This window comes from Diplotaxodon limnothrissa, linkage group LG17, assembly GCF_057381915.1.
Source record: "Diplotaxodon limnothrissa isolate DT_005_m linkage group LG17, D_limnothrissa_male_GT1.1, whole genome shotgun sequence".
Lineage (NCBI taxonomy): Eukaryota > Metazoa > Chordata > Actinopteri > Cichliformes > Cichlidae > Diplotaxodon > Diplotaxodon limnothrissa.
The window spans coordinates 9,466,029-9,610,207 of NC_140612.1; the positions used below are offsets into that span (position 1 = coordinate 9,466,029).

The following is a 144,179-nucleotide window of genomic DNA, read 5'->3' on the forward strand; positions in this document are numbered from 1 at the left end:
CATCAACGGAGCTAGAGTCACCGACGTTGCCTTCAGGTTCTTTTTCAACTAAGTTGGTAGATGCATGCTGTTTCTGATGTTTCATCAGATTAGAATTGCTAGTCTTTGATGTCGAAAGAGTTTTAGAACCTCCACAGAGAGTACAGTTCACGACAATATTCCTGTCTTTTTCCAACACAAAGGAGAAATAATGTGAATATTTCCAGGAGAGAAAACACATGCCTGGACCATCTTCGACTGCCGCCATGATTGTAGCTTACGTCACAGTGTCACGTGCCCTTTTTACGTCCAGCACGGAAACTGCAGTCGTGGTGCTTTCCTTTGTACTCGGGACTCAGAAATTCGGGACTGCAGATGACCTGCATATGTGTAGTAGTAATTTGTTTTTGTAGAGAGCTAGCAAAACAAGCGTTTTCGAGGGCGTCGCCATATTGGAATCCAGACTTCTCCAACGAGGCTAACCAGAACACCGTTTACTCGAGTGTGACATTATTCCCAGGTTCGTGTTCCGATTTCCGAGGTAAGTTAAACGCAACACACGAAGTAACGAGTAACGACCCTATCTAAATCCCAGTAACGAGTAACGCGTTCCTGATTTTGGCATAATAACTAGTTACCGTGCTCGTTACCGCAATAATAACGTAGTTACTGTAACGCGTTACTTAATAACGCGTTAGTCCCAACACTGGCTACGACATAATGGGAAACTCACAGAGAAACTCGCGGATTCTTCCATTGAAAGGGCTGCTAGTCTTTGATTTTATTTATTTTCTGCTGTGTTTTACTTGCATCTATTTGAAAGAGTGAGTGTTAAATGTTAAACAAATTTCTTCCAGTCAGAGAATGTTGCATATAATTAAATTTTTGCTTGATGCATAAAGTTAAAAGATTAAAACTAATAAAACAAGTTTTAAAAAGGGACTTTTCCATTTGATTACATTTTGTATGATGGATTATGTAGAAAAAGTAGAATTGGGCTGAAAGATCTATCGCTTTATCACCTATTCAGGTTGTAAATCGTGTTTTTAAAAAGTAACTAAGTAACTAAGTAATTAATTACTTTTGAAAATAAGTAATCAGTAAAGTAACGGGATTACTTTTTGGGGGAAGTAATCAGTAACTAATTACTGATTACTTTTTTCAAGTAACTTGACCAACACTGCTCCTGACAGGCAACCTCATTCAGTCTTCTCTGTTATGGTTCAGTCACACAAGAGTAAAAGTAGAACAGCATGGTGACCAGGAAAAATCAGTGGTTACCGGTGATTGCAATGAATGATTTATTTTTTTTTTCGTATTTGATGACTGATTGCAATTAGTCGTGATGACCAGCTGGTTGCCCATAGACTAACCTCTGGACAACCGCTTTCTATCACAAGGTTATTGCACAGATCACCTGGGGGAGCTAGGGCTCGATTTGCAGTGACTGCAGTCCCTTTCAGACAAATTGGCAAAGGTATTCAAACAACTGCCGTGTAGCTTATACATGCAGACAAATTGACAAAGGATTGCAGTCAGTTTGAGTCAGTCTGTGTCAATAAGCGCAGCTTGTCTACAGTGCATCGCTTTGCAACAAGGGACTTAACTCAGCTTGTTTCCAATTGGTTGTATTCTGGTAATATTCTTCTATACAAAACAGGGTAGCTGAGCGACTATGCCATTTTGCAGTTAACTCTTTAAAGCCTTGACCACAAAATAATTCCCAGAAATTCTAATTATGTGAAAATTGAGTTTATTGAACCAATTGACAAACTTTAAATTTGAGATGTATTTGCTACAGCTGGCTTTTTTTAATTGCATAAAAATGTATTGTGCAAATGATTTAGGTTTTTTTCAGGGGGAAAAAATCACACCGATGCTTTTGTTCTTCAGCAGCAGAGTTTCTGCAGCCACTGAATCATTGGTTACAAATATAATTATTCAAACCATAAATGCAAACGCATACAGACCGGGTTCCAAATTATTATGCAAAGAATTTTTGTCGCTGACTTTCCTACAGAGTCTATTCAAATGACAGTCAGTATACTTTTCAAGTCATCAATCATTAGAGCACAATTCAAATTTTATTGAACAAACCTCCCAATGATAACTGTGATTTTGCACAAATACCCCCCCCCCCCCCCCCCAAAATAAAATCCATTGATCCGAATTATTATGCACAACAGAGTTTCAAAACATTTTATTGGTTGTAAAGAGCTGAACATGATCATTTGTTGAAAGTGCAACATTATCATAAACATCTTAACAGGCCAAGTTACATATTACATATTAACCCCTTCTAACCTTCACAATTCTTGCAACCATCCATCATAGATCTCAGATGCTCCATCAGTTCTCAGTAAGGTTATGCCCGTAGCAGCCAGTGCCACAGAGGTATTTTTGCAGCATCAAATGGTACATTGTCTGTCATAGTTCTGGTGCTTTGACTCAGTGTTTTGTGTTTGTGGACCTTTGAATCTTAGTTAATCATTATCGCAGTATTGCTAGAGTGACTTATGTTTCCTAGTTTTGTTTTCTTACCTTTTATGAGAAAGGTAAGAAAGAAAATTAGATATTATACAAAAGCTTAAGCATGATTATCGTACTAATCATGCTTAAGCTTTTGTATAATATCTAATTTTCTAATGTTTTTAGACCTCATCTAAGGCATTGCTCTATTTACCACATTTCTGCAGCAGAGATGCTTTTTCTTTCCCATATTACTTGAAACCTGTGGCATGCTTAATGATGTGGAACATCCTTCTTAAGTAGTTTTTATCTTATTGGGCTCATCCTGTTCCAAACTAATTATGACAGCTGTCTGAGATTGATATCAGTGATCCACAGAGCCTCGAGCCACAATACCACCCATGAGTTTAACTGAAAACAAAAAATTGAATGTTTATGACACTAAAATCTTGTTTGCATAACAATTTGCAACACATTGTAAAGATTTATCAGCTTGGTCAGCATCAGCAAAACAGCATCTCGTCTAACACCAAGCATTCAGACTGTGGTGGAGATGGAGGAGGAGAAGAGGACTCTTATTAGAGCATTTTGCCCCTCAAAAACTCTCAAAGCCAGTCAAGTTAGGAGCCACTCTGTAATATTTTTCAAAGTGTTGTTTGCTCTTTGGCTTCCTTGTCTTATGCTACTATGACTTTGACAAATGTGAGATGTAGCCTACATGATTCTTGAGAATGATCCCACAACACAGATGTGGTTGATATGATTTGAATATACAAAGCCATCTGAACATAAGCAGATGTTTTGTTATGAAAACCCCATGGGTTTATAAATTACTTTAGATTATTAAATAATTATGAGATCAAGAGAGACTCTAAGAGAATACTGCTCTGAGTGTTTAAAAATAGAGTGGGAGGCAGAGCCTTCAGATTTCAGACCCCTCTTCTGTGGAACCAGCTCCCAGTTTGGATTCAGAAGATAGACACACTCTCTACTTTTAAGATTAGCCTTAAACTTTCCTTTTTAATAAAGCTTATAGTTTGGACTGGATCAAATGACCCTGAATTCTCAGTTCGTTATCTGGCTTCCCACAATGCACTTCTTCTTTTCAGCCACTATGCGTTTATACACCACTCTGCAGTTTATCATTAGTTAATCTTAATATTTGTCTCTCTCCCAAAAAGTTGATTCTGTTCATCTGGGTGTAGCGTGTTCAGTGGGAGAAACTCATCCAAGTGACTTCTTTACTCTCAGCTGACTGTAGGTTTCTGTAACCTTATAAAGAGCACATTTACATAATGACTAAGAGTCAAACCTTAAATACTGATCCGTATGCGTTGGTTTACAGTACACATCCACTGTTAAATATCCGCCATTACTGATCGACATCTCACAGTCTGAGACGGCTAACCTGCCACTTTTCATATCCTCCCTGGTGAATTTGATGTGTCGGTCCACCGAGTTAATGTGATCTGTGAATTGTCCTGAGATTTGATTTTCACTCAGGTGTCATCCACATACCTGAACCTGATCTTTGTGGTGTTCCAGGGTAGGATAACAGAGCCCTCTTTTCCACTTCTTCCATGTACAAGTTAGCCACAATGGGTGAAACTGGGCGCACCCATGTTTCTGCCTGTAGTACTGACCCTTGTATGTGAAACATGTAGATGACGACACAGTTAAAGAGCAAACACATTTGGTCGGTGCTGAGTGTGGTGCTGTTGCTGAGGTTGAGCTCATCCTGTAATCTCTTAGGAACTACCTCCAACGCTTTAGTAACTGGAATGTAAGTGAAGAGAGCTGTAACATCGTACGTGACCATGGTTTTATCTGCCTGCATAATAACCTCTCACTTTCTCAACAAAATCCAAGGTGTTCTGGATATGGAGTTCAGTACCATACCATAGACAAGTACCCTTGTCTTCTGGAAGAATAATAGTGTTGTTGTCATTCCTAAGTAATATGAGTGCCTTCATTTCCTCCATGCTGATGTTGGATGCTGGGGGCTGTGCATTGACGAGTCAGGCCGAAACTTTTATTTGCAGTTGCTCTGCTTCAATGTCTGCAAGGTTGTTCTTTCACATTTCTGTTTCTGTGGCTGTGATCAGTTCCAAAAGCGGGACTTGTCTTGGTGTCATAGCAAAGTTCAACCTTTTTGAGTCTGACAGAAAACTCACTGTTTGGGTGAGTTGTCTGTCAGACAAATTGTTCACCCACTTGTTCACATCCTCCGTGTGGCATCCTTTTTCTTCTGGCTGCTGAGGACACTCTCCATACTTTTCTGTGGTTTCTGATGAAAAGTAAGAAAGTCAAACTTCTTTCGTTGCCTGGTCTTTTCATGCTCTGACTCTCTTCTACACCCATCCCCTTCAAATAGTCGTGGCAGATCACCGACCCTTCCTGAGCATGGTTCTGCCGTAGATGTCTTCCTGTTAAAAGAGAGTTTTTCATCCCCATTTGTTGCCAGAGTGCTTGTTCATAGGTCATCTAATGTCAGGGTTTTTAACTTACAATATAAATCACCTTGAGATGATTCTTGCTGTGATTAAATAAATGGAAGTGACTGAACCCTATCCCAGCTCGTCCTAAGACAGCTGGGATAGGCTCCAGCCCACCCATGACCCTGAATTGGATCAGCGGAAGAGAACGGATGGATGGATGAAGTGAACTAAATTGAGTCAATAGCTATATTTAAAGAAAAACCTTCACAGCAAACAAACTGCAGCATCAGCATGCATCCACTGTTTGATGCCCAAAATATCATCCAGGAGGCCCGCCCTCCCCCACTTCCACACACACACCCATGTGTTCCATCTAAAATGCAAACAAAACCTAGAGCCATGTCTATTATTTGCATTTTGTTTGAAGGTGTCCAATGACATTCAAGGCTAAACTATTACTGCACCCACCAGTGACCTTCATGAGGAACAGCAGAAGCTCCACTGCAGTTTTCACAACTGTGAAGGTCAGCAGTAAATACTGGACATATTTGTGGACCTTTACAATGAGTTTGTACAAGACTTCATGCTACCTTGGGGATTAAATGTAGGTTTGATTGATTATTATTTTGAAATTCAAACTCTTACTCATTGAATATATACTGAAAAAGTACATGCATAATTACCAAGTGTATTGGTACTGTGCCAGAGAATCGAGTTGGCATTTCACCTCTCTCCAGCACATCAAAATGACTGATGATGTGTGTCAGGCTAGAATAATCATTAAATTAAATATGTACTGAGTTAGAGAGCATCTAAAAGGTGTCTGTTTGGCTCAAGTGCTTCACAGCCATGAATGTCTCTGGGTCAAAGCCAGCCTTCACTCTTTGGTGTCCTTCAATTTTTTCCTCTTTTCAACTCAGCCTCATTTTCATATTTAGCCAGAACAGACCTGAGGAAAAATATATTACACAGTACTTCCCCAGGAAACCCAAGGATGACAACATATCCTCTACCAGATTTTATTTGAAATAGTTTGTACTTTCTCAGGTTACCATGAACCTTTAGTGGAGTTGTGTACTTGTAACATTGACCTCTTATTGAGAGAAGGAACATATTCATTCTATTTTTAATGCAGTTTTGGGCTTATAAAAACAAATTTCAATCATTTCTAAAAGATGAATGTTTGCGTGCTTGTAACATTCTCAAAGTATTTCTTGGTTACTGGACTCGATACACACAAAAACACTTGAAATACTTGTGTATTAAATTTCCACGAATATTCGAGATGCTTGTATTTTCTCTGTGGAGATTTTATTTGTTGCTGTAGTAGACTGAGTCGGAGTGCCTGAGTGACCTACTGTAAACTCCCCAGATTGTTGTGAAAAAACAAAACAAAAATGTAGTGATGTACTGACTATCTGTGCACAAAGTGCATTATTCAGATATGGCTGTGAAGGCCCAGGGCCCCTCTTTGTTGCTTTTAATTATACAAAACCTCGTTGTATAAACTGATTTGCATAAAAGGAACATCAAAAAACGAGACAAAAATGATGCAGTGATGTGTAACATTACAGAAAAGCTATTGAAGTGACCCTATTAATAAAACTGCTGCTTAAGCTTTGATGCAGGGACAATTTTGAAGAACCTTAAGTTAAAAAAAAAAAGTGCTTTGCTCATTGTAACTTTAGTTGGCTGTTAGACCTCCATGATGCAGAATGATAGACATGCAGGATTCGACACTAGAAGGCTGTTCACAGCAAATTCAAAAGTGTTAAATGTTTTGGTGTTAATAGTCTTCTTGCAAGAGTTAATTTTACACTAAGTAGAGTCACATTCTTTTAATGTAACTCTGAGATGTTTAATGATAGTAGTTAAAATCGAGTGTTAAAAATGAGTGTTTCTATGTCAAATCTGGAGGTGTTACAATGGAAACATTAACTCTTGACCTCTTAACTCTGAACTCCTAGAGGGGCTATGACACCAACAGAGTAAATTCACAGACTCCGCCCCCAGCACGGCTCCAATCGAAGCTGAAGTGAAGCCGTTTCAGAACATTTTGCTCTACATATTTGAGTTGTTTGCCATGCTTGGTAAGTCATGTTTTCAAAGATTGTTTCAATTATTATTATGAGCTTTTACTTCTGTGGCTCTTTGGAGTTGAGACAAATCTGTGTGAAAGGCATTAGCCATGTTGCTCGCTGATAGCATAATATTCTGTTTTAGCTAGCTGAAAGGTATTGTTTGCGGGCAAATACCACAGCCTTGAAAAAAAGCTTGCATGTGAATTTTCAGTCAACCTTTTGGTCAAATACGCCTAAAACAATGTCTAGAATGTGAAATGTTGGTATAATGGTGCTACTTGAAGCCTGAAAACGATCGCCCATAAAAAAACAAAAAAAAACGAGCAAACAGCAGTAGCAGACGTCCTGACTGGATTCTACGTTAGCATAGATCCCTCCAGAGTTTTGTGCACACGGTTTAGGTAAAAATGAAAAAGGTTGAGGTTTTACATTTAGTTCAGTATTACCTGTTGCCTGTGTCTTTGTCTTTTGGGAAAATACTTTACACAAGTAATGGCTCAAAGAGGATTCCTTTTTTTTTTTACTGTGCTGCAATTGTTTACTGGATTATTTGTGCCATTAATTAGTGTCAACTAATTTTTATTCAATCTCCACACAGGATATGCTTGTGAAGATGGAATATGGGGGAGAGCAGAAGTGCGTTGAAGTTCCACAAAGTGATGAATGAAGGACATGCATATTGTATTGAAGAAACAAGTGATGAGAATGCTGTTATTTGCATTTACCATGTCAGACCTTTTGATAAACAAAATTCTAATGAAAGTGAGAACATGTACACTGTTACATCTTTCAGAAAATGTTTTGAAATTGTGGTGCACAGTTCAGAATAAATGTTTTTCAAAAACCATTGCATCTTTTTAGTAAATGTTTATTTCCAAAAGAAATTTCTAGAAGTTCAGAACAGTAAAATTCCCGCTTTTTAGAATGAATTAGAAGATAACTCTTACGTAGTTAAACTAAAATACTCTTTGAGAGTTAATATATAAACTCTTAACACCAAGTGTTAAATTATCAACTCCAGACAGATTTGGTGTTTAACACTAAATCAGAGTTAACGTACCAACTCTCCAAAAAGAGTTAAATTAACACTCTCTGGTGTGGACCCATATAGACACTTTAATAGTGTTGAAATCAAATCCGACAGTGTTAATTTGGACATGCTGGATTTGCTGTGTAGAAGAACGAGTTCACCTTAAATCTGAGTTTTGGATCAGTAGCTTTGGGCGTAATTTTGTGATGTTCACATGTATGCAGCCTGATATAGAATCATGCTAATAATGATTTTTTTTTTTTTTTATAAAGTGGGGTATATTTGATGTCCAGCGTAAAGCAAAGACATTTGAATACATTTTGTTTTTAAAAGAAGAAAGAGTTAGACGATTTTTAAAAAAAATCGTTACAAACACACTAAAATTGACCACAAAGTGATCAAAACTGCAAATTTAAAAAATAGCAGTTTTGTTCGGGTGTCTCAGAGTGAGCTCAAAGCTGCCTCATAGTCTCCTTATGAATTATCCTTTCCTTTCCTGCTTCTGTTCAAATAAACGTGACAGTTGTGTTGCTTTTACGGGGAAAGCTTCCTAAAGAGTTAAACATCAAGTGCGCTCACTGCGCCGTGGTGGTGGCACTAAACCAGTCCTGGGGCTCCCAGAAGGAACTCTTAAGATTCTTTCATCTCAGTGAGGGAGGCAGTGCGTTGGACTCGGACCTGCGACAGTATCGTAAAAAGAAAGAAAGGGAAAAAAAAAAAAGGAGCCCTTCCTCCTCACGGCTCCATTCTTTTGCCTCCATCACTTGGCGGAGTACAAGCGGCGTGTGAGCATCCTCTTCCTCCCTCCGCTGGGCACCGGCCTGCCTCTGTACACTGTGACAGCGAGGCTACTCGGTGCGGCGCAGCGCAGCTGGAGGAGAGCAGAGGGGAGAAGCGAACAGGAAAGCAGAAGAAGGGGAGGAGGTGGAGGACGGACGGACTACTACCCTCAGACAGGCGGGATTATACCCCACAGTATCCCGTCCCTTCAACATGCCTCGAGGGAATAAAAGACTTGCTGGGATTATCGCGCTGATCGCCTCGTTGCTGCTCGGCTCTTGTGGGACAGGTGCAGGTGAGCGGCTCCGCGCGCCTCTGGCACTGTTTAGGAGAGATGTAGAGTGGGGTGTTTTCTTGAAAGTCATCCCTGTGGTTTACTATTCCACCTGGACTCACTCAGCTGTAATGAATGAGAATAATATGTTTGGACGGTTGTAAACACGCCCGCTAATTAACCTGCCAGCTGGCAAAAAAGAAAGAAAAAGTCTTCTTCGTCTTTGTTCTCATATATTCTGCAGATTGTTAATTCACAAAAAAACCCTGAAAAGGCTATTATAAATAACTATAATAACTCATAAAACACATTACAGTTTGTTTATTTGGATTTAATTTCTTGATTATTTTTTCGAGTCATTAAGGTACAAATGATTTTAAAATGAAGAAATATTTCGTGTCTGCCCTGCGAAAGCTTTAACTGATCTGACCTGTTTTTCCGGGTTTGGCAAGGAGAAGCTCAGCGCAGTAAATTTAGTGAATTAAACAGTTGACTGGATCTAATCCGACCACCACAAGGGCTTGTTGTTGAAAGGGAGCGCATATCCTCTGGGGATTTACGGCTGTCAAGTTTTAAGAGATAGTGAATTCCAATTGCCTTCTTATTTTATCATTTTTCAGCATTTGATGTTTTCTCATGAGAAGGAGAGTGGGAGAGACTGTGGGCTCGTCCTGGAGAGGCAGGGAAGCTGTGTAGGATCCTGGAGCTTCTTTAAGGTTCAGAAAAAGATCCTTAAAAAGTGATTTCATGGTGTGAGGAGATTTCTTTAAAAGAAACCACTGAACATGTCTGTATAACAGATATAGAATTTTTGTCTGCAACAAGTGTGCTACATCTCCTGTTCACTGCTGCTGTTCAGTCCATGAGTGCATATGAGCTGTTAGTTTTTGATGGGAGGAATTTAGTGAATGGTTTCAGGACCTCCACAGTTGAAGTGGTTCAGTAAGATGTCATGGCCCCCTGCTTCCCACTGTAATTACTGTAGTCTACTTCCATGATACTGTAAATAAGGGCAATCTTGTATGTGACATCTCAGATTAAAAAACAAAACAAAAGGATCAGATGGTTTTGTGCACACAACTGGCCAAAAAAAACAAAAACAAAAAACAATCAGGAGGACGACTGTAAAGATGGGCATCCACAGGCATAGCACTTTCTCAGCTGCATTGATTGTTTGGATAGATAGTGGACGTATTTATATTACTGCCTGAAAATGACCTAAATTTGGATGAAAAGACAGTGTTGGTGCAGACCCACTTTGTTCAGGTTCATGAAGCCTAACAATCGCAAAGCCAGCAATTTCACTTTGCTTCAAATAGTTGATCTACAGAGTAATGTGTATTAGTGGGAGCCTTTATCATCCGTCTAACAATCTGTCGTCTGTCCATATTATGCTTCCTAAGCAATGAGCAGGTGTCAGCTCAGTAAAGAACTGCCATCTCATTCATCATGTTTCCTACAAGGAGGATGGGATGCTTCTGTCCATTCTGTAATAGTCTCTATCTGTCAATATACCCACTTTGTCACACAAGCACGCACACACTGAGCCAATTTCTCTAACGTTTCCAAAATGACAATATAACATACCCACATGACAAACTAAATGAACAGCTGTGTGATGGTGAGGAAGTGAACTGCTGAACTCGTCACTTTCCAGAACAGCTATGAGTCAGTTTATTTCCCAATGTGGACAGACAACATGTTACACAAACTAATTCTTTCTTTGGCGACCCAGTCCTTACCCTAACTAACTCCCAGCTCAAACAAAGACTTCAGCCTTGGACACAACAAGATGTTTCAGGCTGTGTGTACTTAAAGTCAAGGTATCTGTGATGACACGGAAGGTGCTGAGGTAGAGGGTTTTAGATGCCATTTAATGACCAAACAATGAGTTTGATTGAAATCGTCTTTGCTATTTGTGTGTAGCATCAATTTAGGCAGAACAGGTGATCTCAGTGCCAGCACACATAAGCCGGTGGCTGAGCTGCTATTCATCTTTAAATCCAATTAGCATAAGTCATATCAGGCATGGTATTTATGCTGCTTTAGCCTGCATACAGCTGCTGCACATCTGCAAGCTGCTTTGCAACCCACCTCCACCACAGCTGCTTCATTCCACGGTGCTTCTGACCTCATCAGCGTCATTATCTGATGGCTGCTCTGTTCTCTTTGAGCTCGCTTTGCGTGTATGCACAGAGAAGGACAGAGAGGTCCCAGAAAGAGCAAATGTGAACAAATGTAAATTGCTGAAGATGAAAATAAAAATCTTTTGACTGCTGTAGTCCTGACTGAAATAAATTTTTCATCCACTCACTCACGATCACAAGCCTAACCCGAAAGATGGTGATACCTAAAGCGAAATTACAGTACAATACAGAGTCACTTTAAGGTGAGAATAATGCAGACAAATCCAATGATTTTTCATACCTAAGTTGGAAAGTAGGCCAAGAAAAGTGTTTTGTGTCGTGATTGTCAACAGCCACAGTGGAAATTAAAAGTTTTACTTTCTCGCCCAGCGCTCATCCTCTGCTAATCAATTCATGAAGAGGAGAATTTATTTTTAAGGCTCTCTTACCATTAAACATACATTTCTAATTGGGGGTTTAATGACCATTTAAGAACATTATGCAACTGCTGCTGCTGCTAGTAACAAAACAGAGGTCACCTGCTGGATAAATATGTCATTTTAAACATTTGAGTAAATGACCAAGGCTATTATTTTTTCCCCAGCGAAGACTCTTCACCCCTTAGATCATTAGCATCATCAGCAGCACCACCATTATCATCTGTGAGAAACAATCTGGATCTCCTTCCTCCCACACACACCCTCACTGTTTGCTTTGTTTCATTTCACAATACAGGTAGACACATTTCTTTTTGCATTTTTCTCAAACTTGAAAGAAAACACAAATTTTCTTTATCTTCTTTTTGATTATTGCACCGACAGGGGCACCAAGGTAGCACAGGATGCGTTTCATCTCTCAGATGGCTGAGGGTAGATGTTTGATTATTTAAATAGCCGAGGCTGGGACGACAATGACTTTAAGGTGTTGTTATTTTCTAAGAGTGCTGGAAATTCATCTCCACCAGTCACAGCCAGACAGAGAATAAAAAAATGTGCTGGGGGAGAAGTTGATTTAAATTTGTGGCTGGCTCCCCGCTTCATATGGGAACAGCCCTGTCTCATCAGAATTTATTACTTTTCAATGAGCTGGTGGTTTGCACAGAGTGATCTAAAACCACGGAATAAAATCAATTTGATGCGAATGTGTCTCTGCAAACCATCCCTGTCCTTTATGCTTCATGAGGTTTAGAGAGCCAGTATGTGGCAAAAGAGCAAAGTAGTTAAGTATAAATTGCCCTTATTTTTATGTCATGTATTTAGCAGATGTGGAGTCATGAAGAGGTTCTGATTAAACCAAGGTTGCACAAAGGTGGCAGTACCTGGTGGTGTGAGCCTGGAGCTGTCAGTCATGAATCTAGATTTATTAATCCAGGGACAAGTAGTTAAGCCATAAAAGTGACAGAGAACTGCAGTCCATCCATCTGCCTTTGTAACCTCTGGGATTTTGTATTTGCCCAAGGCCAGCTCCCCAGCGGACGTCTGCCTGCCTAAAAACAGACCCATTCATCAAATGGGCCTGTCATTATATCAGATGACTTGTTATCGGTTCAAGAATTGGCCACATTCTGCTGAGGTCACTACTCACTGTCACTCTCTGGAGCAGCAGGAAAGCAGAAACTGTAGTCATCAGCTATTAGCAAAACCACACTGTGATTACCATCACTCTCTACAAGAAAATCTGCAGAAAAAGCTGCTAAATGGAAGATGTGATGAGATTCTTAACTGCTGTTTCAAATGAGTGTAGTCTGAACCTTTTGATCAAACATATTTTTGAAATTAAACAATAATAAATAATTAATTAAACATCCTTTTTTTTTTTACTCCAGTTTTTTTTCCTTACAGTCCTTCTTTTATATTGCAGCACTGACCAGGAAGTTTCAACCATGGTTGCTGGAAATAAACCTACCAAAAACTTATGTTTTCTGCTTTGTTGCTAAACAAAGATTTCAAGCCTACATTACATTTTAGCCACCTGGGGGCAGTGCAACCCTCATAGACTGTATATAAAAGATGGCTTTACCATCAAAGTCTGAAAACTGAAGCCACTGCAAAAGCACCTTAAAGCTGCACTCTGTCCAGCATATTATACTAATAATAACAGAGGTGTGGACTCGAGTCACATGACTTGGACTCGAGTCAGACTCGAGTCATTAATTTTATGACTTTAGACTTGACTTGAAAAAATGTTCTAAGACTTGTGACTTGACTTGGACTTTTACACCAATGACTTGGGACTTGAATTGGACTTGAACCGGTTTACTTGAAAAGACTTGATATTTTACCCCAAATATAAAATTTAACATGCATATTATATAGAGATTGAAAATGTGACGTCATTCAGGGGTAAAACCGCAAAGGATTCTGGGAACTCGTGGCAAGCGGTACTAGCGCACGCAGGCTTTTAATTGAAATCAGTTACACAGCGATAAAAAGAAACACAAAAATGTCAAGAAGCTGTTGTATTATTAACTGCAATAGCCGGTCGCATGACAGCCACGGGAAGCCGACGGGTAAAGAGATCGGTTGTTATCGGATTACGTCGTTGAAGAGAAATTGTTCGAGCCATGTTTCTGAAGTAACAAAGACGCGACGGATGGCCTGGATTGCAGCCATTCAAAGACCAAATATAACGTCCCAGAACACTCCAGCTCACAGGTTAGTCTGCTCCAAGCATTTACACGAAGGTCAGTCTGCTGTTGTAGTTAATGCGTCATTTTCATAACATAATTGGTGATATAGGTTACAAGCAAGTCTGGCGCTGAACAGAAATTGTCGCGCTATGCTCCTTTATTTATTGTGCATAAATAGTGAATTGTCCTGACACAATATTGCGTTTCGCTTCTGTTATTATGGTACATTGACAAAAACATATACTTTTATTCACAGGATAAAACAGGTTTGTATCACTAATTGCCCAGTACGATTACAGCATACAATATTATTGTCACTGCTACATTTCTGTAATGAACCAGAAATTATTTCCACTGCTAATTAATTACCGTTGAGCTCAAAGGTCCTATTAATAAACGGTTAATGAATGTGTATTTATGACGACGATTTGTGAGACTGGTAAACTTATGATACGTACGATGGTCTTTCGTTCTACACGGTGCATTTCAAGGTCCTGCACCCATCCGTCGGTAAACTGTACCTGGGCTTGTTGCAGTGACCTGAAGTTACTAAACTTCATGAGTGTATGCACTCACTCCAAGAGCCGTATGATTATAAATATGCATATAAATATGCTAAGATGAGATAGCTGACTTCATCTAACTAGCAAATGTTGTCCAGGCTACGTTGGTGATACAGTTTTTTTAAATGTGTATGATATTTTTGTCATGCGATTTTAAAGCTGGTCCTACAACCGCATCCAAGAATAACATGCAGCTTATCTCAGAACTGTCGGTGAAAATTATTCTTGGAGCTAGGTTTAATTGAGCTGCATTTTAAAGAGGTGCAATTTCACAATTTGTGTATATTTTCTAAGTTCACTATTTTGTCATGTGTTGAGAAAAACACAGATTTTAAAATTACATGGTCTAATATTTACATTTAGCATAACTGCAACATTATTTTTTCGTTTTGTTTTTTTAAAGACTCGAAAGGACTTGAAATTCAAAGTTTCAGACTTGTGACTTGACTCGGACTTTTACACCAGTGACTTGAGACTCGACTCTGACTTGCCTGACATTACTTGAGACTTGACTTGAGACTTGAGGATAAAGACTTGAGACTTACTTGAGACTTGCAAAACAATGACTTGGTCCCACCTCTGAATAATAATGACACTAATGATAATTTGTTATATTAAAAACAAAATAAACTAAGTAAAAAATAGCAATACAAATAGTAATACATAGAAATAATATCAATAATATATTACACAATATGTTATTGTACAATATATTATTGATATTATATATCTGGTAGATAATTCTCTGTGTTTTATTGTATCATAGAAAGTCACAGCGTGTGCTATAAAGATTCCCTGTATCTGTCCTTGGAGTGGAGTTAATCAGTCTGTTACAGATGCTTCTCTGCTGCCCACCCACTAAGTGTTGTGCAGGGTGGTCAGGATAATCCATGATAACAATTTTCTGACTGCTTCTTCATAGAAGACTCTGGGAGAACAGCCTTAATATTGCTTGTCTATCAGCTCAGAAGGACCATAATAAAGATCAAGTTGGTTGCAACCAAGCCCATAAACTCATCAGGTGTTTTGTTAGTGACAAGAAAGGCCCCAAAGTATTCTTGCCTTGCTGTTGACAAGTCGCTACTATATTAGCACGCCGTGTACCTTGATTTGTCAGTCAGATCCACCACTCTGCTACATCCCTCACTTACATACAAAAAACTATGAAAGTTACTGTTATTGTGTTCTTGTCTGTTCTACACATGAACTTCATGTAATGCGAGTAGTTTTAATGACATAAAGACTTTCCCTGTGTCACCTCACCAGCTGAGCCACCCATTAACACTGACACGGAAGTATGATTAGGTTCCTTCAGTTATCAGGTAGCTCAAGAGGCACAGAAACTGTGCAAAAATATTGGGATGTGCTCTGCTGTTCTCGGGTAATATAAATCAAAGGTAAACATGTTAGGATTTAAACGGTGGCTAATTGTCAAAAAACAATTCGTGATTAACAGATTTGTTGACCTGGAACTTCCCAGAGAGAGCATGAACATGTATTTGGCCACTTTCAAAATGTAAACAAAATTTCTCTGGCTCGTACCTCAGCTTTGCCATCCTGGGGAAGCAGTTTTAACCATTTAATGCCTAATGAAGTGAACTGCAGGGTTTTTCTGCTTTGTTTTGCTGAAACACTTGTTAGTGACAAGCTAAGAAACCAAAACAGTGACTTAAAAGGTGCTAAAATATTCCTTAGAGCTGAAGGAAACAGCTTTACATAACTCCCTGTGGGTTTTGTCAGCATACGCAACACCTTTGACATAATCATCTAAGCCATTGCCATCTTAACAATATCGATTATTGCAGTGAGTAATGCAAGAGTTGCATCAATATTTTAGTGGAATTAATGTTTATGTGCTTGCTTTGAGCCCAAGATCTTCCCTACTGCCCTGCACAGTTTTAAGGTTTTCCAACTGCTTTTGACAATCTCATGTGGAGAATAATGTGTTCTTCCATTCAAATTAAATACATGATATGGCTACAAAGTCATTTATTATTAAAGGAAGGGTCATACGAGCTGATCCTTAGAAGAATACGTTGTATTTCTGTTAACGTAATGGAGGAGAAGCTGAGGAGATCAGCATATGGTGGTGGAAGGCACAAGAAATCAACAAGAAAGTGGAGGAGTTTGGTTCACTGCCCTGCATGGACATTCGTTGCCTGCGCCCTTCGTCTTTAATCCATTCAGTGACACTCCCAGGTCCTTCTCTCATTTCATCCATCAGTGGGTTTTCTTTGTGTGTGTATGTGTGTGTGTGTATTCGGATTCATTTGTCTCTCCTCATCTCACCTTCACACAGCTGCTGCTCTGTGGTGCACAACAACACAAGTCCCAGCAATGAAGTCCTGTTCAGTCCTGCATCACAATCTCTCTCTGTATGGTATTACTGTAACAAAGGCTGGGGGTGGAGTAGCAGGGTGGTAGGTGAATAGTAACCTACTTAACTGCTTGTATTATTGTATAAATCCACTTTGAACTGCCTCGAGAAAAACAAACTGAATTTTTTGGTGAAAAACAAAAAACAAAAATTTGACTGTTAATCATGTTACCCTGTGTGCAGTATCGCATGTATCGCATTCTCCTTTGTTCCTCTCTCAACCAGTTAAACAGGAAATCATCGTCACATTGAACCTAATCATAGTCGGTGACCTTCTCTGTTTTCAGTTTAATGAATATGTAAGAACCTCTTAAAATATGCTGAATACCCCAACCGGCTGCGGTAGATGGCTGCTGCTCCCTCCTGGAAGTTTTCTTCCTGTTAAAAGGCAGTTTTTCCTTCCCACTGTTGCCAAGTGCTTGGTCACAGGGACATCATCTAATTGTTGGGGTTTTCTCTGTATTATTGTGGGGTCTTCCTTTACAATAGAAAGCACCTCAAGGTGCCTGTTGTTGTAATTAGAATTATTTAGAATTATTTAGATTTAGATTAGAATGATTAGAAACTGAATTGAATTGAACTGGACTGAGTCATCAACTGAAATGATTCCTTTGTTGTTCTCAGTAGTGCCTTTTTTGTTGAGTGTGTTTGCTTTGCTTTGTAGTAGTGTTTACTCATAGTTACAGTAATGTGTGTTTTTATTAGCATGTTCTGTTCTGTTAAGTTTTGTTAAAACTGATGGAAGGCTGATGGAAGGTGAAAACCACAAAGAGAAAAAAAGATTGTGAAAGGAACCCTCAATGTCACTTTGTATGAGAAGCAATATTGTCATTGTGGGCTATTATTTATCAGACAGGCCTTGAGAAACAGAAAGGTTTTTCAGTTGCAGGATGTCATCCAAGGAAAATCTGCTTCTCACAGATCAATATATACAATAAAATATAAGTCAAAGGCATGTCGATACAACATTTTAGTGTGAAACATTACAATAAAACGTTATTTAGAAATGATTGCCTGTCACACAAATTATTGTGCCTGAATATAAAAGAATTCACCCCTCGCTTCTGGAAGTTCACATTTTATATGTGATTTAACACCTTTTTTTTTTTCTTCTTCTTTAGGCTCCTCATATTTGGGGTCACCACAGCAGCCCATCTACCTCCATTTTGCTATATCCTTAGCAGCCTCCTCTTTCATACCAACCTGTCACTACACTAGACTCCATGACATTCGTGAATTTATTTCCACATTTTTTCCTCATGTCGGGCAGCTACCCATCCAACATCCTTTCTATTCATCTTTCAACGCATATACACCTAACCTTGCCTCTCTAACTGTGTCTCCAAACCACTCAATCTCAGCTGTCCCACTGATGTACTCTTTTCTAATCTTGTCCGTCCAATGAAAATCTCAACATCTCCAGCTCTGCCTCCTGTTATTCTTTAGTGCCACTGTCCTGAAGCCATACATTATAGCAGGTATCACAACAGACTTGTAAACCTTCTCTTTCACTCTATCCTTCTGTCACGAATCACCCGTAGCACTTTAGCACTTCCACCCACTCCTGCACTCTCTTCTCCACCTCTCTTGTCAATCAATCAATCAATCAATCAATCAATCAACCAATCAATCAAGGCTTTATTGGATAGGTGGAGAAGAGAGTGCAGGAGTGGGTGGAAGTGCTAAAGTGCTACGGGTGATTCGTGACAGAAGGATAGAGTGAAAGAGAAGGTTTACAAGTCTGTTGTGATACCTGCTATAATACCATCAGCCCTTTTGCACATCTTTCTTTAACACCATACCTACCCAACACATCCTCATCTACGCCTGTTCCCTTCACCTACATGTCCATTTAAATCTTCTCCAATTCCTCTAATTTTTCTGAACGTCCAACCTGTGGGGCATGCATACTAACAACATTCAATATCAGCACTTTGATTCCCAGCTTCAAGCTCATGATCTTTTCTGTTGATCTATTCATGATCTATTCTATTTCAGTTCCTTTCTATACCATGGTAAGATGCACCACTGATGCTCCTGGCTTTGGTTCCCTCCCATCTGATCTCCTGCACACACAATATACAGGGTGGGCCATTTATATGGATACACCGTAATAACATGGGAATGGTTGGTGATATTAAAGTCCTGTTTGTGGCACATTAGTATATGTGAGGGGGCAAACTCCTCAAGATGGGTGGTGACCATGGTGGCCATTTAGAAGTCGGTCATCTTGGATACAACTTTTGTTTTTTCAATAGGAAGAGGGCCATGTGACACATCAAACTTATTGGTAATGTCACAAGAAAAACAATGGTGTGCTTGGTTTCAACGTAACTTTATTCTTTCATGAGTTATTTACAAGTTTCTGACCACTTATAAGATGTGTTCAATGTGCTGCCCATTGTGTTGGATTGTCAATACAACCCTCTTCTCCCACTCTTCACACACTGATAGCAACACCGCAGGAGAAATGCCAGCACAGGCATCCAGTATCTGTAGTTTCAGGTGCCGCACATCTCGTATCTTCACACCATAGACGATTGCCTTCAGATGACCCCAAAGATAAAAGTCTAAGGGGGTCAGATTGGGAGACCTTGGGGGCCATTCAACTGGCCCACGACGACCAATCCACTTTCCAGGAAACTGTTCATCTAGGAATGCTCGGACCTGGCACCCATAATGTGGTGGTGCACCATCTTGCTGGAAAAACTCAGGGAACGTGCCAGCTTCAGTGCATAAAGAGGGAAACACATCATCATGTAGCAATTTTTAAATATCCAGTGGCCTTGAGGTTTCCATTGATGAAGAATGGACCCACTATCATTGTACCCCATATACCACACCAAACCATCACTTTTGTTGTTCCAACAGTCTTGGAGGGATCCATCCAATGTGGGTTAGTGTCAGACCAATAGCGGTGGTTTTGTTTGTTAACTTCACCATTCACATAAAAGTTTGCCTCATCACTGAACAAAATCTTCTGCATGAACTGAGGGTCCTGTTCCAATTTTTGTTTTGCCCATTCTGCAAATTCTGTGCGCCGATCTGGGTCATCCTCGTTGAGATGCTGCAGTAGCTGGAGTTTGTAAGGGTGCCATTTGTGAGTAGCTAAGGGACCGAAGGGATGTTCGACTAATGCCACTCTCCACTGACATGCGGCGAGTGCTACGCTGTGGGCTCTTGCTGAATGAAGCTGGGACAGCCACTGATGTTTCTTCATTAGTGACAGTTTTCTTGCGTCCACATTTTGGCAAATCCAACACTGAACCAGTTTCACGAAACTTAGCAAGCAGTTTGCTAACTGTAGCATGGGAGATGGGTGGTCTCGTAGGGTGTCTTGCATTGAAATCTGCTGCAATGACCCGGTTACTGCGTTCACCAGATATCAACACAATTTCGATCCGCTCCTCACGTGTTAACCTCTTCAACATGTCAATGGCTGTAAACAAAGAGAAACTTGTAAATAACGCATGTGTGATGGCATGCCACACATGGTAAGCTCCACACCTCACCACCCGTTGATTCACTTTAGTTTAATTTACAGTCACTACTTTAAAATATTCTATTTATTGTTCAATATCGTTTCTTTATTAAATGTATTCATTTTTCCATCACACCTTCCAATGTTTATATGGCGTGCACACATATTAACCTTGCAAGGTCAAAGTTCTGTTTTATGTTATATTAATATATCTTTCTTTGTTTGAGTTACCTGGGGGTTGGTGTCTCCTCCTGTCTGGCAAAAGGTGTGGCAAAGGGCTGGGAGACCTGAAGTACTACTGACAGCCTAATTGGATTGCACCACATGCTTCATTGCCTGGGGAGTGTTTCATGTTTGTTTAAATGTTTTGTATTAGTTGGTTATATGGCAGCCATCTTGTTTTCCCCCGTGTGTGTCATTTGGTTTAGCTAAACCAGTATTTAAGTTCCCCTGTGTGTCATTTCAGGAGGTCAGTTTGTCATATGTTTGTTTGAGGTTCTGTTAATTATTATCTTGAGTTTAGTCTATTGAGTTGACCTCTTTTATTGGTCGGCCTGTTTAAGTTTTGGCTTTGTTAAATATATTTTCATATTTTTGGGTCAATAAAACCCGTTTTTTGAATTAAAACCACCTGTGTCCTTTATGCTTTACTGCTTGGTCCCTGACAGCATGGAAGAATAAAGTTACATTGAAACCAAGCACACCATTATTTTTCTTGAGACATTACCAATAAGTTTGATGTGTCACATGGCCCTCTTCCTATTGAAAAACCAAAAGTTGCATCCAAGATGGCCGACTTCTAAATGGCCACCATGGTCACCACCTATCTTGAGGAATTTGCCCCCTCACATATACTAATGTGCCACAAACAGGACTTTAATATCACCAACCATTCCCATGTTATTACGGTGTATCCATATAAACGGCCCACCCTGTATATACCTTTCTCCATTATAACAGACACCTCTGTCACCTTACTAGTAATAAACCGTGCATTTAAAGTCCCTACTCTCACCTCAGCAAGCCTGCCTTTCCTTCTTTCTTACTACCTCCTAACACACTTTTCCTTCTCATCTCTTTTATTTTTGTCCAACAGTAGGAGATTTTCCGCTGACACCCTGTTGGCCAACAGCACCAGAGGCGGTCGTTGTTAACCGGGGCCCTTAACGATCCTGCACAGACATTCTTTATTATCTGCATGTTTGACTTGGTAAAGATTTTATGATGAATGCCCTTCTGATGCAACCCTCCCCATTTATCCAGGCTTGGGACTGACACTATGAATACGCTGGCTTGTGGCTCCCTATTGCTGGATTGTGTGTAATTTGACACTGATCAGTAAAAATGACTGGTTGAAGTAGATGAACTTTTTCAGTGAAAAAAAACTTTTCTGTGGTCAAGATATGTACTGTCTCTGGAGGGTAAATGTCCTGCAAGAACTGAGAAAACAGAGGAACATGTCAAGTAGCTCTTAGGCTCCTAGTGTGGACAGTGTTTAGCAGTGCTGCCTTGCACCAAGAAGGTTTGACCACACCAGTTGTGGAGTTTGCATATTCTCCTTGAGTGGAGTTTTGGGAGTAAAAAATATAATCAAATCAAATATGAAGTATACCATCAGTAAATGTCTCTATATTTGCAGTTAATGTCAATGGAGAAGTTCCAACCCAATCGAAGGGACTGTGCTCTCAACAAAATAATAAGTCTTGTACAGCAGTGCTTCCCAACCTTTTGAATCCACGGCACATATTTCACATTAGAAAAATCACACGGCACACCACCAAACAAAACATCACAAAAAAACATAATAATTTTCCCCGTGCACCAGGTATAGCGGAATTGGCTCCGTTTGTCCCCAGTATACCATTTTTGCTTTCTTCTGTCTACTACTCATAGGGCCTTCATCTAGAATTAAATTGATTACTTTTTCTTTTCAAATATTTATCTATTGCTATTACATGCTGCATTGTCTCACTCACAGCACGACTATTATATAAGTTCTTGTTCATCTTCTTCTGTTTTACTGGCAGTTGGCAACCTATTTAATTAGAGCAGGTAGTTGTACTGCCCTCTACTGGAAGAGAATGTAATTGTTCTGCACGCTACGCTGATCGCTTAGAGCAGCGGTCCCCAACACACCGGTCCGTGAGTCGTTTGGTACCGGGCCGCGAGAGTTGAGGCTCAGGTATGAAATTTATGGTTTTCAGGGTTTTTATCGGTTTTCAGCATTCTTTTGTTATCGTTTTTATCGTTAACTGTTTTCCTGGGTCTTTTCACGCGTGTTATGAATAAATCTTCTTTTTTTCGGTACCGGTACTAGTTTTATTTTGTTGTATTTATCCGCGACACCTTAAAGGCCAGTCCATGAAAAATATTGTCGGGCATAAACCAGTCCGTGGCGCAAAAAAGGTTGGGGACCGCTGGCTCAGAGTACTAATCAGATTGAACCAGATTATCTTCCACGGCACACCTGATCATTTCTCGCGGCATAGTGGTTGGGGAACACTGTTGTGCACAGTGTAATCATCTTCTAAGGCCATGACCATGTGTTTTTTTAGAAAGCTCTTCAGGTCCACTTTAAATTTCTTTTGTTTTTTTCTTTGTCCAAGTTCCACCATTTTTTTGTGAAATTCAGCTCTGGGTTTTGCAAAATCTTGCCGATAGAGAAATGAACAAACACCACAGCAGACAAACTTGTTTTGAGGCTCCATCTTGGCTCCTCATCTTGGCAGAGGAACAACAGTCATTCTAGCAGATGCCCAGTAATGATGTTCATTCAAGTGACAAAGCCTTCTAGTGGCCATAGGGACTGTAACTCTTGTCCATTGATAACTTCAGAGGGAGTGGTGAATCATTGCCACTGTAGTTTATAAAGGCAATGGTTACTGTCATTAAAATGTTACAAACAATAGTTGTTTTTAGATCTGTATGAGTTGTTGTAATACATCCAAATTGTCTGACAGAATTTGTGAAACTTCAGGTTTAGATAATGTACCTTTAAAAGGAAAAAAAGAAAGAAAAAACAATGCTTTGCAAAAATCTTTAGGACTAACTTCTTACCCAATGCTGAGGATGAATGCTGGAGGCAAAAAGGAAAGGAGGAAGCAGATAATAATTTGTAAGTCTGTTTGTTTGTTTTTAATATCACTTAATATTCTCTCAGGGAGAATGTCTATAAAGACAAGTATGCCATTCAGTGTATTTGTCCCTATTTTGAAATGCAAAAATGATCCATTAATGATATTTGCATCACATAATCCACATGTCTCCTTCTGGGTCCATTAGTAAGTGTGATGTAACCAGCAGCAATTCTTCCAATCTACATAAGACTGACATATTTCATAGTGAATGGTCTTAAGTTTTCCTGCTTACTACCAATGTGTTCATTCATTTTTTTTTAAATTACTAGTTTCAGCATGTGCTGTAATGTGGTAAGGGTTAAAGCTTACAGATACATGTTTTAATTGTGGCCTTGTTGCAGCACAGTTCCTTTTGATGATATAATTTACTGATTGGGTCTGCCTCCCATGAATCCTCACATCAATGCAGTTAACACAGCAATGCCAAACAGCAGTGATGTTTTCATGCCGTGTCAAAAAAGAGCGGTTAATTATGTTGCATGGGAAGGTGAATTTATGAGTGTTTTATAGCTTAATGTGATTTTGTAACTTTGGAGGGCTTTGATCATGAGTCAGCAGAATTACTGGCCTGGTGTGTTGCTAATAGACAGATGAAGGGCTGGTATGGAGGAACTAACGTTTCTCTCATTGTTAGCAGTCAGCCCTGCAGCACAGCATCTCACTTGAGCTGTCAGACTGTCAGGCTGTGGTCTGCAGCCAAAGAAGACACAGGATTCATATCGTTCTCAGCCAAACTGCATTACCACACAAACTTTTCCTTTGACTTTCATGGCCACGAAATAGTAATGATTATGGATGACTCAACAGAATAGTCTTATTTCACAACTTCTGCAGGGAAAAGAGAGATAGGAAGACACAACAGGAGAAGTGAGCTTGCTCCAAAAGGGTTTAGGAAAAGATCAATTGTAGCTCAGTTCCGTTCAATGACAGCATAAGTTGTTCTGGTATCAGTTTAGTAGCTGGAGTTTAGCTTAGCAGTTACCTCGACTGTGCCAAAGAACACAGAGAGGACTTAAAGAGGTATGCTTTGGTTTGTCTGGGCAAGTTCATGATTTTGTGGATTATTTGGGGCCATCTTTAGGAATGGCGACATGCTGACCTCTCATATCGCATGTAGTGATTAACTGTGCAGAGACACATATTTAACTGAACCAACTAAAGTCCACTGAATTAAATTTCCAAATGAACTGAATACATAAAATTACAACTAAGTATGATGTACAAAAATGAGTGGGCTCGGTAGTAGGTTGGTTGGCAAACAAGCTTTTGGGCCTCTCTGTGTGGAGTTTGCATCTTCTCCCCATATCTGTGTGGCCTTTCTCCAGGTACTCTGGCCTTCACACTGTCTCAAGAACATCCATGTTAGGTTAACTGGTGATTCTAAACAGGCTGTGAGGAAAGAATGTGATTGTAAATGTGATGCTTTTTCTGTGTCCATGTCACAATACAAGCAAATATTAAATAATCAAAACCTGCAACGAAGAAATAAGAGACACTAATAAATATAAAGACATTAAACCTAGAAGTATAATGAATTCCAATACACATAACAACAGCAACAAAGCACTAGAGCTAAATACTAAGGAAAATACAAAGATACAAAAAATAAAACAAACAAATAGTGAACATGTTCAAGAACTCAAAAGCTCTGGGTCAGACCCAGGACCACGACAGAAAGTATTTAACTTGATCTTTCTTATCTGTCATTTATTAAAATGTTAGATACCACTCAGTATTCAATATCTTGAACTGAAGTGCTTTGGATGCCTAAAACTAACTAGATAGGGAGCTGTACTCTGGATGCAAACACTGGTCTCTGATATTATAGTTGTATGTTTTACATACTTACCATCCACTCCAACCACTGTGTTATCTCTGATATAGTCTATAAATGCCAGACTTCCTTATTATTCACAAGGTAATCCGGCACAAAATAGAAGAAAAAGAATATTTAATTAAAGTGTGCAAAATGATTTGCTAATGTTTTGGACACTCAGTCTACTACTAATTGCACCAATATTTAGTGCAGAAAAAAGCACGTCTTAGTTTTTGCACTTCATATTGAAATGGACTGATTGTGCTTGTGTTTAGAAAGTGGTGCAATTAATCACACCTATTAGCGCTATTCAGGGGTTGCGCTCATACTTAGATTAGTAAATCTGGCAAAAGTACTGCATATAAAGATGCCAATTGTTGAGACACACAGTGAGTAAAAGTTGCCAACACTCAGCTCTCTGGTATTAACATTAGCACATAAACTATGCACTGGGAGCTTCATGGCAAAGGAGCAGGGTCTGTAGGTGTTATGTGTTTGAGTTGTGGGTTTGCTGAGAGAAACAGTGTTCTTGAAACAGCCTTATTCCACTTCTTTGTGGAAATTTACTAAGTGACAAAAACATACACTTAAATAATTAACGCTCAGAATTCAGGGACTCAAAATAATAGACTTATTTCAAGCATAGCTTTAGTTTACTTGTAATAGTGTTATATTAGGTTTCCGGTAGTACAGGCTCTATCAGTGTTTGCATTATTGTTCCACAATCAAATCCAGTTAGTCCTTCTGTCAGTTTAGTCCTCAGTAAAAGTTCTAAGCAAAACTTGAAGCTGTTTTTTAGTCTAATAAAGTTAGTTAGTGGCTGGGATTTCAAAGCATCTTATATATGATTGCTATATCATGTTATATCATGTTTGCCTGTGTTAATCAGTACTTTTTCCCCCCTCACAGCCACCTTTCAAATGTCACAGCAACTCTGAAGAAAATCAGACTTGCTTATTCAGAAATCTGATGATGTTTTACAGCACTCATGCCCTTTCGGTCATCATCTATATCTTGTTTAGTATCTCTGTCTGCTTTAGACTAAGCTAGACGCAGGTGAAGCAGCATCAGAATGATATGAAATGTGTTAGGTTGCATGGGTTATATGTTGTTTCCATAAATGAACTGAAATGAAAATCTGCAAAGATTCACTGCTTAAAAAACAGCTGAAATCCCCAGTTATTGATGATGACTGTGCACATTTAGTGAAATAGAATCAGAATCCAGTCGCTCGGGCTTGAGTCCATGCTCACCCACTGTAGGTTGGCTCGAGCAAGTATCTGCTGAAGCAGGCACACACGAGACAACTGTACTGTTTCCTTGAAGCCTCTGGAGTGTCACATGTGTGCCTTTTGCCACAGTGGATGATGACACGAGGTTATTAGGCCAAGTCTCACTGCCAACTCGTCACATATGGATGCTTGCAGAGGACCCCTGGGTGTAGGGTTGCCAACTCCCTGAAAAATAAATAAGGGACACCTCGTGGCCAGGGCCGGGCGACCCAGTTGTCTTCACCCTTCCCAGTGTGGTGAATTTTCTAGCTCTTTTTTTGTGTGTGAAATTATTTTTTTTAACCCTTTGACTTGAATTTGATTTAAGTAGATGTGTATTCTTTGTGATATGAACACATGTGAAACAAATGATCATTTAGCCATTTATTTTTAGCTCAAAATGACAACATTAACACAGTAAAACAGGTCTCTTTCTTAAACAGAAGCCTGTCATGCTTAACTTTTGAGAATATAAGTAAATCTTTCTTTAAAAGAACTCTGTCCTGCTTAACTTAAAATAATAGAAAACAATAGAAAGAAAAATATTCTTGTAACAGTGCACATTTAGTGCATTTAGTACAATTGGCTTCAGCTGAGGTATTATTTCAGCTTTTCTAATGCTAATCAGCTGCTCCCGTTTGAAAACCCGCTTGTTCCCATGATTACGCATCTTAACTCATCATCATTATTCATCTATGTATTACTTTTATGTATTAGTCATCTATTTGTTGTAATCATCTATCCTTGCAGTCGTTTATTACACAAAATAAATTATATTATCACACTTCTGGCCACATAGCGCTGATATTCACTGCACATGCCCATATTAACTTTTTCCAGCCAGGTGTTTTCCTTTTCCCATTCTTCCCTTTCTCTGAGGGGAACAAACATTGCTGCTCTAACGCTGGGCTTACACTGTGCGGTTTTAGGCCCATTTTGAGCCGATTTTTGAGTGATCGGACCGATTTTGGCCTTCATCGTGTAGTATACGTGGGGTAACGAGAAGTGATTAACACCTCACGACCAGCTCCCGATCATCAATCGCTCGTGAGCCGCTCACACTGCTCGCGCGCAAACACGTAAACGCCGTGAAAAAGACGGAGCAGCACGGCTGTGCAGCGTGTGATCTGGACACAAGCGATGGAGGCACAACTTGTAGAACTTTGAAAAGCTCATCCGAGCCTTTTCGATGTGGCCTCACAAAATTATCACGACCACAACAACCGTGAAAATAGTTGGATCTACATCGCTGCTAAATCACAGCTGCCTGATCAATGTTTTTCATTAGCAATTTAGCAAAGTTGATGGTGGTGGTGTGTCTGTGTGAGTGAGAGACAGAGAGCGAGCGACAGATTTTCTGTTATAACCTTAATTTTATGGACGCACAGTGTGAGCACTCAGGTCGCATCAGAGCATCGGGCGGTATAGTGTGAGACCTGCATCGTGACCTACCAACTTCTAACCCTGCGAGTCAATCGTGCAGTTTGAGCAGGAGCTGAATAACGCGACTGAAAAAATCGCACAGTGTCTGCCCAGCTTTAGGTGTACTGTCGTCCGAGACTTGCACCGCAGTGTCGGCGTTTGTTTCCCTGTTGGCCATGCTTCTTGTTGTGGTCATCTGTTGTCTTCCGGTATTTTCTCCGTAAGCGACCTTTCCTCGACCAATGAGATGAGCGGTAATCTGAATTGTCATACTCGAATTGTCATAAGTGTGCTGTCAGCGCATTGGTCACAAAGCAGGAGAGGGGCTGGGAATTATGTTTTCAAACAAAGCGTTAATTCCATTAACATTTATAGACTACTTTTGATTCTCACTGTATTACGGGACAAAGTGCGTCCCTTATTAGCTCAATACGGGACGTGTACTTTTGTTTCTAAATACGGGACGATTCCGTATTTTAAGGGACGGTTGGCAACCCTACCTGGGTGCTGCATTTAAATGCACTGAGTAAGCATCATTTTAAGCAGCAGGGTTAATGTTGTGCAGCATAGTTTAACTCTAGGGAGTAAAAACTGTAGATTATTTAGCAAGTGAAAACAAACTCAAAATGCTAAGATTCCAAACAGGACACAAACTGCAGTCTTCTGACTGACAGACTTGTGATTTACTGCACATCTATTCTTCCAAACTACCAGTCTCTACTGTTTATGATGGGATTATTGACGTTTGTTGTCCAAGAGTTCATGCTGCCACATGAACAGCACAGTTTTATCCATTTGCTAGATTAGATTAGATTAGATTAGATTAGATGAAACTTTATTTATCCCTCGGGTGGGTTTCTCTGGGAAATTCAGCTTTCAGTAGCACAGCACCGACAGAAGTTGCAGAATGTGAGCAGAAATATACCATATATACACATATACACATATATAAATAAAGATACATATATAAATACAGAGTATACAATAGGGATAAATAGAATAAATAGAAATAAGAATATACAAGGGAATTGCACATTTCAACTATTGTGAGTCTATTGCACTGTTGGATATTAACACAAAAATATTGCACAGTGAAAAAGGCACTATAGATTAGTTGTTCCCGCCCTCCTTTGTATCCCTGTTTCCCCTCCCTCTCCCCTCCAGCAAGGAATTAAACATAGCCATGACAGTAGTTGCATGCCTTTCTTTGTACCTTTATATTACTTTATTTTGTTAAAATAACGACCTGCATAAGAAATAAGTTTGTAATATAATGGGTCATTAAATTAGTCTGCTTTGCTAACCTGACTGACTAAGATATTCATTGATTATTTTGCTAGCTATACCTAGGCTAAAACTTTAGTCTGTTAACAAGCTAAAGCTAGCTAGCTACATGTAACTTAGCTACACTACGTAATTGCTGTTCAAAATGAGAAGTTAGAAAAAGCTCTTTAGCATAACTAGCAAAATCCACATCCATAAGGTGGGAAACAACAGCTTTTTCACATTCTTTATTCAGTATTGCAGACACAAATTCTGGTATCTGTTAAGTTATTTACGGATATGTGGGAGAAAAAGGCAGTTGGAGAATGTGGCTTACTTGCAGGGGGGTATAAATATGAAAATCAAACAAGTTGGGATTTATAATAAATCTTTTTTTAAAACATAGATGTTAATATTTGCTTTAGGTGTGACAATGTTGTGCAAAGGTTTGTTGAGATTTGGCTCACTTGTTAAGGAGGACAGATGAACAAGGTTATGTAATATTAGTAAACTAAGGAAAACATCCTGGCATTTTATACTGCACAGCTTATAATCTTATAGTGAGATTATACATTTCCTGAACACCTTGTCATTCCCACTGTCATTTTATACTGCACAACTTAATTATCTGTTCTTGAATCTTCATTTTTCTGTAGGTGAGAAACATGTTTACTGTTTCCTATGTTATGAAGGGCTTACAAGTCACTGCTGTCCATATGGGATCTGCATCAGTGCATCACGGCTTCAAAGAAAATGCCTGGATGTTTTCCTGTTTTCCGTAGTTGACTAATATTACTTTATTACTTTGTGCAACTGTTTGGTGGTGTAGTATTTTTTTTAAGTATTGCTGTTGTTTTAAAACATGGACTACTGAAAGAAATGACAGTTGTGATTATCCAATTTCTTGCACAGGGCTACCCAAAGTAAAGAATAGATTTCCGACAATAAATTCACCTGAGCTTGAATAGAAATGCACAAACTCTCAAGTACTTGCAGGGAAGAGCGGTTTTAGATGGAAAAGGCTTAGGTGGATATGACAGGCTATTCAAAACTGTCAACAGTCTCTGGTTTATAGTCTCAGGTAATGAAAATCCCTCTGTGCTTGAAATGAAGTACAATAATGTTGACAAAGTAATCTCAGAGGAAGCCTTGTTGTCATGGTTGGGACACAGGACCAGGCATCTCTGAAGGGATTGTGAATAATTTAGGCCGACTCTTCTTGGTGGTGGAAATCCATTAAAAAATGTTAGATTACACAATAGTCATAGAAATGAGTGAACATTTGTAATGATCTAATAGTCAGGTGTTCTGGGGAAACGGCTTCCCTGTGAATAAATGACATATTAGTCACAGCCTCTGTCTTATAAGTACTTCAGTCATGAGGAGAACAGCAGCCCTCAGTTCTTCACTAAAGGGTTCTTCAGCATGACATATTCTGACAGACAGAAATATCGAGTCTGGGTCCTCCACCGAAGGGTAATCCTGTTCACTAATGTGTTCTTGCACTTCAAAAAAACAACAGCTGTGAAGTAGCATTGGCAGATATACGCTACAGCAATTTAAACACAGGGAGCCACAACATTAAAATCACTTCACTGGTATTGTTTATATTTCTGACATATTTTAAAATTTGTCCTGGACCACTGAATCATGGAAAGAGGATCTCTGGTTTCTTTTGGCATCTTGCCTTTGGCAGTGAATCCTTTGGGTCTTAAAGGTTATCAGTTTAGAAGCCCAAGCATTTTGTGGCTGATTTGTTGCTAGAACTCGCTAGACGCACTTGTAGTGTACGTACATCAGACAAAATGTCATGGATACCGCTTATAACTGATGATGAGAAACAGCATTTATGATGCTGTTCGTCGTAAATGTATACGATCAATTACAAATAAAAGTATGTGTTACATATGTTGCAATAACAAGACTTTTTTCTGATGTGGTTATATCTAGTATTTCTACTGAATACCTGTTGGCATTAGTGCTGAATTTTTTTAATAAATTTACATCACTAAGGTTCAGTACGCCAGCATTTGACCTTGTTCGGTAACAGAGAAATGATTTATTTTCTGTGTTCATTGATTCAATATTTAAGATTCATCCTAGCAGCGTCAGTATTAAAGCAGAAAACCAATGAAATTGTATAGTTCATATGCACACTTCACTGCTGCAAGTTGTAGTAATTGTGTACACATTGTGTAATTGTGATCAATGTATCACAATCAGATTTTTCCCCCTTTATTACTTTAAACCCTGTATTAATGGTCTGGTAAAATTTGTCCAGTGTTTCTTTAATAAGCATAACACTGATTATATTAAAGACTGAATGAATATACTCAAACATTTGTCAGTATTTTATATACACTTTATATTACTACTGCAGAATTTACATTTTCTAATAAAGGCCCGTGGACAAACTCTTGTCATAGTGTAGATCCTCTGATCATCAAAGCCATTCATAACATCATAATAAGCACTTCACTTTATGATATAGTTTTTGCATTGTATCAATGACTCAACTGCAGGTACATAAGTCACTAATTCATATAAAATTTGAACGTTGATGTATTGCTTGTCCTTGATTTCCATAAACATTAGAGTGTATGAGGCATGTAAACGTCTCTCCATGAAACCAAGCTGTCTTATTGCCTGAAAGAGCATTTTAAGGCCCCATATCTATCCCCCAACCTAGGATTACATATATTTTGGGTATCGGGCAATCCAAGTTTAACCTTTCAGGTGGAATGACACTATCATATGAGCAAAACACACTGAGATATTAGCCTATGAGACTGATTGAAATGGGCTAGTATAGATCACTTTTTCTAGTCTTACTGACCATACAAAGCATCCTACATTATGTGCCTCACTTACACAGCTCTAAACTCTTAATCTGTACTTTCCTTTAGGCTAACTGTTTTGGAAGAGTGGATGGGGTCCCCCCTCCCCCCTTGACAGTTATGATAGATCTGATCATTTTGTTGAGGGGATGTGACACCTTACCAAAGCCAGTTCCTGGGAAAGTGAGATACATACAGACTTTAAGTGCAGAATCTTTCCCACTTCCAAACCCACGGTGGATTCAGGATGAACATTTAGCCTAAATGTCTTTGGACTGCAAGAGGAAACCAGAGCACCTAGACAACACTAACATAGGCAAAGGGAGAACATGCAAACTCCTCACAGAAAGTCCTTATGAATGTCCAGTGAAACAGACCGTGAGTGTAAACACTGATCTCTGTCTTTTCTGCTGTGGCTGGATAACAGATGTTTGTGACAACCCACTGATGTCCAGTCTTCTACCATCATCCTTCAGAAGCTCCTCCCAGCTGTCCAGTAGTCATGGGCCGGTCTTTGCTAAGGTCAACAGGAGAGAAGGTGAGTAGTTATTCATTGTTATTGTTAAACTTAGACGTTTCACCATCTGCTGTTAGTACCCTGGTAATTGTCAAAAATGCTAACAGAGACAATCCAAGCTGGTTAGCCGTGCACCACTGCAAGCCCAAGTGAAACTGTGACTTTATTACCCAGAATTCATTACTCAAACTTAATCCCACACAGCAGTAAAAGTTCAAACATAAAACTGAACTCATTGGGGAGTGCTCTCTTATTGTAAAGGCAATTATTTTGTTTTTGTTTTATTTGCTACCTTGTGAAGAAATCCATTTGGCTGACCTTACAGAGCACTCACAGTAAAATTCAATTATCCTCATGGTGTAGTCATCGTACAGCCCACAACTGTGGATGTCGCAGAAAGATAATAGGTACACACACTGTGGGCTTCATATGTATTTTGCTATACTGTGCTTCACACACCTTTCGCCCAGTTCTTGTAAGATGCTGTTTTTGCTGGTTGATCTTTTTTGTGTTGGCTAACAAGAATAAACAAAGAACTGTATCCCCTTCTGTCAGATGGTTCTCATCATGTTTTGTGCATGTGGAAGGCATCTGCATACACAGAAACCAGATTTCAGTACTCCAGCAAACATTATGACGTTTGAATTACTGTCGCGACTGGCTGACTGTCTTTTCTTGGTCTTGATTGGATTGAGTTCTTGCTCTTGGTTTAAAAAAAATGTTCCAAAATTAAATTGCCATCTGGTAATACTAGCTTGTGTATGTGGAGCAGATGTCATCTGGCTGTCTACACTCGGTTGGTAACCAAATAAGTTGACAGTCGGATGAGACATGCATTTCCTGTTACTATTGCATTTTTTTTTTTGCTGTATGTGGAAACAATGTCAACATATGTCTGTCTGCAGTGTAGCTTGTGACATCATGCTGGGACTTTGTATGCTTCTTGAATCTTATCTGACCCAGATTGTGTGACACACTGGATTTACCTTCCAAACCGCACACGTTTTTCATGTTTTTAACCCCCCCCCCCCCCCCCCCCCCCCTTACAAAAACTATTGTCATGAAGTATTCACTTGTAAAGGATCAATCAGTGGATTTAGTTCCTTTATTTTTTATCTTTTGTTAAAAACTTCTCTCAGTAATAAAACTTTATAAAGATCAAAATGCTATTGATGTCATGGTGAGCTATGTGGCAGGCTAGGTCAGGACCCAAACGCCAGTTTCGGAGACAGAAAGCTTAACTAAAGGCGGCAGCATTATTGCTTGAAAATGCAAACTAAAAACAAGATACATGAATACTAATGAAACAAAACAAACTCAAACTAGAACTAGGAAACTCCTGACTGGTCATTAGTCACTGGACAAGACTTGACATGACTGAAGAAAATGGAACTACACATGACACACAGGTAACGTAGAGAACGTGACAACAAACGGAAAGGTGGAAACACAGCAGGGACTAATCAGACATACCAAGACAAAGGCAAAGCAAAACTGAACACACTAACATAGGACATAAGACTGTCAAAGTGAAACGTGAAGCGTGCACAGAGACACAGACTTGACACTGAGACGCGACTGACTGGACACGAAACTTGGAACACATGGAAGACACAGTGGCTGAAACTAAAAGCTGGAACCACAAATATAACGTGAGCAGAAAACAACATGAATAACAATCATTAAGGAATATAAATTTAGCAACACAAAACACTGGGCCACTGGTCAGTGCTGTGACAATTGAGGCTGAACGTTGATGGCTGACCCCAAAGCACCTATGAGAGGCCACAAAGCAACTTTCGCAAACTTTCTTAGAAGAAAGTGTATAAATAATAATATTGGGTTAAGACTGAGATAGTTCTTTTTATTAAAAAAAACAAGTTTCATTATGTACTGACCCCCCCAAACCCCCATTCAGTTAAATATCTCCTTTACATTCGTCCTGTACATCCAACTCAAACATGGTGGATACACAAAATCGAAAAGTCAAAGAACAGTAAGTTTACTCTGTGCTTTTGTTTCCACTGCTTACCTCGAGTTCTTAAAAAAACAAACTAAAAATATAACAAAGGTCATTGATCTAATCTGTTTGATCATCAGTTCTTTAAATGTTGTTGGTAAAAAAAACAGGAACGGTTTCATATTTCCTGCAACTATTCTGTCGAAAAGGGCTAAATATAAGATTTGTGTTAGCTCAACCTGCATGGTTATCATTCTTCTCTACCCTTTTCCCTTACAGCAATGACCTTTTCCATTTTTCACATTTGTGTTTGAAAGTATTAACAGTGAGGGGTTTGAGGTGCAGGCTATCCATAAAAAAGTTTTTACCTTGTGCAGCTTTACGCTTCATACATTTGGTCAGTTGTTGACATCAACCGTCAAGAAGCACCTTCAGGCCAATGAAATGGTAGGAACAGACTGAGAATTAAAAAACAACAACAACAAAAAAAACAGTACTCCTTGACCGACTCTCTGTCTTTTCACTGAGATGTGCTCAGTTCTGTGGGTGTCAGTGGTGCAGGAGAGTCTTTGCCTCCCTACAGGGCACTGAGCACAAAACATCAAAGACAAGCCTAAGCTGGATTCACAGAGTGTGAGAAATACATTCGCGTTGGCTGTAGGGATATCGAAACAAAGAGAAGAAGATGACATTTATCAATTTATCATTTGTTTTATAAATGACTCTAACATGTGAGATAGATAGATAGATAAAGAACAGTTACTGCTAACAATTTGTACTGTACAACACACTGAAATTATATTACACTAGTACATCAAAAGTCTCTACCGGGCCACCTGCTCGCAATAGGGACATAAAACTGGGTTGTGATTCACAGAACACAGTAAAAATTCAAGAGAGATGTCTCTACTGGATGCAGATGCTGGCCTTGCAAAGGGCTACCATGCCATGTTTGGAGCTTTACAAAGCTCACTTGCAGACTGCAGAACCAGTGGACAACATCGTCAGTGGGAGCGGGAGACTTCTTCATCTTTTACTCAGACTGTAAGAATAATTTGATCAAGCTGGAGAAAAATGGAAGATGAGCCACCAGAATGTTGTTTTTTAAATAAGGTTGTTTGTAAACGATGTACACACATGATCGATATTAGACTGAGACAGAGGAATTATTGTTTTCGTTTTTCCACTGAAACACTAAAGCCAGGCACTTATTGGACCACTTCCAACTGCCTAGTGTAACATGTACTGTGTCTGCTCAGTTTGTAATTTCATTCAGGGCAGGTTCAGAATATGTCTTGGGAGGTAGAAAATATCTGCAAAATACATAATTCATCTGCCACATTAAAACCACTGACAAGTAATGTGAATAACACTTATCAAAGCATTATTATAGAATAAAACAGAATAGGCCTTTATTGTCATTGTACACGTACAATACATTTATGGGACAATGAAATGCTACATTGTGCTGGAAAACCTGGGCTCCTGCCATTTATGTGCATGTTATTTAGAAACCAACATTTACCTGGCGCATTGTTGCACACCTGGCACATTGCAGAAACTCCTCAGGAATGACTTGTGGGACATAATGAACCTAATGAATTGATCCAGCCTCCAGACTCCCCACATCCTAGTCTGATCAGACATCCGCAGGATTCACAAGGTGATCAACAAATAACGTTAAGGGATCCAAAGGCAACATCCTAGTGCGAAATACCACAAGGTACCATCTCAGGTCCCGTGTACTTTTAGTGGCAGAAGTAGAACTCGGTTTGAGGTATGATTACAAAGTGGTGGGAATAACTCATGAAAACTAAAACCCTTCAAAGTCAACTGTTAGGCATATCTGGACAACGCTCGGTGAGGCTATTTTTAGATTAATAACAGGAAGTCCTGTTCTGATGGCGTCTCTATGATGTGTCTCTGAATCTCCTTCATGTGTGTCAAAACAGCAACCCTTCAGCTTTTTTGGGTCTCTCCTGCTGAGTATTCTCCCTTTTTTAACTTTAAAATAGAATTCACAATGCACAATGTTGTAAATTTCAAAAAAATACATGCATACATCCTGAAACTGCTAAGTTGAGCCCCAAACTACGATCTTGAACATGGAAGTCTGACCAGTCTGACAGAGAAACCCACTGCTCATTGCACACATTTGAGATCTGTGGTGAAATGGTCATAACAGGATTGTAAAGATCCGTCTGAAAGTGGCCCAGACCTATACAAGCCAAATGTAAATAGTTTTGGTTTTTACAAGCAGATTCCAGGAAGTTCTTGATCCCACCCTCATTTGTTGTTTAAAGGAACAACAGAAACAGCGTCCTGTCATTTACTCAGGATTCTACAACAGTGATTGTCAGTTTCCACTAGTTCCCTCTTGTTGGTGAACAGGGGCAATAAAAAGTGAAGAGCAAAGCACAGTGAAGTGTCCTGTCCATCACAAAGTAGTTAGAAGTCTACTAGAAGCCAAGCAGCCGGATTAGATGAAGGTGACAGAACTCCCACGTGCTTCCTTGGGCTCCTTTGGCTCTCATTCCCACCTCTTGAGTTGCATCGTGGCTGCTCAGCCCATATGGGGACTGGTGCTGGATAGGCTGCTCACACATGGTGCCCTGTTAATCCCACTCAAGGATCACAGTACTGCCTCCACTCCCAGTACTGTGCCTCACTGTATGCATTATTTGGCTGAACATTGAACGTGGCCAATTCATTAGGCTGGGAAATGGCCCTGGCACTGAGAGTTGCTCCTTCTGATGAAGCTATAAAAAAAGGGTCTTGGGAGAGGCCAGAGAGAGGCTTTGACACAGAATTCAGCAGAGGCCCTCAAGCAGAAGGCTTTAATTTAAAGGCCAAGGAGCAACAGTCCTCAATATGTTGAGCAAGTTTGGTTTTTTTTGCCATCAGTTATGCAAGAAAGACACTTTTGTAGGACTAAGTTGAACTACTTTACTGGAGGAGTGAGACTAGTGCAAGTGGTGCAGCAGCTTATCAGAGCCTAAGTAAAAACAAAACTTATATTGACCCATGTGAGTTCAGACGCCTAAAGCAATAAAGAGGCACAGAGTTGGGGATAACATTTTTGAAATTTCTGTTCATAAATGAGGAGCAGTGTGGTGCCATCTGTCCAGATTCAACCTGTTATTTAATGAAGAAATATTTTCACACCGCTGATAGCACCTGACGGAAAGTGAATCCAAGGCAGAACGGGGTACAAGGTACACCTTTCAAATCCAGAATAATGAGGTCAGTCACGCTCAAATCTTCTGTACAGTGGCAGTTTGGTTCTTGAGGTACATAAAGGTTAATAGATGCCAGGACTCTTTGTACAAGCTGATCAGTGCCTTGCTGTTACTGCCTTTAGGCTTGACTTTTTCCACCTCATCAGGCCTAGAACTGGAACTGAGGGTCTTGTGTGGAAAAAAAGCAAAGTGAAGTCCAGAACAGGGCTTTAGATTTGAAAAAAGCTATTTTACTGCTATTGGCAAAGTCAGCCAGTTCTCACGCACACACACACACACACACACACACACACACACACACACACACACACACACACACACACACACACACTGAATTTTCATCTATCCTAGTGGGAGTTTGCTCCGTGACAAAGCATTTGAAAAATTTGAAAATACATGATGTATGTTTGGAAACCTGCGATTCTTCTTGAGTTAGTTAACAGTCTCATCTTTGTGTCAATGCTGTTACAGGACTAAAGAAAAGCACAGGGGAAATTTCCCACAGGGGTGATCAAGCTGATGTTAAATGGGTGCACTCAGGTGTTCATATTACAGATACTGAGCTGAAATCTGCCTCCATATAAGGGGAATGACAATAGAGTTCTTTAGCCCCTCCCTCCTCTCAAATCCAGCAGTTCCTCTCTCTTGCCGCTCTTCTTTGTACAGTGTGGTCAGCTGTAATTATAATTTAAACTCAGTCTCATTTGGACTGCCAAGAAAACATTAAGATAACTCCATTTCATCTTAAAGCCAAATGTTAATGGCCACATTTAACATTTATAGGCAAATGTTAATGGCAGTATTTAACTTCTAAACAGTTTCTGTTTTTCAGTGGTCCATACTGATAATTGCACATTAGAGTCACTGTAATTATGCTGAAACAGGCTTGGAACACTCCATCAGTCCCCAGTAATCATTTTCTGGAAGTGCTCATTTAGAGTTCAAGGAGGGGTGCAACATTAGCAGAGGGGGGGAATTAAATGTAGAATCAGATATTGATTTAAGTGTGATATGTTTATGTGTCACCTTTGCCACCCCAGGTGCCCACTTACTGCTTACTGTTAAACACCCTATCTAGTTAAATTCCACAGCTCCTCCATTCAGTTCCTTCTAATCTGAGGTAGTCAGCCTCCCCATAAATCTTATTATATGGATAAATATATATAAATATTGCCTCATTCCTTGACAAAATGCAGCTAAAGAGCCTCTAATCTTAGCATTCTGTCTACATTGCTTCTACATCCTTCAGTCAATTTACTGAAAATAGCCAGAGTAACTAATCCATGACAGCTCATTTAAAATCACATTTTTATGCTGTGACTAACCCCAATTTACTGCTGATAATAAACTATCTGGGACCCATAAGTCTTCTTTAACTGTGTTCACTCACATGAAATATCATATATTTAATAACATCCTGTATATTATTAATGGATATGCATGGCCATGGTCACACACGGTTCAGATGGCAAGTATCCGTGGATGAAGACTCCTAATGGAGTTGTCAAGAAGGTTAATTTCTGATATACACTGCTCATTGTTAATGCTCACTTCTCAACATCTGCAATATGGAAGTGTCAGTACCATCACTGCCAAGCTCAGTAACGGAGGGTCATGCTATTAATGGGAAATACGACAGTTTGAAATGAACACAAATTACATTTTAAGCTAAAAGCTTCACGTGCTTAAACTTGATCAAAACTTAAACCGCACGGCAGCAATGAAACCAGGTTGCACATGAAAAATCGTCTTACGAAATATTTACTTTTATACATTCAGCACTTTTGGGTTGATGTTACCATTTATTTCACCCAACTTAGCTAATGTTGGTCAATAATAAAGGTCTTTTAGCTCAAATTCATCCTCATCCACTAGAGAAAATGCCCAGCTCTAAATTCTCGAATATATTCAATGGTATGGAAATGATCATGAGCCCAGGTTAAGCCCAGCATAAGCCCTTCATGCAGAAAAAGTAAATCAAGAGACTTAAATATGTTTTAAAAGTGTTTGATGCATCTTGAAGCAGAATAAAGGCAACCAAGCATCGTAAGTTCTAAGCACTGTCCTTTCACAGGGAGTATTCACTTATAAAATAATAATCACAGGTTCTTTTTCTGGGAATAAGGATCCTATCTTCTCATTTTCAAGATGAATTAAGACCCCCTTAGGATTCTGTATAACTCAAAGATCAGCTTTGTTACATATTTTAAAAAATCACATTGGTTTTTATGATTTTAAGCTCTTTTCTTTGCTGCATTTGGACACTAAAAGTGGTTTTGCTATACCTGTATTAAAGGCTTTCATAAAAGATTTCAGTGACCTGGCCTCTGTATCTTTCAGGTGTTTCTTTTTTCTTTTTTTCTTTCTTTTTCTTTTTTTTTTACTTCCAAGACTGTTTATTTGCTCTGGTGCCCGGTCAGTTTTATATATAGCTGCATATTATCTCCCAGGTTGTCAGAAATACACCTCAAGCTCTGTCTCATATTTGACTCTCCCACTCAAATCAGTTTAAAAACCAGACACAGACACATTTACAGATCTTGGCCTGAAATACTGCCATGCGTCTCTGCTTAGTTATCTGTGACTTACTGCATCTTTGAGACCCGCTGACTTTGGGTGACTTTTTTCCCTTGTTGTAATGGCTCGTATCCTTTCCCCTCTACCACAGTTCTGCTTTTGTCTTCTTGTTCCAACCTTCTGTTGACATGAACAACTGTGCACCAGTGCTAACCAAACAGTACATTTATCTGGCAGACACATCTATTCCTCCTTGTAAAGCCACTGCCCTGACAAGCGTTGTGTCACCATCTATTTCCCAATAGACACTAACATGGTGGAGATAGCAATTAGAACAGAGAGGATAGAAATAGATTGCAGGATGTTGAGTTCTTTTACCGTCTTATTAGCAGAGACAAAAGCTGAAGTTAATTCTGCAAGTGGAGATGGCTCTGTCTAGCACCAGGGGCACTGCTCCATTATTTGTTGCAACAAAAGCTGTGTCACCGGCTTGATTGGTCTCTCTGTGGTCAAGCCACAGACTTTGGTCATGAACATACAGTAACTGCAGCAGCAGGTATTTCTCAGTAAAATTCCTAGTGGCTACTGCTAGTTTGAAACTAGAGATTTACTAACACGAGCTTCACCATTAAAAGATAATAAATAGCATAGATAATAAAGATTTTATAGGGACATGTAATTGGGTTGCTGAGAAAATTTATAGCTCTCCAATCAAAAGCAGTCAGCTATATAAACAGGACGTGACTGCAGTATCATTAAGTCTAAGTGACAAAATGAAGGTTTTAGGAGGAAAACTGTAGTGCCCATCCTTTGTAAATATGGTTGTGCCATCAGAGATCATTGCTAGCACTCAAATGCACATAAAAAGAAGCAGGTTCTGATACATAAGCTCACATATGCATAGTTAGTTTTTCTTACATAAATTTGCAAAACCAGGCAGGTCAACAATAGCAAGCAGAGGGAAAAGCCTCTAAAAAACACCCCTTTGATGCTTTCCTTCTCCTCACATACAGGGTCTTAAATAATCAGACCCCATGTTATCTTAAAAACATCATAGTACCATATCACCCCAACGGAGCCCTTTGCTCTCAAACTGCTGGCTTACATGTGGTGAAAGGAGCATAGGAGGCATAGCCTTCAGCCTTCGGACTTCACTCCTGAGGAACAAGCTCCCAGTTTTGATTTGGGAGACAGATACCCTCTCTACTTTTAGGATTAGGTGACCCTGAACTCCCTTCTCAGTTACACAGCAACAGACCTCGGGGGCTTCCCATGATGCACTTAGTGTTTCTTCTTCACTCACCTGTTTTCACTCAGTACGTGTTTATACACAACTCTGCATTTAATCACTAGCTATTATTAATCTCTGGCTCTCTTTTGTCCTGTCTCCCTCGCCTCACCCCCACCTGGTCATGGCAGATAGCTGCCCCTACCTGAGCCTGGTTCTGCTGGAAGTTTCTTCCTTTTTAAAGGGAGCTTTTCCTTCGCACTGTCGCCAAGTGCTACTTTATTGGCGGTTGTCTGATCGTTGGGGTTTTCTATAATAATTTTATGGCAAACAAATGTGTGTAGATATGTTGGACTATTTCCGTTTTACTTCTTTATCCATATGAACTAAAATATGATCATTTTGACAATGTTTCATGTTTACTAATCACAGAGTGAGATACTGTACGTGCATGGGTTTAAAGAGTGTAAAGATTTTGTTTCTCTTTTTTTTTACGTAACAAGTGTTTTGCAGTGATATAGCTTGTTAATTCATATGAGGCTTTTATCAAAAATCTGTTCCACATTTCCGATAATCCCAGTCATGTGTGGTTTCTCAGTAGTTTTTTTTTTCTTATTTTGATCTAAATCAATCTTAGGCACTAAGATGGTGTTCTTATTTGGTGTGACTCAAGGACACTTGTGAAACATTTGCAGTTTCTGATGGGCACAAACTTGGTGCTGTGGGAACTGAACTTGTTATCTGTGAGTTTCTGTTCCATCTCCCACCCCTGCCCACCATGAAAAAGTCATAATCCATAGCTGACACCACGTGTCCTTGGCCTGTATCCTAGCTCTGAGCCAGGAGGAAGCCTCTAAAATAACACCCCCTTTGATGCTTTCATGCTAGCCCAAATAAAACCATGCCCGATTTACCGCAATGACACATATTAACTTATATGAAAGGATGTGCTTGTTTATGGAAGAGTAGAACTTGAATCCTACCTAAACACTAGGTACTCTCAGTAGATTATCACACTCCTAAGACAAATAGGTGGCTTTTCAAAATCTACCAGATGCAGATGAATACATTTTAATAATAAAACATTGTGCAATCAATACTACAATTTATCCAGTTTTTTATTGACCAACCATGAAGAAATCAAAACTGCACAGTCTCCCAGTCTCACCTCAAATCTCATTTCCAAGCAGACTGTTTGGCATTAACTTACTCCTAAATTCTCAAAGAGCATTGCACCTGGGTACTGTTGTTGGTACAGATGTAAAGGTGTCTGTTTTGTTTTTAAATTGTGCAATGAAAATAAAAGCTAATTTACTTTGTGACAAAAATTCAAAACTCTTGCTTGAACTTGTAGTTCTTATATAATTCTGCTGTGCGTGCATGTTTTAATTGGAAATTTGCTAATTACATTTGTTTCTTATTTGGCCAGTGTTCTACAGTAAAATCTAAATGTCTCAAATCAATATTTTAATGTAAACAAGGCAAACCATAAACTCAAAGGAATTACTTGTAGCAACAAAGTACAGCTGCTCTACAGTGCTTTTCAATCATGTCAGGATACGAGCATTTTAATAGTTGGCACCAGTACCAATAAAATACATAATTTTCAATACCCAAATGCAATAACAAAAAATAATTATCTCATGTTCTTAAATAGAAACTTCTTTATTAAAAAGTTTGTTCTATCACTCTTGGCAGACCATTTATTTATTTTGTTGATGGGACCCAGACTGAAATGTTAGGATGGCTGGTGTATTTGTTTAGCATTAGCCACTACATTTTCTCCTGGAACATAGCTGCTTTTGCAAATAAAATACTAGCAGGTATTTAAATCCATCCATCCATCCATCTTCATCCGCTTTATCCGAGGCCGGGTCGCGGGGGCAGCAGCCTAAGCAAAGAGGCCCAGACTTCCCTCTCCCCAGCCACCTCCTCCAGCTTATCCCGGGGAATACCAAGGCGTTCCCAGGCCAGCTGAGAGATATAATCTCTCCAGCGTGTCCTGGGTCTGCCCCGGGGCCTCCTCCCGGTGGGACATGCCTGGAACACCTCACCCAGGAGGCGCCCAGGGGGCATCCTTGTCAGATGCCCGAACCACCTCAGCTGGCTCCTTTCGATGTGGAGCAGCAGCTGCTCTACTCTGAGGCCCTCCCGGATGGGGCCCGGCCGGGCACAGCCCGAAGAGGAGACATGGGCCCATCCTCCCGCAGGCCCACCACCCGCAGGAGGCGCCATAGGGGTCGGGTGCATTGTGTTCCGGGTGGCGGCCAGGAGCGGAGGCCCTGGCGGACTGACCCCCGGCTGCCAAGACTGGCAATAGGGACAGGTATTTAAAGATTACATAAAAAAGGATAATGCTGTTGATGTTGTTGGATGTGGAACTCAAACTCATTCACCTTGAATTCTTTGAACAAATCGAGCTGCTGCTGTTTTTTTAGGTGCTTTTCTTTATTTGAAGTCTTTCCTTGTCTGAAAACTATGATAGGACTATTTGCATGTCTGTTTGTTGGTGTCCTTCTTCCTTCCTTTTACACTGTGAAGCACTTTGTGCAGCATAGACTGTTGGTAATGTGCTATATAAATAAACGTGACCTTGAGCTTCCTTCAGTATAGGTGTATGGTGCCTCCTTTCAGTACTGGAAGGAATGCAGCCTTGGTACATACCATAGTCTGTATAAAACAGGCTATACAGAGAAAACAAACAGATATGCTGGATTAGAACTGACAGAAATAATTATGCTGCTGATCAAACAGGTGATATGTGAGAAACATGGTCATTAGTTTTTTCCCCCAAACACTTTATACCCAGTTCTCCCCTCTTTTATTTAGACCCCTTCAGCGCTCCTCTCTTCCAGGTGTTTCTTCCTTTCTTCCTCTCTTCTTAAGTCTCCCTCCTCTGCAGTCCTATAGATGTCAATTGATCTGCCTTCTTCTGTCACTCTGTCAGTCTCTTCCTTTCCTTTGTTTGTGTTTGTCACTTCTTCCCTCTCCACTCCAGCTGTAATGAGTAAAGGTCAGCCTGTCTGCTCTCTCCTCTTGCGCTGTCAGTGTCCATGTCTGTTACTGAAGTACTTATTAGCTCTGGCCTTTAGCTGCTGCCCTAACAAGCAGGAAGCACAGCAAGAGAAAAGAAGATGACCTCAGACACGGTTAATTCAAGTGAAGTCACAAGTTTGTCAGCCAGGAGACTGCTGCTTTGTTTCTCAAGCTTTGCTTTATTCCCCCACATTTGCTTTTAGCCTTGGCTTTCACTCACTGCTTACTTTTTAGGCACCAAAAACAGATTAAATCTAGGAAAAAATCATTTCTTGGGTTACAGTATGCCCCTTCTAAAACACACATTGATAAATAATGATTACTCACATGGGTTAAACGTGACGCCAAGGTGTTCATTTGCATGGCTCTACCCATGAATGTGGTTTTTAAGTGCAAAAAAAGTTTATTTTTATTGATACCTGGATGCTTCTATCTTGCTGAAAACCAAAATGGGAATGACATCACACCCGAGTTCTGACATCAAAGTTCCAAGCTATCTGGATTGCAGCATTAGTTGTGGTTATACCACAGAGTTTCCTGCAACTTTCTACCAGGAGATTTTATTGCATGCTTTTTATTCATGCTTCCGTCTGCTGACAAGCTTTACTGAGATGCTGATTTCCTTTTCCAGCAGGACTTGGCATCTGCCCATAGTGCCAAAACTACTGCCAAATGGTTTGCTGACCATATTATTACTGTGCTGGCCAACAGCTCACCTGACCTGAACTCCACAGAGAATCGATGAGTGATTGTCAAAAAGAACCCACCCTAAAAATACAGAGAAGCTGAAAGCTGTTTTTAAAGCAACCCGGCCTTCAATAACACTTCTGCAGAACCACGCACTAATGCAGTCCACGCCACACTGCAGTGGGAATTTGCGGTACTAAGTACTAACGGTATAAACGAGTTGCTTTTCAGAGGTTTTCAACGCAGAACAGATTTCTCTGTTGAATTTTTTTTTCTCTTTTGGCTGATTTTAGGAAATATTATGTAAGCTATAATCACCTAAACTAAAACAATAAGGGTTTGAAATATTTCCCTTGTAATATATTTCCCTTTTAAGTTGTGATGAATATACATGTTTGCCTTTTTAAAATTAACTACAAATTAAAATAACTACTCTCTGTAACGTTGCTCAGCTGAACATTGACTTCTCTACTGTTCCTTGAGTTGAATGTTAGCATGTTGCCATGCATCTCACTTCATCTCATAGCAATCAACCAATTTGATGAAGAGATTTCAACATGCTGGCAGCGTGGATACTTTCTCACTGACACATTATGGGAGGCAGAATGGAACTGAGCCATTATTAAAGTTGTTAGATTTGTTTCTCCTTCAAGCTACAACTGAAAGTGTGGGCTGTTTTTTTAAAGGTCCATAATCTCTATGATCAGTTATGATGCTGACTGACATTACCAATCACTGCTGTACTTTAGCAATCTGTTCTGCAGCGTGCTATGTTGAACAATTCAAATGAAGTTCATGGCGGGTTGTGTTAACACAGTAAACTGATATAAGGAGGATTAATAATAGATGTGATAAAAAGACACTGTGTCCACTTTGGCAGTTTGAAAGAGTTTGTAGTATTGATTTACATTGTCCTAATAGCAGCATGACATCACTTTGACAACACAATCTCAACTGCTCTTCAGGGTGGCTGCGTTATCGTGTGTGTGTGTGTGTGTGTGTGGGTGTGGTGTGTATGTGTGTGTGTGTGTGGGTGTGGTGTGTATGTGTGCACCCTCAGTAGGGGAGAAATCCCTCCATCTGCTCCTTGGGCACCATGGATTTGCTTTGCCCTGACTCAGCACTTTTTATCAAGCTTACACACATGTAGACTCACAAACTCAGACACAGCCACTCAAACACACACACACACACACACACACACACACACACACACACACATGCACACATGCACACACACATACTCCATTGAGTCAGGGATACCAGCAGCATCCAAAGTAAAATAAAATCAGATTGCAGCTGTGTTAGTTATGGCAATGTCTCTGCAAAGGTTAGCAACTGCATCAGGGCACCACTCTTTGTGTCTGTGCCTTTCAGTCCTTTTCTGCCTTTGTTTCACTTTCTGGGCCAGTTCACTTCTTCACTCCCTTTCTCCAACCTACTCATCCTCTGCGACATGTTCCTAAATTTCCCAAATACAAACCCACTTGATTAACTGCAGTATTTTATATGACACAGTTCACACTCCTGCTGTGTGTTCCTGCCATCTTTCCTGTTTCGATCTACACCATTCTTTTTTCAAATCCAGATATTTTAATCTTTTCCCAAAACATTTCATTTGAAACATGAGCTTGAGGTGATTAGAGGTGATTGGATGCAACTAACTGTACTTATAGAAAAACAAATCATGGAGGCTCTCAGACTCAAACATCCCTGATGGAGTCTGGTGCATAAATATTCAGCAGCTTATTTCAGATAAGATATATTTTGTTTATGCCAGAAATTTTGAGAAATTACTGTGTTACAGCAGGCAAAACATTAAAAACACATACTAGCTCAATAAAATTGAGTACCACGAAACAAATATGTTGTTTCTCCTTATATGCTCTTATATTCAATATTCTAATCCAGATTCATTTAGATTTTTGCTTACTATGCATGACAGTGAGTTTTTCTTCTTTGATTAAGATGCCAAAGGATATTATAATCTGTGTGTGAATACTCCACGTTATTCTTTGTGGAACATTTAGTGAAATCAACTTTCACCTACTTTACTTTTGATTTCACTTCAACAACGAAGCTTGATAAAAACACTAAACAGTGATACATTGTCAAATATACCCCAACATTTTGTGATACTTAATTGGAGGGTGTATTGCTAGCTCTACTTAAACAGGTTTATTGCATTATATATTTTTTATTTGATTAATTTACTTGGATATTAAAGGTCCTTAGTTTTGAAAAATCCACCGTGATTTTTGTTTGTAGCTAAAAAAAAAATCAACACTGGCAGGCAAAAAAAAGAAAAAAAAGTCAACACTAGAAGAAATCCAAAAACGTATTTTTATAGCTGTACTTTTTGCACAAATAGCTGAGTTCAAAGGCTTCAAACTGAACAGTCATTTCCGTTCAGTTCAATTCAGCTTTGTTTATATAGCACCAAATCACCTCAAAGTGCTTTATATTGTAAGATAAAGACCCTACAGTAATAGAGAGAAAACCCCAATAATCAAATGACTCCCTATGAGTAAGCACTTTGTTGTCAGTGGGAAGGAAAAACTCCCTTTTAACAGGAAGACACCTGCAGGAGAACCATCCATCTGCTGCAACAGGTTGGAGTGAGCGTGACAAAAGATGCTCTATTGAAGAGAGCCAGATTAAAATTAAGTAATGATTAAATGTAGAGTGGTGTGTAAACACAAAGAGAGTGAGGGAAGAAGAAACACTCAGTGCATCATGGGAAGCCCCCAGCAACCTAGGCCGTTTGTAGTGCAGACAGGAGGTTAATCTGATCCAATCCTGAATATAAATATATTATAAAATAGGAAAGTTTAATCCTAATTACAGTAGAATCCAAACTCGGAGCTGGTTCCATAGACGAGGTTCCGGAAAGATGAAGGCTCTCCCTCCCATACTCCTTTTAAATATCCTAGTAACCACAGGTAAGCCAGCAGTCCAATAGTAAAATGCTATGTTGGAGTTATATGCTACTATTAGGTCTTTAAGATTAGATGGCGCCTGACTGTTCAAGATTTTTTGATTCTAAATTTTAGAACATAGCTCAATAACCTTAGTTTTATCTGAATTCCCTTTGAAACAAGAAAATGTGCAGATCTAACTATAGACTATCAGCCTTCATTCTAATGAGGATTTCTAAATGAGTGCATTTAGGTATTATGACTCTGTCCTTCCAGTGTGCTGCTACCTCCACACTTGCATCTTCTTAAAAAAAATGGTATAGCAGTGTCAGACATACCACAGTGCTGATGGAAGTACCTATTTTAGACAACAGCATGAACACAGTGTGTGTTAGTCCCTTACATCCCTGAGTGTCCTCTCCAGCTGTTGCAACAGATGTTGCCCAGACAAAAATGGAGCACGTTACCCCTGGAAAATATGATAGTACTCTGCATGTCACTGGAGAACAGACAAAAGTTTCAGCTCAGTGATTTGTCTCATGTCAGAGAAGATATTTTAAGTGAAGTTGAATCACATTCACTTTCTCTCATATTGTCACCTTGGTGAGCTCATAAAAACCAGAACAGATCCATTAAATGGCAGGACAAATCTTGACACTTACTTGTGGAGATTCATAAATACCATTCTGGTGCTGCATCATCTAATCCATTTTTCTTCAAAGGGTTTGTGGCCCAGATATATCCCACTTAATGTCTTGAGGATTTATTAGTTATCATCATGAAACCAGGCAAATGTTGACATATTCTAGGGTTTTATGTCTGTGAGCATCTATGTGGACTTCAATCAAATCCAGAAAAGGGATGCACTATAATTGTACTGTGATTTGCAATATTTAAAGTTCAAAGCAGGGTCTCCTTATTATGAAGAAAATATTTACAAATGGAACATTAACTAATATACCTTTCCAGTAACTTAAACGCTCTCTGTGATGTTTCTGTCATCTCTGAAGGGATCTGCATTTTTGGCAAATAGTTTTTAAACTTCCCTTCAAGTCGATTAAAGGGAGCCAATGGCTTCTTGGCATCTTTGACCATCGTGACATTTTGTGATATGAAAAACCTGAAGATTTCATACTGAAGTGGCTGCCATGCTTGGATCCAGATATTTGAGCTGTTGAAGTATGCAGATTAGAAAACACCCATTTACCATTTTATAATCAATCTGAAGACTTAAGAATATCTAAAAAAAAATGTATTGTACAAACCAAGAAATGCTTTAAAAGACAAAAACAGAATAAAATGGTGTGTTAAATCTTAATTTAGATACCTGAAGGCATCAACAGGCATTAGCGGATTATTGGTAATTTATGTTGCTGTCTTTGATTTCTTGTTCTTTAATGATTTCTCCAAATTGGCTGTTTGAACTGGTATTATTTCCATTCTTTTCATTTTTACTACTCACACTCATACAAATGTCTCAAGTCAGTCAAAAGTCACACAGCTCAGAGTTAATCAACGCTTAGGATGGTTATAGGCTGCAAACACAGAATAACAAGTGAAATGATTTTGACACCATTTACAGAGCCGTGGCTAACCAAACAGTCAAATAACACATGCTTGGATGGAGTATTAGTAATACCGTTTTGCAAATGTGATCCACAATACTAACTTATGCATGTGAACAGTGGTCAGCTGGTCAGATCAGTTAATCACCACCTGACTGGTCAAACCTTACACCAATGACTTTTTATGCTAATGTTTTCACACACAAACACAGAGCATTTTTTTCACTGTCGACCGTAACTGCTTTTTGCCTGAACTTCATCTTGATCTTAAACCAGGTCTTCTTGTTAAAATATAATATTTACCTTATGATAACCATAGTGCCTGCAGTGTGACTGTGTAAGAGTCGTGGTCCCACAACAAGAATAATACTCACACTAAGTTTACACTAACCGCGTATACCCATTATTATAATCCACTCTTTGTTTTTGTCCCCTGTGCAGGAGCTGGAGGTTGGTCTCCTCTGGTCTCAGACCGATACCAGTGGTTGGAGGTGGACCTGGGGAGGAGAACCCAAATCACTGCTGTTGCCACGCAGGGCCGCTACGGCAGCTCTGATTGGCTCACGGCCTATCTGTTGATGTTCAGTGACACAGGACACAACTGGAGACAACACCAGCAGGAAGACAGCTTAGGGGTAACTCTTCTTCCGGTGGCAGGATTACATAGTAGTGTTGGGTGTGCAACATATTTGTGCAGTCACCTGATGGGAGTATGGATGTCCATGTCAATCCATCATCTTGTTGTAGAAAAGTACATATTTTTTAACTGATCGTGACAAGATCATAGATATTTAACAAAAAGTGCACACAAAAAGAAACCCCCCACATGTGTTATATAATACAGATTTTAACAGCTAAAAATACAGTTTGTCCAGGCAGTGACACTCTACAATCACACACAGTTGACCTAACTGTCATAGACATTATTTAACATTATCTGTGGGGACTGGTGCTGCCTGCAGCAACATGGCGTGCACACCAGGAGCCTTTCACTATTTATTAATAATACATGGAACAATGAAAGGAACTTGGGCAGGAGTCTGTTGACGGTGTGGGTCTGCTGTCAGACAGTTTAGCCTGTGCTGACAGGAGGTTGGTGCTGTTATGAGAAAGACCGCCTGGCGTAGAAAAACTCCCAGCTTTGATGCCTGAAAGCTGTCCATCACCAGTCTGCAAGCAGGTCGCTGAATGGGCGCTTTCGAGCTCAGCCGCTTTCGATAAGTGTGGCGGCTCTTAAAATGTAAATGTGCAGAAGAAATTGGTGAGAAAGCTCGCTGAGAAAAGCACGCAGTGACTTAAGTACCTAGTGTTGCGGTTGCTTTACGTCTAAATATATTCCCCATTTCTTTTTCTCTCTTTAATTTTTTATTTTTCCAGTGTTGTTTCAATAAAAAAGAGAATACTAGACTGGGAGAATGACTGATCACCAATGAGCAAAGTACAGATGTCAGAATGACAGGCAGCCATGCAAACCTCGACTGACTGAACAACATTTGATATGTCACGCGTATCCTCCCTTCTGTGTGGAAGAAAGTGCAGCTTTCACTACAGCAGCAACCCAAAGAAAACTTTTTTTCCCCTCACATTTGACTGGGTACAACTTTTTCACAGTGAAGGATACAAACTCTCCAAAGCCCTTCAAGTCATCACTAAAGAACACACTCCTTGTAGCTTAAAAACATGTTGATTTGACAGTCAGCATGAAAGGCGGTGAATCCACATCAGCTTTTAGAGCACTTTTAAAGCTTCGTATATTAGTCAGGCTTGCTTAGCGTCTCTGTGATGGTGAGAATTTTACTGCAAAAACAGCTGCATCAGTCACAGCTTCTCACTGACTTGTGAGGTAAAGGTAGAAACAAAGTCTCTACTCAGGTTACTTTCATTTATTTGATGGTTAGAGTCACTAACTACTTCATGGATTAAAAATAGAATAAAATTAGATCCCATCATCAAGCAAGTTGCATGTGGAGTCTTACTTTATGATGCCACATGTTTCAAATGTTTTAAAGTGTGATTCAAAAGGAGACTGTGCCTATAGAAAACAAACACAAAAATGACATTAATTAACCTTTTATCATTCACTCTTACTTTTTTGGATGTTTTCTTGAAGTCCCAATCTGACCATTTGCATTTCACCATTTTTCTTCAAACTTGAGTATGCACTAACTTGTTGTGGGCGGGTCTTCCATCCATGATCATGACCTATCCTTCCCCATCATTCTGCAACAAAGGAGTGGCTAAAGGAGAAGCACATTAAGCTCATGGAGTGGCCCAGCCAGTCTTCAGACTTCAGTCAGCTAGAAAATCTGCAGAGAGAGATGACATTTTCGGTGACATAAAAATCAAATTAGAACTTTCATGTAATGTGTTTTATTTCTAGGTTTTTTCACTGATATTCTGTCTCTCTCCATTATGAAACTACCAAAGAGACTGTTCATTCCTTTAGAAGTAAGCAAACTTACAAGTTCAGCAAGTGATCAAAGAATTGTTACCCCCACTGTACAGTATATCTCTGGCTTCAACCCAGATACCAAACAGCAATCTCAAATCCTAAAGAAAGCACATCATGTCAGAAGCATGACCAAGACAATACTTGTCATTAAATTCGACCTTTAAGGAGTTATGCACTATGAAGGCATCCCTCAGCATCCCCAGGATTTCCTGTGCCACAAACATGCTTCTGGGATGCGATCCAAACATTGCCGGAAAACCAGACCACCATAAGAGGTATATCTGATTTTGGCCCATAGGGTGGCAGGCACAAGAGTTTGGTTGAGATTTAAAAGTCAGTGCGTCATTTAGAAGTTTTTTTTAAAGCCCACTTATGATAATTTACCTCCCTGATAAAGTAAAGAGGAGTAAATGAGGTTAACAAAGCTGGCAACTCTCCTCAGAACTTCCTAAGGAGCAAAAGTCATTAGCATGGCAACAAGTATATTTCAGCAAACACCCTATTTAATTTAAAGTGAATAATCTAGCTTCACTGTGGGCAGCTATGCAGTGAAATTCCTATGTTGACTGACATGTCACTTGAATAACGTGTCTGCCAACATTATTATACTGCTGATTCCAAACGTTCTTTTCTTGTAGCTCCTTTTAATGAAAGACTTTATTGCATAATTGCATAATTCAGTATTTTTATATTGTCTTGGTGGTACCAACTACGCCAGGCACAGTTCCTCTGCGATTCCTTTGTCATGCCCTCTCATCCTCTTCTTCGACTCATTCTCTAGCCATTCCTCTCTCCTTGACTGAAGGCTTGTCAGAGGCTACTCATATTTCAAAAGATGCTCAGGCAAGTAAATGAGATGCTGCTCTCCTCAGCAGGAAACAGAGCCATTTGTTGAGCTTAACGCTCTGCTGGCCAGCCGGCTCAGCCCTTGAAGACGGCACTGAGATCACAATTATGCAGTGCCAGAGAAGCCAATTTCTCTCACACAGTTACATCGGTACACCCTCAGCTGAGTTTCTCACACAAACACACAGGTAGCATCACACAAGCGCTCCAGATAGGACACAAGCAAATGACATGCACAGGAACACATGGACACCTACTCTATACCGTATATGCAGCTTGTTCTTCTTGTTTTCTTCTTACACATATTATTGCAGGTGTTTCTCTGTGTGTGTGAGCCCTGCTGGATTCCCACAGGCAGCTGATTGGGAAAAATAGAAGCCATTAGTCTTTTAAAGAGAGGCTTGCTACGGAGACAGAATAGGTCCAAGTTATTGATCACTGGACAGAGATGAGGGAGAGGGAGAGACATTATCATTACTTAGGATCAATGGCTTCGGTGAGTTCAGAGTTTGAAAATGAAGATGGTCTCAGGGCAGAGGAGGTTTGGGAGACTTTTTCTTTCCACTGACAAAGAGATTTTCAGCCCTCGAATATGTAAAACTTTCAATGTATAATGGTCCTATCTAGCTTTTAGTCACCATTATGAACACTTGATGAGAAGCATATCTATCTGCTTTCCTGATAGAGGCATCACCCTTTAGTGTTTGTTATTGCTATTACATCATTATTACATTATTACATTGTTGTTGCAGCAATCAGCTGACTGAGACAGAGTGTAAGAATGAAGAAAACGGTAACTGTAACAAACATGTAACTGTATTGTTGCAGGCTTTTCCAGGTAACAGTAATGCTGACACTGTAGTCCAGTACAAACTGGAGCAGCCGGTCATAGCTCGCTTTCTTCGTTTAATCCCACTGGACTGGAACCCCAGTGGGAGGATTGGCCTCAGACTGGAAATATATGGATGTCGATATAGTAAGTAACTGTGAATTAAGTGTTATGTTATAGCAATTATAAATATATCCAATGTTTATTTTATCATAGAATATTTTGACCTTAAGTAACATATAATTATGTTATCAACAGTTAGTTGGTCTTGATTGCCTGTCTTGAAGTCTTTAATGCCCGACTGGCTTCAACTCATTTTGAATGCTAAAAATGTAAATGTGTTGTGGCATTAAAAGTGTCTTCTTTTAAAATATTACAAATGGCAGTTTTGGCTTGTTATTGTATTACAAGTATTTTGCTAGCAGCTAGTTTTGTATCTTAGAATGTAAAGTCAAACTTTAGTCAATTAATTAAAATCTTGATTTGTTGGATTAAATCTACACAGATTATCTCTATCAAATTTGGATTATGGTGTTTAAATGTGGTGCGGAAAAATAAGAAATGGTCCCTGGAACACCTTGAAAGTTATATTAATCCTGTAGCATTATATACAGAACAAGATTGTTCATTGTTTTTTAGAAAAATAGATTTAAAATACTCCCACACACATAGGCTTTGGTTTGATTTTGCTCTGGTGTGTGATGTGAGTCATACAAACCTTTTGCAGTCAATTTAGAAACCATTAGTTCTTAGAAAAATAAGCAGTGCTATTCAAACACTAAGCCATGCACTAGAATTATTGGGTGTTGTGTGTGAGATGTACAGAGAACACATGGTTTTAATACAGAGTGCAATACGAATTGAAACAATAGAAATGTACATGCAAAATGCCTTCAAGCAATCCAAGCATTTCAAGGCAGCAGCAGCAAGCTTTGCTTCTTTGTAACTGACTTAACTAAATGTCAGCCCTGTTACTTTGTGTTGTACCCTACCTATAATAAAGCTATGGTTTGTAAAACTGTACTTCTGTGACAACAGGGCTTAAATTCAACTAGTGAAGCCTACTGATCAATCGCAATCGCCTCTTTATTTTAAAATATACTAAAGAAGTTTCACAAATCGAACATAGCATTGAACATAGCACCAAAAGGAATGGTCAACTCTGGGCTAAATCATATGGAAAAGTGATGTTAATGGAGTTAAATGTGCTTGCTGAGTAAATAATTTCACCAAGAGATCCAAATCTGTCTAGAAATATCTTACAATTCTGTGAAATTCATGATGTTAGAAAAATGGTGGCAAAGACAGAGTTTGCACAGTTGTGTTAGTATTTGGTGCTAGTATGTTATTTAAAATGAATGAAATGTAAAGAATAAAACTTTTCCCTCTCCCACTTAATTTTGTTCTGTAGCTTCTAGCGTGGCAAGCTTTGATGGGAGCAGAAGTAGCCTGGTCTACAGACTGAGTGTGAGGGCAAGCTGGACTGTGATGGAGACTATTTCTTTGAAGTTTAAAACCCTGAAGAATTCTGGGACACTGCTCCATGCAGAGGGACAGCGAGATCACAGCCTCACGTTGGTGCTCGAGAAAGGAAAGCTGCTACTCTACCACCTACAGGGTAGGACACCGGTCTCAAAGAGCTACAGACATAAATTAATGCTTTGTTGTGTTTTCTTACATGATAAACATAACCCCAATAATGCTGAATCATTCTGCGAAATTGCAGTTTATAGTGATATTGCCTAATTGGTTGTGCAAGATAAATATATTCACTCTGTTTAAATCAGGTCTTTTATGCATGTGTAGCTTGTCATGCTGAGACACACATTGTTGGAAAGGTGTGACAATGGCACTGCCAGCAGAGATGTAAAACATACATTTTCCATCATTTGAACAGGCAGCGGTAGCATCACATATACAGAAAGTCTGTGGTCCCAAAGGACTAGCACTAGCATTAGCTGCCAAGCTCTCTAAGAAGCCTCCTGTGACAACATTAGTTTAAACCCCAGCACGAGTCCTTCTGTAGGTATTTTCCCCGAGTCTGTGTTGTCCATCTGTTACTGCTGAATGTTTGTAATTTACATATATATATATGTGTGTGTGTGTGTATATAGTGTGACCCCTCAGCTTCCCACTGGATGTACTGATGGTATAAATTTGACCTCTAACCTGTAAGGGTCCTATTAGTGTCCAGAAAGACATAAAGGAGGGTACGCTTTAGGGCAGTCCAACTGATTTAACAAATTACTTGTTAAGATTTACCCTTTTGGGAAAAACCGTACCTGTCAGAGGGACTTTGTCTGCTGTGATGACGTGTGTTTTGATCTTAATAGTGTGCCTGATTGTCATGTTGTCATACTATATAATCAGGGACTATTTTGCACTCCTCAAACAGTTTGCAAGCAACATATTCACACCAACTGAACATGGTAATGTTTTTGGAAGGACCAAATCAGCAGTGATCGACTTCCTGAGGACAATGACTGAAACTCTGTGCTGGAGAGTGAGTGAAACTTCCGATGTTTGAATTGAATTCAATATTTTGGAAGTTCCTTGAGCCAACTGCACTGGCAAACTCTGCAGCTCCACTCATCTGTTCATTTATTTTTCTTTCATTGTTTAGTTCTGCGAGTAAATGTCAGCTAAACACGCAAACTGTACAGCATAATTATGCACTCACTCAGGGTCCAGAGCTTCCAAAATCCCTTCTGTGTATAGCAAATTTAATATCTTGCATGTTTTGTTCCTATAATGAAATGGAACAAGCTTGAAGTCACTCTCAACCCATCTGCTGGTTCACTTGCATGTTTGTCAGAAACAATTTTGGGAAATACCTCTGATTCAATTTTGATGAAACTCAGGGGAATTATGGTTCTTTCTACATATGCCTTTTAGCTCACTACAGTGCTTGTTTGTTTATCCATATGTCTCAAGCTAATTAGAAAGAGTGCTATATGTCTAACTCTGAAAAAGTTGGGATGCTTTGTAAAATGTAAATGAAAACAGAATGCAGTCATTTGAAAATCTCAAAAGCCATATTTTATTCACTGTAGAACATAAAACCATATTAATTGTTTTCCAATAAATATTAGCTTATTTTGAATTTCATAGCAACTAATTAAAATAACTGGCAACTGATCAGTAACATGACTGTGCATAAAAAGAGCATCTTAGTAAGGCAGAGTTTCTCATAAGGTAAGATGGGCAGAGGATCACTAATCTGTAAATTGTGTATTTCACAATAATGCTCATCAACATAAAATTGACTATGAATATGTCATCATGTACAGTACATAACATCATAAAAATATTCAAAAAATCTGGAGAAATCTCTGTGTGCAAAGGAAAGGACACAAAATCAATATTGGATGCATGTGATCTTTGGGGCTTCTAGGGCACCATATTAAAAACAGGCATGATATTGTTATGGAAATCACTGCACAGCTTGGGAAGACTTCCAAAATTCATTGTCTCTGAACACTGGTTACTGTGCTGTCCACAGGTACAGGTTAAAGCTTTATCATTCAAAGAAGAAGCCACTGCCTGAACAGTAGTGATGGGTCGTTCGCGAACGAAATGGCTCTTAGAGCCGACTCTTTGACATGAACGATGCGAGCCGGCTCCTTATCGCGAGCCGTCACGTGGGTTTTTTTTTCTTCTTTCTCTCTCTCTCTCTCTCGCACTTTTTTCCGCTTCACTCTGCACGCGAGCCTTGTGCTTTACGCTGGGCAGAGGGGGGAGGGGCGGTAGTTACACTCAGTAGCACAGGAACAGAGCCAGAGGGAGAGAGAGAGAAAGAGAGCCAGGGACAACAACATCACATTAGAAAGGTATAGTAATCATCCACAACTATTTTCGGTTGCAGATGATAAAGGATTCAGAAAGTTTATTCATGCAGGTCCATATGACAGAGAATATGCATGTTCTTTTTGTTTTCATATTATAATTTATATTTAATTGTGTTGTGGTTTGCAGTGTTTTGTGTTGTTTTCACTTTAAATTTGTAAAAGGAAACAGCTGAAAATTTAAATGGTTAAAAGTTGAAATGTGAATAGTTGATTTTTGTATTATATGATTTATTTATTACATTTTATGTGGAGTGAATAAATAAAAGTATATTTACGGTGGCTCCTAGAGACAAAGCACATATAAACTTCAAATCACGTACAAACTCTGAAGCATGTACAAACTCCAAAACACGTAAAAACACGTACAAACTCCAAAACACGTAAAAACATGTACAAACTCCGAAGCACATAAAAACTCAGAAGCACATAAAAACTCAAAACACGTACAAAAGACAACAGAAGTGCTCCAGGATGCTGGGCGCAGTGTTGAGCTTTTGTTATCTTGTGGCTACACAAGCCAGCAAGTACCAACGACCAGATTTGGTGTGTGATAGTAACAGGTAAATGAACTTTTTTTTAAAATTATTTGAATATATATGAGTGCCTGTGTATAAATACACAAACAATACACACATGCTTTCAATTGTGTAATTTAAGTGATCTAGTAGCTCTGCTTTGGAAGTTTAGTTCATGCTAGAAATGTGTTTTGGAGATTGTACATGTTTTGTCTCTAGGGGCCACCGCATATATTTATATATAAACATATATAAATAAAACCACTTTTTTAAAATTAGTAATTCCTTTTGTGCATAATTTTATATTATTGTTAATAATAAATTAATTAAAGCAACAAAACAACCTGAAGAGCCGGTTCGGAGCCTCTTTTTAGTGAGCAGAACCGAAAGAGCCGGATCTCTAAAAAGAGCCGGAAATCCCATCACTACTGAACAGTATCCAGAAAGGTCCCCAATCTCTCTGGGCCAAAGCTGAATTAAAATGCACACATGCTACTATCCCATCCAGACAATACCTTTTCAGGGAAAATCTTGCACATTTCAGCAGGATTCCTAAACCTCACACTGCATCTATTACAGCAGCACGGCTTCATAATGGAAGTCTGGGAGCTAACCTGACCTGTAGTCCAGACCTTTCACGAACTGAAAACATCTGATACATCACGAAACAAACAAACGAACAAACAAAAAAAATGCCACGAAGAACATCCAGGACTTTTGAGCAGCTTGAACCCTCTATCAGACAAGATTAGGACAACATTCCTCTCACAGGAATCCAGCAGTCAGTCTCCTCCGTTTCCAGATGTTGTTAGAAGAACACGGCATCCTACACAGTGGGAAACATGGCCCTTTCCCAACTTTTTTAACGTGTTGTTCAAAATGAAGAAATACTTTTTTTTTAAAAAAAGGATACATCTGATATGTCCTATATTTAATCTATTGTGATTAAAATATGGGTCTGTGACATTTGCAAATCAATTCTTTATTTACATTTGTTTACACAGCGTCCCTACTGTTGTTATCTGGATTTGTACATATCTGGCAGATACAGTCAATCAGAATGTTGGTGATTGACTGTCAAGAAGGAACTTGTGTTTAGCTTTGTTCTTTTCTTGTCTTGTTTGTCTCACTGATTCTTAGCTATTCCCAGACTCTTCGCCTCTATCTAGTGGGGGGTCTCACTTTCTGGCCGTTTCTCTCCCAGCTTGACATCCTCATCTCTCTCTTTTAATCTATAATATATGATGGATGCTATAAACATGTGTCAAGGATGAACACTGTGGAGCACAGTGGGTTAGCATAACATAACCCACTGCCTGTGTGGAAGCTAATGAAGGTAAAATGTTGTGATGACCATGAAGCTACAGACACAGGACTCAAAAGCACAACTTAGAGAGATAGAATTAAAAGTAAAAAAAATAAAAAATAAAATAAACACTCTTCACTTTAACAAAAAAGTTTGGTAATCACTCAGCCGCTGACAGGGACCAGGCCATGGCAGTACAGGGAATCTGGGAAGTCAAATTCCCTAAAAATGTACACTGGGAACTAGAGGCTGGAGCACACAATACAGTCTGGCACAGAAAGAGAGGTACAACCATATTAAATAAACTCTGGGAATGGCACAATGAGGCACAGATGACACTCATGATGGTGGAGATGACACAACACTGAAGTGCCTAAAACACGTGTATTAAAATAAAATAGGAAACCATGATGAATGACAGGAAAATAGAAAACATGACCCAAGGTGCAAGGCGAGACATCGTGTGTGCGTATCTGGCGTAAACAAGGTTAAACCTGAGGTGCTGTTGGACTGCCAGCCTGTCGTATTATCACCATATGGCAAAGCTCTCATCAACCGTGCCATCTGGCTGCTGGAGTACTCTGCTGCTCTGTTCATCAGCCAGGCCTTCCTTTCAGTTACAGCTGAAATTAAAAGTGCAGCTTCCTGAGAATATATCACTTTCCCTCAGAAAACCATATTTTGTGGTCCTAAATGAAGTTATATTCCAAAAGTGAAACTGCAGATAATTAATCATAGAAATTAGTTTTATGTGTTTATTTATTTATTTCTGTGATGTAAGATTGTGTGGTTATATTTATAACAAAGCAATAATTTGATCTAAAGTTAAACTTTCTTTGATGTAGAAATAAATGAACAAATAAATAAATAAATAAATAAAAAGCACCACTTAGTCACTGTACTTTTCATTAATCACAGTATTCTCTTATCCCAAAACAGGGGGCATGCAGTATAGTTGAAATTTTGCAGACTAGTTGTTTGGTTGCTGAAAAACTGAGTGAGACTCGGTACCTGCTCTTTGTGTGGGTGAAAGGAGAATTCAAAGAAAGATTAGGTTAGAGCATTGATGAACTAATGGTAGCACACACCAGAAGGTCAAGTAGGAGTATGATGCAACAGAGAGCATCCGGCTGTTAGAACTAATAATCGATCAAAACCTTCTTAGATGCACTATAAGCACCGAATTTCCCACAATTCCTGCCATGTTTTGATTTGTGGAAAACTGAATATTTTGACCATCACTATAAGCAAAGCTGAGTTTGCTCCATGCATATATTGCTTGAAGATTGTCCACCAGATTGGATGTGATACGAAATATGTGCTCTATGGAGAAATAAGTCCTCCAAACTGGTTGGCAAGTGGTTCCTTGGGTTTATGACAGTTCCTGGTGAAATCAGATGCAAAGAGGTTGCTGTGCAAAAAAACATCCTTACAGTTGCTTTGGCCATTAACAGGTTGCCATGGATGTCTGTAGTTTGCATGGAAGACACAGACTTGTCTGCAAACACTACCTTCAAAGTAAAAGTGTGCTTCAATGGCGCAGCAATGGCTCAACTTTTACTTTGAAGGCTAACAATTTCAGTTTTCTAGCTGTGTTGCATTTTCCACAGTTTCACTGTAACTTGGAAAACACATGTCAACTAGTCAGTTTCTTTCATGCATACTACAAGTGACACGTAGCAGTCTGCCAGCAACCAAAGCCAGGTGTTTGCAGGTAGGAAATATATGTTTTGCTTTAGTGCACAGTAGCTGCCAGGAGGGGGCACTGAGTGTCACTAGGCCTGAGAGATGGGGCTTTATTAAACTTACCCTACAGGGGCACATGTTCGAAATGACAGACAAGTCAACATCATATGTTTAGTGATCATATGACAACAAAACCTGAATACAATACATGCTGTACCATTCAGTTCACGTTTCACAATTGTCAGACTTCCTGCATCATCCATTTACTTAACCATAAAAAGCATTTCAAGAGAAGACATAATTCAACTGCATTTTAGTGTTATATTAATGTTTGAACAAGGGACCTTTGCCATGCAGACAGACACACACACACACACACACACACACACACACACACACACACACACACACACACACACACACACACACACGCTGAAAATCCCAGATTCCCTCAGCTATTTTTCTAAGATTTTGTGAAAGCCTAAATTTGCTGTTTCCAACTCCAGGCCTCTCTCTACTTCTTTACATCCCCTCACCCTAGTCTCACCCTCCCCTTTCTGCATTCTTGAAATAAAAAGCAGAATATTGTCCAATTCCCATTATGACTGGGTGGAAGCAGTTTATTTCCCTGGTGGTATTGTCTAGTATATGTCAGCTGGAAAGAGGCGTCATCTGCAAAAGCTGTCAGTCTGACATCAGCTCCCTGTCACATCCCTGTCACATCCCTGCTAGGCTCAGTCCGATAGTCAGCAAAGTGCTCAAAGAACTTGGCTGGGAACGACAGTAAACACAGGATTGTTGTAACGGTGCAGAGATTATATTGAGCTAAATTGAGATTATCCTAAAAATCGTACTTCGCCCCAGTCACAGCACTGACACTGCACGCTCTCTTTATTGCCCTGCCTCTCTGTCAATCCCTACCCTATTGTTTTTTTGCTATTGAAAAAAACATTTATGTTTATTTATCAAAGCCTTTTTCATATGTGATCCAAATTCTGCCTCTGCTAGTTCTTTTTTCAGATTGAATTATTTACCTTTAACAATTGCATGGTATTCATCTTTTGTCTTCTTCCTCCCTCCGAATCTCCAAGGAGCTTGGAGTCTACAGACAGTGTAATTTAGATCAATAGCTTGGAGCATCCACCCTGAGCCACAGCATGCTCCTCCACAGTCAGCTGTTGGAAGACAAGAGAAGATCAAACTAACAGAGCTAATAGATAATAGCAGAAGGTTTAGATGCATTATCTAAACACTGAAGAATGTGAGAGACTCTCTGAAGCTTTTCACAGTTATCTCTCCCTTTTGCCGGCCTGATCCTGTCAGTCCCGGTCCTCTCTTTAACGGTGATTCATGTCACTTCACGAGAACAGCAAGCTGGCTGAGACAGAGAGGTGGCTGTGAACACTGTGAACTGGGTAAATGTACAGCTTATAAGGTTGCAAGTGTTTTCATTAATTAGTGAGCAACATCCATTAGCATAAGTACACGTCTGAATGGAAACACAAAGACAGGAATAACAGACAGACCAATAGACAGTGACCAAGGAGACAGACAGTCAAACAAACACATGCAGTGAGACACTTAGACCCTCTCTGTGTGCCTGTGGCTGTCCAAGCAGTTGGAATAAATTGACTGGCTCATTAAGATTTATGTCCGCTATCCAAAACCATCTCATTTCCTCTATGCTTTACATTTATCAAAATGTCAGTTTGCTGTAATGTAGCCTGCTGCTTCATAATTCACTTCAATTCTGAACTGCCATTGGAAAACTGTAATACACAGCAGTAAATGCGCTGAGGGCTCCAGTGCCTTTTGGACAAATGGTGTTAAGTATCACTGACGAAATTAGGATGGCATCAGAGATCCATGCAGGGCAGGCTGCATGTTAAGTGAAAGGCTTTCTTCTCTCCGTATTCTCAGCAGTGAGGACATGCTGTGTTCACTGTCTGGTCTCTGGCATACTAAATGGAATATTTCAGGGTTTACAGTAGCACGACTTTGCCACAATCAGCATTTTGCTCATTGTACGGAGCAGCAAAAGCTACAACTAGATCTTCCCCCCAGGCATCTGAACAGCGCCGCTGAAATGAGATGAATGTCTTTGGACAAAGTGTGCCAATTGGCAGAGAAAATAGAAGACAATGAACTGCGGTGATTGCTGTTGCATTTGCTTACTCAATTCCACTTTGTCTACAGCGATTTACTCGTTTTGTATGCTGCCTCCCAAGAGTCCCAGAGGAGCCAGAAAATGGAAAGAAACCTCTTACTGCACTCCCCTGCTGTATGATAGGTTTCTTACTACTGAATTTTTTGGTGCGGTAAAAATAAAGAATGCATCTTTAAAATAGAATTTAAAACAATTTAAAAAAACCCCTCATAGTTCATTGTTTAAAGGCAAATGTAAAAATGTAAATGACTGCCGTCTTGTTTGCCTTTGAAGACACTGGGAAGTGAAAGAGATTTGTGGCAGAAAAAAAGGAGAACAAATGGAGGACTCTTTCTAAATATTAATTTACTGTGGATGGTAAATATTGCTATAACTTCTTGCCTTTCACACTTACTATAGGACTGATTTGGTTCATTTAAATTTATGGTAAGCTAAAATGAATGTTTCAAAAGAAGACATACTTTGTCTAGAGAGACAAAGTATGTCTCTGACAAAGAATTCAAAAAAGAATAGGAATAGCATCTTTGGGGTATAAATGCCAACCTATGCTATAATTATCTACTACTCTGTGTCTACAAGGGACTATCTAGCACTTTGATCTTGATGTTGTTGCTTTCATGTTTTCTGTTTAGTAGGTTTTTAAAAAAACAGTTAAACACTTTTATGTTCCCCTCAGGATCTTAGTGATCTCTTAATTGAGGTTTTTTGTAAACAAATGCAAGTTGTTGCCAGTGTGGTAAAGCGTTTTACCTTTAGACTGTACATTAAAATGGACATAGCCACTTTGACATCATCTATACGTTTGATACTTAATTCTCTCTGACAGCAAATGGGACGCCAATTTGTGCTATTGAAAAAGATACTGTATTTACTGGAAAAACTGAAGTATTTTGGTAAAACATCTTGATGCATTCTCAATCATCCAGGTAAGTAAATCTCCAAAAGTTGATTCTGTTCATCTGGACGTAGTGTTTTCAGTGCGAGAAACGTTTCGTCACTCATCGTTTCTCGCACTGAAAACACTACGTCCAGATGAACAGAATCATATTTTGATAAAAAATAACACAAATTGTCATTCAAAACAGCCACAGCCATTAATTATATATAATATAACCAGATTATATAACCCTAATATAAATAGGTGGGTAATAACTTATAAAAATGTATCCCATGTTGTTTTCAAGACAAGATAACAAGAGAAAAGAACAGACCCAAAACATGTTGTATCTTGATATAACCAAGGCCGTTTATGCAATACTCAATTCATTTTGGATTTTTCATAGAGGGTACTGCATCTGCAATTTTGTTGTGCAACCTTGTGTAGAATAATGATAATTAAATTAATCTTGATCTTTTTCAAAGCCATTGATCTGTGAAATGGTTTGACACCATTGGTAAGACTGTGTGTCCTACCATTCTCATACACAAAGATACAAATACATGAAATCAACAAATCTGAAACCCACTCATAGTCAAATTCTTGCCATGGATGTCTTGCTCCTTTTCTTTCTGTATGGTATGAAATTCCTCGTAACTGTGACTAAAACTAAGAATTGGTTTTGAGAATGTGTGTTAGCTTTGCAGTGAAGTTGTATTTTAAATGCTGGCACGGTTACGGTTCTCTTAAATTGAACCTTCTTTCTCTCAGCTTCCTATTAAACTTGCAGGCAAGGAGAAGAGGAATAAGGGAATCAAGACTGACAGAGAGTCAGAAAGAGATTCATTAATGGAAGTGAAGTGTTTCTATTATTGTTTTCTCTTAAACTACTTGTTTATCCTCAGCGTAAGTACTGGATGCAAGAGGAAGACAGGCTTCTGTCGATGGAACTAAGCTAGCTGTTTCCCATGTTCCTATCTCTGCGCTAAACTAAGCTAAGGTAGTTGTGTCCTGATCAAAGCTCCATTGTTGAAGCCCCTGAAAAGTTGGTTTCAGACTGGAAGTAAGTTTGGATACTATTTAACATTAATCACGATCTCAGTTAAACTTAAGAGCATTGTGTAGCCACTTATTTGTTTAGCATTGAATACTCACTTAAATGTTTGTGTAATCACAAACTGTGTTATAAAAGATAGAGACACTGATCACTTATTGGTTTGTGAATTTTAATACTGTTTTCCTCGATTTGGCTATTTTTGGCTATTTTAGTCAGTCCTGCATTTTTTAGGAGGTAGGGATATATTTGGAGAAGCTGGAACGTTTACTCATCAGCTAACATTAGCTAGCTTCATTAGCAAGGTGCCTCTTTAGGCTACAGTAGGAGCAGAACACACAGGCGACTTAGTGCTAACGTATTAATAAAGTAATACTAGCATAACCAAACTGAATTACAATACATTTAACCATAGCACTGTAACATGAGATAGCTAACAGCCGGTGTGTACTTTTAATCCACTTTTGGTTCGTATAAAAAATACTGATGAGATTTATTTACGTACATTTATTTATTTATTTATTTTTGCTTATTTCCATTGCAAAATTGAGCATTTTAGCACAGGAAATAAATAGGAGCAACTAGCTTTGAGGAACTATCCTCAAGTTGCCTCTAGACTACCTGCAGTTTTTGTGACTTCCATGTTAGATTTATCTTTCAGATTTTAATTTTAATTTGATTTAATTTGATTGTTAGTAGTGGGAAAACTGTCGTTGGACCTTTGATTCATAGCTAAAGCACAATACTAAAGACAATTTAGGATAAGTCTAATATATCTCTGTAACATTGCCAATATAGAAAAAAATGAAGTCACTGATGCAAACTTTGAATGCAGCGTACTCCCTTGTTGAAACCTGAAACTGATACCCACAGTTTGATCTATTCAGCAAGTTGATCGCTGACAGTTATTTTAGATTGGAGAAACTACTTGGTTTATGATAGTAGTGGTTAAAAACCTCAAACTGATTTGGGGAGCAGGCTTCAGATTTTTTGTAAGGTTTCTTCTTTCTAACTCCCAGCCACCAATTTTCCAGCATTTACCAGCCTTTTGCGTAGCTCTACCTCAGACCCCTAAACACACAATGAGGAGTTGGAATTCTGTAATTTGAACTGTCTTTCTATCTAGAAGAAAACACCTTTCATAATTAATGACTTGGCTTATATCTCTCCTTTTGTTGTAGCTCATTCTGTCAGCAGAACCTCGTTTCCTAACCAACACATTGGAGGACCCAAAGATAAATCCACCTATCAGACCTACTGGTGTTGGGTCTGTCATTAATTATGTCCTGGTGTCATTTTGTAGCATCATCATTTCTCGTACTCTGTCCTCCTCCCTCTCAGCATACAGAAATGTGCTCTATAATGAAAGAGGGTGACCTCAGTGACCTGCTTCTTGTTTTGAAACAGAGATTAAAAAATATCCCACTGATGCAGCAATCTTTCCGTGGCGCTTTTTGTTTTGATAGATTGAACACAATCCCTTCCTATAGGTGTTTTGCTGGGAAAAAACACTGACTATTTTCTTTACAGATGTTTGTCCTTGTTAAAAATGTTTTATGGATGTTCTTCTTCAAGTGCGTTGGAGGTAATAAACTTCAGGAAAAAAAAAATCTAAGATCCTCAGCAGGAGATGCATAATGGGATTTCTGCGTTGGCCGGGGATGTTGCTCTTCTCTGAAATGTACCATGGCACCGACATGACAACTTTTCTCCCGCTCCTCTCTCCCTCTGTGTTGCAGGTGTGAGTTCATCCTCTGGTGGTCAACTTCTCGTTTCCCTGGGCAGTCTGCTTGATGACCAGCACTGGCACCATGTAAAGCTGGAGCGGCTCAGCACTCACCTAAACCTGACCGTAGATAAAAATACACTGCAGGTTCAAATACCGGCTGATCTCAGCCACTGGCACATTCACACGGTGAGAGGAAACACACAGACACACACACACACATTCTGAAGCAAACGTGTCAAAAGCGCATCCACTCCTGCAGAAATATTCATTTGTTCAGCAGCGTGAGTGAGTTAGAGTGAGAATAAATCAGACAGGACGTTCAAGTCATATTAGTTCTTCTAGTGAATGAAAAGGCAGAAGGTGGGCAGCTTTCTGTGCCAACCAGCTTGAGAGGGTTATTCAAAGGGGCTATTCAGTGCATAATTTAACTGTGTGAGTGTACTGAGGCAATGAAGAGGTGTTTTTGAGCTTATTTTTCTGCGTTAAAAGGCAGCGTACTCTGTGAATGAACCTCTTACAGCAACCTTGATGTCATTCAGAGGAAGAAGGTAATATTATTATAGCGTGTTTTGAAATTACTGTGCAGCTGACGGTGGCAGCTGTCCAGAGCCACGGACTGCAGAAACCCATCCTGTCCAACAGGAACTTTCATGGCTGCCTTGAGAACCTGCTGTACAGCGACATCAACCTGATAGACCTGGCCAAACACGGCAGTTCACAGGTCGCGATAGTGGTGAGTCATTATATTTCAGCATTTTATGAATTAATTTTACCACAAGCACTAAAAGTAATAGTGTGGTACAATTTTGCCTACTAATTGCTTGTCACTCATGATGCCGAACTAGAGCTGTAATGTTATTAATTTAAGTTTTGCATGTTTATATTAATAATTCTGAGGACAGCTCTTTGCATACACGCAGTTTCAAAAAGTTTAGTAGAAAAAAAGCAAAAGTTTTTGTGGAGTCTAGGATTGAGAATGACTGCTATATGTCACCGTGTAGTAACTCCTTTCTTTTACACAAAGCTTTCATTGTTAAATATGTAAAAAAAACAACAAAAAAAACATGGCCTCATCTTAGTGTGCGTAAAGGAGAAAAGCTGAGTCCAAGTCCAAAGCCAGCTCAAAGACATCTGTTCTTTCAGTACAATATTCATTGTTGTGTTGGGGTTCACTTGCCAGTTCATCTTCATGCATCTCTGCTTGTGTAGGGTGTATGGCACATTCATCTGTCGTTTAGCAGCAAGTGCCTTGACTGCCTCCACAATCCATTTGTAATATCTGTAAAGTATTCTAAATATTTTATTTCAGCTTTTTGTTTTGTTTTGCAAGAACTGCAATGTTGAGTCCTATATGACATTTCAAACCTACGAGAAAAGAAGAGATTTTTGAGCATACGTTGAAATTGCTTCATTTTTGTGTACTAAGTAGTATTTTCAAAATGCATCTTCAGGAATCACTTCTTTTCTAATAGGTTTGTAATGTCATGAAGGACTCAGCATTGCAGTTCTTGCAAAAACTAAACATTCAATATTAGTCCTGAGTCCAGTGACTCCACCATCTAGTCGAAGCCTTTCTGTGTGGAGTTTACACGTTCTCCACATGACACTGTCGATTCTCTCCAGATACTCTGGCTTCTTCCCACAATCCAAAGACATGCATTTAGTGGGATTCGATTATTAGTGATAGTAAATTTCGCACAGGTGTGAATGTGGTTGTCCATCTTTCTGTGTTAGCCCTGCATCATATTGGTGACCTGTCCAGGGTGTACCCAGCCTTCCACCCTGTGGTGCCCGGGATAGGCTCTAGCCGTCCCCTATGACCCTGAGGATAAGCAAAAGTGAATGGGTGGATGGATAATTATTGTTGTATTGTTTTACACTTTCTTCTTACTCTAAATTGTGTTTGGTGATGATCCACTTTGTGTGTTATTTGTAAGAATGCGTTAACATCTATCATTATTGCATCTCTAGTGAATAATTTACTGGGCCATTGCATCGATTGAACCAATGTGCAGAAGTTAAATGTACTTCATTAATTCACATAATTCACTTATCAGCTACACATTAGCAGTCAGCACTGGTTAGCTATTGGAATGGCTGCTGTGCTTTGCATGTACTGTTTTTGCAGCTAGTAATGGTCTTTATGTAGATTTTATGTGCACGCTCCCTGCCATTCTATGTTTTCTATTGGTCATGCAAATGTCACACCATGTCACCAGCGAGTGCTCACCAACCAGGAAAATAATAAATTTCAGAGCACAACGGTGCCATTGAAGCGTTGTATGTGAAGGGCACTTTAGCAAGGTAATCGGGCAAATTTAAGAGTTTATGTTTGATTTGTTTTTGGGAAGTTTTAAAAAGTTTTTACAAAAGTCAGCCACAGCCCTATATCTAGGGTTTAATATGGATATGAGGGGTAGCATCACTGCATCAGAGTTTTTTTTCCACCACTCTGATTATTTATAGGTCAGTCTGGCTGATCCTATTTTCATCCACCAGTAGACTGCACCTCTAGAAAATTAGGGGAAAAAAATCCATGCACATCATCTCCACCTTGTTGAGCTGTTACAGAGCCAAAAAATGTGACATAGACATCTTCCACATATCGCTGGTCTTCCATGTGTTATTCATAGAAGATTTATTCATCAGTTGTTTGTCCTATGTAAGACGTGGATGTGATCGTATATTATTGTCAGTGATCGTGGTCATTGGACCTAACACAGGTGATTAAAGATGGGAAGGTATGCTTGAAACATCACAAAGTACTAAATGCATTAAATAAAGAAATTGGAGTTCTGCAGTGTGCCAATCGTTCATTTTTTTCCCTTTGAAAATCAAACATTAGCTGCAAGTTCAAAGCAACTTTCAGTTTATGTATTTGTAGCTTAAGAACAAGTGACATTTTTATAGTAAATGCAGAGGGTCGTGAAAACTGCCCAGCGCATCGCCGGAGCACCACTTCCTGCCATAAAAGACATCTACAGGAAGCGGTGTCTGAAAAGGGCTGGGAAAATCATCAAAGACCCCAGTCACCCATCACATGGACTCTTCACCCTCCTGCCCTCTGGGAGGCGCCACAGGAGCCTCCGGACTAAGACCACCAGGTACCGGAACAGCTTCTTCCCCACAGCTGTCAGACTCCTGAACTCTGCCTCCTGACATCTGACCCACGTTAAACTCATGGACTGAACATACACACACCCACAATGGACAACTGTACCCTCAAACACAATAATAACATGGACTGAACCACCACTCACAACCACTAGCACTTTATATAGCCTCTGTAGGAATTATATCTCACTTATCTTAACTGCACTACTGTATAGCTCTGTGTAAATAATCATTCTGTACATTCGATAATCTTTAATCCTACAACTGTTTACAACTTGCATAGTTCCCATTTCTGTATAGCTGTATATCCCAGATTCTGTAAAGTTATTTATTTCATATTCTGTATAGTTTTTCATATTTATATCCTGTTCATATCCTGTACATAGCTTGTACTCACTACAGCCTGTACATACTTATAGTTATAGAATATTCACAACATACTTCATACCGTGTACATTATAACATACCATAATAGACCCATTTCTGTAATATACTCACATATCTATATTATTGCTAATATATATTGTAATATATCTATATCACTAAAGCACTTCTGGATGGATGCAAACTGCATTTCGTTGCCCTGTACCTGTGCATGCGCAATGACAATAAAGTTGAATTCTATTCTATTCTATTCTAAATAAAAAGTCTTCTGTAAAAAAAATCATTTAATAGAAAAATGGTGTTTTATTATAGTGATGATAGCATTTTCTAGTAAAGCTGTGTTATCCTTCTGTCAAGGCTGTCAATTTATTATGATAGTAATTAATTATTTAGCATTTATCATTCTTCTGTTAGAGTACTTCCGTGATGAAAGTTTGAACAAGCTGTGAACTTTTATTCCCTACGACAGACTTTTAGTGACTTTTCCCCCAGCCTTCCTCTTTGCCTTTTCTGCATCGTGGTAATTATTATGCTAATGGTCACTGTCATGATTACTATTGTTATCATCATTATTTTCATCATTTGCATCATCATCCTCCCTATTTTTACACCCATCATCATCATCATCAGCGTCATTAGCATCATCATAATCTCCTTCATTATCATCACCAGTGTCATCACATCTACATTCTGATGTTACAAAGCCCAAAGCAAAAGAGCTGCATGAGACAAGTGGCAGTTAAAAAAAAGAAGAAGAAAACTTGAACCATACTAGCTTATACGTGGTAAATTTCATCATGGAATATTTGGACACACTGCTGTTTATAAAACTATATTTCTCATGTTGTATTATTTCAGTTTCCCGATGTAATTAAGAAATTTGATTATGTGGCACAAACAGGCAGTGTGTGCAAAGCCTTTCTGACTCTGATGTTTCAGGTTTCCAAAGAGAGCCTTCAGCGTTTTAGCTGTTCAGCTGATATCAATATGGAAATACAGGTGTCCTTTTTCAGAGAGGTGCTGATGAGACCTCTGTGACACCCAGTCAAACCAAGTCAGCCTCTGCAGTCGATGAATATTCATGTTTTATCTCTTTCACAATCATTTCTTTCTCTCTCTCTTCCCTCCTCCTGTTCTCAGGGCAATGTGACCTTTTCTTGTGCTGAGCCAGTTTCAGTGGCTGTGACGTTCACTGACTCCCACAGCTTCCTCCAGTTGCCTGGCCTTACATCATGGTCAACAGGGCTAGTGTCTGTGACGCTGCAGTTCAGGACGTGGAACAAGGGAGGTCTGCTCTTGACCTTTGGTCTCCCGCAGCAGGATGGTACAGTGTTCCTATACCTGAGCCAGGCGAGGCTTCGACTACAGATCAGTAAAGCAGGCAGATCCTCTCTGGACCTCAGCGCAGGTGGGTTCAGTCACGATCTGCATGTTTCTCTATTCATTTGCGTATACCGGTACATTAGAGTATGCTTAATGGTCACTTCATTAGGTACATCAGTTCAACGACACAACTATCTACTCATAGCATGGCTGTTGGTGCAAGACCAGCAAAACATACATGATTTTCCCACATCTCTAAAGTTTACAGAGAAACGTCTGAAAAAGATATCCAGTGAGCAGCACTTCTCTGGCAGAAAATGCTTTGTTGATGCCAGAAGTCAGAGGAGAACTCTGTGGATAGACTGCTTCGAGCTGACAAGAGCAGTAACTCATATACCCACTCATTACAAATGGGCAACAGCAGCAGAAGACCACACTGGCTGCTAACCTGTGACCTAAAAACAGGAAACCGAGGTTACAATCAGCACAGACTCACCAAAATAGGACAGATAAGTTAAAATATTTGCGAATCTGATGAGTTTCTGTTTTTGCTGTAACATTAAGAGGAAGGAACAGATTTTAGTGTAAACCACATGAAAGCATGGATCCATCCTGCCTTGTATCAGTGTTTCAGACTGCTGCTGCATTGGTTTGGGGGATATTTTCTTGGCAAATTTAAGGCAGCTTTCAACACCATGGTCTATTTGAGTTTTGTTGGCCATGACCACCCTTTACGACCACAGTCATGTCAAACTGGTTTCTTGAATGAGACGGTGATTTCAGTATAATCAAATGGCTTTCACAGTCACCAGATCTCAATCCAATAAAGCACCTTGGATGTGAAGTTGACAAATTTTCAGCAACTCTGATGCTGTTATGTCAATATGGACCAAAATTTCTAGGGAAAGTTTTGAACCTTTTTGAATTTGTGGCGCAAAGAATTAAGTTCTGAGAAACAAAGGAGGTCCAACTCAGTGCGGGCAAAGTGCACCTAACAAAGTGGCCAACAAGTGTATGCAAGTAAAAAATGGAAATGGAGTAATTTATATTTTTCTTATACTTGAAATTAAAATTAAACCAAGGTCACATCCTGATTTGAACTCAATCACACCCTGTTCTGGATTTTGTATGTGTGTATTTGTGTCTCAGGCTCAGGTCTGAATGACGGTCAGTGGCATTATGTGGAGCTGAGCTTCAAACATGATCATCTAAGCATCACAGTGGACAAAGATGAAGGAGCCACCGCTCACATCAGCATCTCGGTTCCTCTCACCTCAGATAGTCAACTCTTCTTTGGTGGTAAGAATACCTGCATCATGTACTACTTTTATATAGAGAGATTTTGGGGGGGATTTTCAGCGTTTCTAAAAGCTCTCTATAGTCAAAGTCAACAGATTATACATACTGTAAGCATGTGCAAGGGCTTTGCTGCCAGAGAAACTGCTGACATCGACAGACGGGGGTAGTTAAAATTCATGCAGGTACTCTGGTAATAATTATCATCTCCAGATCTCCTCTGGAGGTTTAGTGCCACCCAGAGAGGGACAAAGTCATAAAGCTGCTCGGTGGCTCTCACTCCCCACCCCCCTCTTCTTTCATCTTTCTTCTGGCTGCTCCACCCATCTTTCTTCTTTTTTTTCCTCCTTTTTTGTCCTTACTATATCCACTATTTTCTCTCTGTCATTCTGTCTCTCCAAATCACCGGTGTTTTTATTTTAAAATTGAGGTTTTCTTCTTTTCATTTCCCTCCCACCTGTTACTGTAGCACATGTATACTTTCTCTCTTCCACCCCTACACATGTAAACACATGGAGCTAAAGACAAACTTGTTAAGAGATCAGCTGCAAAATTACATCCACCTGCCTAATATTGCGCAGGTCACTTCCATGCCACAACAGATTTTGTTAACACAATTTTGTTAATGTACAGGATATCTTTTGAAATGTTTTGTTTTTAAACTTTTTTTACATGCATTATCCTTTCACACACCTTTGCCTGCAGCATAAATGTTTATATACTGCTTGTGAATGGTATCACAACATTAAAGAAGTGCTCCAGTTTTTCTAAGAGACAGCAGCCTTAGTATAATGAGCAAAGGATGGCAGTGAGTTGAGCTGTAGTTACATTCTTAACCTAATTTCAGGTGAAACTCAATTGTTATGACATTGTGATCAACACTAAACTTCCTGCTGCGTCATCTTGACTGCCATAAGCAAAACAGATCCAACAAAGTCTTCTTCTGAGTTTCTAAAATTTAAGGTGACAACGACCAGTGACTCATCTTTCCCCCCTTCCTGTGGTAAGAAGTGCCAAACTGTGTGTCTGACTGACTGTAATTAGAGCAATGCAGAGCCGCGAGCAGCAATGCTGTGTTGGGTCACCGAATGCTGCCATCCAGGATCAACCTGAAGCACGAATCACTGATGGATAAAACATGGGGCTCATTCACAGGATTGGGCAGAGAGGATTTATCTGACAGCCACCTCTGGACTGCTTGTGCTGAGGGCTTAAATCAGAGTTCATACACAGAATCCAAAGTCTGTGCAAAGGCTGATCAAAGAGCAAGTTAAGGGAGTGGTAAGCAAAAACATATTGAGGGTAACTGCCTAAGTAGATATTAGACCATGATGATATTGTGAGTTGCTTTTTCAAATGAATGAATAAGATGAACATGGACTGGGACAGTAGGTGGGGTGGAGGGCCTTTGTTGGTCAGCTACTCTTTTGTGCATGAGGTGATCAGAAAAAGAAAGCTTACTGAACCTTTGTGTTAGTGCAACCAGCAGGTCATAGGTTGACAAAACATCTCAACATCTAAGTATTTGTGTTCTGAAAAGGCTGAATACTTTTGATTTTAGCTCTCCTGTAGGTTTTCTCTGCTGCATTGGGGTTTCAACAAATTTTGTAAAAACTTTGATTGCCTGGATATATAAATGTGTCACATTTCTATCTGTTCAACATTTGTGCTTTCATGTGAAAAACTGAAAGCACAAAATGTGCTCACAGGATGCTATGGAGTCTTCTGAAAAACTACGTACACCCTTATTGCTTCTATAGGAATTAAAAGGGGAAGTGGCAACCAGGTGCTGCTAATCAGTTCAGCTGGTCATTAGCAAGTGTAAACTCTATCAGAGCAGAAGACCTGGCAGTTTGCTGATCTGTAGTACAACAGTATGGTAACACGGTAACACAATCTTTCCAGGAAGATACTACAGACCTCAGTCAGCATGTCAAATGTTAAAGTTCATAACAGTTCAATTACGAAAACCCGAAAGTAAGTATAGCTTGTTTCGAAGGCTTGGAACAATGTCTGCAGGCAGGCAAGACCAAAATCAAGATGTTTGACCATAATGCACAGCAATACATTTGGTAAAAACCAAACACATTATATCAGCACAAACACCTCATACTAATGGTCAAGCACAGTGGTGGAAGTTTGATGATTTGGGCTTATTTTGTAAAAACGGGACTTGGGCCCCTTGAAGTCACTGAGATGTCCATTAAGTTTGGCTGATCTGGGTTGTGCAACAGTACAATGACCAGCAGTTATACTGCTGAACGTATTTCTTAAAGCTCGTGAATCTTGACATGTACTTAGTTTATCACAGAGTAGAGTTCTGTGAAAACGTAATCACAAATATTTGAAACCCATACCATTTCCAAACAATCTGTTAGTCTTTATAAAACCTAAAGGTGCAGTCTTCAGAGGTGTGATCATTCTACAACTTTGAAGAGTGTAAAATGACTTGAGAGTGTTTATTTAAGCTTATGAATGATGTTGAATAATAAAACATAATATAAAAGTTTTTAATAATATTCAGAAGGAGCTGCTTTTTAGATGACAGCTGCAGTTGCAGTGCCTGTTTGTCCCAGCTGACTTTGTTTGCATTCATTCGCAGCTAGTCCCTGTAGTTCACTGCTAGGTTCTGTATTCTAAAAGAGTCAGGGGTACAAAGTCGACCTAACTGCAGTCACGACCTATCACCCATTGAAAATCTTTTGGAGCATCATGACAAAAAAAATACAGCAAAGGAAGCACTGAGCTCTTAAACAGCTGACAGCCCAACAGGAATCAGAAAATATTTTGCTTTTAAAACCGCGGAGGTTAGTCTCCTCAGTTCTTGCTTACAGGGTGTTGCTCAAAACAGAAGTGATGTAGTACGATGCAAAACAACCTCCTGTTCCAAAACAAAAAAACAAGGGATATTAAAAACATACCCCAAACTGTTTCTTTGTTTCCACAATGCTAATGTTTGTTTTTGTGAGCTGGATTTTATAAGACGTCTGTGGGGGTTTTCTGAATGTCTTATAACGTGCAATTTTTTTTAAAATCAAAAATGTGAATTAAGATTTTTTTGGGGGGTGTATTTTTGCACCTAATTAAGATGTGAAGAGATAATTCTCAGGAAGGATGGAAATAAATATTGTTGAGAAAAACTTTGGAGAAAATCTATCTCTGAATTTTTGTATCGACATCATGTGGAATCATTTGGATAATTTAAAAGTCCAACCATTAGATTTTTTTCCCTTCTCAGGTTGTCCCACTGGGGAGAGCGCTCAAAAGTGCAAGAACCCCTTCAACACATTTCAAGGATGTATGCGTCTCTTGAATCTGGATGACCAAACTGTTGACCTGATCAAAGTGCAGCAAAGGCTGCTGGGAAACTACAGCCACTTGCAGATTGACATGTGTGGCATCATTGACAGGTAAGTCCCTATAAGTGCCACCTTTCAAATGTGGTGCCAGGCTGAATGTAGACATAGTGAAGTGACTTTTATTTGTTAGTAATTACAACTGACATACAAATGACAATACAAGAATAACACCTAATATTAATTATAACCAGTGTTGGGTAAGTTACTTTAAATTAGTAACTTAGTTACATTACTATTTACTTCTATCAAAAGTAACTCAGTTACTTAAAGTTACTCGTTACTTTCAAAGTAAGTAGTTACTAGGGAAAGTAACTTTGGTTTTACTCAGAATTCTCTTATTAATGTGTTGCTTCCCTAACTGCAATACCAGCAAGGATGGCAGTCTTCTAGCTTGCTTACATGTTAGCACTATCCTGCCACAAGTGCACTATGCCACCTACCAACAGAAAGGAAAAAATAATGTGCAGAAATCCCACGCCTGGACTGTCGTTGACCGCCGCCATGATTCTAGCCTACGTCACAGCGTCACGTGCACTTTTTACATCCAACACGGAAACTGCAGTCGTGGTGCTTTCGATTATACTCGGAAATTCTGCCTTCTGAGTAGGAAGATGTGGGAAATTCCAGACTGCAGATGAGCTGCATACAGGGCTGGACTGGGACAAAAAATCGGTCCTGGGCATTTTGGCTAGGAAATTATAGGAAAAATCATAAAGCCTTTGAATGAAAAAAAACGCTGTTGTGACAGTGATGTATATCTATCTATCTAATAAACTTAAACCTATACCACCCTCCCTATTCTGGTATTCTAAACAGTACTTAGCCAAAACCCCCAAACTGCATGCTTGAGTTAACCTCCTGAACTATCTACAACACATGAGAATAAGAAAGAAAAGTATTTCTTTGTGCCCCCCTTTTCCCTTTTCCCTGTTAATGCCCTACCTGCCCCCCTGGCAAAACTTTGCTAGACTCTGTACAGTTACCAGCTGTCAGTCTAAAAAAGGATCCTGGTATTATTTGTCTCTCAGAAACAGTTCAGGGTGGCTGTAGCTCAGGAGGTAGAGCAGGAAGGTTGGAGGTTCGATCCCAGGCTCCTCCAGTCTGCATGCCAAGTATCCTTGGGCAAGATACTAACCCCAAGTTGCTCTCCGATGCATCCATCGGAGTATAAATGTGTGTGAGTATATAGTATAGTGCACAATATAGAGGTAGTGCTTGTCAGAATGGGTGTGGCTGGGTGAATGTGGCGTGTTGTATAGAGCGCTTTGAGTACTCCAGAAGAGCAGAAAAGTGCTATATAAGAATCAGTCCATTTACCATAACTTCCCTTCAACTCCTTCATGTCACGTAAAAGGTGAACCTGTTTCTCCATCACCTGTTCAGCTCTAATGATTCAGTAAGGACATCTCCTGGTTTCATCTTCATGTTTCCCTCTCATCACATATCCAAATTGATAATATGACCAGCAGCTTTTACACCTGTGGCTTCAGCAAACATCAGCTGATACTAGAAAGTAATATTAAATAAATCAAGCTCAAAGGTGCTGCTGTTGGCGCAAAGTGGGCGATAAACAAACAAGAGAGACGGGACTTGCGACAGAAAAGCCGGTCAGCTGATCATTGATCAGTTTCATGATTGAAGAAGCAACAGAAGAGGGAGGGGGAGAGAATGAGAGAAGAAGAGGCAGCTGTGTAGCGTAAAGACAGAATAAATCCAGCTTTGTGTATTTTTTTTTTCATTGTAGCCAAAGTATGGGACAAACTGTAAACGCGTAATATTTTCTCTGAATACATTTTTTAGGGGACGGTTGGCAACTCTAATAACTAACCTTATGGATAAAATAAAGTTCACTATCAGTAACATCATAGCACCCCCCCCCCCCCCCAGCAGTATATAAACTCCATCATGCTAGCTTGTATGCAGTATGAGTTATTATAACTGACTGTAAAATGTTAGCACAATGAAAATAAACTGCACCTAAACTTGGTTTATATCTGACCCACATAGACTGCAGGTCATAACTTCTTACCTGAAGTTCACCTTACACTTGGACCGGCGGCCGCCTCGCGTCGCTTCTCCTCCTACCTCACCTTTCCCTCATCCACCTGCTGGCCTCCACCGCTTGCTAATGTTACTGAATCTGTGGAAGCTCCGTGATAGCCACCCACCGCCAAACAATTGAGTTATTTTTACACATCTGCCAGCATCTGGTCAATCCACCACCTTTCATTGTTTATACCGTTATGGAAAAAAAAAAGAAAAGAAAAAATGAAAAATCTCCATTGGCTCACTGAGTCCAGCTATGGCTGCATATGTGTTTAGTAGTAATTTGTTTTTTGTAGAGGGCTAGCAAAACAACCGTTTTCGAGGGCATTGCCATATTGGAATCCCAACTTCTCTGACGAGGCTAACCAGAAAGCCGTTTACTCAAGTGTAACATTATTCCCAGGTCCGTGTCCCGATTTCCGAGGTAAGTCGAACGCAACACATGAAATAATGAATAACGACCCTATCTAAAACCCAGTAACGATTAACGTGTTCCTGATTTTGGCATAATAACTAGTTACCGTGCTCGTTACCACAATAATAACGTAGTTACTGTAATGCGTTAATTAATAACGCGCTAGTTCCTACACTGATTATAACTAAGTACTGGGTAATAATTAGAGATGTACCATGAACGTGGACAGTAATTTTCTGAATTTCAGTGTTCTCCACCCACTGTATATATCCGTGGACACTATAATGATGATGGACTTGGCTACCATGAAATTACCCATTGGTTTCTGAAGCTCCTTGAGATGTTTACAAGATGTCAGAGGTCTGATTGTGAAATTTGTGATTGGCAAGTCGTTAGCCAGTGAGTGTGCAGCAGTTTCATACTACAGATAATCCTTTAGAAACATAACATGACAGTGTATTTTTAAAGAATAGACTCGTCCCTTTCATGTGTTTGCAGCAAATGCACAGCGGCAAATATCCACTAGCACAACCACTAACACACAGTTAGCATGTGAAACTGAAATGGGAGAACCACTAGCCACTTATGCAGAGCTCTTTTCCTTTGCTGCTTAACAACCCTTTAGGAGAGCCTAAAGCCTTGTTTGCTGTGCAATTAGGGAATTAGTTGGCACTGAAAGGCAAATAATAACAGGGCACCTTGTGTAGGCGATTATCAGATTTAAAAAAAAAGAATGCATTTAAGTTCTTACCATGTTTCCTTGGAGAAAACAGACTTTGAAAGTAAGAAAAAAGCAACACTATACAATAAGGAATTGGCAGTGGATTTTGTGTGTACTCAGACTGAGCATGGTTGCCTTGCACCATGCCTGAACACAATTGTCCCTCCTCCCCACTCCCCTGCTGGCCGCTTAATGATCTGGGTCCACGTACGCATCATTTTCTCTCAGCATCTCAACTCTTCTCTCTTTCTTTGCCACTGCTGGGGAGCCTATATGTGGATTGTAGGGGTAGTGGAGGAGTGGAAACAGCAGGTAGTGATCCAGCAGCACCAAGAGGTACTGGCATGTTGGAGGGAGAGGTGGAAAATTTTGCATCTCAAAAAGACCAAATTTGATAGAGTGAGGACTGTAACATGTGCATGATGCAGTGCAGCTCAAGCTTCGTCTAGCTTGTAGGTTACTCCTCACCTTTGTAAAGAATGAAAGAAAAAAAGCGAAGGAAAGTGCTGTTTGTTCGATTGTCAGCCTTTGGAAAATTGCAAAAGTTGTTGCAGCCCTAAAATTTTCCACAGCAAAAGCGTGGGAGGAGGCAGTTTCAAACAAACACTTTGATTGAAGCATACTGACAACTTTAGGACGCAGATGCTTTCCAAGGCTATAAAGCTCCTGAGCTTACCACCACCACCTCGACCTCTGTCCACAGCAAGTGTGTGTGTGAGTGCGTGTTTTGAAGCCAAATAGATGAAGCTGTCAGAAGGCAGTAATTCTGACCTCTTTGCTTCTGCCAGGTAGCTGACAACTCAATAATACACCATGTCAAAGCACATACACATTTTCAAATAAAAAGAAACACAGGTCACTAAGAGGTCCACTCTTCTTCTTGTTGTGTCTGACTGTCTCTGTGTCTGTCTGTCTGTCTGTCTGACAAACACACCAGTTTGTCAGCATGAGCAGGGACTCACAAACATCGAATTTGCTATGCAAAGTCACCGTGTGTGTGATGTGAAAGCATATCTAGGAGCAAGTGCAGAGCAGGCAAAAAGAGTGAAAATACATACCTTTCCCTTCTCTTGCTCATGCAATACATCACGCTACAGCTATTTGAAGTCTTTGTTGGACATCCTAGTCGGGCTGTCCAGTAATAATTTTCAGATCAGGGAAGTTTCTGTGCCGTGTTGCTTTAGCCAGAGGCAGTAATGGAAACCAGGGAGATTGGATGCGAGTCTTGTGATCCAAGCTGTGTTACAGCACACTGTCATTCCATACTATAACGTTTCAGATAAGCTACAAAGTCTTGACTGAGTTAATCCAGGACTCCTGTGATGTGGACTGTGGTTCGTGCCGTACGTGACCAAGTTTCATTGCAAATCGTCAAGCTAGGAGCCCCCTGGAGACTTGTTTGTAAATTTTCACTGGGTTTGGTGATAAAATGCTATAGGGCATCTCACCATTCGCCCCAATCTGAAGTCTCGTTGTCTGTGTTCCTGTCTGAGGCTGCAAACAACTCCCTGAATGTTGAGACAGTTGGCAGAAAACTCTGTTTCTGGAAAGTGTTACTCTCTGTGAATGTAAGCAGTTCTTGCCAAGAAAAGTTTGGTTTGCTCAACTTAATGAAGATAAAGTTATACTGTTGATTTGATTTGTATGGAAGGGCCATGAAAGTCCATCCAAAAATTATGGTAAAAGGATCTCATCAAGTCAATCAAGTTGGGGAAAAGAACTCATTGGAGATTGGAGACAGATGTTTCCCTCATAACAGTCTGCAGTCACCAAATCTGTTGTTTATCATTTAAACAGTTAGAAATCAGTTCTTCACCAAGTTTGCTTTACCTCTTTATTCCCCCTTGTTTGTTTTCCAGGTGTTGTTGATATCCAGTCCCTGTTTTTCTCTGTTTTCTCATCCGTCCCACTCGTTAGTTTCATTGTGTCCTTCCCACCTTCTCTGATTTTCTCTCCCACCATCCCATCCCGCCCCATCCTCACTCTTTTTCTTTGATCTTTTCGGATGCGTTGCACGGCTGAGGAAGATTTTTACATTATAGTACCCAGGAACTTTCGAGTAGAACAAGACATTTTTGAAATGTGGGGTTACCATCAGGACATTTGGCAAGTAGTGTTAGGGGTTCAAGTCTAGTATTATGTCAGTGAGGGTTCTTACAAGTATACAGACACGTGCTTGTGTGTGTTGACAGCTGATTAAAACTGATTTAGGGGTTAAATGCTGTTGTAGAGCTCCTTTTCACACACAAGATTCAACAAATGTAACACAGCTCCTAGTCATCATTTCATAGTTAAAAAGAAAGTCTTTATAAGAGTCAAGAGATTAGGTTTTACTGTACCAAATGTAATTTCTTTTGTATGTACAAAGTTGATGTTGTTTGCTACTGACAACTGTAACATTTAGGTCAGGTGACTGTGGAGGCCAGGTCATCTGGCGCAGCACTCCATTACTTTCCATTACCCATTACTCCATTGTCCTGTTGAAAAATAAATGATGGTCCAACTTAAACACAAACTGGATGGGATGGCATGTCGCTGCAGGATGCTGTGGTAGCCATGATGGTTCATTGTGCCTTCAATTTTGAATAAATCCCCAACAAAGCAAAGCACCCCCACACCATCACACCACCTCCTCCATGCTTCACGGTGGGAATCATGCATGTAGAGACCATCTGTTCACCTTTTCTGCATAAAGACGCATAAAGACGTGACAGTCGTCACCAAAGATCTCAGATTTGGACTTATCAGACCAAAACACAGATTTCTACTGGTCTAATGTCTAGTCCTTGGCTTTCTTGGCCCTAACAAATCTCTCTTCTGCGTGTTGCTTTTCCTTAGTAGTGATTTCTTAGCAGCTATTTGGCCTAAAGGGCTGATTCACTCAGTCTCCTCTGCTACTGGTACTCTGTGTGGCTTTTATCTAGGCTCTAATCTGAGGTCCTGTTAACTTGCGATTTGTGAAGCTGGTGACTCGGGTGAATTTATCCTCAGAAGCACTGGTGAATCTTCCCAGGGCGGTCCTCGTGTGAGCCAGTTTCGACGTAGTGCTTGATGGACTTGAAGACACATTCAGAGTTTTAGCGGTTTTCCAGACTGACTGACCTTCAGTTCTTAAAGTAATGATGCACTGTCATTTCTCTTTACTGAGCTGATTGGTTATTGCCATATTATGAATTCTAACAATTGTCAAATAGGGCTGTCAGCTGCGTACAAACACGTCTTCTGCACAACACAACTGATGATCCCCAACCCCATTAAGAAGGTAAGAAATTCCACAAATTAACCCTGACAAGGCCCACCTGTGAAGTGAAAACCATTTCAGGTGACTACAGAATGAAGCTCATTGAGAGAAGGCCAAGGGTTTGCAGCACTGTCAACAAAGCAAAGGCTGGCTACTTTGTGCAACTCTAAAATATAAGACATACTTAGAGTTATTCATCAATTTGTTGTTTGCTAAATAATTCCATATATCTTACTTCATATATTTAAAACAGATCTTAAAATGTCCTCAGAGCCAGTGGAAGGAATTCTGACAGTGTGATGTCATTTGGTAAAAAACAATAAAAAGCAGCACTTCTAGAGTGTGACTTTTTTAATGTAGACAGGGAGGTGTTGGAGTAGTCAAGCCTTAAGAAAGTTAATGATTGTCATTTTCCAGATGGGAATGCAAATTTTGCATTAATGTACGATTTCACAGATTGCAAAAGAAAGCTAAGGCCCATTACTGCAGTGTCCTTGTGTGTTGTGCCATGCCTGTGGAGTGCACATGCAAATTAGCTTATAAGTGCTTATAAATACAGTTTATGTAATTGCACTGGGTCCCAGCTAAATATACACAAAATTACTGTTTTGCAGCTCTCTTAATGTTTTAGGCTCACAGGAGGAAGTTGCTCATCTCACCTCTATTAGGAGCAGGACACATGCATTGTGATCCTGTGAGAAACATTATGCAGAGCACAGGCTGCACAGAATGGAAAGCTTTGCTGTTGTGGCTGTATGCTGTGTTGTGGGAGAATTAATTTAAAAAAAGAGAGGTATGAGTTTGATAAATAATGTAGCCATGGCGGATTGGTTGCCTAAGCCAACAGACGAAAAGACAAAGAATTCATGGAAAATCATTATTGTGTATTTATAGGCTATATATTTAGTCTGTGAGAGACAATAACCAGAAGGTGTTTGTATAAAGGGGTGCAAAAGAGGAGCAGCTATGGAGCACCACAGCAGACTGACAAGAGAAAAATGCTGCTCCATGTGTGGGACAAAAGTGTTTCTTCTCTCTAAAAAAAAAATAGAAGCGCAAACAATAAATTGTGTCTTTTTTTCTTTTTTTTGAGTGGCAGGTTGGGTGGGAGTTCAAGAGTTTTGTCTGTGGATCCTACAATGGTAGTTAACAATACTAACACAACAAAGGAAGGTTTCAAGCCACCTACATCTGAGAACACACACCTGTGCTCTCATTGACACTGAAATAAAGCCCTCTGAAATGTTTTTTTAAGACTGAAAGGTTTTTTTTGAAAGACTTTGTATATTCCCCATCTCTCCTACACACCTCATCAAAACCGTCAGGCATGCTGAAGGTCTGTTGTTCCGTGCATAAACTTTTTCAGATAACTTTAGAAAAAACACTAAACATCTCTCTCTCTCTGTCTGTCTCTTTCATTCTTCAAGGTGTTCCCCCAGTCACTGCGAACATGGAGGAATATGTACTCAATCGTGGAGCACCTTTCACTGTAACTGCTCCAACAGTGGCTACAGGGGAGCCACCTGCCACAGCTGTAAGCAACCAGTTTCATCTGAAGCTCTTTAAAATGCCTGAAGCCTAAAATTTATCTAGGAAAAAGTAGTGACATTTTTTTCCCTTTAACTTTTCATTTATTATTACGTGACACAGATTTGTGTATTTACACATTGAGCAGAAATATAAGTAAATGTAAGTCCAACCCTTGCTCTCTTGTGTTGCTTCTCTATAGTCATCAACTAGCCACCAGCTCTCTCAGCATGGCTTTGGAGTGCAGACGATGTCTTTTTGTCTGTTTTTTGTTAATAACTTTTACAGCGAAAACAGTAGAAGGCTGCTCATACATGCGTGTTTAGTTATTTCCTACAAGAAAAGGTTAATATTTAGGACTTTGTACTATTTACTTAATAAAATAGAGGCCACATGCCCTCCAATAGATATTTCACTTCCCTCTTTTTCTTCTCAGGCCATTGTTTCAGAACTTTAATTAGCCATGTTCAAATGGAAATAGATCAGTGGGATTGGTGGTACTTCATTATGCTGAGTAAATTGGACTTCTATTCAAAAGTCTTAAAAGGTCGTATTTTTTGTTTTTTGACACCTGCAGATATCCCACTATCTCTCATCTTCGCTTGGTGTATTTGTTCAGTTTGAATATATGTATGTATTAATGTCACGTGAAGGTGTGTGTTTGAAGTTTGACAGACTGGATTTCACTCACAGTGGACACAATCAGCCAGAGGTTCACGCTGAAATCAAACACCCATCCAGCATAAAAAATACATAATATGTACATTTCATAATGAATAATGAATAAGGTTCTCTTGCAGAGAAGTTATCGGATTAAAAAACGTGCCTGAACTGGTAAATTTTTTATATGTGATATCAGTTTATACCTAAACCATATCCAGTGCAGAGAGGGATGAAAGGTGCTCTAAATAGCTTCTCCCGATTGCATTAGGTACTTTAGAATTAAGTTAAACATGCTTTTAGTAAAAAAGAAAAAAACAAAAAGCCTAAAAAGCTGTGGTTGGTTTTCATTGAAAGTTACACTTTACCTGCAGGCCTGTGGAGACTTGTGAATAACTTTGCCCCAAATTTGATATGCTGCTTCTTAACAGAAATAGCCCGGTTGGTAATACATAATGCAGAAATAAAGTGTCATTTTATCCACCGAGGAAAAGCTGAACAAAGAACAAAGGGATGGCATCCTGCTGCAGATGAAAGCCACAGTTTTCTCCCACTTCTCACTTCAAAGAGCACACATCAAGCGCAGCGTCAATATCCGACTGTGACTTCTTCCTGCTTCCTTAATAGTTTTATTTTTAAATGTATGAGTTTTCCAGATATTAAAAATAATGTACACTCTTATGTATGAAAATGTTTTCTCCTCAAAAATTGTTATATGGGATATGGGTCCCCACATATGAACTGCAATCAAACATTCAGAATAAATCACTTAATTTAATTGTCGGCCTTAAATGCGTTAGAAAAAAACTAAGGGAGAAATCAAGAAAGATACGACGATGATTGGAAAAAGAAATATAAAGAGGGGGTTAGAATAGGAGTAAATGGGAGGCACATAGCAAGCATGTCAAAAAAAGGAGAGTAAGTCTCAAGGCAAACTGTTCTTTCCACATAAATGGATTTCAACTGAGAGAGTGCCTACAGTATTTTAGATGAGTCAGATTAGAAATTAAACTGATTTTTTGCTTTGCTTGTACCGCTGAGCATTAATTGAATCCTTCTACACGCTGGTGGTGTGAACAGCTCTGAGCTGGATTAGGGCCAGGTCTCTCTCTCTCTCGCACACACACACACACACACACACACACACACACACACACACACACACACACACGCACACGCACACACGCATGCAGCTATGGTAGTTGAATTTGGGTCAAAACCTTTCTTGAACTGTATCAGGGCAGTGTCTTGGGGAAAGTTAAACAAGCATTGACGTGGCTGTTGCTGCTCATAGATGGACTCAGACATATTCCCTTGTGGATGTGTGTGTGTGTGTATTCTCCGCAACAAGCATTATGTAATCGTAGGGCTTTATATAATTTGCTTTCATCTAATTTTTTTTCCGCACAATTACCAGTTTTATTGTTACAATTTTAATTGATGGACACAAATTTTAATTGATAGATGTTTTTAATTATTTTAAAATCACTAATCTTCTCATGTTTCCATGAATTTTTTATGCACATACTCTGGGTATACATGTACATATGTACTGGTGGGCATGTAGTCTGCTTGACTTTTATACTGAAAACAGTCAGTGACTCCTTGGTGATGACCGGTTGAGAGCAAGAAATGTGTAGCAGTGATAAGTAGAACAGTAATGAGACTTGAAAAACTGGAAATGGAGAACATTAGCCTTGAAAGTAAAAGCTCTGCCTCACTACTGAATTTTAAAAACTTGTCATATATCATTTGAAGGCGAACACTTTCTAGTTCCAGGTTGCAGTGCACCTTTCACAGTTTCACTACTAGTCAGCAAGTAGTTGCTGAGTGTTTGCAGACAAATGAGCATCTTTCTTGCAAACTACTGCTAGCAACGAAACCACAGGGAAGTTATGACCACTTTTATCTTGCAACTGCTGGAAATCTTCAGCAAACAATTGCATAGATGACTTGCCCATGTAACTGGTGTCTATGTAACTACAGTCACACTAGGGAAAATTATTGGGACTGTGTTTGATGAACATTTAATTTCATTGCCTTTGAAATCTTTCTTTCAAAATCAGATATGCAGCCATTTACAGTCAATCACTGTCTTTAAAGCAACTTTAGATGCTGAGATGTTGCTATCAATATGCAATTACATGGGGTCAATTTGACAATTACATCCAACCTATTTGTGATAAATCCGAAAGCCGCAAATCCGTTGCCATCTACATACACAGAAATTCAATTAAAAAGAAATACAACTATTTTACTGTCTCCATATTTAGAATCCTGCCAGAACCTCACAGGTCTGGAACAGAAATTTAAATTTAAAAAGTCCCCACAAATAGTGAACTACTTCCTGCACAGAAAAGTACTGGCATAGGAGTTTGACAACCTTGCTTTCTTATAGGAACATAACCAGAATGCATTGAATTGGTAACCAGTTGATTTAAGTTCTATTGCAAAGATATCAGTGGATATCAGAGTGACTCAGATTAATTGCAACATTTTGGCAATCAATATGGATTTATGAATTTAATGTCTGTTGCAAATCTGTGCAATCGCCTTGCAGTAGAATGTTTTTAACAGAACATTTTGAAAATGGCTGTTGTATGCAAAAAAGTGAAAGCAATCCCCCACAATAAAATGTTTTTCATAAGCTGAAGTCTTATTTTTACTCTAGTGTGACTGAGCCATAAAGCAAGTGAGTTATTTATATGTGATGTGACACATAATGTATTAACTGGTAGTGTTGGCTCTTTATGTAGATACAACAAATAAACAAGAATGTATTTGTTGTTTGAAATTTGTATCATTCAATTGCCAATATTAGAAATAATAAAAAGGTTACATCATGTGAATTCAGCTTGACTGTATCGCCCACGTCTGCCTGCCATTTATTAGGATGCATGTTACGGTTTAATGGTCCCAAGCATAGCTAAGAAATCAATAAGTGTTGATCCAGTTTATTAAAGTTTAAGTTTTTTATTGTGTTCTTTTCCTCAGCAATATATGAACAGTCATGTGAGGCATACAAACACAAAGGCAACATGTCAGGGCATTACTATATAGACGTGGATGGCAGCGGACCAATCAAACCCCAGCTGATTTATTGTAACATGACAGGTATGGTACACAAACGTATTCTGTTTCCTTTTAAAGAAAATGTGCATTGTTTTTGTTTGTTTCTTTAGTTTGAAAGATTGTTTGGCTGCCAGCGTAACTATGTTCACACCTTCTCTTGGTCTTTCCACCCTGCCTGTCTCTCCACCAGAGGATAAGACGTGGATGATGATTCAGCACAATAACACAGAGCTGACCAGAGTTCAGTCCTCCGCTGAGCGAAATCAACATTTTGCCTACTTTGACTATTCCTCTGAAGAGGAGCAATTAGTGGCTGTCATCAGCCAATCAGAGCACTGCGAGCAGGAACTGTCCTATCACTGCAGGAAGTCCCGCCTCTCCAACACACTTGGTAAGTTATTATGTGTTAAATTTATCAACTTTTTAACATAAGATATTCAGAAGAAGGGAGGTGGTGTGAACTGCTGATGTATTTAATTTAGTAAGAAATTAGAAATCATATTACAATACTGCTGCACATTTGTTACTGATTTTGCAACACAAGTTAAGTGGATTTGTTTGATTTTATAATAAAGATTTAACTATCCATCTATCCATCCATCGATTCTCTTCTAACATAGGGCGAGAGGCGTGGTACACCCTGGACACATTCACACCTATGGCCAATTTAGAATCACCAGTAGAATCACCACTGACTGCACTGACTGACTGAGTGCTAATCACTGTGCCAAAGATAAAAATGAAATGATAAAAAATAAACAAATGAAAACAGATGAATGATAAATTCTCTACTGGGGATGTTTCCCTTCCACGCTATCATTATCTTTATAGGAATCACCGTCTTCATACCATTTCAAAATGACTGAAAAATTGATTGCATTTGCAGTCTAACTCTTCCCTGTAGTGAAAAATAAATTAATGATTAATCACGTCTTTATCTATGTGTGTGCGTGTGTGTGCGTGTGTGTGTGTGTGTGTGCTCAAGAGGGTGCTCCTTTCAGCTGGTGGGTGGGAGGCGCCGGACCAGGTCAGAGCCAAACATCTTGGGGTGGAGCCCTGACCGGTACCCAGCAGTGTGGTTGCAGTCTGCAGGACAGCTGTCTGGATCCAAGTCACGACTGCAACTGTGATGCCGACTACGACCAATGGTACTGTACTTTGGAACTGCAAATGTGAACTATTATGGTATCACTCCAGGCTGTAAGTTCTATTTAAATCTGGGTTTTTGATTCTTTGTGTTGTAAAAGAAAATAGCTTTTGTTACCATATCATGGAAAGCGGGCAGAGTGTGTCACCAGAGGAGGAGCCAGACATTTGAAACACCCGGGGCTTAGCCCTAAAGGGTAGTATGCATGTGGGATTTTTTTTTTTTTTTGAGGGGGGGGGGACTTAACCAAGACATAACCACAATCAGAACTAGATGATAGTAGCACTAAAAATCATCATAGACCTGCACTACACTTATTTATTTAATTCTACCAAAGTACAATATTTAGATTGAGAAAAGTTTATATAATTATTTAGCCTTGTTGTGCAAACAAGCCTGCAGAACTTAATAAATATAGAATTTGAAAAATAGCAAACCTAAAAAGAAACACTAGGTACGAGATACATGAGTACCTATGATACAGTGATACTTTTAGTAAGCAACCATTTGACTAACATGTGTGTCTCACCTGCTCTTGTTCATCTCTGTTCTGTCCTCATTCTCCATCTCAATCTCTGCTCCTCTCTCTCTCTCTTTGTGCTGACAATCATCAAATATACAGTTGAAACCAGATATTTACAAACTCTTCAGATCAAAACACAAACACTTTTTTAATTGTAACATCAAATCAGACTAAATGTTTATTTTTTTAGATTGATAAATATAAAAACATATTTGTTAACTTTAAGAGTAAAGAGAGAAACTGTCTGTGTTTTTTAATTGCAAATGGCACCAAATTGTATTCAAATTGAGCCACACTTATGGAGCTCCACAGTTCTTTTCCTGGTGTTTTGGTTGACATCTCTTGATTTTCCCATGTCAAAGAAACAGGCTCTGTGTTTTGCCTTATATGCATCCACAGCTGTGCCACCAATTTACTCACATGGACTCTACTAACCTATCAGAAGCTTCTTCAGCTCAGAATGGAATCCTCTGGAGTTTTCTTATTAATTAACAATAAACTTAGTGTATATGTACTCCTAAATTTAATGAAAGTGATAAAAAATAGACAGCTCTGTCTCTCTTTATTCTGACATTTAACTAATTCAAAATATATTTCAATATTTATCTAAAACAAAAGTTTACTCTAAATTGATGTTGTGCAGTAAAAATGTTTTATGTTTTCTCCCTAAAGTGTAAATATCTGGTTACAAATGTGAATATCCTGCTGTGTACTGAAATCCCTCTTGTTTTGCATAGAAATATACTGAACAACATACAAAGCACAATATATAAAATAACATTTACCTGAGTTTTTTCTTTGAAAGAACCCTCTAATGTCCATTCTTATATTTCAGTGCATAACTGAAACCGAATTAGTCGGGGAGGGTAAGAACTGAAAATATGAAATAAACACACGTAAGCTAAGACTCTCTAAAAAATAGCATTTGTTCGGCTTTTCATTTCGCCATTTATTGATTCACTTGAAGAGCAAGTAAAATAATATTGGTCAAGTGATCAGTTTCATATCAATCTTTCGTGATGCACTGTCATATTTACATTATTTGTACGGTACGAATGATTTGCTTTGGTACCTGGTCAAACTTAAGCTCTCCTTAGTATGGCTGGCTCCGTCTCTCCAACAGCGCACTCACGGGCAGCAGCTCCCCCCGCCCCCTCGCTCAGTCGCTTAGTGCCTGAGCTTGGATCATACCAATATCAGGGGGGGATTCACGCACAGTCGTAAATTCCCACAGTGTGCACTATGTGCTTCGAATATTGTGTGTACTTTTTGTTTTATACAGTTGTCAGCCAGGCATCTAACTATGAAAAAATTACACTCCAAAATACCCCGGGCTTCTGACAAAACAACCCGGGCTTAAGCCCCGTAAGCCACCCCCACGCTCCGCCCCTGTGTGTCACTCCATTTTAAAAACACATGCATGTCTCTGAGATTCTTTTACAAACTGATTTGGTTGCTTCCCATGACATCCTGCCACACTGAACAGCAAAGAGCCATAAAACAACAAATCCCAAGATATTTAAATGTCTCTTCCTTTTTGTTATCCACTCCTTTTTTATTCAAATCCTTTTATCCATCCTGTAAGCAATTCTGTATTTAGGTCACCTTCTCCAATCCTGTGACCAGTTCTGCAGTTAGACCCATGTTGTAACCCATAGGTGTCAAACTCTGGCCCGTGGGCCAAATTTGGCCCGCAGCCTAATTACATTTGGCCCGCGAAGCCATACCAAATTACTATTAGAGCTGGCCTACTGGTATTATACAGCTAATATATATATTGTTTAGTATTAAGCTTTGCTTGTTCCATATTCAGTTTTTCAGCAAAATGTGTTTTAGTCCATAAGAAAAGATTCATTCTTATATCTGGAGGAATAAATATATTTCAATAAATATTAACGTCAGCCCACGACTTTGTTCCAGTTTTGAATTTTGGCCCACTGTGTATTTGAGTTTGACACCCCTGTTGTAACCAATCCTGTTGGTGCCTGCATAGCCAAAGGTCCTTCATTCTATTATCTCTTAGCCTAAATCTGTACTGGGGAACTCTATTTTTATAGACTCTTCTCCTGCCATCAATATCCCATCAGATACACGGGCGCTGGATGCTGCCTAAAGTCCCAGATTTATTGTCATGGTCCTGGGCCATGTGGGCCCAGTATTCTTAGTTTTCATGTATTTTTGTATTTTGTTCTTTATTTAGGCCATGCTTCCTGGGTTGATCTGTTACGTTGTTCCTTATGTGTTTTCCCTTCGTGACTCTTACCCCCTGTGTGCCCCTCTGTGTATTTATGAGCCCTCGTCTCTCTTTGTGCTTTATTCTATGTTTTCCCCAGCCCGTTATGTCTGCGTTCTCCCCGTGCTCTCTCTCCTCCTGTTTGAACCTCTGTGTACTTCCTGCTTTACTTTGCCCATCTCCCATCAGTGTTACGTTCACTCCTGCCGTGTCTTGTTATGATTATCAGTGTCACCTGTGTTCCCCGTGTGCATCCACTTCCCCTGATCATCCCTCATGTGTATTTAGTCTCTGTGTTTCGTACAGTCTGTGTCGCGTCGTCTGTGTTCTCACCTCCATGTTTTCACGGTCAGTCCTTGCAGTGATCATCATAGTCTGAGTTTTCTTAGTTTGTCGCAGTATTAGTTTTCCCAGTTTAGTTATAGTCTAGTCACGCCATCCCTGCTTTGTTTGTGCACTTTGTCTTCAGCCATAATAAAGGCTCGCTTTCTGTTAAGTCCACTCCCGTCTACTCACTTGTGTATGCACCTGGGTCCATCACACACACCACCGCACGGCCTGTCTCTGCAGACCGTGACATTTATTTTTTGACTACATTTCACAGCAACAAAGCAGACTGCTGGAATTTGAAGCGCCACAGAGCCGAGCTCGTGTGGTGAATTTACAGATTAATCACTCGACTTGCGTTCGTTCAGAGACGGTTTTCACAAGACATTGTTTCAGACATGTTGTGTCAGCTTTTCTCAACATTCACCAGTGAGCCTCTGAGAGCAGACAAGCGCAGTCGAGAAATGAGGAGTTACTAATCTAAATACGGCCTGTCCTATTTTTTCAGACACAGTTTTGTTTGAGTTTTAATGGTGACAAGTTTTACCTTTGCTTTGCATGCATGATTATTCAGCTTTCTAATACCAATGCTTTCTCACCTTCCACACTCTCTTCCTATTCTTTCTTGCATTTCTTTGCCTTTTATGCAACCCTCCTCCTCTGTCCCCTCTTGTACCTCAGGACTGAGGACTCAGGCCTGCTTACCCATAAGGAGACCCTCCCAGTAAGGTCTCTGGTGCTGGGAGACATCCATCGGCCTGGGTCAGAGGCTGCCTATAGGGTCGGACCGCTACGTTGTCATGGAGACAGTAAATCCATTTAAATTGGTTATGGTTTAGCACAATGGGGGATGATGTTAAATATTGAGACCTCAGTTCTCTCCATGTGAATATCATACATATTGATGATGTTTTGATGGAGTACTCAAGAAGTAGGTTTTATTCAACCACAGAGTGAAGAGAATTCAAGTAATTAGTGTATCCAATCACCCACCATTTAACTTGTTAATGGGAAAAGAGTCTGCACAAGCTAATTAGTAGCTAAAATATTTTTACTCTTTAATAACAACTAACACAAAGATATATAACAAACTAATGTAAGTGATAGATTTTACCTTGTGTTAATTGCTTCTAATTTTACCACTTAGTTTAATGACTACATAAATAAATGGCTTACTGATAAATCAGCCTAAATGAGATAGCATAGCTGGAGTTATGCCTTTATTCTTAGTTAATTAGCTGAACAGTTGGTTCATTTGTTTACCATGCGATTTTCATTATATAGCCATCATAATGAGTTTTCTTTTAATAAGCTTTGTTCCAAAGTGATATATCAAGTTTTTATAAGAAAGTTTTACATCCCTTTTTTATGAGCAAACATAAAGATATGGTATGACACATTTAAGAAGTGATTTTCTTTTTCTTTGCAGAGAACTTCTGGAATGCTGCATTTTTTGATAAGGAAACATCCTACCTTCACTTCCCAACCTTTCAGGGAGAGTTGAATGCAGACATCTCTTTCCTGTTTAAAACGACATCGTCCTCTGGGGTTTTCCTGGAGAATTTGGGCATCAAGGACTTTATCAGGATAGAACTCAGCTGTAAGTGAGAACTTAATGTCCTGGATAATTGTTATCGAATGCTCAATGCTTTCTTGATTTATTCTAAATAACTGATAATGACAGTTTATAAGAGGGATTATTGCATTTCTGCTTCTATTTTGAGATTAACTGTGCAGTTTGTTTCACGTTAACTTGGCAGAGGGGAAGAGTTTCTCAGTGTTTACGAATGTTTTTATTTGTTCAGACACTGCTAACTTCAGCCTCTAGCCACAGATGCCTACAGACTGCTGAGTGACTCCCTGGCAACTGCAACTCGCTAGGGAAAATAAGTCGACTTGAATCCTCCTTAAATTGGTTGCAAGAAGATTGCGACAGTCTCCTGTATTTTCCAGTTTGTGTCAAAGGTTTTCAGGTCGTACTACTGCTCAGCTCTTTATAGAGCAAACATGTGCATAGAAGTCAGTAGCCGCATGCAAACTACAGGCTGCCAATTATGATGATTACATTGTCCCATGTTTTTGTTGATCTTCTTGCAGTTGACAGTCCAGTCAAGGCAAATAACAAAAATCACAGCAGCAGTTCCTCAAAAGCCTATTACAGTACAAGAGCTGGCTAAAAAAATATCTGTATATATCAGGAAGTTCCAACTAATTGGCCTGTAATTGCAATATTTTTCCACCCAACTGAATAAAAAAAATCTGAAAATTAAAATTAGATTACAGAGTGATTCCCAGTGAGCCTAGAAATGTATTACTGAACATTGAATTATCATTACTTTTGATTTCAAATTAGGCTTGGTTGTAACAGTCTCAGCACACATGCAATTTCCCACACACAGACACACACAGGAACAAACAGATGTGAGTCTTTTTTTCCTGCCCTCGGCTGGTCTCTAAATCATCTCAGATCTGCGTCCAGCTGTCTGTCCATGCTGCCAACAGATGGGCCGGTGGGAGGAAGTCACTTCACACTTCTGCCAACATATGATGATGGACGAACATGACTGACTAATGGGTTTGCTGAAAGACGGCGCATTCTGCAGCCAGACTGCAGGGAGAAAGAAGTCTATTAAAAATATCACTGAAAAAAGCCACAAAAGAGTCTGATACACTTTAGCTGCTAATAGAAAAACATGAGTGAAAAAAGAGCTTTCTTGCAAGTCAAAGCTTGTTTTCTCAACTGTGTTTGGATTTTTCTTTCTTTCCTCTTTTTGAATACAAAGCAAGAATCTGACTCCTTGCAGTCATTCTACTCTGCCCACATGCTTAACTAATACAGTTTGAAATTAGTGTAATTATTTGATTTGGCTATAATTTAATTTAAAAAAAACATAGCATGCATGTGCTCTTCAGTTCATTTTTCCAGTTACAGCAATATCAGACGACTCTGGCACCATCTGATCTACATTAGCTTTAGATTTGAATATACGTACACTATCATGTGCTTTATACTGATTTAAGCCAGAGCTTCATCCTCCCGCTCCAACTACTACCAGCTTTGCCTCTACTGGACAGCCAACAATGAGAAGATGACAGTAAGGGCGTATCAGACCGGAAATGAAGCATGGTCTGGCACTGGCACTTATCATACACTGGCTCTACATTTTGTGCAGTTTTTGTCATCCATAAATAAATGATCAATGATAAACCTCTTAACTTCTTAAGCCTTAACTTCAAGAGTGTCATCAGCTTTGGACACAGTGTGATTATGGACTGATTCTTTGGAGTATCGTGGTTTGCAGTGAAAATAAGCACCCCTTTGATCATTTTCAATCAAGATTTCCATGAATCAGATGTGGTCTGCTGATGTGAAGGCTTCTTCACCTAATGTTTGTTTTTAAGGCTTTTATATGATCTTTTTATTTGTGAATAATCCTCTTCAGCTTCTACGGAGGTTGTCTTCTCCTTCGATGTGGGGAATGGGCCACTGGATGTACGAGTGAAGACAAGCCTCCCGTTGAATGACAGCCGATGGCACAGAGTGCAAGCTGAGCGAAATGTGAAGGAAGCATCGCTGCGTGTCGATAATTTCCACGCCGCCACCCACGAAGCTCCCACTGATGGACTCATGCATCTTCAGCTAAACAGCCAGTTATTTATAGGTGAGGAGCAAAAGTTGACTTTTTTTTCAAAAAGTTTAAGAAACCTGAGGAACATTTAAAGTGAGAACATGGGATTTTTAGATTAAAATAAGTCAGGGTTAATTTAAGGTTATCAAGATTAGCCACTTTGTTAAGAAAAAATATTGTCTCGATTTTAATTTGATGGCAACAACGCATCTCAAAAGTCTCAAAAGGCCAGAAGGGCAAGTTAAACTAAAAAGAAACAGCTGACAATAGCTCAGCAACAGGAGTGGAGATTTAAGAAAAGCAACTTAGAGAGGCAGAATTTCTCAGCAGCAAAGGTGGGCAGATGGAACAACTTCAGAATAATGGCTCACGCTGTAAAGTTGTACTACAGATGTTGTTGAGAAGTAGTCACAACTGTTAGCTGCTAGAATACAATATCAGACAAAAACATCCCATATGGAAAAGAAATAGTAAAAACTTATATGTGATTACTCATGAAAGTGGCCACTTTCTCATTACTTTCATACATTGTTTTAGTAAGTATCCAAAACATACAAGTTTCATTATATAATCTTTCAAGGGATCTTATATCTGTTTTCACTCTTATATGCTTTTCATACAAGTTTCACACAAGACAGATACAAACTTTATAAGATTTATATATATCTTTTCCATATGGGATGACACTGTTCCTTTCCCACAATTCCAGGAGCTGGTCTCCTCAGGCTGAATTTAAAAGAGGATGCTGCCATCAAATTCAAAATGACCTCAAATGGGATTTTTCTTAAAATTATGTTTTTCACTTTAAACATTTGTTTAAAATGTTTTCTGTGTTATGTTTTGAATAAAATATGGGTTAATGAGATTTGCAAACCATTTGCAAACCATCATTCTGTTTTTTTATTTATATTTTACACAGTGTTACACAGAATTGGATATGTACAAACACGCATGCAAATGTGCCCACATGCAAAGACAACCTGATAAAAACAGAATTTAATTCTTGCAGTTTCTACCCAACCACACAAGTCCCACATGGACACCTGTTGGAGGTGGTCGACTGATTATCTGCATAGTGTATGTAAAATAAGAGCAAACCTTACTGTTAGAGTCCAATCCAGTTGGTGTTTAGGTATTTAGAAAGTGGTGAGGAGTGATTAGAAGAGCTGATGATTTTGACTTTACCAAGAAAGAATTCTGCTATACTGTATGCAGGACGTGCTGAATTCAGTTTTTCTAAACAGTAATTACTCTGGATAAGTAATGTCCATTTGTGTGTGATAAAAAAGTGTAATATTTGGTGTGTGTGATTATAACCATCACAAACCAACTGTGCATTCTGCTAGGAAAATGGGAAGTAAGTGCAGCCAGTTATTAAAATTTGCAAAAAATACCTAGAAATATAGTAAATACACCAAAATTACTACATTTCTAATGAGCTTGAAACTCAGTATTTGGTACGACCACTTTTATTCATCAGCATAGTCTGAACTACCCTAGACAAACTTTCTTGTAATTGTCTTCAAAGCTTGTCTTTAGATGTTGGCTGCTTTTTCTTCTGTTCATTGTCATGAGGTCCCACACTGCTTTTATCAATTTTGACAAAATCTCAAACACCACTGGCTGAAATGTAGTAAATAAAGTAACAAAGTCTCTAATTTAATTTAATTTAAAATTGGTTCTTTGCTAAGTTGCCTGTTATATGTAGAGACGACACTTACGCATTCTTTCTGTTAGTTGCATTTTTTATGGTTGATTAAGTCATGACTCAGTGGTAAGTGGCTAAACAAAAGACAAACTGAAAGAATATTGATGTGAAAATGGTCATAAGCGAGGACTGGACTGAGAATGTGTGAAAAAGCAACCAATATACAAAGAAAAACTTTGGAACCCTTCAGATAGTCTATTCTATTGATCAAGACCACTTACAAAAATTCCATGAGCCTGGCTTATTTGAAACAATTTATCTATAATACTGTAGAAGATCAATAATACTAGGTGTAAGAGTTTTACAAGCACAAAAGAAATGACATTTTTGTAACCTGGAGATAGAAGTCTGTGAGGAGGTTGGCTTCTACAGACACCTCTATGATGCATCAGTGCAGGAAATTGGATACCAAAAGAGACTGGTGAAATACCTAAAAGATACAGCCTTCTGCAAAAGAGTGTGAAGTCTCTGAAATTTCAATCATTTCCTGTTTTCACTTTTTCACTTTTTCTCTTATATTTTTTCTGAGCTGTGGCTCCAATAATTGAGATATATCATTATTATTCCCAGAGTTTAAGTTCACCACATCTGTTAGACAGCTGAAGATGTTTTAGACATCACTGACAAAAGCAGTGTTACATGGAAAGTAAATGCAAACAAAGAGCCAAAATGGAAACCTGTGCAGTAATACTGACTAGTTAAGTTTAAAGGAATAAAGCAACTGCCATAGCCCTAGTGAGTTAAAAGCCATGGTATGGGGATACAGGGTTGTGAGTTCAACTTCACTATCTCCACCCATGCCTGATTACTGCCAGACCTGCTGAAAGCTGTCCGACAAACTGAAGATCTCAGAAAGCAACACACTGTGCTGCAATCTAAAGAAACAGTAAGAAACAGAATGAACAAAAATGGCATCCATGGGAGAGTTCCGAGGCAAAAACATCTGCTGACCAACAAGAATCCAAAAATTCAAAAAACATCTTGATCTCCAAGACTTTGGGGAAAATACTCTGTGGACTGACAACAGAAAAGATTTGTGTCTTGTTACATCTGCCGTAAAACTAGTACAGTGTTTGATAAAAAGAACATCATAGCAACAATCAAACATTGTATAACAAAGTATACAATTACTCTGCCTAGTATACACTAAGCTAGCCCTAGACACTAGCCCACTAACAAGCTAGCTCTAGACACTAGCCCACTAACAAGCTAGCTCTAGACACTAGCCCACTAACAAGCTAGCTCTAGACACTAGCCCACTAACAAGCTAGCTCTAGACACTAGCCCAGTGTCTAGGGCTGCTTTGCTTCTTCAGGGCCTGGACAACTTGTCCTAATTGATTAAATTATGAATCCTGATGGAAAATGTTTGACTATCAGTTCATCCCCTGACGCTTAAGCACACTCAGGTTATGTGCTGTTATGATCTGAAATATAACAGCAAGTCCACCTCTGAATGGCTAATAAGAATGAAGGTTTTGAAACCCTAGTCAAAGTTTGGACTAAAATCCAATTAAGATGCTTTGGCATGAATTTAAACACTTTAAACAGACTTTAAACAGGCCGCTGATGCTGGAAAACACTCCAATGAGGCTGAATTAAAAACAATTCTGCAAAGAAGAGTGAGCCAAAATTCCTCCACAGGGAAGTGAAAGACTCATAGTCAGTTATCGCAGACTGCTGTTCTGTACCTCATATACAGACGCAAAGTTTGGGGGCTTTCATTGAAAATACCTTCCCTGTTCTTCAGCCTCGCTCTTGGGACAGCCAGAGGCAACTGGTAGGTGACCCATGGGACCTAAATGTTAAATCCGAATAAATCCTGAGAAGAAACCAAAACCAAACAGATGTATTGTCTGACTTTCATCATTACCCACTCTGTGGCCGTGTAACCAAACGTCGGTTAGTTTCCACTGAAACACAAATGAAAATGGGTCACACTTTTAAAGTTACATGTAAATTCAAATGGCAAATGAAGCTATGTGATGTTGTTTTTAACAAACATTACCAAAACAACAGGAAACATTGACGCTGTCATTTGGTCTTCTAGTGAGTGTTTATACTACCAGGGGAGTGTTTGTGGGACTGAATCAAAATAAATCACTTGTGTTCAATGAAGGAGCATGTCGCCTGGTGTGACAATGCAGCTCTGTGTATTTTGAGGCATTAGCAGAGCTCAGCAGCACAGGGGAACGAGCGATGTCAGACTTTGGCTACATGCGTATACTTATTACCGTTTTTTCTTTTCATGAGATTTGTAAGAAGCAGCTTTATCCTTTAGAGGAGATAAACCTAACTGTATGAGCGACACTTACTCTTTTAAAAAATGTAATATTGCCTCTTTAACATTACAGTTTAAACTGACTGAGCTTTCTTTTATTAAATCAATAGCTTTTGGTCATTTTTAGGAGATGTTGCATACATTTTTCCACCATTTTCCTCTTAAATTCACCACTTCTGTTCCAAACACATCCAGATGCCTACACATTAATCTATCTGAACTGTGCTTGAAAATCAGTCTTGTACTGTAAGGCTTTGGCTTTGTTCAAATAACATTGGTTCATTTATTTTTGTAGGTATTACATTTTTTGAAGAGAAACAAAACCATTGAACAAAGTGTGATGAGACTGAGAGGCTGCAGAGAGATCGAAGTGGGAATTGAGTTGCTGGTAGTGTTAAGCTAATAATCCGCTCTGAACAGCTAAAAAAGAAACGAACATCAGTCGTTTTCTTTACTTGGGCGGGATTCACCGGCAACACACGGGGACTCATTTGTTTGAACAGAAATGTGATTAAAAGGATTTTGAAGGACAATACTTTTTAAGAAGGTGTTTTTGTCTGTCTTGACTCTGTTTTCAGTAAAACGTCAGTGTTTGGGTGCCTTTGCGCTCTTTCTGCAGCTTTATTGTTAATCCAGTGTTCACAACACGCCCTCTGTGGAATCATAATTCACAGTACTGCAAAGACATCTGTATTACTATGAATAATGGATCTCATTTGTAATATATAAAATTGTGTAACTTAATAAGAAATTATGTTTGCTGGTTTAAATAAATAAACCTTAATATTTCCTTGTTTTTACGCTTGCAGTTTATGAACAATACAATTCAGCAAAATTAAGCAGGATGTCACTATGGGTTATGTTTTGCATTATTGTTACTTGGCCTAGGATGTAGCTACATTAATCAATGCTTTAATAAATCATAGGTGAGCGTACTGGTACACGGCACATCTGACTTTAATGGTGCATACTGCTTCGGTGAAGGAGTATGGGGCTATTAAATCTCTGTAGCTTGATAATGAAGTGTTCATAACCCTGTTGGTCATGGTTGTGTAATAGTTTTTTTGTTTTCTGGTTGATTCTTTTAAGGCTTTACAGAGGAAGGCAGCTTTGTATTTATATGGCAGATAATCAGTAAATTCACAGGACTTAAAGCTCGAAATATTTCTGTGTCTGAATTATACAGATGAGAACATAATTATGAGCCCCCCATGTCTTTTTTTAAAAAAAATTCCCAAATGCTGTTAAACCAAGCAGAGGAAACTTCAAATCCACCATCTGGCATGGGCCTTTCTGCGTGGAGTTTATATGTTCTCCCCGTGTCTGTGTGGGTACTCTGGCATGACACAGTCCCTTATAGATGGATGCCTAAAAAATCACCAGGGTAAAAATGATCAGTCCCCCTTACTTCCTGCCATTCCATTTAAAATTCACTGTGGTTACACTGTGCACACTTTTTTTTGTGTTCCATATAATAATATTTCCACATATAGTAAAACCAACGTGTGCAGCAACCAGACAACATGAAATGTGCAGAGTTTGGCACCAAGTGCAGGTGGACAACTGGATGAAGTAGATAAATCCTCTTAATGCTCAGGACCTTAAGAAGGCCCTGATTGTGATTCCACCACCTGGCTGAGGCCTTTCTGTGTGAAGTTTGCATGCTCTCCCTGTGTCTGGGTGCTCCCGCTTCCTACCACAGTCCAAAGACGTGAATCTACATTTCCCAAAGATGTGATGGTTGTCTGTCTCTTTGCATTAGCCCTGCGACAGACTGGCGACCTGTCCAGCGTGTATCCTGCCTCTCGCCCTATGGTAGCTGGGATAGACTTCAGCCCCCCCTCAAACATGACAAGGATAAGCACCAGAAAATGGATATGCATTTATTGTGTAAAGCAGAAACTTCAGGAAATCAGTAGATTTTTTTCTTTTCCGAAGCTACAGTATATATATTATCAGGCTGTTTTTTTCACATGCCCAGCTATGCTGAATTAGGTCAAAACTCTGCAAAATGACCATCTTACAAAGCCTCAGCAGCTCGCTTCAGTCAGCTCACAGCCAGTATTCTAGCGGAGTGTTGATATGGCAGTATGCCCCAGGGTCTTTCGCTCCATCTGCCAATCTTCTTCCAAGATGGGAAAGTCTGTCTGTGCTTTTAGCTGCGAGGCGCTTCTCTTCAGCCTTGATCAAAGAGCTGGTGTTCTTGGGATTATGTTTGTTGCTGTAACTGACTGCTGAGGTTGCTATCTCAGCATCTGCTTTAAGATAAGATAAGATAGAACTTTATTAATCCCTCGGGTGGGTTCCTCTGGGAAATTCGATTTCCAAAAAAGCACAGCACCGACAGAAGTTACAGAGTTATACACACACACATATATATAAATACAGAGACAATATAAATAAAATATACGAAGGGGATAAATAGAATAAATAGGAATAAAAATAAAAATACAAGTGAATTGCACATTTCAAGTATTGAGTCTATTGCACCGTTGACTATTTACAAAAGTATTGCACAAAAGGTATTGCACAGTGAGGTGAAGAGGCACTACAGCTTAGTTGTTCCCTCCTTTGTCCTCCTGTTTCCCCTCCCTCTCCCCTCCAGGGAGGAGTTAAACAGTCTGATGGCGTGTGGGACAAAGGAGTTTTTAAGTCTGTTAGTTCTTGTCTTGGGGAGAAGCAACCTGTCACTGAACAGACTCTTCTGGTTGTTAATGGCCGTGTGCAGAGGATGTCTGGCATTGTCCATGATGTCCATCAGTTTCTTTAATGTCCTTTTCTCTGCCACTGTCACCAGAGTGTCCAGCTTCATGCCGACCACAGAGCTAGCCCTCCTGATCAGTTTCTCCAGCCTGGATGAGTCCTTCTTTGCTGTGCTGCTCCCCCAGCACACCACAGCATAGAAAAGTACTCCAGCAACCACCGACTGGTAAAACATCCTCAGGAGCTTCCTGCAGATGTTAAAAGACCTCAGCCTCCTGAGGAAGTACAGTCGGCTTTGGGCTTTTTTATACAGGTGCTCTGTGTTGCATGACCAGTCCAGTTTATTGTCCACCCACAGCCCGAGGTACTTGTACTTGTTGACCACCTCCACCTCCTCCCCCTCTATCTGAACCGGCAGTGGACCTGCTCTAGACCTCCCGAAGTCCACAACCAGTTCCTTAGTCTTTGAGGTGTTGAGTTGCAGGTGGTTTGTGTGACTCCATGCGACAAAGTTCCTCACCAGACTTCTGTACTCCTCTTCCTGATCATCCCAGATACACCCCATGATGGCTGTGTCGTCTGCAAACTTCTGAATGTGGCATAATTCAGAGTTGTAGCAGAAGTCAGAGGTGTACAGGGTGAAGAGAAGAGGGGACAGCACAGTTCCCTGTGGTGCTCCTGTGCTGCTGACCACTGTGTCAGACGTGATGTCCTTCAGCCTGACGTACTGTGGTCTGTCGGTGAGGTAGTCGGAGATCCAAGCCACCAGGCAGGGGTCCACCTCCATCCTGTTCAGTTTTTCTTGAAGCATACAGGGCTTTGTGCACCTGAATGTGCTACCACCGGGAGCATCCTTTCTTTGGGCAGCTGCTGAAGATGGGTTTGAATCCTCCACCCAAACATTGTACCCAAGGCGTGTTGCTCTTTCCCCCAAGAGTGAAAATTTGCAGGACTAGGCAAACCATCATAGGCTGCTTCGATCAGGAAGCACACTTGGTAAAAATCAGCCTGCAATGCGTTTTGTGCTACATTAAAAACTTTCCCCTCCATTTATTAAATGTCTGCAGCCATTCAAAGGCAGTAGGACACAAAGGTGGAAAAATACTCAGCCTCTGATTTTAGCAGTGCCGTTCCAAAGCATTAAGCATTGCAGCATTGAATACTAAGCATTGTAGTTCACTGTTCTTACTATTCTTTTAACAGCAGTACTGTGTGCAAGCTCTTTAATCAAAATTATTATTTTTAATGCTACAATATAACCATTGTTGTCATTCGTGAAAGAAAAGAGACAGAGGAAATATGTTATTATCTTCTGATAAAGTTGCCAAATTGCAGTTATTAACTTGCATTAATAAACAGAACAATTAGTTTTAGTCCTTGATTAATTTTCGACTTCCAGGCTCAGATTGGAACCTGCAATTCAATTTTTCAATTAAAAAAATAAATAAATTTTTAGTTTTAAACAAGTTTTCTTTTGACAGATTTCTCAATTATTTGTGTTTCCTTGTTCTTCACAGATAGTCTAATACATTTGTTAAGCATTGTATAATTTCTCCAGAAGCAACCTCTCAGTTGTTGAGCTGTTGAAACCTGTGATTGTCTCAGCTGTACAGTGAGGAGACCGGTGATTGGATGAGAGTGAAATTATTAGTCACGTCATTTCATCTGATTTATAATTCACTTCAGTCAGCCCCTTTGCACTTACAAGCATGTACGAATGACCTAAAAAGACCACTCTGAGCTTGTTGTTGCACTGGAGTTAAAACAGGGATCTGGATTATTCACCATAAAGTGGGAAAGTAAAACTGCTTAAATGGCTGAAATTCATATTGTCATGCAAGGCTTTTCCTTTCACTCCTACAGGACTTCTTCCTCTGGCAGCGTGTGTCCTTTGTTTCTTCCCTTGGTCAGAGGTGGCACCCCTCAGGACCCCGTCCTTGTTCTTTTTGTGCACTGTGATCTCTTCCTTTCTTAACAGTCACAACCAGTACTTTATAGAATCATGGTGTAGATTTGGCTTTTTAAATCATCATTGAGCAGGAGCTTTCCTTTCTCTGTATTTCATTCTTTGTAGTCAAGCTTATCTTCACAGAACATGTTAAAAGACGTTAATTAATTTTCCTGCCATGTGTGCTCATAATGTGTAGGCGTTTTATAACTTTTGTTGCAGAAGGAAGTCAGAGCCACACAGAGGTTATCGATTTTGTGGAATGACAAGCCGCTTTGGCTGAACATTGACTGTGACAATAATACCCTGCCAATAACCGTCTATGAAAACAATAATAACTGTCAGGAATGGATGCAGCCAGCTTGGAACTGTAATTTTGCCCAGACCCTGTGTGAACTGCCTATATTCGAATGTTAATAGGAAAATGAAAGGAAGCAGGGATTCGTCCGCGCACACCAGATGGCTCAACAGCCAAGTAGTTAGTCCAACAGCGAGGACCAGTTTTAGGCTGTGTGACTGTGTCTGCCCTGCAGTGCAGACATGGTCTTGTGCCACAGTGGCAACTTATGGCTGTCAATCATAATTTACTGCTGAGAAGTATGAAAAACTATAGATCTGCAGTCTATAGGAACTAGTCTGTACTGCATAGAACTTACATTAAGAGGTTTGAGTCTGAGTAGGCAGAAAAAGAGCAATGGTGTATCAAGTGTTATTTCTTTCCTGGCAGGAGGCACTGCATCCAGACAGAAAGGCTTTTTGGGCTGTATCCGCTCTCTGCAGCTGAATGGCGTCACTCTGGACCTGGAGAAGAGAGCTAAGATCACGCCTGGAGTCCTACCTGGATGCCCAGGCCACTGCAGCAGCTATGGCTCGCTGTGCCAGAACGAGGGTCGCTGTGAGGAAAAAGCCAACGGTTTCTCCTGCGACTGTGGACAGTCGGCCTACACTGGAGCCTTCTGCCACAAAGGTACAGACACTCACACTGACAGTGGAGACTTTCTGCCACTGATTACACAGATCCATAGACTCAATTCATTGATGTTCTTTGTACAGACTGTTTATAAAAGACTTCTTGGCCTGAAAACCTAATGGCAAACCTGCCTTCTTTCATTTTTATTTGCATGTACGCCTGTGAGAAAATTGTGCTATGGACAGTGTTGGTCAAGTTACTTGAGAAAAGTAATAAGTAACTAATTACTGATTACTTCCCCCAAAAAGTAATCCCGTTACTTTACTGATTACTTATTTTCAAAAGTAATTAATTACTTAGTTACTTAGTTACTTTTTAAAAACACGATTTACAACCTGAATAGGTGATAAAGTGATAGATCCTTCAGCCCAATTCTGCTTTTTCTGCATAATCCATCATACAAAATGTAATCAAATGGAAAAGTCTCTTTTTAAAACTTGTTTTATTAGTTTTAATCTTTTAACTTTATGCATCAAGCAAAAATTAAATTATATGCAACATTCACTGACTGGAAGAAATTTGTTTAACATTTAAACCTATTTTCTGCACATTCCAGCACATAAAATAAAATATTTTTTGTGTTTACACTCAGTCTTTCAAATAAATGTCATTGTCATGAGACACTCTCGCAAGAAAATCACGGTTTTAGTACCGCAGTAACGCAGCGTGCTTACGGGAAAGTAACAGTAATCTAATTACCGTTTTTGGAATAGTAATCCCTTACTTTACTCGTTACTCAAAAAAAGTAATCGGATTACACACGTTACTGCCCATCTCTGGCTATGGATCACTTGATTTATGAGCTCAGTAAACACTGTATCACTTTATTGTCTTAATACCTTCTTTTAAGTCTTATAAAATACAGTATGATAATTATTTCATACATCATGGTATCCATTCGAGTCAAAAAAAGAAAAAGAAGAAGAGAGCAAGATCTCCTTTCGAGCTGGCCTACTTTTTGACTGATATAACACCACTGTAGCAGTGCGCAGTGACCGTCGCCGTCAAAGTCCTTGACAATTCAAGCTAGGATGTGCACATTCTCTGGCTCTGTGCCTTACTAAATATATTTTAAAAGCAAATGCAAGGCTTCCTTCTATATTTATCAGATTAAACAAAAGTATTAACGTGAACTTTATTCATAACTGCAGACCCAGAAATCTCAATATCCAGCAGCCTCCAGACAAGAACGACTAATATTTTAAGATCACAAGCTGCAGCAGCAAACACCTCAGGGAGCCATGGTCTGATATCATAATGAAATTGAAAGGAAATCTCTAGAGTTGAAATTGGCTCCCTCCATATTTTTGTCCCTACTATTGCCTTGACAATTTCATTTTTTTTGTGCATAAGAGATGAAAGACTAATTCAGCATAAAATTCATTATAGGTTTGTGTCTAAGAAAGGCAGAGTACACTTTTAGATGCTGGATCTTTCATGAGATAAGGAATGAAAAAGAAATATTAGGGTGGTATTTGATCGCTTGAAGATAGTTATTCTGAAACACAGTTTTGTATTTTACAACCCTGCATAATATTCCTGTAATATTGAGAGACCTAGAAAGTGTCCGGTTCAGATCACAGTAAGCTGATTCTGTTCTTTTGGATGTAGTGTTGTCCAACATTTCATCACCTGTCCAAGGGTCGTCTTCTGACTCTCATATGTTTCTCCCACTGAAACGCTACGTCCAGAAAAATAGAATCAGCATTCTGGGATGATTGATATCTTGATTAAGGCTTTAATGGTAACATTTTATAAGTGCAAGAAAATATGTTTAGACACTTTTTCTTTTCTCTTTCTCTGTAATAAATGAACATCTTAGTACTTTATACATTTATATATTCCTGATGCTTTCATCACATTTTATAACACTTGTACCAACTTTTGAATGACTTTGAAAATCAAGAGTGATTTCCTTCTGTCTTAACAGCAGCTTATTATGTTTTTTTATGGCACTTTATTTTGACAGTTCAGTCTGTGCATCCTATAGAGCTGCTCTCCAATAAAGGAAAAGAGATTTGCTGGCCAATTTCATATATCAGTCACAGGCATTACATTAGTGAAACTCTCAATGGAACAACATCTTCTTACGCTCACTGTTATAGTAAACATGGAAATAGAAGAAAGAAAGAAGAAAAAAGTATAAAACTTTGAATTAAAAGTTTGATTTATGCTTTGTCATTCATACACATAATGTTACACCAGAAAAGATCAGGACCATGTGTTGTCTTGTTACACTATTCAGGTTAATGAGTTTGACCTTTCCTAAAAGCAGTAGGGTAAGGGCAGCTAATATTAGCCTACAATCTGCTATGGCAGCGATCAGGGCACGCAGTGGAGAAACACTATATGCAGTGGAAGAGCTAAATGAAAACACAAACTCTGGTATTGGTAATGCTACGTTGCAACTTCTACTAGAGGACACAAACACACTGTCACGGTGTACAAGGTGGACTCACGCGCTGGACTCCGGGGATTGATGCACACAGGAGAATTAATTAATGAACAATGTCCAATGAGTGTATATACAAAAGGTACAGGGCAGTGCTATCTCCAAAGGTGTGGGGCAAAAGGTGAGAGGGGCAGGGCTCCGGGGGAAATCCAGGTGAACACTCTTGCCTCTGTCCAAACAATCCAAACATGAATCCACTCAAACACTCGTCGCTCAGGGAACACCAGGGAAAACAGTCCAGAGGGTCTGACTCTGCACACAAAGAAACACACAACTACATGGAAAAACATTTGCTAGACGCTCGACTTTCACTGACGCGATTCTCACAACCATCCAGCGAAGAATAGCCGTTGCTTCTTGGCTTAAATGCCATCCACACTGATGAGGCACAGGTGTTTCCTCCTCCGAGGGCGCGGGCCAAGGGCGTGAAGCCATAATGAGTTCCGCCCTGGCGAGAGAGAGAGAGAGAGAACTAGAGAGATAGAGAGAGAAATCAGCTGATCAGCGACCAGCTGACCCTCCAGGCCGTGACACACACTGTCCATACATTTGGACTGCACTTAGTTGTTGTTATAGGGGGTAATTAAAGCATATCAGGTCTGACATGCCTGTTAGAGAGAAGGAGCAAACAAGAGAAACTAAATAAAAACTTTTGGAAATTTGATATTTTATTTAGTTTCTCAAGTTTTCCATAAAAAAAAATAATAAAAAACTTCAAGAAGGGGAGTGGAATAGAGCAGGTTTTAATTTGTGTGAGGCAAAGCACTCAGTGACCTATCTTAACCGTATGGACCACCGAAGAGGCATTAATATACAATATTATGCAAACAATCTCAACCTGCATTTCTTTATATACTGCTCAAAACACAAACTTAAAGGAAGACTTAGGAAATACATCAAATCTTGGTGGGGGGCAAAAAAAATCATGCCGATATTAAACAATGCTTGCCTTGCTTGCCCTGATAAAATGCCACAGGTAAAGTATGTTTTGCTGTTTAAACTGCTGATTAACTCGCAAAGCAACTTGTTGAGTTATTCATCAAAAAGTACTTACCTCCTTTGTTGTTCTCTACTTTGCTTTGTCTGGACTGTGTAGATAGGCAGTTTGAGAAGATACTGCAGAATCAGGGAGATCACAGAGAAGACCTTAAGCCAGATATTAAATTACATTTTCAGATACTGCAAAACTCAAAATTTACTAAAGTATTCAACCAGATGCTCATTAACATTTAATCAAAGCCACACTGTTTCCCTAATCTCAACCATTTGCTGCTTCGCTTTATCATATGAAGCTCAAGACGTCAACTCTGAATTTTTGCATCCATTTCGTCCACCTGGAGTTTTAAAAAATATTTTCTACTTTCTTCAGTTGATGTGATGCTTATCATCAAAACAGAATTTGCAAAGAGCATTAGTTGAATTTAGTCTTTAAACCAGCACATTCAGCTCCGACAGTGACACTTCTCACTAACTTCTTAACTCCCAGAGGTTTCAGCCACCTTTAAGTCAACAACATCCATCACCTACATCCTGAAGGAGCCCTTTGAACTAAGCAGGAACAGCAGTGGCTTGCCTTCATCCATCTACTCAGATATCACACTAAGAGGAGAAAACATCTCTCTGAGCTTCAGTACCAATCAGAGTCCTGCTCTTCTGCTCTATGTCAGCTCGTTCTACAGAGAGTACCTGATCCTGCTCATCAACAAAAATGGTGAGGACTCTCAGATAGCATTTTCTCTTGGCTGTCTTTTGTTGATAAATGATTGCGTCTTTTTAATTCTGCAACCTATTTTCTCATCTCATTGTTCCTGCAATTTGTTGAATTAAGCCTCTCCTCTCTCCTTTGCTTTCTCCTCCCTCTCTGTCTGTCCTATGCTGCTTTTTTCCAACAGAGCCTGACTAGTCGGGTTGGGTTTGAAAAAAAATATCTGGTGCAGATATAATAAAATGATCATTTATTTTTGAGAGGGGGGTCTTTTTTAAATTATTTATTTTTATTTCTTTGTTTTGTTTGTCGTGGTTGTTTTGTCATTGTATTCAAAGTAAGTAAACTGGAATAATAGGAAATACCAATCAGATTCAAAACTCCAAAGGGGCTGATTAAAATATCTGGATTTATCGTCTAAGCTACTGAAAATATCCTTTTTTGTTATGAATAGAGTTGTTGTTGCTTTGTAGACACAATATTGAAGCTTTTTAATGACACAAAGAAAGCAAGTTTAAATTAGCTGATCAAGCCAATATCAAGTATCTGAACTCTTGCTGAAGTATCCAATTAAATCCCAGGGAGAGTTTTATTTTGATTGTGCCAAAGCACAAATCAAAGCAATTTCCTAAAGGCCCCTTCTACTGCACAGAAAAAGACTCATTCACTGAAATCCTGCTCCAGACACTGCTCCAGCTATAAGTCTTTTTATTATAAATATATGGCTTTATGATAAGGGAATTAATCACTAATAGCCCATACTGAAAAAAAGTCAAAATGAGCGAAATAGCATAGAGTATCAAATTATATGTGTAGTACTAAAGAAATATTATTTCTTATCATTTCTGTTCATCTTTTAAGCCTGCAAGAATCTCAGAACATTCAAATTATATCCGCAGCCAAGGGATATAAATGTAACAGTGAAACATGATCAATTTTGTATCATGGAGTTTAATCTTAGATATAAAGATTGGCTCAGGGGGTTGGGAAGCGCATCTGTAACCGGAAGGTCGCCGGTTCCATCCCTGGGCTCTCTGTCCTGGTCGTTGTGTCCTTGGGCAAGACACTTTACCCTACTGCCTACTGGTGTTGGCCAGAGGAGCCGATGGCGCGATATGGCAGCCTTGCTTCTGTCAGTCTGCCCCAGGGCAGCTGTGGCTACAACTGTAGCTTGCCTCCACTAGTGTGTGAATGTGAGAGTGAATGAATAGTGGCATTGTAAAGCGCTTTGGGTGCCTTGAAAAGCGCTATATAAATCCAATCCATTATTATAAAGTGTTAATTCTTACAGTATTACGTGGTTTGTAGACGATCTATTAAAATATTCAGATATGTGGCTTGTTTTCTTCTTTGGTTTTATTAAACAATAGTTTCTTTCATCTACTACCCGAGCTAACCCGAGTTTTTGGCCTAATAACCCCAACCATATAGCAAGCAGGTCTGGCCCGGATCTGGTATCAAGCCGGCACTGCAGGCTGACTTCTGGCATGATACGTATGTCTTTCAGATATGGGCAAGGCCTGGCATAGATGGCACTGTCTATGTGATGGCATGACATTTCTGGTCAATTGTGGTTTGGTTTATGTGGCCCAGGCTCTTAGAAAACAGGTCTGGCCCAGATCTGGCATCAAGCTGGCACTTTTGACTGACCGGTGTCATGACAGGGTGTATGTCAACCAGATGTGGGCCATGTCTGGCAATGATGGTACTATTTATGTTCCTATTTTCCTATTTTACTTAGAAGACCCAAATGCCATGTTGCAATACTATACTGCTATGGTGGCCAACGTTTCAAATGCAGGTTTGACAGGTTTGTGAGTGTACACTTTATCCAAAACCTAGTGAGGGTTTACTTGCGTTTACTACTTGGTGGCTGTAGCTCAGGAGGTAGAGCAGGTCGTCTACTGATCAGAAGGTTAGTAGTTTGATCCCTGGTTCCTCCAGTCTGCATGTCAAGAGTATGCAGTTAGGAAGCACTCAGTTTAGAGAAAGTGGGTTAATGTGGCATGTTGTATAAAACACTTTGAGTAATCCGGGAGACTAGAAAAGCGCTATATAAGAGTCAGTCCATTCATTGTCAGAACAGAGTTTTGTCATGTTACCTTTGCATGTTCTGGCACATGTTGTTGTTACATGGCTTGATTAAGGTACACATTAGGCTGACATCTGGGGCCAGAGCGGAAATTGGTCTGGGCCAGCACAGGGCCAGCAGTGTGTCTGCAACTGGCCCGTGGCTGCACACAACTTACACATGGTCCACATACTGCAAAGAATGACGGCCCTTTGGTGGCCCAGATCAGGTTTGCCAGACGTAGTCCACACATGGGCCAGCGCAGGACCACCAGTGCGTCTGCAACTGGCCTTGTGCTGGCCCTCGTGTGGGCCACATCTGGCAAACCTGATCTGGGCCATCAAAGGGCCATCATGCTCTGCGGTATGTGGGCCATGTGTAAGCACATTGTGTGGGCCAGATCCGGGCCATACCAATTTTGCTATGTGGATAACATCCCATTAACCATATTGTGAATCAGGTGACTGTAGAACTCGACTCCCGCACGTCAACTTGTTTGTTTTCAAGTTTGAGAAAATTTGCAGTTGTATTGTCTGGTCAGATTATGAGTAGTTAGAGGAGGTGATGCAATGAGAGACCATCAATTTAGTCAGACATCTAACATTTATTATAGCAGTAGAATACAGTCAGATTTAGCTTCTGAGCTCACCACTTGCTGCGTTTATAATAAGGGAAGTCATGAGAAAAAGATTTACAAGTGTGGGCGAGGTGCAGCACTGCCTGCTGTTTCAACCCTTCAACACGATACATAGTAGGAGGGACACTAGCATGTTAGGAGGAGGATTTTGCAGGGATAGGATATGAAGAGAGTGCGGCATGTTGTGCATGTCTGACACAGTGCAGTTAAACTAATTTACTTGAACTTTATCACAGGCTTTGCTCCATTTGTGCCAACTGCAACTGTAACTGCAGACATGTTGAGGCCAAAGATTACCATTTAAAGAATAATACGGATTCATATTTTGCATTATTCCATGAATAGATCTACTTTGTTGTTTGTGGTCTTTAGTAACATTATATTTAACACATATCTAACACAGTTCTTGTCATCGTTTGAGAACACTTTGACCAAATGACCACTTTTGACTTTCTGACTGTTTTATTCTGTATCCATTCGACTACAATTGTACTGTTGCTTTGTGTTTGTGAAGACGAGCTGGAACTGAGGTACAAGCTGCACAGCGGCAGAGATGTGGAGACGCTGAGAAGCAGAGTCATAAACGTGGCTGATGGGCGCCTGCACACAGTGATTGTTAGGAGACTGGCAGATATCGTCTCTGTGCAGGTGAATACAAACACACGGGAGATTTTTCTTACTCTCTCTTACCGGTTTCTGCTGCTTCTGCAGACATAAGCAAGCCGGGCTGTTACCACCAAATGGAATGACACACAGGTTTTTCTTCCCCCAGAACTCCACCAACATTTAAGTCTAAGAGCTAAAGAGTACATTGTTTAATTAATCTGCTGCTCACACTGCTTTAGCCGCTGGTGCTATAAGGAGTCTGCTGGCAGGCTCTGAGTGGAAGGGAAGTATTGTGGGCTGATGCTTGCAGCTATTTCTTTAATTTAAAAACCAACCCTGACCACAAGGATGCTTTCGGAAGTAAAATAAAATATAATAAATGGCAGATTTCCTCTCTGTAGTCAAGCTATGACAACCACTCTGTTTTCTATCGCTCCACTTAAGTCTCAGCATTAGCAAATGTCTTATTGACAAATGAGACTAAAGCCCAAATGTCATTGTTTCCTAGCTTGTTTTTTTTAAATAGAGAGGATCGCTCTCAGACACGTTTACTACCTCAGTATTTTCCTGCTCAGCTGCTGTGAATCGCACAGTCACATTTCAGACTGCCTCTCATTAGAATATGCAGATCAGGCTCCAGGCTGAACATATAATCCTCACATGTTATGCTTTTTCCTTCACTGTGGCTCACATAGCCGTCGTCATTTAAACACTTGACATAAAAGTCTTTGCTTAATGTTGTTTTCAGATTGACCAGAACGCCAGAGAGGACTTGAACTTGACATCTGATGTGGAGTTCAACAGCATCAAATCACTCATACTGGGCAGAGTGGAGGGTGAGTGTGGCTATCTTAGGACATGCACCAGTACCGGCTCATTTGAATAACAGTACTGAGATGTTTGGCCTCATGTGGCAAAGTGGTGTTCTGGATCCTTGTGCTGTTCTCTGGTCATCATGTTGTCTGGAACAGAGGGAAAGCTGCAGCCCAAGCAACAGCTGTGACTCTGTGAAGCAAATCAAGCTAACATCCATATTCAGCTGGTCACTCTCTTGAAGAGATTAGAAAAGGACAGCACTCTGCGAAAGTCACTGCGATGTAGATGCATCTAAAAGTATGGTAGGTTAAGATAATTGTGTAAATGGCACTAGTGCAGAAGTTCAAAATATACCTGCATGTCTGTGCAGTTTTATCTGTGGTATCAGGGCGGTGAGTAACACAGTCTTTATATCTGTCTAGCTGAGCGAGGCTTCAGACAGCTGTAATCATAACAACTTCAGAAAAAGGTCCTTCACTTTGTATGGTAATGAGGAGAGAATGAAAAGAACAAATTACTTAGAAGATTGGAGTCAGCACCTTCAATTCAGCATAACAACCAAAAAAAATAATAAATCTAATCTGCTGTGGGTAGGGTCAAACTAAACCAGGAAGTCAGGAGGTGCCGTTCCCCCTATTCCTCTATGACAGAATGTTGTATTTCAGCATTGCTGCAGTAGTTGCACAGCTGATTTATCTGCAAGGAGTTCTCATTATGAAAGAAACACTTAAGTGAATTCCCTACGCTGTTTTTGAATAGCATCACTTGGGATTTTTCACTGCTGCTAGAACCTGTGGGCGTTAGAAAGGATTTTATATTGCTAAAATAGAAAATCACTGTTTCTCAAAATGTAGAGGTAGCACAGGGTAAAAGTGCTGCAACACCTCTTAACCTTTGAATTCAAGTGTTTTAAGTTCAAAAGCTACAGATGTAAAACATCAAGCTCCTAGTAATGCAGTGTCTTTACAAACATTTGTGGAAGGACTGGTTGTTATAAACAGCTCAATAAATCTGAGTGCTCTAATAATATGATGCCACCACCGAAACAAGTCAGTTTGTCAAAATTCTTCCCTCTACAATTAACTGTAAGTGCTGTTATTGCAAACTGGAAGCATTTAGAAATCATAGTAACTCAGCAATACAGTGGCAGACCATCTAAAGTAGCAGAACAGGGTCACCCCGTAAATAGTGCGTATTGCTGACTCAATAACTGCAGGGTCCAAACCTCCCCTGGCATTAACATCAGCACAAACAGTGTGCGCCAGGAGCTTCAGGGCATGGGTTTCCATTGCCAAACAGCTTCTTTAGGTGTAATGTGTAGAAGGCTCCGAAACAACCCAGTATCACAGAAAAATGTGTAAATGGCACGACATCCACCATCTCCATTCCACAGTTTGAATCTCCAAAGTATTAAATGGACATGCATGCAGGAATTGTATTGCTGCATGCAGAAGTTGCACACTAGCAGGGGTGAAAAATTTTTTAAAGCCAAGAGGCTGGTAGTGAACAAAAAACATATAAAGTGTATTCCAGGCTGCTTAGTCGCCAGAAAGCTAGGCGGCTAATGTGTGTAAGAATGTCTATTTAAACACTTTCCCTTGCTTCTGCATCCATGTCTATTTCATATCTATTTCATGCTTTGGACCGGCGTGTCTATTTTGCCATGATATCGAGTGGCCCAGTACTTTTATCCATTAGCCCTGGCCCTAAAGTACATGAGCCAAGGGATTAGCAACGCTTTCTGAAACCAGTTTTGACTCGTACATTTTTATTTTTTTATTTTTGCAAGATCAGGCCTCTCATTTCACTATTCCCTTATATATCTACGTGTAGGGTTTTTTTTTTTCGATATTTTTGATGAAATAAGACAATGAGTGGGAGAGGAGGATAAATGGGATGAACATAAAATACATTTGCTTTCTGTGTTGTGTTGTGAATAAAATGTGATTAAATTACATTTTGTTTTAATTGACAATTTGCACAGTGTCCAAATTTTATAAAGCAATTGGGGCTGAATTTTGTTTTTGTCAGGAAGCTACTGAACTCCTTCCTGTACTTGGTTCACAAGTAAGAAACAGATATAAATTGATGCTGTTGCTGTTTTTAGGTCCTCCTTGTTACGTTTTTTAAAAAAAAATTATTCTTGACCCAGTCTGTGTTAGTATGTAACCCCACTGCCCCCATGCTGAGCCAGAGGACTCGGGCAGTCATATCAGTATCAGAGAGGCAGCAAAATAGTTGATATACTGTCGCTCCCTGCCAGCCCTGTCATCCATCAGCCTAACTAATGGACCAAGAAAGAATGGAGAGATTCAGATGCTCACAGAAGGAGACAGAGACAGTGAAAGGAGGTGGAAGTAAAGTTTTTTTCAGTTCATATACTGTCAGGGTTTGGCTACATAAACACCTTTTGACTCTTTTTAGCATTTTGCACCCAAGGATTATTCATTGTGTAAGATTAGTATCAAAACTTTTGCCACATCAGCTGTAATTTTACTAATACATGTTGAGTTTGAGATGTTCAATTCCACATATTTTAATTTTTAATATATATTTTTATATATATTCTTTTTCTCACAAGAGGAGATGTTGTCTTCTTAATACATTAGGTGGTTAGACTTGTGAGCCTGCATGCTGTGTTAAAGAAATTAGTTTTCTTTCAAATACATCCATCATTCTACCACCACAGCTTTTCCTTTTATTTTTTTTCCTGTCCTCAGTCATACCTTGCTGACTCGTGCATATATGCACATGACACAAGATACTTAAATCAAAGTCAATTTACGCTGAATTTAAAAACTCAACGCCTGATCAAATATGCAGCTGATAAACTGGCCTCTCCAACCAGGCCACTCTGCAGTGTCCCATTAATGTGGTGAAAAGTTGTTTCTCTCTGGTAATAACTTAGATGACTGCCAGTGATGTGCTGTGTAATCAAATTGCACTGCAGGAATAATTGTGGTTTGTACTGACATTTATAGCTGCTTAAGATTTTATTTAGCACCTGCTGCCACACATAGCGGGGATGTGACTGTATTAGAAAGTAAGACTCACTCCTTAAAGAGGTATGCACATGAGAAATAGGTACACTTTTTTTATGCTGGGCTGGACCCTGCTTTTGTCTTGAGAACTGTTCATATTGCCATGATAGCGTCTCACAGTTGCTGAAGATTGTTGACTACACATCCATGATGTGAATCTTTCATTACACTTAATCTTAAAGGTGGTCTATTGGATTAAGATCTGGTGACTGTGGAGGTCATTTGAGTGTAGTGAACTTACTGCCCAAGTTTAAGAAACCAGTTTGACGTGGTTTAAGCTTCGTGATATGTTGCATTATTATTTTGGAAGTAACCATTAAAAGGGCACACTGTGGTCACAAGGTTCAAGGTTCTTTATTATTTGTCACATGCATAGTTATACAAGTATAACACACAGTGAAATGTAGCCTGACACGCTCCTCGACATGTGCAAAAATTGGGGGGGTGTAGAGGAAGAACATTATATATATATATACACATATAGTATATACACTGGGTGAATGTGCAGTAGTAGCAGCAAGCAGGTGAATTCTGTACATTAATATGGATAGATATCTGACTATTTTACAGGATAGACAATATAAACATATTTAAAATTAAAGGAATTGAAATGTACATTGTTCCTTGGTTTAGTGTCTGGAAGAGTCCTGTCTCAGTCAATTATAGATGATGTGAGAGGGCGGGTGTGTGTGTTTAGGGCACGGATGGCTTGGGGATAGAAGCTCCTCTTGAGTCTCTCTGTCCTTGCCCGGAAGATGCGGAACCTTCTACCAGATTGCAGAAGTTGGAACAGTTTGTTGCCAGGATGGGACGGGTCCTTCAGTATCTGCGCTGCTCTAGTCCGGCATCTCCTGGTGTAGGTGTCCTGAAGCGGGGATGGAGACAGTTAGCAAAAGTACTCAGGTTTGCTGTGGTATTTAAATGATGCTCAGCTGCCCAAAAATGCTCAGCTGCCCAAAAATATGACACCATTACACCACCAGCAGTCTGAATTGTTGATGTAAGGCATGTCGTTTCATGTTGTTACTCCAAACTGTGACCCTACCATCTGAATGTTGCAGCAGAAATCGAGAATCACACCAGGCAATCTTCTATTGTCCAATTTTGGTGAGCCTGTGCAAATTGTAGCTTCTGTTTCCTGTTCTTAGGTGACTGGAGTGGCAGCTTGTGTGGTCTTCTGCTTTTGTAGCCAATTTGCTTCTAAGTTTGACCTGTTGTGCATTGACAGAGCTCTTCTGGATATCTTGCTTGTAACAAGTGGTTATTTGAGTTACTGTTGGCTTCCTGTCAGCTTGCAAGAGTCTAGCCATTCTCTTCTCACCTCTGAGGCATTTTCACTCCAGCAAACCACCGCTCACTGGATATGTTCCCTTTTTTTCAGGCCATTCTCTGTAAACCCCAGAAGTGTTACAAATCCCAATAATACCATCAGATCAGCAGAAATACTGAAATACTTAGACCAGCCTCGTCAGGCACCAAGAACCGTGCCACGTTCAAAGTCACTTAAATTGCCACTATTTTGTGCAGATGCAGCACGACAGACACAACATAATTTGTGTGGCTTTGATGCTGGATGCTATGATTTATGCCCCATCTCAAAAAACACAGTCGCAACCCGCCTTTTGATGCCATGTCAAAAAAGAGAAACATGCAGGATAAATGCTGAATGATCATTTAAGAAAAAACCAAACATGGAATTAAAACAAGCAGAAACAGACGAGGTGCTATTATTAAGAAAAGGAGTAAGGGTGTGTGAGTGGATGAGTGAACAGTGCTGAGGTCGAATTATCATGAGACTCAAAACCATGAAACATGTTGAAGAACAGCACTCAAAAGTGTGAGGAAGAGTGGGGTTTATATAGGAAACGCTGGGCTCAGGTGTCTCCAACTAGCCTGATCTGCTATCCTGCCCCACTCATACGCTATGCTGGAAGTAGAAAAGAAATAGAGCAGTGACAAAGGCAAGCAGACCATCACAGCCCTTTGACATTTATTTTTTCTTTAAAGTTTGCTTCACTTTCCCAACCTTTTGATACTGTCATCATATTGCTGTTGATGTGTACGAATACTGTATAACTGTATAACTCTGTTAAAGCAATCAAAGACTTTGAACATAATGAGTGGTTGTTCATTGTCGTCAAAGTCGAGGTTTTATTTATCTGCCCCCTTTTCCCTCTCCTTGCTGTGTGTTTCTCCCTCTGGATTCAGAGCCTGATGGATTGGATGCCGAGATGGCCGAGCTGGCCTCGCTTGGGTTCACTGGCTGCCTGTCAGGTGTTCATTTTAACTCCATCAGTCCTCTGAAAGCTGCTCTGCTCCACCCTGACAGCCCTGTTATTGTCACCGGCCCATTGGTACAATCAAGCTGTGGTTCCTCTTCTCCAGCCAACACCTACGCAGCAGAAACAACACACTCCTTATCAGGTACAGGGAGCAAAGTCAGCCTCTGTATGCTCAGTTTATGTATATATTATTGGCCAGCCCTCTCCCATCCACCCACCTTCTCCTGGTGTGGGAATCTGTCTGGTACGCCTTTAATATTATTCTTATGGCTGTTCATTAGACTTTCTTATTGGCTCATTAACCATCCTCCTCGGTAAACAGACAGAGTGATGGCACAGCGGCAGATGAGATTAGTCAGACAACTGTAGTGAGGTCCTTTAAGGCTGTGCTGAGACTTTAAACAAGCACTCTCAGTACTGACTGATGGCTTTCTCAGTAACTCTACCTTCTGTCACTTTATTTCATATATATATGTATATATACATGTAGAGATATATAGAGATAGAGATAGATGTGTGTATGTTCTTGCCTTCTCATCTTTGCTCTACGTATTTTTCTCCTCTGCCTCTGTTTGCAGGCCAGCCTGGTTCAGTGGATCCAGGTCAGCCTTTAGTCAACACCATCAGAAGTGACTCCGCTCTAATTGGAGGTAATGCTATTCTTCTCAGCAGGAATAAGAACAAATCAATAGATTATAAAAGTTGAATCAAAACCTTTGGGAAGATGCAGTTCTGTAGAACTGAACACCTTTTTTTGGTTATTCGTCAGTTTTTCTTGTGACTGTGTTTATGTGGGCTTTCTTTTGCATGTGTGACTCACTGCTGCTTCGTCGTATGTGTGCTTGAAGGCAGTCAGGAACTTTGTGAACTGCCAGGTTGTTCTCTCTGTCCTGCACCATGGTTATAGAAACCAAATTTCTCATTTGCGGGGCAGCGACGATGACAGGTTGTTGTGGACGGCAGACTTTAATCCATTACTTAAGTGCATCTAAACACAGTGTTTGGCTGCAGCCTTGTTTGGCTAAAGATTAAACAAATGTGACAAAGTGAGTTTTAGAGGTGCTGGTGGGCACGTTCTTCAACTCTGCAGAAAGCTGCTCTTACCTCCACCAAGGAGGTTTTGTTTTTGGTAACGCTTGCATGCATGGTGTCATTCTGTCTGTAAGCTTGAAAAGTTTCAAATAAATTGAATAAAACTTTGTCGGGGTGTAAAGTGGGGCCAACTTAACGATCCATTTAAATTTTCCTTACCCATGTTTAGGTATGTTTCCTATGTTTGTGTAATCAAAGTAAACATGTCATGCTACCCTTATGTGATTTTTAACATATGGTTAAAAATTAGAGAGCGATAATTTTTTTTCAGGTTTTTTAGCACAATTACACAACATCTGAAACAATTCAACAATTATTTTTCTTTCTTTTTACCTTTCTGTTGTTTTTAGGGGTGATTGCTGTTGTGATTTTTGTCACCCTGTCCGCATTGGCAGTGATGGCCAGATTCATATGCAGCAGGAAAGAAACATATCGGAACCAGGAAGTGAAAGCAGCTCAACCTGAAGACAGCAACGAGTTCCCCTTCAGCGGCCAGCCGGATTCTCCGAGCGCTCCCAGTGAAAACCAGAAGGAGTATTTTATTTAGCAGGACTGCTAAATAACCGCTCACTGACCTGGCCCTGTACAGATCAGGAGGACTTACTCTCAGTGCTTTATAAAATACCACTGAGCTTTTTTCTTTGTTACCTTTTTTTTTTTTGTAAATGTTGTATAATTTGCTAGAAACACTGGCAAATGTGTTGGACTCCATTTCCCTGGAAGTAATCGATGGTGTCAGTTTGATGTACATAATATTTAATGATGCACAATAAATGGTGATTTGTGTGCTTATTATCCAAATTCTCTGCCATTGTGAAATGCTACAATTAATTTATTAAAAAGAAAAACAAAGGTAATGGCACATTTATGCTTGATTTTTAAAGAAAAAAGAAACACTTTTCTACGAGGATGATGACTTTTATGTAAAAAATCGAGATGTCAGAGCCATAGGATGTTTTAAAAGATGGGAAGATGGACTTTACTGACAGGAGGATTGATATGCGTGGTTAACATGTGAAACCTCAGCCAAAGCACAGTGCAAGAATCAAACAAAATCCATCTGTTTTAACTTAACATAACTTCAACACCTGCTGTATATATAAATAATAAACTGTCAGTCAGTCCAAAGCTTTACGTCAACCCTTTGTCACCGAGTTGGTCGGAAAGCTTTTATGCTACTCCGTGTACTTTTTCATGAACAAAATAAAAGCTTTACAATGAGACCAAGGTTTGGGTTTTTTTAAAGTTGCCTACCTGTACCTCCTGCAGTGAGCAGCCAGCCCGAGAACTCAAGGCGACACGGACCATAAAACACCATCTCCCTGCTTTCACTCTGCAGACATTTCATCTGTTTTTGCCGTTTCCTCTGTCTTTGCCTGATAGGTGTCCTGAGGACATAACCACACTAGAACATTCTTACCACACCCGAGCATGTTTGACCCCAAACTCCAGTTTGTTTGACTAGTGAGACTGCTGTGTTCCCTCCAAAAATCACCCAAATAATCCACAAAGTTAAAGCTTTAATGCTCCATTCACTTCGGGATAAAGGAAAGGAAGCACGGGTACAAAATATGGGGAATATGAGAGGAAAAATGAAGAATACTCACTCTGAAAGTTAAGCGCAGTGTGATGCAGGCTAGCAGTGGGTGGGGTGTAGGACAAATGTACGAGGCAGCCGAGCCTGGCAGCGCCCCAGCCTGTAGATAAAAACATGTTCAAGTTTTGTGACATCTGGTGTACATTCATCGGCCCTTTTATGTTTACCCAGTGGTCCTTTTACAAACTTGTCTATTGCTGCAGAGCTATGCATCATCTCATCTTAGCCTTGCTGCAGGTGCACCCCAGTTTGAGAAAGGATCCCTTAAGGATAATCAGAAAAAGAATTAGGATGAACTCAAGGAGACGGCTGTGTAGAAATGATGCAATGAAAGCCAACCAACTCAGTATTGATGCTTGTTACATATATATTTCACTCTTTATGCAAAACTCTGAATCATTGGAGGTTTTTTGACCAAAGAAGTGAAAAAGTAGTGCTTTTTTTTTTCCTTAATGGTTTCATGCATCACAATGTGAAGTCATTACTGCAGAATTTAGCTATTTGTTCTTTTTTGCTCATTTCTCTCAAAAGCTGTCATTACCATTCAAATAAATATCTTTGTTGATGCTCTTTAGCATAGAACATCCACGCAAATGCGATGATACATTTTTCATGAAAATGGTTACTTGCTCTTCTACACATCAGCTGACTGCTGGTGTTTTTGTCTTTCCCGTGGAGCAAATAAAGAGATGCATTGTCTTTTCCAATGTAGCTGAGAAACCACAAAGTGCTCCAAATGCAAACTTTATGCTTAGAAAATCAAAGGAAAGCAACAGCAAAGCGATGCCCAATGAGTGGAGAGGTAAACAGGGGAACGGTATGGATCATGTCTGCAAAAAATAACTTAAAAAGAAAGTAATTTTTGTGGTTTCACACAGCTCCCATCAGAGGACTACTATGAATAAGTCTTCTACACAAAACAGCAGTCGTCTGCATTTTGATTGATGAAACAAAATGAAAGTGTATAAAGTGAATCCCAAGAAAAGGAGAAATGTTCTCCTGCAAAGTACCCGGTCTCAGTACGTCTAGATCTGCTGCATAGCCGAGTCTCTGCTCCTTCAGCCTGCAGTCAGTCTCTTAAAAGCAAATGTTTTTCTTTAACAACATACCAATAATAAATCTAAAAGACACACAAAAAATGCTGTACTTCTTTTACAGTTTTCTTGTTCATGGAGAAAAGTGTGATTAATTCACTGCAGACTGTAGACAGTGGAACATTTATAAATGCCGAACAGTCATAGCAACATCATTTATATGCATAAGTTAATCTATTCAGTCTGTACTAACCTTTATAGCTGCAGCTACTTTTTCGCTTCAGTTCAGTTCAGTTTTATTTATTTGGCACCAAATCACAACAACAGTTGCCTCAAGGTACATTATGTTTTAAGGGAAAGCTCATATAATAATAAAGAGAAAACCCCAACAATCAGACGACTCGCCATGAGCAGGCACGTGGAAACAGCAGGAAAGAAAAACTTCCTTTTCAGAGGAAGAAACCTCCAACAGAACCAGGCTCAGGGAGTGGAGGCCATTTGCTGTGACTCACAGACAGGACAACAGGGAGCAAGAGAAAGTTATAGTTGACTATTAATTATTAAAATCCAAATAGGTGTATAAAAATGAAAAGAGGCGAGCTCCCATCAGCCTAGGCCTATCGCAGCGTAGCTAAGGGAGGAGTCAGGGTCACCTGATCCAGGAAAGTTTTAAGCCTAATCTAAAAAGTAGAGAGGGTGTCAAACTGGGAGCTGGTTCCACAAAAGAGGGGCCTGAAGTTGCAAGGCTCTGCCTCCCACTCAACATGTGTTGTGTGGTGCTACTATGAGGTCTTAAAAATGTGATGGGTCTGATTATTCACTAAGTATTTGAAAGAAAGGTTTTTTGAAAGCTGGAATATGTTTCCTGAACCCTCAAAACCTTGGGCAAACACACTCATAAAATGAGTAAGGTATTTACATCCACAAGGTATCCCATAATTTTATAATACTCTGCATCTCTTAATGACATCAGTAGAGGTGTTTCCCTGCTCTGGATTATGGGAATAGACAGATTAATGTTTTAACACAAATCACCTGTCAATCACACACCAGCACCGATGTGATGAGACCTGAAACAGAAAAAAAGAACCTGTAACCAGGGTGATGCAACAATGTTGTTGAATGACTGTATTTGACATTAATATCCAGAATGGCTTTAGAATACCAATGGCAGAAAGCAAAGGATAAAAGCACAATAGGACTCATTTAAAGAGAAACTTCACCTTGTCATCGACTTGTTTTTTTTTTTTTGTTGTTGTTGTTTTTAAAAGAGCCAGTTATTAATGTAAACCAAAAGCAAGAAAAACTCAGTATCTATGTTGCTTTGTGTAAATCATGACCCTGTAAGTAGTTTCTCGTAGGAACTAATTTGTGCCGTATTAGACTGGCCAGCCTTATCACTGTGCAGAAGGAAACTGTGTTTACCTGTGACAGGATGTATGGATTTTATGTTGTTCCAACTGAGATTCAAACACACAAAAAATGCTTGAAAAATGTTCCTACTGTTGTTATCCTGAATTCCTATTTGTCCTCACAGAGAGAAATGGCAACTATTCAATGAAACTATATAGCTTGCATGTCCTGTAACAGCTGCTAGTTTGGGGTTCTGCTGTCAGAAGCAGCCCAGGTGATTCAGACATCTGAGTGAGACCTTGGCTGAGAGCTTTAGTCTCTGGTGGTTAAAGAGGTTAAAGGGTAATAAATTTCCTCCTGGGACCAACTGGGGAAATTACACGATATGGGTTCTGCTAACCGTCCTTTTAAGTGGCGTAACTGCTTTTTAACGACTTCCTCTCCATCCCTCTGAGTGCTTGTTTAGTCTCTGTCCCCCAGTCATATAGAAGAGATGCAAAGCTTTTTATCTGCTTTTGTGTCTGCTGTTGGAACAAAGCCATTGCTGTTTGGATGGGTGGTTAAAGACACTTTTATGTGTTTCTTTTTGAACCAGAATCTTGCTGATTTTTACAGATCAGCTCTACTTTGGCTGATCTTTGTGTTGAATGTCCTTTTAATCATCACTTACGACCTTAAAGCAAACTTTTACATTGTATATAGGATTGTTTTTATGTTCAAATCTGGTTGAATGAAAAAAAAAATTGTTGCTGTGCAGGAAATGCAGTGGAAAAACAGTGTTTAGAGGCAGCTGAGGTCTTTTGTTTCCCTGTTAAATGAAGCTGAAACACAACAGCACTTTGCATCTCTGGAGCAAATTAAATTAACATAAATTTACATCATGTATTGTAGTTCCTAAACTTTTAAGGCAAGGTTTTCTTTATGCTCTATGTGACATTATTGATGGGTATTAATATGCTTCCATCAGCCTAAACACAGATAGACATCAAAGCTGACTAAACGGAAGCGTGTTTTATAATCGCCAAATTCCTTCCAAATTACAACATTTGGAGAGCGAAGAGAAGTTACTTCTTGGTCCAAACTTTCACGACAGGAATGAATTCATCTTGTTTAAGGCTGCAAGTTCTGGAAAGATGACTCACATCGCTAACAGAAGTTTCGGAAACAAATGAACTTCTAAGCAAAGTCAGCTCTGCTACAGCATTTTGAAGATTTTGACAAGGGAATACGCTCCTTTCAGCTGCTGTGTTGACACAAGGTGTTGCTATAGCAGGTATAGAAGTGTTTTACACCAGATGCTCTTCCTTGTCTACATCTGGCATTGAACCAGCAACCTTTCATTGCCTAAGCAATTGTGACAGAAGTACAAAAAAACAAAACAAAACACAGCAATAATACAATCATCCAACCCGGAATCTCAGTTTCTTCATTGAAACACATGGATTAGCTCATTATTACTTGTTGTAAGATACACATTTTTCCAAACTGTGTTTTATGAGTGCAAATGGCTTCAGTCTCTATATTCATTCATTACAACAAGATTGCATCAAATTTTGAATTTTGTGTGTTTCTCAGTCCATATCACAGATAGGTAAATTTGAACTTCTGGTATCCACCATAATCACAATAAATGGCGCAGGCATTCCCAGTGCTAAGTGGAATTTTCAAGTATCTGTACTCTGTTTGAGTCTGTTTTTTTTTCTTTTTTGAGAACTTTTTACTTTTACGCTCTAAATTTTAAACAAATATCTGTACTTTCTACTCCTTACGTTTTCAAAAAAGGCTTGTGACATTATGTGTTTTTTTTATGTTATGAATTGTGCTGCAAAACAAACCGAGGTAGACTTACTGATATTTAAAGGCTGCATGAAAATCCTCTGCAGGTTAGTTTGCTGTAATGTGAAGGGTTTAAAGTAAAGAAGCATTTGTGCACACTGACTGTGGTTTCATGTCAGAGTTAGGTTAGCAGAAGCTGATAATGCTGAGATTCATCCACTGAATTCCACCTTCACACCAACTTTATACCGTCTAATATAATAACAGTATAAACAGTGTACTGTCAGTGTAGAGGACGGAAATGAGGCAGGACATCTTATGAAACATCTTGTTAAATTCAGATGTGTAAATCCACAAAGAGCAGTAAACCTCAGAACAGCAGTAGCCCAGATCAGCCGATCACAGCCTGCATATAAAGAAAATCTACTGAAGCTCTCTATAGAAATTAGTGCGAGTTGTGAGTCTTTTCCGTACTCTGAACCACTACAACTGATTTTACAATTCCATACCTGCTCACCTGTTTTCTGTGTTAAAGGCAAAGACACCCTCCACAATGCAGACATCATGTTCCTTCTTTTTCTCTGCTCAAGATTTATATGTTTACTTGAAAATTATGTAAGAATGCAGTCCCCTGAATAAACACTGGATTCTCTGTTCAAACTGTCATCTCAGGCCTCATGAGGTGATGTCGCATGTTTTGATTGGGTGACTTGTTTACCCAGTGGGAGTAACCGGCAACTTCTTGGGCAGTGGACAGAAAAACAAAAACCTGAGCTGTAGTCCCCGCTTATTTTTCTTTTTGTTTTTCTAACTCTCTGAAGACAAAGAAACATAAAACAAATTAAGCATAATGTTCTCAGAAATCATTGATATAATTTCTGAGAAAAATCAACAGTTTATTATTTTTTCATTCAGTAACAATGAAATTATTTTACTGTGGATTGAATGCTAATAACGAACAAATAATATATCTGCTGCTGGGAGACTCTTCATTTGATAATCACTGTATAAATGAAACCTGTCTCCACGTCTACTTGACATTCTTTGGATTACTACTTAATATCTAAAAAGTGGGACTCCGTGTGTTTCATGTATGTTATTGCCCACTTTTGTTTCTGTCTGCATGCCTGTCAGATTATTTCACACTCCCATGGAGCATCCTCTGTAACTGCTGGCATTTTTGAATAATCATTTTGTTTCAGTATCACTCCATGCTCACATGACTCTAAATTACCCAAATACCATTAGGATTTCCGCTCATCTCTAATGTAACATGTGGACTAAATTTAATTTAACACACTGCTCACTCAAGGTTGGTGTCAAGTGTTATGAATAAACGTGCTCTCACCTGAATGAAGAGAGTTGATTAATGCGTTCCTGTGAAACAGCAGCAATCAGTGGTAAGAGAAGAGGCGGGTGGAGAGAAAGAGCGTTGACTCTCTGCTGCTGTTTCCTGCTGCACTTTGGAGATCTGATGGATAATTACCAGCAGCCTTCTCCCTGATTAGTGATCTGATGAGACTGCAGCACTACAGGCAGAAAACACATCGCCACCCGCCTGATTATATACGACATCGCAGACCTCTGTTGTCACTTTGTATCCATCATAATTGTTCTGGAAAATTGATCTGGAATTGCAGCGTGGCTTCTATGGTGGCAAAACACTGTCAAGTTTAGAAACATGATTAAGCAAGTGAATCTAACATGAGCAACAAACAAAGAGCACACAGGTAGATATGTGAACTCTGTTGTGCTATTTCAGCCATTTCTAGCAGTTTAGTTGCAGCATAAGGTAATGCAGGTGACATTAGCCCAATATCCCCATTTTTCCACTATTTTGCAGGATAAGGCTGGTGGTATTATATCATTTTCTTGTCACAATCCCCATAAAACAAACATTTAATTGCTTCCAATACAACACATGTATGATGTATAACCAAGGTGTGCAGTTAACTAGCTTATTTGTGTGCGATAGATTTCCATTGTTGTGCAATATTAAAATCACATGCAGTATCATACCATAGCACTACCATAAATGTGCACATTGCAGTATGCTTTATGCCCATCCCATGTACACTGTAGTAAACACAAAGTAAAGGGTGAACATGGAAATATTTACAGTCTGTTGATAGATTCATGTCTATTTTATTTATAGGCAATAGCAGTGCTATAGGCTCCAAAGTGCTTTAGAGACAGACACATTTGCGCTCCACTACCATTCTGGATCTTAGTTGGTTCCTCTCCCCTACATAAGCTACATATTTACTTTTTTATTAGATCAATATGAAAATTTGGGGGTCATTAAGCATCTGGGAGGAAGTTGGAATACCAAGAGAGAACCTGAAGTGACATGGAGAGGACCTGCAAACTCCACACAGTTAAACACAGTTACAAAAGTATTATATTTGCCTGACCTGAACTACACATTATTTCCCTAACCAAAAACTTTTTATATACCCTGTGCAAATATCACACATACATTAAAAATTTTTGCAAAAATTTAAAAGAATCAAGTTATTAAAGGATCGTTTAAAAAAATCTGGTTTCACAGAAGTATAAATGACTACTACCTCTTACCATGTAAAGCTTTTTCTCCATTGTCTTAGGCTACGTTCACACTGCAGGCAAAAACGCATCAAATCCAATTTTTTTGACCCTATGCAACCCATATCCGATCATGCTATGACAGTGTGAACGGCGCAAATCCGTTATTTTCAAATCCGACAGGGGTCACTTTTGTATGTGGTACTGAATCCGATACATATCCGATGTTTTAGAAAGCGACTGCTGTTTGAACGGTCATGTCTCATTAAATCCGTCTTTTACGTCACTGACACAAGACAGACGCCCGAGAAGACATCGCCCGAGAAGACATCGTGAACGCTTCCTGGCCATCCAGTGTAGATGTCAGTGAAACTGTTGGGAAGACAACGTTGGAGAAACGTGAACATTTTATTTGTACTGTATAATCTGCAGATTCTGACAGAAATCTGCAGCTATCCTTTGAAGCACCGCTCCTCTAAAACAGCAATAAGGATAATTATTAGGTTATTTACATTATTATGTAAATAACAAAATAACTTAAAACAAAAACTGGGAAACGTAAAGTCCGAAGTCTTTATATTAAGGGCCATCAGTCAAACAATATTGTTTGCTCTGGGTCTAAACAGAGTGCGTTGTGTGTGACGTCTTCTTTTGCGCATGCGGGCCGCTTTGAGCGTTCACACTAGAGCGCGTTTGCTGTCGCATTTTATTTGTAGTGCGAACGAGCAGAAAAAAAAATCGGATTTGATCAAAAAATCGGAATTGAGCATCAAGACCTGCAGTGTGAACGCAGCCTTAGTTACCAGGGTGACCAGACCTACCTCAGAAAGGTCACAAATCTTACATTAACAGCAAATGATCATTAACATTAAGGAGGCATTAACCTCCTTAAAAATCAACCACTATGGTTATTTTTCATTGATGTCCTACTGCTAAATTATTCATCTTTAGACAAGTCCAACCAACCAGTTCTCTCAGGTGTTAACCAAACAGTGACAGGAAAAAAGTAGTATAAAATAATAATAACGGTGTACAGGACACCACCACTATATCCTTTTGTCAAGTGAAAGCTGCGTGAAGGCGGGATAGGACTCAAAACAGCTTTATTCCTGAAAAGGACCAAAAAACTAAACTGAAAAAATACAAAAAAATAAACAGGCTCGCAGACAGAACACAGAGTACAGAATCACAGAGGTCATGACACAGACAAAGGAAAACACAGGGGTTAAATACACAGAAGGAGCAATCAGGAAATGGAAGACAGGAGGGAAACACAGCTGGGACAAATCAGGCCTAATGAGACAAGGGAAGTAAAACCAGAAACACTGACATGAGACAGTGTTTCAAAGTAAAAGAGGAAACATAACAGACACGTGAACTTGACAAGGGGATACAGAGGAGATATCAACACAAACAGATACCAGCAGACTAAAACTCTAACATAAACCACACAAAGAATATAAACTTAGAACAAACCTGTAACCCATTAGACAAAGAAAGCTAAAACACAATAAAATAAATAAAATAAAAGAACCAAAAACACAAAACACTTTTGTGACGCTACCCAACATGAACCAATTGTAAAACAACTGTTCATTCACCGTAATCAAATTCCCCATAAGCTTTCTTTTGCCAGTTTTTTTCTGTGTCTCCACACATGTGGAGGCAGCACCCATTCACGTATTTCCATGAAAAGGTTGAATATTCAAGTTTTTGTCTGACTATAAATGTCTTTTTGTTATCAACTATAATTCATTACCAACTTCAGAAATGAGGGAAAGTTTTCAAACTAGAGGGACGTGTGGCATCGAGCAGGGTTTCGTGAGAGAATCAACAGCATATCATGTGAGAAGTGACAGTTTTAAAAGCATCCTTAGTAATGCTCATACTGGGCATGACTTAGCTGGTGGGAGCATTTATTCAGTGGTCTCCTTGAACTAAGGTCCTTTTCCAGCCACATTTCCGCGACTCATAAATACCCTGTACATCATTTTGCAGTAATAAGCTAACTTGACATAGTATGTTTTACCGCTAATGACTGTAAACGGGTTGGTACAAATTTTAAAAAATAAAAATAACATTTTCTTGTAATTTCATCAAATATTTTATACAAGGTAAAAGTTCAAACTGTTATGAAGTTATTTTCTTATGCTGGAGAAATATTCGTATATTACACTAGGAGGGCACTGTGAGGGACAGAGTTTCAAGATTAGCCATCTCTTCATGGTCTGCCCTGATTACCTCCATAAGAGGATTTAATATTTCTCCTGATACATATCAATTATCAACACCAAGCCACCTTGGGGACTCTAAGTTTGATAATAAATTTTCTTGAACACTTTTCAACATCACCTTTGTCTCTTATCGCCACAGCAGATAATGATGTCGAAGGAGGTGAAGGGCTGAGGATGGTTTTTGACACCGTTACATCTACACAATGTCCACCATTAATTAGGAACACTGGTACATATCGTCCCCACCCGGCCAGCGTGCAACCTTTCAGTGATCCGATAAGAGTGCAGACATAGATCACTCGGCTTTGCTGTTCCACTGATTACATCTTCAGCCGCATTATGCAGAAGAAGCTCCATAAATAAAAGTGATCTGGCGAACACAGACTCACTAAACACCTCATGTATTATTGATATTGTGCTTGCAAACAGCCAGAGTTCATCCCTCTGACCGCTCACCGCTAAAGCTCATCTCTCAGAATGTCAACAAGACCTCAGTCTCACCTTTTCAACCTCCAAGTGTCATGACAGATGAAGGAAGGTAGAAGTGGTAGTAGTGAAACTTGTTTTTGAGCTTGTGAGGCAAACAAAAAGCACAAAGATATGACACAAGAGGTTTAAAACTATGAAACAGTACGAAGGGTGTTAACAGAGTTTCTTCAAGCTGCTTATCACAGAACTTTAGTGGACAAGGACGAGACAAGGACAAGAGAATGGAAGCTGAGATAAGCTAAGAGTGTAAAAATTATTATTTTATGATTCATGCAAACTTCTTGTCTCCTTTCACAAAAGAAAACATGATAGAAAACAATCAGGTGAATGAAGAGATCCAATTGTCTGAGATACAAAACTGACAGGTCATTTCATGAAGTCGTAATTTTTCACACAATAACTTTAGCATACTTAATAGAATTAGACTTTCATAATATGAATTTCAAAAGACCTTTTTGGCCAACCTGTGTGTACTATTTACATAGTAGATAGAAGTGAGTCAGCACTTGATCCTTATTAATTGCTCGATAATTCACCTTACTTTAAAAGTTACTAGTAGGTAAGAGCTAGCTTCATGTTTTCAGGGTTAATAAATTAATCAATTAATGAGGTGACTGTTGTTGTGATTTGGTGCAATAAAACCAATGAAACTAAACTGAATTGAATAAATACATTAATGGGATGTTAATATCTGCAATAGAATCAACTATACACCATTTCTATTACAAAGATATATTCCGAATTTAATACAAACAGTCCCAACAATACCCAAATCAAAACCAGCAATGAGGTGCCAGTAAACACACAAGTGCAAGGGCAGGACAGGAAACAGGAAACACAGACGGTAGCTCAACAGACACAACGACACAGGAAGGACTGGAGCGTATATACACAGAAGGCCTATAATGGAAGAGGTACAGCAGAGGGGTATACTAGAAAGCAATTTACACTCAGTCAGTCAGGCTTTATTTGTGTTAACTGGCTTTAGAAAACCTAAAACCCCATTTGGATATAATTGGTATCCAACTGGTATCCAACTTAGCATGTTGGGCCAGGCTTTGTGCTTTGGATTCTGTGTTTCTTGGATTTCATACATCCTCTGACCATAAAATTACCCCTATGATCAAACTAGAATCAAATATCAGATGATGATGATGATGGAAAAATGGGGATACAATGGGAATATAAAAAATATAAGAACAGAATGCAAGACTATTGTAAATAACACAAGACATTAAAGCTGCAGGAAATTGTTAGTAACAGGGTTTAGACAGAGTAGTAAAATAAAAGTTAACTTGAGTTATTATATTTTAACGCTGTTATTTATATGTACTGTAATGACTGCACATTAGATATGTTATATTTAATGTTTCATTTTGATGTTGAATTTTTTATGTTCCTCGTAGATTTTTATCAATATATTATCATCATCTCAATAACGTCCCTGATTATTGAGGTGGCTCTCACAGGGATCATTTTGTGTTGAACAAAAGTCACATGACACACAAAGCATCCCTTTGTATATGAATATGCACAACATGCTATTTCCTATTGTGTCAGTCAGTCTGTGCTTTTGAACATGTACTTCATGGACTTTTGTAGTTTTATGTTTTAATAATGTAGAACCTTTTCCTGCGAAAATACGTTTTTACTGGAAAAGCCCTCCTCAGTGTTGGGATGATGGGTTCATGTTTTGCCTTTCATTGACAGCAGTCTCATACTACTGGAATGTTCTTTTACCTAAACTAAAACACCTGTCCTCTGTATTTGATATGTGTTTAATGAAACACTAAGTCCTATTCATACAATCTAGTTAGTTAAAATTAATGTTTAAAATAAAAGATCCTGTCAGTCTTTACTACCTCCCACTGTAGGCTCTGGCCTTGTTGGGTATGATTTGTTTTTGGCTCCAGTCTCAAGGATTTTAACCTCACTTGGCACAGTTCAGTGCTCGCCAAGGCTTTCTTGCCACTAAGGACAGTTTAATGTGAACAATCCTGCACTTCCAAGGGAACTTAGAAAGTTCCTAGAAACTTTTTAGGGGGTAAGGTGTTTAAAGTTGAAAAACATTCGATTGAATAGCGAACAGGTACATTTAAATCAAATTAAGACAAGTAATTTCTGCAGGTTTATCTGTCTTTCTGACACAGAAATACAAGTTTGATCAATGTGGTTTTTATTAATGAATTGCATGAAGGATTTTAGACATAAAGGAGTTTTAAATTTATATCAAGCTATCCCAGGTCACATGAACAATACTAACACCATTGCATAAAAGGTTAAAGACTAGAGCAATAACTGTAAAATAGTAGTAGCAACAAGTAATAACAGAGCACAAATAGAGGAGAATACCCAGGGGTTAAAATGGGCCAAAACAATTAGGATTTACTGAGTAATTAAATCTGATAGGCAGATTAATGCATCATACTGTTGAATGATATAATTTTTCATTCATGGAGATACTTGCTCCATAATCAGAAAATGACATACCACAGTCCTGATCACACCTTCAACACATCTCATGTTGTTGTTATGTTATGAGTTTTTGGTGCAGATGTCAAAGTTCAGCATCTCACCACTATGGAAAAGAAATGAGTATAGATGAAGTAACATTTTTTAAGTGGCAGGTTATTTCAGATGTAACTTTCCAAATAGCTCAAAAAATAGTAGCAAACATATAATGTCTCTGAGCATTTTGTCACACATTATGTCACCATAGCTAAATTTAAAATTGCTGTATTCACCAGGGAGAGAAGAAAATGATGTGCGACACTCTCAGAGATGGAGAAAGGTCTAAGAAACACAGGAAAGGAGAAGAAGATGAAATATTTTCAAAGGTTACGACTGCTCGGCATGTGAAATTTGATGAATTGGAAATTTAAAGCTTACTTGTGATGCCCTAATTCAATCTCACTAGCGTTCTTTCTCTATTTTATTTATATATATATATAGTTTGACCGGTTTGTTTTGTTGGGGGCGCAGCTGTAGAAGTAGGGTGACGCAGGTGGGGCAAAAGAATACACTTTAATTTCCTCGTCAGACGCACTGAACTGCAGCACAATAGATGCTGCTCCAGCTCCTTTCCTTCAATGCATGAAACATGGTCACATTAGTATGTATTCAGAAACACACACACACAGAGGTAAAAACAGGTGAAAGTGAAAGATATAATGTGCACTTGACAAAAAATTAGTGCAAAACAAACATATGTCATCACAAGGAGGGGGAAGTGAGCTCCAAGCCGGCATGATATTGTACACGCTCACAGGACAGTTAGTTAGTACCAGGCTGGGCCCTCTTGTGCTTTCAGAACTGCCTTTGTTCTTCATGGTGATTTGAGAGGATGCTTTTTTTCTCTCCATATTTTCATCAATGTTTATGTGTTTTGTGCTTTTTATAACTTGTAAATTTCATAACCTGCAACCTACAATTCTAAAATAGTCTAAACACTCAGTATATTTGGATGTCCAGATTTGGTATACGCTGATGAACATTACTTCTTGAGCCTCCTAGCATGAATATGGAGCATTGCTGTTGGTTTTGACATCTGCTGTCACCATCAGTGACAAATGAAAGAGACAAACAGACACCATGCAGACACCCACTGGTGGACAAACACAGGATAAAGAGAGCAGGAGGTATTAATGACTCAGCAAGTATTGAAACTAGTGCTGACAATGGCAACTTAAGAGTGTAACAGAAACTTTGTGCAGCCCAAATGCTGAATGTTGCAACAAGAGGAGATAAGGTGCTTGATTCTAAGCTTTCTGTGTGAATGTCTGGTTTTAGTCCAAGTGTGAACATTTCTTGGCATTCCTACACATTGCTCTACAGCTCTTTAAAATAGTCTCACTTGCAAAAAATTTAATTGAGAATTGAAATTTTGCTAGAAAACATACGGACCTGAATATCTGGTCAGTTGTACTTATAATATCCTTAAGCACTGTGAAACTCCTTGCATCCATAATCACTACCCACACTGATTTTACCCCACAATAGTTCCAATGACATCTACTATTTATACCCATCTGTGCTGGCAGCATCCAGCCTGTCATGCTGTGTGTCAAATTCCCTCAACTCCTCCATGTAATTATTCAGTTTCTGCTCCTGTAATACATCAGTAATGCTGTTTATTGCCCAAGGTCAGAGCAGAGGGGCTAGGGAGCCAAGCCTGTGATGGATTAATAGTTACCAAGGCTTTGAACTCTCTGCGACACTGACACATTTCAGCAAATCAACAAAAAACAGACTTTTTGAGACTCTTTTTCTCTGACACTTGGGAGAAGCGGGCTGAAAATATGGCCTCGGTGTTTCCTAGTGTTCCACTGTGATGTAAGTCCTCATAAGCAGTAAACACAGGGCTAAATCACATACCTCTCGAATGCTCAAGGAAACCTAAATGGACTTTGCTTTTTCGGGAATCACAATTACCTTATCAAATTGATGAAAATGGGTCCTTTAGCAGCTGTTAACAATAAATGAATTTGTGAAGACAGTGGCCTTTTTCATTCACATTTCATTGTTGCAGTGTGCCTGTGAGGGCTAAGAACATTGATTCAATTCACCCTTGAGTAATTCTTCTTTGCACTTTTCATTTTTACCTAAACACCTAATCATTCAGCCTCGTTCCATCATCTCAGAATCCAGTGTGGTTCTGGTTTGTGCTGCTAAAGGACAATAGGCCATTCAGCTGCTTTTTAAAAAAAATAAAGATAATTTTCAGATCACCTTGAACTCAAAACACTGCATTTGCCTCAGGTTGTGTGTTCAGCTGCATTTTACTCAAACATCCATATAACATAAACACTCTTGTAAGCTCTGCCTCAAACACTTCCTTTTTTGGTTCATGGCCTTGCCACAATTGATAAAAGAAGTTTGCAGTCTTCAGGGTTTTAGCCTGAGTTGCTCCTTGAGGCTTTCATAGCTCTGTAGTTGAGTTCAGTTCAGTAGTACCAAATCACAATAACAATCAAGGCCCTTTAAATTGTAAGATCCCCCTATGACATGGCGACAGTGGGAAGGAAAAACTCCCCGTTACCAGCAGTAGAAACAGGCTCTGCTGTGATCAGTTAGGGGTGATGGGAGGGAGACAGAACCAAAATCACACCGAGGTGTCGTGGTTCTGAGTCATTTTGTATTATGATATATTATTTAAAGTTCATTTAGTAGCTCTGAGTTGATTCTGTTTAGATTTAGGCTCCACTTGTGTCTTTTTCCTGTGTCCCTCTCTGTGTGTCTGTGTTTGTGTGAGTCCTTATGTCTTGTTTCCTTCTATGATTCATGCAACGCTTCCCCTGAGTGCCATGTCTTCCATGTTATGTCACTGTTGTGTTGTGCTTTCACATGTACAGGTTTTGTGTTTTTGGTTCTTTGATTGGGTTTATTATATTTTTCTTTGTCTTATGGGTTATAGGGTTGTTCTGAGTTTAGGTTCTCTGTGTGGTTTATGTTAGAGTTTTACTCTTTTGGCTTCTGTCTGTGTTCATTAGTTTATTTCTCCCCTGCCTGCTGTATCCCCTTGTCAAGTCCGCATCTCTGTGTTGTTTCCTGTTTTACTTTGAAGTCCTTGTCTCGGGTTAATGTATCAGTTTTTGCTTCCCTTGTCTCGTTAGCCCTGATTTGCCCCAGCTGTGTTTCCCTCCTGTCTCTCATTCACTGATTGCGCCCTCTGTTTTTTTTAAGCCCTGTGTTTTCCTCTGTCTGTGTCATGATCTACTGTCTACCATGCTGTGCGTTTTGCCTGTCAACTGTTTTGTTGCTTAGTTTATGTTCTCAGTTATATTAGGTTTCTGTTGTCTACTATCCCGCAATAAAGCTGAGTTTTTTTGAGTTTACGTTCCGGTCCTTTTGTGAAGCTCACTTGTCAGTCTACATCTCAGTGTTTCCTGTTTTATTTTGACAGTCTCGTGTTCCATGTTCATTACGTCTAGTTTTGCTTCCCCTGTGGCGTCCTGTTCATTTGTGTCGGTGTGCTCCTCGTGTGTTTCCACTTTCCTCTTTATCCTTCTGTATATTTAAGTCCTCTGTCTCCCTCTGTTCACTGTTGGATCGTCTGCTAATCTCCCTAGCGTTTCCGTGGTTCAGATATTCAACTATTTCCAGGTTTTGTGTATTTTAGGTTTTCCCACTTTAGATTTTATGTTAGTCTCTTCTGTAGTTGTTTCCCTCATTTGGTTTACGTTTGTGTATCCGCCACAATAAAGGTTCACCTTTTGCTAAGTCCAGTTTTAAGTCTTATCGTCTGCTTTTGGGTCCACACCTCATTCACTCCACACGATCTGCCATTGCAGATTGTGACATGAGGAAGGAAGCCAGAAATTAATAATAACTAATGATTAAATGCAGAGTGATGTAAAAACACATTGAGAGTGAAAAGAGGTGAGTGAAGAAGAAACAGTCAGTGTAACTTGGTTAAATAACCTGCTTGAAAGAAAGGAACTTTGGACTGAATGTGAACTGCCACATTCTTTCCTAAATAAGATTAGGAATTTGGGATGCTTAATTATAAAATTTAATCAAGAAGCTCTCTCTCTATATATGTAAATTTTATTTATTAATTAATATAACAATCACTTCAAGGTGCCTTAAGAGTGCCGACTGCTAGTTTACAGAGATTCGTGCACACTCCTTCATTCAGTAACTGTGCATAGCAATAAGTGCCATGATGGGGATCAAGATAAATTTGTCAAACGTATCTTGCACTCAACACTGCTACTTCTTTCCTGCTTTCCATCTTTCATGCAAAACAGTGCATTGTAGCACTATGTATAATGAAAATGGTAAAATGAAGACAAGTACAGGTGAATCTAAGGTCAGCTGCCAGCCTCAAATCTTTCCTTCCTGAGTAAATCCTCAAAATTAGAAGCTGAAAAAATTTTAACTGAATAAGTTAAATTTTTAACTTAACTTTTGTCAATGATCTCTCCTTTCACATTTCACTTCCATCTGTCATGTAATAAGCGATAAAGGACCTACTTTATTAAATGCAAAAGTTCATTGTTCTTCACTGTTGAAGGTGCAAAAACACTATCACGTGTCTGAGTGATGCATTTGAAGATCATCGTCATACTATATACACATCATCATATCAGGAGCTGCCATGTTTGCTGATAAACATGCTGAAAGTCATACCATATACCCACTACGGATGCATGACTACTGATTGTGGTTAAGATAAAAACACACACATGCTGACAGTGTTTATTCTGTATGAAATCAGCAGTTTTACTTACTTGCAACATCTTCCCAATCACACATTCGGAAGCAAAACTGAGGCTCGGGCAGGGCAGTTGGTAGTTTTTTAACCATTTGTCAAAGCATCTGGCACGCCTCATAACATCTCAACAAAAACATCACACATGAGTGCATTTGACGGGCTTCTATTTGACGATAATCCAGAGAATCTGTGTGGAAAGCTAAAAGCATAGTGAAGCAAGGAGGAATGATGTTTTTATCTAATTTCCTATTTAACTGTCATCTTCACTTAATCTCATTGGAGTGTGATGTGCTCACCAACACACTCTCCTACCTTCTATGGTCTGGGAAGGGTAGGAGACAATAAAAAGGCTCCAGGTTTATATTCCTTTTACAAAGCCATAATTGGATACGCTGACATGTGTCAGTGCGGTCAGGTAGAACAGTGCAGTTGGATCCTGGCACTTTAATCATCTAGTTGTGTGTACATCAAGCAGGTTATAAAGTATACTTGCATTAGGCTAGGATCCAGCGTGGTCTCTATTGCAGCATATCTAAGGGAGGATTCACAGATACACAAAATTACAAATCTTATTGTGCCAACTGCATAGAGGCTTTAGGTTTCATACTGTCAACTGTGCGATCACTCAGCATGTTGTTTAAAAAAGTAAAACAAAAAACACATGACTTTTATTTTTGAAGTCAATCACTGACAACTTCTGACCATCTGCTAAAAAGCCTCCCAGGTACGGATGTCTATGTTTGTGGTAAGAGCAAGAATCAAAGCAACACTTTGTGGTCCCTGTTCTCTGCCAGTTGAGAAATTGTGAACCTTTTTTGTTTTTAATGCAAATATATCTATTTATAAATACATTAAAATATATTAAATATGTTAAAATGCATATTAGATGACTGTATTCCATTTTAATGAGCACAATCTGCAATGGCAACTTGCTCATCTAAGAGGTGCTGTTAGTTCCACACATTAAACTGGACTATTCAAGTAGAATATTCTCTTTCCTGCCGTCTGTTAAATCCACATTAAATGAAGGCAGTAAATTAGCGAGTAAAGCCTGTTAGACTAAAGCTAAGGCGTCAGACGGCATTTTTTTCTACTCTTGATTCTGCATAGTGTAATGATAGTGGAAATCTCAATATGGTGATCTCAGGCACACGACCCCACCCACTTCCTGTTCAAACCCTCTGTTTGCAAGAGGCAGCCAATCTTAAGAAAGCTGGCTTGAGTAGAGGAGGAGGGAGCTAAAACAGCTTGTTTCAGACACAGGATGAACTGTGGGCCTGCAGCTGGAGATAAATAAGCATTACCGTAATTGTCGGGCTATAAGCCGCTACTTTTTGCACACGCTTTGAACCCTGCAGCTTTTAGTCAGGTGCGGCTTTTCTATGGATTGTCCATGATTTTTGTTATATCGTAAGACGATTTGTTTTGTTTGTTCCGCTGTTGTACGGCACTACGTTGCCTGGCGGAAGGGCATGTGATCAGACACACAGTATCGGGGTTCAAGAGTGGTATGTTGGTCACATGTCCGTCCGCCAGGCAACGTAGTGCCGTACGAAGTAGCGCGAAAAACAAACTTCAAAGTAGCGCTACGCGTTCAGCGGGAGGCGTAGATAATGAGCGGCGATAAACTTGCGAAAAGCAAGTTATGCCCAACTCCACCGGTGGATTCTAACAGCGTGGAAAAGTGTGAAAACATCCACGATCACCAACGGATTTGAAGGGCTGGACTGCTGCATGATGGAGAGGAGGACACCGCCACGGCCCTTCTGAGGGTGTTCGACTCTGACACTGACAACGAGGATTTCTTTGGTTTTGAAAGTGACAACGAAGGAGAGAAGCGGAGAGTGGATGACGTAGCCATCCTGAGCCTGTTCGTTTCCAACACTGGAGAAGAGGACTTTGGTGGTTTTAGTGCGCAGGAAGAAGAGAAAGATGGTGGTGAATGACTGACTTTTCTTCTTGTTAAAGCCGTGTCACTGCACCTGAGCCTAAAAGGTAGTCCGCATCTATTTTTCTGGTGTGCTGTAGGTTATTGTTATGTACTACATTTGTTACTCATTTATGAAGCACAGTACATGTTTCGTACTTGTAATTACCGGTACTTGTACATATACCTAAAAAGTTATGCAAATATGTACCCCTAACTTGTTTTTCAAAATATTAATAAAAGGGGTGTGTCTCCAAACAGCCATCTCTTTCCTGACAATTCCCTTTGTGCATATTCTCTTACATATGATAAGTCAACATTGAAACACCTGCGGCTTTTAGTCAGGTGCGGCTAATGTATGTACAAAACAGGATTTTCCCCTGATTTTAGCTTATGCGGCTAATATTCGGGTGCGCTTTGTAGTCCGGAAAATACGGTATTTTGAATACTGAATCGTGGATTTTGACTTTGTGGTTTTGGAAATGAACAGCTATAGGGAAACCCAAGTAAACAGGAATCATATAGGTACCAAGAATACCAAAAAAAACCAAACAAAAAAAAAACATTCAGCAAACTATTGCACAGAGAGGGGCTGTCAAAAGTAGTCCCAGAACCAGTGTTTACTCTAAAGACAGACATCTACTATTTGTGCTCAAGTTCTCACTTCTTCGCTCTTTTGCTTCTACTCCTCCGAAAGGTGCACTAGGCCCGTTATACCCCATACTCCGCTCTTCCTGGGACGCTTTTATTCTCTTCTGCCCCCTCATCTTTCTTCTTCTCTCATCTATAATTTCTTGCCTACCACCTACACTGTTCTGTGAAGATACATACTGATATTCAGCTACGCATAAAATCAGCACAGTTCATACCGCTAGTGGTGCAAGTGTTACTAATGGTTTTTCAAAACCATTTTAATTGGCTTAATGTGAAGGCTCCTGACTGATGTGACAGTAATTTTGCAAGATCTAAAGCATTAACAAACTGAGGCCTTTGCTGTTCAGAAATCCCTCCCACTCCTTCCTACCAGCCCACTCACTGTAAGAAAGACCGTGAAAATAGACACAATGAAATTACAATCTCTTCTAATTATACAAAACCAGTTAAATACTAATGGTTGCATAGTCTTTGTGCAGCACTCCAGATATTCTAATGAACATATGGCATAGATTAAATTGCTGGCAGAGCAGTCAACAGCTGATTTTGGCAGAAACTGTTTCTTAATTTTTCTTTAAATTTTGGCTGTTATGATCAGTGTTGGGAAGGTTACTTTTAAAATGTATTCCGTTACAGAATACAGAATACATGCCCCAAAATGTATTCTGTAACGTATTCCGTTACGTTACTCAATGAGAGTAACGTATTCTGAATACTTTGGATTACTTAATATATTATCATGCTTTTTACAACAACGTGAATGTACTATTGCTGTGTGATTTATTACTATTACTGAAGGTCCGCGACTCCGAACTGTAGTAAAGGGACCTCTGACTAATACGGCGGGGTTCCTGTCGGCTCGTAGCCGAAAAATAGCTTTACTTTGTTGTGTGGGTCAATTTTTCTTGCGAGAGACAGAGAGAGGCGTTGAAAGACTGCTCCAACGGAACTTATTGTTTTCGGAGGAAAACACGAACACAGTGTACAGTCGAGTCTTAATAGCTTATTTACAACTGGGCTCGTCAGGCACTCTTCTTGGCTGCAGTGGTTATTATTATATTTACATGCTTCCAGCTCCCGTTTTTCCTCGACGACAACTCGTACCTTTCCACTCTCCTTTTTCTCCCTCCTCGCGCTCACAGACACATAACGTGTATGGCAGTGCATTCTCCCTGCAACACGGACTACACTGCCCATGATGCTACATTCTTTAGAGCTATGCTTGTAGCATTCTGCCTGTTAGCTTAGCACAACAACAACAACGAAAAGGCGCTCTCTCACCCAGGAAACACACAGTCGCAGAAAGAGAGAGAGAGCGTCGCCCTGTAACCATGGCAACCGTAACTGGAACGACAGAACGTAGCTGTCAAACAAAACCCAAACAGTCCTGACCCGCGACAAAATGAAACAGGAAAGTACCGCAGTGTAATCCATTTATTTCAACAAAGTAACTGTATTCTGAATACCACCTTTTTAAACGGTAACTGTAACGGAATACAGTTACTCATATTTTGTATTCTAAATACGTAACGGCGGTACATGTATTCCGTTACTCCCCAACACTGACTTTAAGGTATGCAAAGAGGAAGCCCATACAAATGCTTTTGCTTCAAATATTAAACAACTTAAATGTAAACTAGCAAAATGGAACACACCAACAAGGGTTAGTGCCAGAATTGAAGTGAGAGCCCTGGGCAGCTCAGGGTGAGCCAAATGAGGAACCTCAGTTTTAAGCTAATTATCACCAAGAGCTGCCAGCACTGCCTTCAGGATTGTGTAATTGGCATTAAAATAGGAAAATCTGTCATTTTCTCTGGTCCTCTACCAAGTGGACCAAATATTGACTTTGTGCAGACTGCATGTATTATATAAATCAAATACTGAATGGCACCTTTTGAATGAATTTTTTGCCTACTCGGTCCACAGACTGCTTTTTCCTGCTTTATTAGGTCCATCTCTAGTTTATTCTTTGAACTTCCTTCTTTTGATTTCAGGTTGGTTCAAACAGCCTATTAAACATTTTTCAAGGTTGGGAGCACAGACTGAGAGGCTATATGTCCTCACATCTCCATACTGGTTTAAAAGAAAACATTCATTTAACATTAAATATCATTGTTTGATAATCTGACCTTCCACCACTTTAATTTTGCTGGAAAATTATAGTATAATAACTAATGTTCACCAGACTCCTGTGCAAGAAAGCGTCACTTTTCTTCTTTAAGCCCTGGCAGCCATTATCACTTGTGCATTATGTTGTAAAAACAGTCAGTGACAGAAATGTAGGGGCAAGTTAAGATCCCCTCTTTCCCCCCAAGAAAGCTGTGTCAGCTTATTTACCAGCACCCTTGTTGACAGATTACCTCTTTCTTGTTTACATCCAATGGGGAGAAAGTCAGGAAGTTCAATCTATGGGTACATATTGCTCAGAGAGTGCTTGGTTTTCCGACATGCACTTTGTAGTGCACAAACCGTGTGTGCATTAAGTAAAACTGGACGCTTCTTTAGGTTTGCACTCTTCAACCACACCAAAACCGCCACACAGTCCAACAGTGGTCCTGTGGGCTTCATATAAACATACATTCAAGATGTGTTTTTTTTACCCAGTGGTAGAGAACAAAACATTTCAGTGCCACAGGCCTGTGTACACTGTGTCTCTGGGGTTGGTTGTGGTGGGGCTTCCATTGATTAGACTTGCTTTTTTCCAGCAAGTGCTTGGTCAGGTTGAGACCTGGGGAATTTAAGAGGCTGTGAATTCTTTGTCCTGTTTCTCACATCATTCCAGAAATATTTTTTGTCTGTGTGGCAGAGCTCATTATCCTGTTAAAAGGGGTCACTGCCAGCATGTAATGCCTCTACCATGAAGGGTTGTAGGGTTATACTTAGCATAAAAACCTTATTTAGTTAGGTGGTACCTACAACATTCACATAAATCACATGATTTCCCAGCAGACAACTACTCAGAGCATCACACTACCTCTGCTAGCTGGTTGCCATCCCATGATACATTCTGCTGCCACTTCTTCCCAGATGAGTCATAGTATAATGTAAAAGCATTTTTACTGCAAACTGAGTTTCTCA

General features: G+C 39.5%; 1 protein-coding gene across 1 annotated transcript; it reads left to right on the top strand.

Annotated features, from left to right (window-relative positions):
* The first annotated feature begins 8,990 nt into the window (after nt 1-8,990).
* Nucleotides 8,991-120,824, top strand: LOC146614619 (contactin-associated protein-like 4). The gene is made up of 24 exons (XM_085376543.1): nt 8,991-9,072; nt 32,401-32,511; nt 50,082-50,275; nt 53,767-53,914; nt 55,179-55,385; nt 66,960-67,135; nt 67,536-67,682; nt 71,588-71,855; nt 72,920-73,069; nt 76,305-76,476; nt 84,276-84,382; nt 88,030-88,149; nt 88,298-88,498; nt 89,093-89,255; nt 93,019-93,146; nt 93,767-93,937; nt 95,781-95,999; nt 105,333-105,572; nt 109,514-109,738; nt 112,955-113,088; nt 113,795-113,882; nt 119,112-119,327; nt 119,764-119,835; nt 120,628-120,824. Exons 1-24 carry the CDS (start codon nt 8,991-8,993, stop codon nt 120,822-120,824), a joined length of 3,936 nt encoding a protein of 1,311 aa, XP_085232669.1.
* The last annotated feature ends 23,355 nt before the right edge of the window (nt 120,825-144,179 follow it).

Bases quoted from the DNA above. Each gene is read 5' to 3' on its own strand.
- LOC146614619 (XM_085376543.1), top strand. From the start codon at position 8,991: ATGCCTCGAGGGAATAAAAGACTTGCTGGGATTATCGCGCTGATCGCC. The intron at 88,499-89,092 runs GTAAGTTATTAT...TGTGTGCTCAAG, and splicing joins CCGCCTCTCCAACACACTTG to AGGGTGCTCCTTTCAGCTGG. The intron at 105,573-109,513 runs GTACAGACACTC...CTTAACTCCCAG, and splicing joins TGGAGCCTTCTGCCACAAAG to AGGTTTCAGCCACCTTTAAG.